The following is a 144,179-nucleotide window of genomic DNA, read 5'->3' as shown; positions in this document are numbered from 1 at the left end:
GGAGGATTCTTGGATTGGTTCACTGCTGTTTCTCTTGTTTTATTCTGGTGTAACTTCAGTGACAGCAGTAGACAGTAGTTGTCTAGCTCTGAAGCAACCAAGTGTGGGGGTGCTCTGCTTGCAGGACTCGAGTTCTCCTGTGTAGTTTGTGTGGTTGATTCATCTCAGCATCCAGTGAGGCACATCTTTTGAGTCTAGAATACTGCAGCTGTTCTGTATGTTGTAAGAGAGGTAAAACTTTTTGAAGCAGGTGCTTTAATCAAAAGATAGTTAGAATGATTGGGTGACCAACACTTTTGAAATGTTCCTGCCAGTAAGTCTGGGCAACTCAAAAACCCAAAGCAAATTAGGCACTCCACCATGCCACGCGGTGAGACCTGAAGATGTATTTCCCATCAGGATGACCTTTTAAAACAGCAAATGACACTGCCCAGTCTTGTTCAGCATGTATGTGCAAAGGTAGACCTAGGGCTGATGACATTTTATCTGGGCTTGGATCAGGGGAAGAAGTTTCTAGTCTTCTACCAGCCATTGATCAAGCAAAGCAATGGTGTATGAGGCACAAAGGTGGCTTCAGGTGCTTGGCCAACACCGGTCAGGCAATTGCTCTTCTTGTCCTTGTTAGAGGGGTTGTGGATCAATGTTTACCAAAATGTTGCCAGAAATATCCTGTGCTGTTGAGGAGCAAATCTGCCAGTGTAAAAGGCCTCTTCCAGCCACCTCACAGTGGTAGGAAGGGAAATCGTCCTCCTGTGAAAGCCTTGCATGACACATTCCTACAAAATGGAGCGACAGACTTCTGTCTCCAGGACTAATGCAGATGCAGTGGAAATGGCATGGAAAGCTTTCCACTGAGGCCCTTGCATCCATCCTGATTTCCCCAGACTCTGCCTACATGCATATTAATTATCCCCTGTACAGTAGCTAACCCCATGTCATAAAAGACTTTTTGTGCCCCTTGTTTCCCACTGTAGACTAAGCCTGAGGTGTGCTTCAGATTTCATTCCAATTCAGACTGCAGTAAAAAAGATCTGTAGGAGAGAAGAAATACACTACATCAATTAATTTAGTTTTCAGCAGTTTTCTTGCAGCGTGTGAAAGACTGTGCCGATAAACTACAATTTATATATCATTCTCATGCTCCAAATAGTACTGATGCCAACATTTTGCAGGTATTAGCCTTTTTTTTTATAAACACCAGATAAGCAATGCTTTGTTCAAAACATTTTCATGAAAGAGATGGAGTTTGCATCAGTGCCTACTTCTAATAGCCACTGGACTGTCCTTAGAGCAAGGGAATTTCTTGAAAGTAGGCAGTAGGAGTTATTCAGTATGGAGCATATCCATATCACATGACTGAAGATCCTATCTGCTTTTTTAAATGCAATTGTTTTGATTATTTAATCTTCAAACTAGCAACCCAACAAGTCTGGTTTTCATACAAGTGCAAAAAAGTAAAAACACATAATTGTTTTATCATTCACATTTGGTGAGTCTCTAAAACACATTTAAGGCATCAAATATTCAAGTATGACAGTCATCTAATTCAAGTCAATTGTTCTTTAAGTTATTATAGAAATTGAATAGAAACCTAGCTTTAATTGAGGCATTGGCATACAAATTTACCATAATCTGTATGCTTCAAAATCAAATTAAAAATAAAATAGAAAATTAATATATTGGAGATGTTGTTTTAAAAAAGAAACTATAACCTCTTTTGTTAATCATCCTGTCTCCCTTGCTTACAACTTTTTTTTCTCTGTACTTCTTATATTTGGGCTTTTGGCCTCCTAGGATTCAATTCTAGAGATGCATGTGAAGGTAGAATTTAATTAGTTTGCTCTTATTTTTAAGGATATAACTTCTCATTCCATTAACTACTTAGGTATTATCTTTCCTGCTAAGAAGTGGCTTTGTTTTATTTCATTTCATTTTGTTTCATCTATGTGGGAAAGAGCTAATAGGCTGCTGTTGTCTTGTTTTCCTGGGATTTTGATCTAGATAGTTTAAATTGACAAAAGTAGCAGTGGTTACATTGCACATATTTTTGACAAAGATGCAGGTTAAACATAGATCATTCTCAGGCAGGGAGAACCTCTTCTCACCAGAAGAGATTTCCCCTTGCCATGTACTGTCTGGCATGAACTATCTAACTTTACTTCAGCAACCGGTTTCTCTTAACAGACAGAAATTTCAGCAGTGATAAACCCATGTGAAAACCTGTGTGCTTTGCTCACTCATTGCTTACCGTTTGTGAATAATATTAAGGCTGCAAAATGTGCCTTTGCTTCGCTAGGCTTTTGGCGTTTGCTGCTCACCTTTAATTAGCTGTGATAAGAAATCATCGGTTCCCGTTTCGCCAGTACCGGTCTGGCAGAAATTAACAGCTTTGTGTACCTAGATAGTTTGAGGAATTGTGCCCAGGCATGTGGGCAAGGCTGGGACACTTCTAGACCAGGACTTATCTGACAATGCAAAGCACACACTGGGCATCTAACAGGATTGTCTTAAGAAGGAGGAGGAGGAGCGCGTAACTGTAAGACAAACAAAAATAATAATGTAATCGTTATTGTCAGCATTGTGTTTGACACAGCAAATAATTTCTACGTGCAGGTAAGCAGTTTTCATAGGTCTCCCTCACATGCTTAATATTATGCATACATCTTATTTAAAATAAGGACGTGCATCACTGACATCACGGAGGGCTTCAGCTGACTTGATGAAGCAATGGCATAGATGAGAAAAGGGTGAAGCAAACCCTTGTGTAGCCCAGAGTGAGCCCTGCCTCAGGAGCTGCTACCTGAAAAGCAAGTCCATTAACACTTCTACACCTGGTAAATCTGCCATCTAAAGTGGATAAACATGCCAAAGTATACAGCTTTATCAGAACATCTGCCCCATGTAAAGAAGGAGAGGTGTGAAGGGGAGAAAATAATGTAGGTCAAGTTTAGTAAGAGATTATTTCATTCAATTGTGAACCATCAAGAGCAGGGTATGACAACTCTGAGTACACAGCCTGCGACAAGCACTGCAGGAATCTTGCAGTCTGTGTGTTAGGATGATGTAGTGACAGCTAATGCTTTACCATATAAAATTATCATTCATTAAGAAAAAGAAACTGCTGGGGGAAATTAATTCCGTGCACTGCTTGTTGAACAGAACTCTAGGAATGGAAATGAGAAAACAAAAGTATCAATCGCTGCACAGATCCCAGCAAATCAGTGGCCTTTATTTTTCACTCTCACATTAGGATCCCTCGAAGCAGGGAACATGAAAGGGGTCTGCCATCTCAGTCAGCTTATTCCCCGAGCAGTGCCAACCAGCAAATAGCCTCACCTACCAGCCAGCTGAGAACTTCCAGTTTCAGTGGACTTGAGTAGAATTGGTTTCTCACTGAATTGCCTTTTGACGACAGATAGCACAGATAACTGGTTTTCATGCTCAAGCACCTTCTTAAGCACAAGCAATTTTTCTGGCTAAGGCAAGCACCAGGAGAAATTCTAAAATGTGTGGGGTTTCCACAACGTCTGATGTTCTAAATGATGGTGGCTTTGGAGAAAGCCCGAGACAATTCCTAGGTTTGACTGGGAAAACTAGTTAAAAGCAAGTATTGCATGCTTGTCTCTGAACAACTGCCAAGGATTTGTTCATCAAGGAGCTGGTTTCTCCTCTTATTTTCCTTTAACAAGTTCTGCTCTGAAACTTATTTGCTGTTATCCCTTTGCTTCTGACAGTATACAATCTGCTTGAGACTTTTTTTACTGGTAGCATGCTGCACCACAGAGAATTAAATACGTTAACGAATTTTTTTTTTCTTTTTCTACATGCAGAAACCCATATTAAATGCTGGGGTTTGCCCCTCTTAATGTCCAAATTCTGCACTCTGTTCCCTTATTTACAATGAGCAGATTCGCGCATCTCTGCCGCAGGCTCTAAGGATTCAGACTTTTATGAAAGCTCAGGGTTGCAGTTAACTGTGACTTGCCTAAACTTGAGGTCTGGAATTAAGAAAAAAGTGACATGATTTTTGCTGCACCGTTGGCCCTGATGAGATTTTCAGCTGGACAGCAAATCAGCAAAGCCAAGCAATGTGTGCTGAGCAAGTGTGCAGACTGAACAGAGCACTGGAAAATGAATGTTTTCTAATTAGCTACTTTGCCATTGCAAGGGACATCCAAATGGTCAGGAGATTATTTCATTTATATATCTGGCAAGGGACTAATTATCAAACAGAACTCAACTAGCCTGCAAAAAAAAGCAACTGCCTATCCAGGAACAATTAAAAAACCTTTCTGAGCAAGACTGGAATCCCAAATATTCCCTAAAACTGGAAGATGAGCATGGACAAAAAGACTAACTGGAAAGATAGACTTTGAAGTGAATAGAAGTATACATTTAAAATCAAAATAAAAGTATATTTGTATCTTGTTCTCTATGCAGAACAAGGAACTTTACATTTGTCAGAGAAATCATTTCCTCGTGGTGTCCACGCTGTCTGTTGATGTGAGAACCTCTCATAGCTGGGTCTGGCTGCAAAACCTTCCGTGCATGATGTCTCCCTTGTTGTGTGATTACCTCTCCCACAGTTAATGAAACGCAGACAGTGGTACAAGACAATTTGCCTGGTATCCAGGTGAACATGGAAGATACAATCAGATCCTAATTCATCAAAGCAGAGCTCCAGCCCCAGCACTGCCGTGCCAAGTCTGCGCCTGCCCATGGCCCCGCTGATCCTGCACCCACATCCCCCCCTGGGTTGATGTCCTGTCCTTGGCCCGTCATCCCCATCCCCATCGAGGTGCCCACCAGGCTTGGTATGCCCTTTCCCTCGTGGGGGTGGTGGGACAGGTCCTGGCTGCCATATGCCCTGTCCCACCGTCCTGGGCAGCCCCCAGCCCTCGCTGTGCCCTGGCAATTGCAGCATTAAGCTGCAAATCAGTTCAAACAGCCTGAAGTGTTTTGGTCGAGGTCAAGTCTAAGCTGAAGCTAAGCATTTTGTTTATATTCCCCACCAAAAGAAAAAGAAATAAACCTGCAGCCTTAGAGGCACTTTTCTACTGCTTGATGGCAACTTAGTTTTCCTTTGAAGAAAAAAAAATGCTCACAGAAAATCTTCTGACCAAATTCCTTATAACCCAGCTGAGCTCATATAAATAAGGCCTAAACTGAGTTTCCACATGATTTTTTATACTGGTTTGGATTTTTTTAAAGTCCCTGTTCACAACAGTAACTGCATACAGACCTGCCCCAAGCAACTTCTGCCCCACCAATAATTTAAAATTATTTTTTAAGTACTGAAATTCTATCATTTACAATTATGTTCATTTCAGACTTTCTTTACTTGGACAATAAATGTAAAGTGACCTTTGAGAAGCTGGGAATTTGCCCTACCGCATCTCATTCTTTGACACTGCATTTTCTGCAGAGATCTGTTACAGAGAAGCCGTCCTACAATCTCCCAAGTTACACTTCTGCAAAAGTCAGAGCAAATTATAACAAAAACCTTGGCAACTCTTTCATTTATAAATTGCATCTTTGCCAAGTGCTTCCCTGCTGCGTAAAGCAGATTGTCACTTCTCACTTCAGTTCCTTGTGCTTTGTCCCGCAGCTTGATAAGCATTTTTGCAAGTGTTACAAGATGGAAACTTATCCCTTCAGACAGAAGAGACACCTGTTCCATATGCAGAGCAGGATGTGAAATGGAGAACTCTCCACAGAGGGGACTGCCAGACCAAAAGCAGGTGTTGGGTGAAATCTGGGGTTTCAGATACCACAAAAAACCACAAACACTCTTAGACCCTTGCTCAGCCCACAAAAACAGGGATCAGAGGGAGAAGACACTGAGTTACCCAACCTGATGTTTCTTGCTGCTGCCCCTACCATGGCATCCAAAAGTTTTCTGTGTACTAAGAACCAGACAACCAAACTGCTGCATGGTTTATATGGGTCCCTTGTCTCCTTTTCCTTTATCCCTGGCAAAGCTTTCAGTGTCTAAAAAGGGTGCTTGGTAGCAATACCATTCAAGCACAACAGCTTTAAACCAAGGCTTTGCAATTTCTCTGGTGGTTATTGTAGCACTGCCTCAGCTGCTCTCTTCCTGAAGCTGGTTCCACAGGCAAATCCAGGAACGCTTCCATCCCTTGCTCTTCTGTTCCTCTTTGAATCCCGTCTCAGAAAACACTGTTGTCTCTGCACAGTCCCACTGAAACAGAATCATTCCCCAAAGAGGTCTCACCTTGAACATGCCTGCCCTCCATGCATGATCTCGCTTCTCTCCCACTGTCAGTGCCAGGGATTTTTTTTCCCCTGCGGTGGAACAGTGTTCTTTTTAGTTTTCTGCTTTAAACGGGTAAAGGCAGAAGTGTCGCCTTCTAAAGTACCCAGAGAAAAGTCCTGGGATTTGCTTGGTGATGGGGATGAGATTGGAACAAAAGAGTCGCAGAGTTTTGAATTCTGAAAAGTATTGTTCACAAGCTTACAGAAATGTCATGGGAATTAATGGATTTGCACAACAACAGACAAACTAAGAACAGAAATATTTCAGTGCCTGTCTGCAGGGGCTCAGCCCATCCCACTTCTTGCATTCTCCCCATCTCAGCTTCAACCATTGCTCAAGCTTCAGTGCCAGGAAAAAGAGATGTTAATGCCACGCACAGACTGACACTACAAATTCAGGACTGGACCAACATTATTCCAGCTAAAAAGCAGCTCCCATTGGCACTTTCCAAGACAAAGGGATTTCTGAATCAAGGCTAATGAGTGTGTGTTTTAAAAAGAACCTTCTACTTCAGTATCTGAAAGCCCCTGGCACAGTGTGTCCCCAGGACTGGTTTTGGTACTTTGCCAAAATAAAATAAATAAAATCATCCCATATTGCTTCTAGTCCCTAACAAAGGAATCTACTGACTGTCAGGGAGAAAGAAAAGGAATGCCAGAAAATGAAGTGCAATCCAGCACTTCACTAGTAAAAATTACCATAAGCATCTTCAGCCCAGATTAGCAAGACTGAGTATATTGGCTGACGTATAAACTCTATCAGGTAACAGCTCTGTAGCTCCAGCCCAAGGTGCAGCTGCCTACCTGTGCTTGCTTACAGCCGTGCAAAACCGGCTCTTCTTTCCTGGAAAACTGTTGGTCAGCTCCAATAGTCTGTATGCTAATACCATGGAAGGCAAGGAGGTGAGTGGCACACAGAAAAGAAGTTGCTGAGATAATAACAGTAACTCAGGCACACAAAAACTACCGATGTGAGAAGGTATAAAACCTTAAGGACCACACCGGAAGATGCAAATTCAGTGAGAGGGGAGCTGCCATTTGAAAAAGCAGTACATCCCCAGCTGACTGTCAGACTGGTTGACCAGCAGAGAGGGCACCTGTGTGTGTCTCTAGCACGCTGTGGATATCCTGCCTGCAGGGTAAACAGTACCATTTCATGGCACAGACAAGACCAGTGACATTTCTGGAGTGCCCAAGCGCAATCCTGATGAGGAAACAAGTCAGGAAGGGGCTACAAGATCCTGATAGGTAGACTGAAACAATTTCTCAAGAGAAGAGAAGTCAAAAGCTTTAGGACAGCAATAAAGAAAAAGATTCTCGTTTCCTGAGCCTGAAGAGCTATTTTCTCCCCTGCAACAAGCCCAAGCTTCACAAAGACCCTCTTTTGCAGAAGCGCAGACCTGCAACAGCACAAAACTTACTGCAGTGGTGTTGTGTCCCATTCAGGGGATGCTGCTTCCCAAAATTAACCCACACAGCTGCTAATGACCCAAACCCACAGCACTTGGTACCAGCACAGTACCGAAATGCCTGGCCAGGTCTCACCAGCACAGCCCTGCCTCCGAGACACAAAGCCTTGGGCTCAAGTGAGCACACCCATCTGCATTAGTTCCAGAGTGAGCTCTCTTCTTTTTTTCTGAACTCTTTTAAAAATACATTTTTCTGGATTTCATCTAGAAAGTGTTGTCTGGGAGCTTTTTTTTTGTATTTGTATGACAACGGTGATCCCAGATTTTGGCAAAGGAAGATTACTGCCTATCGCAGCTGCACAAAGGTTTCAAGTGTGAATGTCTCCATTATTAGGGGTGGTACGAGAAGAAACAGTCCTCGCCACTAAGAAAGTACAGTCCCTTCTGCACTTTCCGCTGAAGGATAAAGGTTACTGTCCTCACCTTGATGTACTAATGCATGTTAGAGTTACCCAAGGTAACACAGGAAGACTGTAGCAGAACCAAGAACAAGATTCCACTCTCCATTCAATGTAAGGTAATTTTTTTTTCACTTCTTATAAGGGAGTGTTTAGACACTGGTTGCCAGAAATCAAAGGAATACTCCCAAATTTACAGTTTTATCCTAAATAAATAAACCCTTTGCTCCACTGGAGGCTATCATTTCAGAGCACAATCCCACCCAAATAGAGATGACTTGAGGAAGTACAAGGTAGCAAGGCTGAATCCCACTCCTGAGGAAGAAAAAAACACACATAAATACTTTGTTGATCCCTTACCAGCCCCCAGCATAAAATAAGGGGGTGGGGGTGGCGATAAGGCAGGAGGGGAATAATCTATCTCTGCAATAATCTAACTCTGCCTGAGCCATCCTCAACTGATTTTGTTTCAAGAATTTAAGGACAAGTTGAATAGCAGAGGCTGTACCTCCTATTCCAGTTTTTTTGCTATTCTTAGAACCAAAATTCTTATGCTAATTTAAACCTCCCTTGTTTTAATTTAAATTCTTTATTACTGATTCTACCCACCATGTACTTGAACAGATTATTCCCACACTCTTTGAAGCCACTTACACACTTAACACAATTGAGGACTCTATTCCTTCTGCTTCGGTTTCCTCGGTTTTCAGGAGACCCAATTCTTTCCATCTTCCCAGGAAAAAAGTCCACTTTCTAGGTCCACCACCAGCACCATTCTTCCCACCTGGACCGCGTCTCACTGGTCACATCCCTCTTGAACTGCATTGCCCTCTGGGTGTGTAGGGTTTCCCTGCTTCTTACCTGCTTTCCCTCTCTTGCATTTAGTGTAGCGGAAGGGTCCTCATCTGAGCCTTCAACGTGGAGCCCGTGCTTCCCACTGCGCCCGCTCTGCTGATGTGCCCCACAGGGCATCAGCACCACGTTTTTAATGCCTGCATTTACCATCATGTCAACACACCTCACTAGTCTGACAGGTCCGTTGTGTTCTTTAATGACCTGCACCCGGGCACCTCCAGTGCTGCTGTGACTCCTCTACACATTAACTGAGAGAGTGACAAGCAAAGTTACATGACCCCTTCGGTCCCCATGCCATCTCGGATGGGTGACATCCATAGGGAAGGAGACATGAACATTTCAGACTCCGGATTGCTACTTTAGGTAAAACTGGTTTTAATTGCAAAACGTTGGCATGCTTAGGGGATGCTGCTAACGCTCTCCAACTGTCAGCGCTTTGGCACGGACACGGCCTGGCTTTGGGTGCCAATCTGTCTTTAGACATCACAGCCTGTAAACCTGCAGATGGAGTTTTCCACAAGCAGAAGATGACATGTCAGAAGCTTGACTGGAGGATCTGCTGGCCATGATCCAATAGCAGCGTCTCTCCCTCTCCGTGGGGATGTGGGCTGAGCAAAGAGGCAGCTAAAGCTACCTTCTCTGAGGGTCTGAGCACACCCCCCCTCTGCGGGAAAGCTAAGGGCATAGGGGTGTTCATTGCATACCTTTAATGGTAACACAGGCAAGCAGCTACCAAGATTACGCTCTAGCTTCAAGACTCATTCCAGCCCGTTGCTTCACTATACTAGCTAATAAAAACAAGTTCAGTGGGTTTCTGTTTATTTTAGTGGATTTTTTTCAAATAACTTTGTACAATTTTGGCCTTAATGCCTTCTAAACCAGGCGCTTCACTCTGCTCAGATCAGGAGTGACCACGTCAGGTGCTGCAAACTGGGGGCAGTCAGGTAATGGTGTAAGGGTCTCTCCAGTGATAAAACCAACAACATGGGCGAAGATATGGAGTCTGCTCCATAACCCAGACCTCATACCCAGCACTGCTCAAGCTAGGCATTAAACCTGGTATAGAAAGAAGTATGTACAAGAGTTTGAAATAAAGACAGCCTAGAAAAGCCAAGATCTTGAGACCAAGCCTGAAAACTAGTAACGGGACAGTGACAGAGCAGCAGATTTACCTCTTCTCTCCCGGACTGCCTAGTACTGCAGCCAAACTTAGTACAGACCAAGCTGTAAAAGGGATGACTGAGGGATATATCAATGTTCTTCCAGCTTGCAAGAAAATTAGTTTAGAAAATGTTTAAAAGCACTCCTAGAAGAGTGTCTTATCTATTTGACTTTTGAAAATAATTCAGATACTTTTAGACAACTACATTGCAGCTAACAAATAAAACCACTTAACAAGTATCAATACAATAATAGCATTTTGGGACATTCATTTCTATCTATTCTTTCTAGTTACCAAATATACACTCACGTCTAAATACTCAGCAGATAATTTTATGTTTCTGGGTGTGACATTATGAACCATATCCCTCTCAAAGTGGTGGAAATACATTGTAACTCACACATGACATCTGCCTTAAGCCTAAAGAGTAATTTAAACTGGAGTATTTTATCAGGGGATTATTAATTTTGGAACCTAAAATAATGAGCATTAACCTGAGTGAATATCTAGAAAATATTACGAATGAGCAGGAGGGGAGAAAGCTTACTTGATGACTCAGAACAAATTTTAAAATATCATGTAAGGGGGTATAATGAGTACAGTAACAAAAAAAAGAAATAGTCTGTTCTTGAAAAATTGAGTCTGAGGTAAAAGTCTACCAAAGGTGACAGCAGCACTCTCCTCCCATCACCGCAACAGGCCTTGTGCCAAGTCACCACAAGCAAGAAACAAAAGCATCTATTTTCCATCGTCCCGAGTTTGTTATGATCTGAACAGGAGATTGCCACAATGCAAAAGTTTTAAGGATGCATAAGCACTGAGTTTCAGAGCTCGAGTCAATAAAAATGATTTCTTAAGCTAGAAGACTTCACTTCCAGCTGTAAAAGACATTTGACTCAGTTGTGCCTCACTGCAGCAAACACTACACAGGGATACACAAATAGGAGCACTGCCTGTAGGGTGCCAAATATTTCTTCCACTCCATTCAGCAGTGACGATGCCAAGCTGGGGGTTTCCCATGTGCAGCTCTCCAGTGCAGGCAGGATGTTGGCTAGATGAAGAGAGGCTGGAGGAGACCAGAAGATGCAGATATCTAGAAAATATGACCTCTGAAGAAACACAGAGGAAGTCTAGCTTAGAAAAGAGAAACCTAAGACCATACAGAATCATGTTCACATATATAAACGCAGCTAAAAAGAAAGAAGAAACACACTTTCCTCCACATCCAGGGTGGGGAGGGCAAGGAGTAGTATGTTTAAACTATAATAGATGACAATTCAGGCTGGCATAGCTTTAACATTTCTTACACCCAGCAAAGCAGCTGGTGGGAGGGGAAGGGGGTGTTGGGGTCCCCCTGAAGAAAGAGTTTAAGCATGGTCAAGCAACTGGTACATCAGGAATGAAAAAAACCAGAATTGATTCTATCTTGGGGGAGAAGGGTGCCCTAGCTAGCTGTTTGCTAATCACTGGGAGAGGAGGACTTTGAGCAGCCATTTCCTATGATTAGCAAATGGACTGAATTCAGTTCCAAAACCATGTCATTTGGCAGCATGAAAGGACCTAAAAGAGGACCTGGGAGCAGAAATCAAACATGCAGCTTGGCAGGTGGTAATAGGTAGCAACCGTTTCCCAGTCTGTAGAGAATGTATGAAGTACACCGTCAGGGGGTGATTGTCTCTCTCACTTATGCAAATATGTCTAATTAGAAACGTTTAACTTTTCCATCTTACAGTGGGAATAGCCCACCCAGGGCTCAGAGCATAGACACCATCTGACAAGCTTTTAACGGGAACCCAGCAAGGCCTCGGTTCTTTGGAAGCATGATTACTAAACTGAATTTCTAAACTATATTCCTTGTCCTTTATGAAAAAATAATGAAGTTTTTCCTCTGTATTTATAGTACTTCATGAATTTGGGATGAGTACTCGCAAATATTTTAAGAGCCAGCTGAAAAATAGTAAATAAATGCATAAAGACTTGGACTTAAACTTTTGACGCAATGGCTTCTCCTCCTTTGACTCTAATTAGCAAGGGGCAACTCACATGCCAAGCGTGGAAATGTGTGGTCTTTTACATGACATCAATTAACTTTTCAGGGACTCAAAGGGAGCTCCTGCTCAGCTTTTTGCCTGCCTTGATATTCACTGACTTATAAAGAATTATGGCCTAGGCTGGTCATCCCATCTGACCTTCTGCTTAATGCATCTGGCACTAGGAACCCCAAAACACAGAGGCAGTGGGGAGCACTAGTGCTTACAGATCACAAGGGCCATAAGCAAGGGCATAAACTCAAGAGATTTCAGGTTTGTTCAGCCAAGTGAGAACTGTGGTGGGAGCACTCATGAAACCAGCTCACAGCTCCTGGGATCACATTTAAAACAACCCAAACTCCATCAACAACCTGCACACAACTCTACAGCATTGATTAGGATCATTTTGTCTAAAAAAAAAGTGCAGGATGAGACTAAGTCCATTGAAGGATGACAAGGCCAGTCAGGGGGATGAGAGATTAAATAGACCAGGTGATTTAAGCTGGAAGAGAGGTAAGTGGACGAGGAAGGAAAATTTATATTGGATCTACAGAAATTTCAATATTACCGCTCCTCTGTGCCAACCTGTGAGTAATTGTTCCCCATCTTTTCTAGCCTGATAGCGGTTACCAAACGCAAGATCTTTAGGCAGCCACTCACACAAATTCATGGAAGGAAATTTCAGTCTCTTGGAGACATATGTTACCTCCTACCTGGAACCTCTGGTGGAAACCTGTTGTGCGGTGCATGTGTAGGGTGTAGGCTTCATTGTCTGCCTGTGGGACACAGAGATGGTACCACTCTGTGCTGTATTTATCAGGAACCGCCAAATACAGTCATAGAGAAAGCCAAGTCAGCTCAGGCCTCTGGCAAAGAAAACTTTGTTTTAATTCCTCCAGTGCTTACACATTTCTTTCACTCCTATCAGAAAGGTATGGGGGAAGATGTGTCTTCACCTGACCCGAAAGCACTGATCTTAGTTTCTTGCTTTCTAGAATCCACATCATGATTTTGGCCCAAACATTCAAGAAGAGAAATATATTTCTATACAGTTCCTGGAGCTTTCTTTTGGGAATAAGACAATGAAGGAAGCAAAATGTTTGCTTTGGTTCCCACCTCCCTCCTCCCACACCTCTCCTGGGAAGCAAAATTGCTGTGTATTGTGCGTAAACCTAATGGCTGGAGAGGATAAAGCCTCAGCAGAATTTGCTTTCATTCATGTGCTGCAGAGCAGTAAGCCACTCAGAGCTCATAAGGGACATGTTTTGTGCTCACTAGTGCTCCAGTGTCACCACCTCGGAGATCAGTTCAGCATGAGTCAGTCAGAAAGACAACACTGGCAGGCAGGAGTGGGGGTCATGGCAATTTTCCCCCATACAGAGCTGCAGTGACAGGGAGATGCACTGAGAAAGGAGTTCTCACCATTGTCCAGTCCTTCCTCAGTAGCATCGACTTGAATCCCTCCAGGGAAGGAGGACAGCAGCCCTGAAATACATAGTGTATGAGCCTGATTGGGACAATCCCCGTCCAAATCCTACCCAGATCTCCATGGTACGGAGAACATCACCCACAGGACATCTTTGTATAAACACTTCGAGGAACGGAATTCAGAGCTCCAGCTGCAGTGTGTAAGACACTTGTTTAGACTCCAAACAGCCCATCTCCGGCAGGAGCAGGCACAGGCAGCGCTTGCTGTGCACTGTTCTCCTGAGTGCCTCCTTCATTGGCACAGAAACATCAGCAGGTGGTTTGATTATTATAAACAAGATCTGTTTGCAAGATCAGCAGCGATGCCAACCTTCCACACAGCCTTGTTTCATTTAAGAAAAAATATTGGTTTGATTTTGTTTTATGACAGGTTTTTCCCTGTAAGTCATGCATTTACAGCATGAGCAACAGCAAAGCTTTCTTAAAGTAGGAAGAAGAGAAGCAACTGAAGCATGAGGCTGTGGACTGGAGACAGTGTTGATATGATGTTCTCTTGAACACAATTATGGAGTGGTACCTCTTTTTTTTTTTCCTTCTTTTTTTTTTTAGAAAACAAAGCTTAAGGAAATTTATTTTTTGAAAATAATACCCAACCACTTTCATGACAGAAGCAATAAGTGAATGAAGATAAAACATGCACAAACGTTTTTCTCATGCACTCTTGAGTATGTCAGAGCTCCTGGAGGAAATGGCTATTGAACCAGTGACCTTGCTCCAGAAACACCCAAAGTCATTTGCATTATGGCAGTGTGATAATTAAAACTGAGATGAGGTCAGGCTCTTCAAAGCTACCTGTTATGCAAGGCCAACCGCTCAAACCCTTTTGTAGATCAGCTGCCGTAGCTGAGGGGAGGAGGAACGAGCTGCTGCACTGAGCCTTTCTTCAAAGCAGTTAGCAGGAAGCACTGCCTACATGCCTGGGACATCACTGCCTGCCCTCACCCACTGAGCAGTAAAACCCAAGATGGAGAATTTTCCCTTTCAGTACAGCACAAAGTAAATTCAGCCAGGTTAAGTGACAAACAAGTTTGGACAAGAAGTATTCTGCATCCAGCATTGTATTCACAGCTGGCATCCCAAAGGAGAAAAACATAAGTCTGCTACATGACTAGAAGAGATTAGTACTATCCACAGGATCAACTAACAAACATTGCTGGTGTTTCACCAGCCTTGCTAGCTCCTTTCCAACCTGTGGGCATGTTAACAGCTCTGATTTCAAATTGCTGGTGGTGGCAGGAAGGACAAGCAACAGAGCTTTCCCTTGGCAAGAAAGGTTGGGTTGGTAAAGCTCTTACTCTCCTCTTTGCCATGGTTGGATGCTTTTATTGGTAGTTTTCAACCGTTCATTAATATTTTAACTAAAAGCTGTACAGCAACCTTTCCTTAGCATGCAAGCAGGCATTTGACAGCAAAGTAACAGGTGAATGTGCAAGATGGGCTGAGCACCAAGTGTTGCAGAGAGCTGGCTGGCAGTGCCCTCTACTTCCCTGGCAAGTGCAAGCAACCTGAGCAGCCTTGAGAGGAGTCTATGGCCAGGTCAAGTGCCTTTTCATGGCTTACACACCTAAGAAGACTCTTGCCTCTCCACGTCGACCCAAGAGCAGTCTGTAATTAGCAGGTCATGAATTTAGGGATCTATCATACAGCCTCAGGTCCTGAGAGTCTTGGCAGAAAACACCTGAAGGCTGGACACAAGGGCTCTACTTCGGGCTCAATATGCAGTGTAAGCACACACACCCTCACTAGCTTGTCTAGTCCTGACTCATTCCTGAAAACTGAGAAGTTTAGATAATATGTGTGTGTTTGAAGACTGTTGTAGAAGAGATTCTTCCTCAAACACTGTGCCACCCAGTCTGGTACTTCTGCCACAGCAAAGTCCCATTACCTTAGAAAAGCAGTCAAGGCAAAAAAAGCCAAGCAAAGCCAAGCCAAGCAAAGCAAATGGAGCTGGCAGTGCTGCTGACAGAGTCAGGTGAATCCCAGCACTGTCAGCGCAATGCTGTGCTACCATCCTTGCTTCAAAAGCAAGCGATAAGCTTGCACTAATTTTTTACACTCTTCATTTTCCTTCCCCCTCCTCGCCTGGCATGATTTGTTAACTAGGATCATGCCCAGAAGGAAAGGGAATTAATGAGGTTTCAGCTTTTCAGGAGTCCTTTTTTGAGACAGTCTAAATTGCAAAGCTCAGCAGATGCCCTCCATCCTACCCACCTCTCCCCTTGCCCTGATGACCCAGCTTAAGAAAGCAGAGCTGCATGCCTTTGGCCATTACGCTGTTAAGAGCCTGGGAATAACACTATAAATATCCAGTATTCAAACACTATAGTGAAGCTCCCAGAGAATTAACTACCTTGATTGAAGAATGGGCTCATTAAAGTAACAAAGTGACAGCTCTGAGCAAGCTCCTTTTGCAGTTTCTAAATGTGTCTGCTCTGATGGGATTAAAGATGGGTTCCCGACTGGGGGGAAAGAATGGCCTTAATGTCAGGTCTGCCTCTGGCTACACCATTAAGCAATAAGACATGACAGGCAGTACACTTCCAGGGGATTTTTTGCATACTTAGGTATGCAGTGAGGTATAATGGTCAGAGAAAAACAATCTTAGCCCCCAGGAGCTGTGCTCATTGCACCGGTAGGTACTATACATAGGATTTGGCTGGCTGGGAGGTGTGTATTTCCAATGCAATAATACTAGCAACCAATCAGAGAGCACCATTTTTTGCATCTCAAGTCATTTTGGGTGAAATTCATCCCTGCTGTCTAAATCAGGCTTTAGATTAAATACACACAAGTCCCTGTATCTATTAAAAAGGATTTGTGAGCAATCATTGGTTTAGAACTGCTAATAGCAGGCCAAATCCTGGAGAATTCCCTGAGTAAGTGCTGTGCCAAAATATTCACGGATGGACATAGAAAGGCAGCACTAATCCCCCAGGTTTGTGACACGTCTCTGAATGCAATGGCAGCAAACCAAGCTGTATCCCCTTGTGGATGACTCTTTAAAAGGTCCAAAAGAGGGGTACGTACATTGACAGGTGACTCTACATCACCTACTGCCACCTTGACATAGCTTTGCTCTCAGCTAACACCTCTTCTGTGCAACAGTCCCACCCATTCAGTGAAGCAAATAAAGTGGTACTAGAGCTGCTCACCTTCTGCTACCGAATACATGGGGGGAAAATACTATTTGTGACCATGCAGGAGGTACAAGGGTCCTGCCTAGTCACTCCTGGGGACAGTAAGCAACCCCTACAGCCAGGGGAGACTTACACCTGGCACAGCCATGATTGCCAAATAGAGTAAGACAGATCCTGATGTTTGGCTTAAGAGTCATAAACCCATCTTAAAAAGAGTATGGCAGTCTTGCACCTCCCAGATCCCAAATGATGGAGGAATTAACATAGCAGAGTCCATCTATTACTGCTGCCAATGTGCCAGTCCTTCTCCATATGCTGGGTCCTGTAGCTCTCCTTGCCTCTGGCCTCAGAATTGCTGAAGCCACTACATTTGCCTGAATTTACCTATATCCTGTTGCTTACTTAAATAATTTTTTCAGAGCAGAAATTCTTTATCAAGCTCTCAAGCCAGACACCCAAAAATGAAGATGCTGAAAGTACCTTCAGGATGCTTTCCAAAAGCATACGCTCTTTCTTTCGGATTGCTATGAATGCAAAATACAGGCTACATATTTCATATCTTCACAAACCAAAAAGCCAGTCTGCTCTATATGAAGTTTGGCTGTGTCATTTAGACACACTATACAGACAATTTAGGAAAGAGAAACTACACGAAAAGACAGTCAATGTGGAAATTATTCCTTGGCTCACAAAAGGCTAATCATATCAAACACCGCACGCTGAAAGTGGCAGGTGCTCACAACTGCTAATGTAATTTGGCCATAGCAAATGTTCTGCATCAAGCAAGTATCCGTACTTCAAATTGTCAGGGTTTATACCATCCCAGCAAAGCCATCAGCTATATAGGGTTTCTCTTATGAGTCAAGGAATTTGTCCAAGTTGCTTTAATGAATAAATGTGAATGAGCTTAGGGCTGGCCAGCAATTGGCAGCTTTAGACTCACTTAATACAGCGAGAGGCCACCTGCATTATCTGGGGACTTAGGGCTCCATTCCTGAGAGAAGCTTAGCCAGAACACACAGATGATGTTTCCCTAGGGTGTCTGAAATCTGTAACCAAAGCGTTTCCAATCAATAAGTTATCACATAAAAGGGGAAAGGAAAACAAATATGACACATTAACCTCTTTTTTGGATGGAGCGAGAAAAGGACCTCAGACCGTTACCATCATCCCTCACTGCTCTGCTCAAAAAGGAAAAGTTTCACTCCCATGTTTTTGTCAAGAGGTTTCTGTTTCTAGCCTCTTACCTGGAAAGGGCATTTCCAGCCACGCAGCTGATGAACTCCAATTACACCCTAGGAAGTCACCTCCCCTATCCCTCCTGTGTGTTTTTATCAATTACCAAGGCTAGTGTTCCATCTCCCAGCCTAACCCTCCCCTGCGGTGCAGCCACAGCATCACATTAAAGCATGAAAATTTAAACACATCATGTTTTGCAGTATTTACAAATCAATGAAAGTAATGCAACCAAATAGCAGTTGTCTAGGGCTGAGAAAAGCTGCTGAGCAAGGATGCTTTCCACCAGTAAATGTGTTCCCATATTTATTTACAGAAATGTGGAAGAATTCATTAGTTATAGAACAAATCATATTTTAAGACAGGTGAGATTGACACAAGTGTACTATACCCAGTATCTCCCCCCAAAACAGTATGTGCTCCCACCTTTCCGTAGGAAACACAGACACTGGAACTTTTCAGGCTAGAGAATCCCCATGAAGACACCTAGCGGCTAACTCTGCTGCAGAGGGTCCCACCCAGGCTGTGCTATGCAAACCTCTGCCAAGTGGAAGGTGGCCTGGTAAAGAGCCAGGAGCTGGCCCTGCAGAGGAATCTGCTCCTGCACTGCCAGCCTCTGAAAACTTTGACAGTCCCTTCTTGACTGCATATTTCCTACTCGCCTATTCCCAGAGAGAGTACAGCCTGGCAAGGGACCCACCTTGCTGAATTCATCTGTCCAACTTTTTCAAGCATACGCAATGCTGGATTATTTTGCAGCTTTCACTTGTGGATTTTTAAAAAGCTATTTAAATTCTGTGCCACACAAACCGCTTTTTTTTGCTGCAATGTTCCTAGAAAACAGAAGGGCCACATTGCAAGAATATTCCCTTTTCTTTTATTTACAGGTAGTTTTGTGTTATAGGTTCCTTTGGCAAGAAATACCAGTAAGATGCTGGGACAGACTGCCTGCCACCAAATGGAAAGGGGATTTCCTCGGTAGCCATCACAACCCATCCCACCATCATCCCTTCTGTACATATGTGCCCTTTAGGAGCCAGGTAATGGAGAGAACCTGACTCGTCCTACAGGCAAACTACTTTCCTGCAAGCTGCCTTACTTCTCTGGATGTCAGTTCGCCATTAGATAGGATGAAATACTCTTTGGGAAGGAGATATTGATGAAGAAAGCCACATAAGAAGCTAGGTAAGTGTGTATTTACCAATAGCGTATGATTATTCTAAGATGAGAACCATCTTGTCAGAGGATCTTCAACAATATAAAGCTGAGAAATGTTCAGAGCTTCCCAGTCACAGAAATCAAGGGGGTTCATACCATTTGAAATGGATATTTTTAACAAGAACATTTCTAAATGCAGGATATATAGACAGGGCAGATGATGGGAACTCAGGAAACCCCCTTAACTTCAACCGACTTTAGCTTCCTTCCTAGAGTTACGAAGGCTACTCTTTTTCCTTCTTGACTCCTACATCCTTTCTCCCCCTGTCTCGTATCATCCCCCCACCCGGTCTTTCCAGCCCTGAGGGCTCTTCAGAACCATCTGGAGCGCCTAACATGTCTATACAGCACATAGCACAGTGAGCCCTGTTCTTCACTCACCCATAGATGTTACTGGAAGGAAAAAAAAAGTATATAGCATCCTTGATAGCATACGAGTTATTCCTGGAAGACTCAAAGATTTTTCCATCGATCTAGGACTGTTTTCTTTTTAAAGGTTTCAGAAATGTTCTTCTGCCAGCTTTTCCCCAGCCCAGTCATAACTGATTAAATGAGACTGCAAATTTACTTTAATCACTGTTCCTTCCCCTCATCTCCTCCTCTTTATGGGGTTTCAGGAGAATCATAAATTTGCTTTATTCCTGTTTAAAGGCTTAATGCTCTTCTCTCCTTTCCTGACATCGGAAATCCAGGTAAGCAGAGTCAGCCTTCTGCAAACCATTTGAGATGGACACAACTCTCTTGGGTCATCTTGAGTCTGTAAAGCACAGCGCAGGCACATTATCTCCATAGGATAAGAAATGTTCCGTGTATGTCCTTGGCGTGTTGACCTGAATAGATGCCAAGCTCTGCCCTCTGGCTACAACTTTACAAAAATACTACCTGGTTTAACACGGAGATGCCTCGAAGGCCCTGTGATACAGAAACCTTCCCCTCCCCTCAAACAAAAATCAGTCCTGCAACATGGTGTACACAGGCAATAGGTCTGTAGGGAGTCCCATAACGGCGCAAGGAAAACAGTATCTTCCAAGAGGAAACATTGCTCTAAGAATATCCAGTAGTGAATAAGGCAGGAATTCTGAAAGTCTGATAAACTGTGGTCATTGTTGCCTATCTCCATGCTCCTGAAGACTTTCTGCCAAAATGCAATCTAGTTGTTGAATGTGATGTGAGTGGACATCCCAGCACACAGATGCTTGTGACTGTCACTACCATTACATCAGGGAGCCATCAGACCCCAAATCAGGCTGGAAATTTCAGAAGATGGGGCTATTTTGAGGCTTACAATGTGTCTGGGCTGTGCTAGAAGGCAGCTTTCTCCCTTCGCTCCTGTGTGTGCTGTGGGACCTCCACAGGAAGGTCTCGTTCCATCTTTGTATCTCCTGTGCTCAAGAAAATTCAGGCTTTCTGCAGCTGGAGCTGGGCTGGAGCTCAGCTGGCTCCAGCCAAGCCTGGTAGTCAGAAACCACATAAAGAAGAGTTTTGGACAGTGCTACTGGGCTTGAAAACACACACACAGAGCAAAATTCTGGTGCTCACAAGAGTTTGTAATATGGAGAACCGGACTACATAAATATGTATATATTTATATATATACTATATATATATAGTGTGTATATACATAATACACTATGTATACTATATATATAGTGTGTATATATATATACACTATAGGTGTATATATATAGTGTGTATATATATAAAAAACTGGACTATATAAATATGCAATGTAGAAAACTAGACTATATAAAAAGTCCAGCGAATCTGGACTTGAAAACACTTGTGGTTAATTAAACATGGAGACATACTCCTGAGCCACATACTGAGGTGGAGAGACATTTCTGTTGGGTGTCATTCCTTCTTTCACACCAATTTTTTTCCACAATATTGGTTGTGAAAGGAAAAAAATCATCTATTTTTTCTCAGTTTACAATTAATTCTTCAATTTCTTTGCAAGGCAGCAAGTGAACGACTCTTTCTATGAGGAGCTAAAATGCTTGCAGATATCTATAACTACAAAGGATGCATCATGTAAATATATAGGGGAGAAGTACTATTTCTCATCAGTGGGTTAATAGCAGGCAATCCATCTGAAGGTTAGAACACAATATTTGGAAGGAGTTATTGCTTTTACACTTTTTTACAGTCTGACATGAAAATCTGAAACTTCCCCTGCATGTGACTCAAATATGAATAAATCTCATAACAAAACACAACAGAAGAAAACAAAAAATTCCTAGCTTATATAGAAGCACCTGCGCTGTGGCTAAACTATATTCTGATTTTTAGCTCATTTGTTTATTCCTCCAGACAGCTACAGACTGTGTTCTAGAGGACCTTAACTTTGTTGAGGACCGATTGATTTTGCTGACTTTTTAATCATGCATAAGGGAGACTTTAAATAAATTAGGCAGGCCAATAATGGAAAAACAGAAGATAGAAGCAGCATCTACAAACTGCTGTGGGTATATACAAAAAGCTGTATTCCCTGCCCCTGGGGCATGTAATTTATCTGCAAATCTATGAGTTCTACTGCTTAAATAAGTTTGCCAGAAACTCTCACAACTTTATCTGCATGGACGTTCCTGTGGCAACTGAACCAAGAGTGACATGAGCGGATTGTTTTGTCAGTCATCATAACAAAGGTCCACAAACTGAACTTACCTGGGAAGAAGAGTAAGAAAATATTTCTTTCTCACCTTAAGAGTCATGCCTTATCATTCAGGTCTAAAAGTCCTTTGCTGGAATACACTAAAAACAATTCTGGCACCTGAGCTTTGTGTGCTTCCCTTTTCAAGCATGTGTAAGAGGTCTCTTCATCTTAAAGATCAGAGTGGCCTCTTTGCTCAGAGCTGGTGTCTGAGTACAGAAGTCCCATTGGAGCTCAATGTGTCTAGGATTCAAAATGCCAAGCCAGAGAGAAAGGCCTAGAAGAGCTGTATTTCACTGTCCTATGCCATGCTAAAGCTGGGGTGGCAAAGAACAGACAATCTTCTCAAGAGATGCTGACCAGGAATTTGGAAATCTCAAGTAATGCATGTCCAACAAGACTGTGTTGGAATAGATTTAAGCAATCTGACATCCTCCCCAGTCTTTACTCTTCAGGATATATTGCTTGTAATTGGTGCAGATTCCTCCTTTCAGCAATTTCTCAACCAAGCCATGCAAATAGAGATATTAACTCCCACCATGTTGTGGGAGCACAGCACAGCACACCCTTGGGCCATAAAAGCTTCACAAGAACAGCCCCTAGCAGATGGTATAAACTCAGTGAACTGTGGGTGGGAAAAGGAAACCCCAAGAGATGCAGGGACAGCAGAGACACTGCAAAGCAGATGTTATTTCTGTGTCCTCACAATCCGTTTCCATATGGCTCTAGACTTTTCTCCCCATCTATTTGGGACCTGATCATCTTTAATGAATCACACTTATCACAGACAGGGGTGAGGAAGGGAGGAATACACAGCACTTCCTAATCTTGCAGAAAGATCACCCGAGACACCAATCCCTAATATGTGGGATGTGAGATGTTAGCTCCAGATCAGGATGTAGATGCACCAGCGTGATTGTATTAGCAGTGGCAAAAAAAATGTCCTAGCAGACTTCTGTTGCCTTCAGGTCTCAGTCGTTTCCTTGCTCAGCTCCAAGCTCTGCAACGTAGTACTGGCTGTCTGAGTTCTCCTGGGGTCTGCACACTGTGCTGCACCAAGGACTGAGACACCTCAAGTAATGGTCATAAAGTACATATTGAGTACATGGCCATAAAGTAGGATCACAGCCATGGAAGAAAAAAGTTTTCAGTGCCCAGGAAACAAACAGCTGGACTACATCAAACAACCTAGCCACATTTAATAGATGTTCGCTGCCCCTTTTCTCGAAGCTGCCTTCCCATAGCTCCATGCACATGGGAACAAAAAGCCCCAGGACATGAGATATTCGGGTCACCTGCTGGACAGCAGAGTTGGGCTGGCTCCAGTGCCTTCTGGGGCTACACAGCTCTGCCCATCTGGGCAACCTGCACAGCCAAACACATACTGGGTGGTCACACAACATACCTGGACAGATGTGAGAAGGCAGGGGGCAATCTAATAGAAAACAATACAGCTCTCAGGCTCAAGAAAAAGAGTCCCTTTCTCATGTAGAAATGCCTGTGGTTTGGTTAACAGACCAGCTTGGTGAGCCATGTTTTTAAGGTGGTTTTCACTGTAATCAAATGCTTGAGTGTCCCACACCACCAATAACCCCATCCAAAGTGAAACCTGGATAAATAACCAAAAAAAGTGCTGACATTAAAAATGATACGCTGCAGTGAGTCATTCAGCAACCTTGCTGCAATGTTTAGTAGACAGAGAATGGCTGTCCTATCTGGAAAGTGACTCACAACATGAAAGAACATAATACAGTAGGGATCCATCACAGAAGTGAATAAGCAGCAGCAGTTTTGTCCAGAGGCTGAGTAACATGCACAGCTACACATTCATATGATCCATGCTCCTGCTTCTTTACACTTAGTTAAATAAGTGCTACTGAGCCTAAGCTGATTGTATCATGTAGTGTCTTATCCGAAGGGTGGAGATCAAACAGCATCAGAGGGAGAGGTTTTCAGATGCTCCACATAACTTTACTATTGCCAAATCCCTATTGCAATAGTTGTCTGACTCCAGATAACCCTTTAGAAGATCATGGGAAAGGAATTATACAAATTGTACCTGAATAGGGACTTGGATCTACTGGAAAAGCCAATAAAATTTAATTTTAAACCAAGGTAGTAGTTCATACCATCTTCTCTAGAGATAAAGCCTACCCTTTCTCCTACCCCTGGATGCGCAATCCTATCCCTATCCTGAAGTTTATCATTCCCTCAGTTGTGTTGAAATGTGGTTGCAACGTTCACTGTGCAGAAACTTTTTCAGTTCAGGGATCCAGTTAGAGCCCAGCTTCCATCCCTCCCCACCCCAGCTCTGCTGGCAGAGTGACTGTGTGACCGACAGCAGGGCTGAGTCAGTTTGCCACCATAGAAAATCACCGTACTCTGCTGAGAAAGGACTCTGCTTCTACCTGTTTCAAAGTGGATGGGAGATATGCAGTCAAAACTGAAATTACAATAAATAAAACTGTTTGTGGCCATTAGCAGGCACGGCAGGTGAAGCATAGTCAAGACAACACTTGATGGACACCCTGCAAAGCAAAGGAACCCATTGCATCCCCACAAGCCATGCTCCTGGCTGCCTTGTCATCCGCTCTGTGGACAGCCTCCTGCCAGCCCCCACATTCCCCATGGGCAAGTAGCAGCAGGCAGAGGCAGGACACAAGAGCAGAAGAAGTCTCATGTTTTCCTCACATGCACGAGTCCTTCGGGAACCAGTCTGGCCTCCCACAGCACCCAACCGACCTCCTAGAGACAAGTCCTGGGGATGGCAGAAACTTCTTTCAGGTAAGGCGCAAATCCTTACATTTTTAACAGAGAAGCTGGTTCTGATATGTAATAGCCTGATGAACTTGCCTTGCAGTAGTGCGAGGGGCATACATGGACTTGACAAGTCAGCCTGCTTCTCCCAATACCTGCTCACAGCACCTGAGCAAGGGTCAAGGACCTTTCTCTCTCTTTCACTGCAAATCGCAGCCCACAGATTTACGCAAAGGGCAAAGCAAATGGATTGCTTGGAGCCAATGTTGGGAGAGTGTGGGCCAGGAAATCTGCTGAGAGGGCAAGCACGGGTGAAATAGGGCGGCTACCCCATTACAGGGAGGATGCCAAAAGCAGACAAGCTTACAGGGGATGCACAAAAGGCTTGGGGCTTCTTCTTCTTCCCCCTGGAGCACAGTTCTGAGTCTCCCTGTCTCTCCCATCCAAAAGCGTTGGAAAGTATGAGGGGACAGCTGAGAAGGTAGGGCTCATCTCCTTCCAGCCTTTGCCCAGAGTGAGTGACAACCTGCCCCTGCCAGCCCTCACTGTAACTCCAGTGCTGAGCAGCAACATGAGCTCCAGAGCAGGATAATCAAGGTAAGCAGGGAAGGCGGCAGAGATTTCTCACTTAAAAAGAGAAAGCTGTCACACACCCTCCCACACTGCAGTTTTCTCAGTGGTCTTGAAAGCTGATGGCAGCTGGCGGCTACCTGGGAAGAGCTGGGTCTGCACATCATCAGGTAGGAATTCACTAGGCAGATGGAATGTCCATGCCACCAAGGCACCCTCCAGCTGTGTGAAGCCATGAAGTCATCCTTTTTCCCTCTTTGTGAAAAACAGAAAGACTTTAAGGAACACACAGCATAACCGGAAAGGAGAGAGGTGTCCGGGTAGATGGGCACTGCCTTGACTAGATACAAGTTCCTTTCATGGTGCTTATATTTTACAAGTGTTCAATGGCTCCATGTGACACAGGAAGACTCATCCAGAGAAGAGATAAGGAATCAGTGTAACATTACCCGATCTCTTTGCTGTCTTCTTAAAGGAAAACTCAACATTTCATACCACAGGCAAGCAACATCAAAAAAAAAGAAATGCATAAACCAGAGGACAGTTCTTTAGCCCTGAGAGTTTGACTCATCAACCTTCGTAGCTTTCTTCCCTCCTTTTAAGACATGCAAATACAGATAAAAATACTCTGGTGGTGCTTATAAAACCTTTACAATGCTGTGTCTGGGGTGATCACATTATTCATAGGTTAGCAAGCCTTACATGAATAGTGCAGCTCATTCAGTTGATTTCTTATTCAACTTTTATACTGCAGTACATAATGGCACAGCGTGTCATAAACCCTCTAGAATACTATTTTAATGTCTTCCCCAAATATTTCTAACTTAGCATTACAACAGTTGCTTACAACTCCAGAGACAAATTCTTCAGAATGCATGAATGTTAACGGACACAACTCAGAAACAGCCTCAAGATAACCTAAGCAGGAAGAAAAAGCCTTTTTCACACTTAAGGATTTGGTATTCACTCAGAGTTTCCAAGGACAATGATGTGCTTTGCCCTTCAACAGAACACAAGGTCCAGATCCATCTGCAGAGATGGTATAAACCAAACGGGCTGACGTTGCAGTGCGATGCTCTGGGGGAGACACCTCGAGGTCTCTTTCCCACTCACCCCTCCTCATTCAGTAAATCCATTCTGGTGTGAAGAGGCAAGATAAGCGCTTACTAAGCTTTTTTGCCAACACTAGAGGCAAGAGAGAGTCTGTAAATCCCACCGTTTTGTTATTAATGCAGAAGAATTTTCACATACAGCAGTATATTACCTTGGAAGTTAGCCCAAGCACTTCAATTCCACATCAATGCCTTCAACCTGTTAATTAGAGAGGAAAAACCCTAACTACTCTCTTTTGCCCAGACAGGCTCTCATTTTGATAGATTCCTGAGCTAACTTTAGAGAGTTGCACAAAAGACTGTTCTAAGTGAGGCTTCCTATCTATCTCACGGGCAGTCCCCAGTGCCTGCTCCAGAAAACACCTCAGACAAAGATTCTGGCAAAAGGCTGAATTCCAAAAGAGCTGCCACGACCCAGTTTTACTTCAACTTTCAAGAAATCCCAATGTGTGCATTATTTCTACATTTTTACTGAAGTTGGAGAAATCCATCACTTCCTTTCCATCCCAAGCTTAGAGACCAAGGCAGTTTGGGGTTACAGCCTCACCCTACAGGGTGCTAGGGTATAACCTCCCCAGCAAGCGACGAGCTGAGTTCAAAAGGCATTGGCTTTAAGACAGCTTTTCCTTCTGCTGAGTGCAGAAGAAATCACACCTGTAATGCTACAAATTCTCCTGGGCCTTTTCTTTTCAAACCCAGATTACATTCACCCTTTGGAAAAAATCAAGTTATCGTCTAACTTTTCTGAATGTAATGGAATCAAGACCTGGAGATTTTCAGCAGACCATGCCTGAAAAACACTCGTGTCACATTAGGATCTTCAGAGTTAAACCATTCCAATCATGTTTTGTCAGTTCTTACGTGATAGAAACATGTCAGCTCTTCTCCATCACAAAACACAAGAGCACTATTCAGTCAATTATTTCAGGATAATAACAGAAAGCAGATCATGCTCAGACAGGAACAGTTGCATTGTATTCAATTTTTGTTGGCAAAATCAACACTCTAGAGTTATGAAGCACCCCCTTGCATTTTTTTTAACTAGAAACAAGATTCTTTTGGGTGCTGTATGCCACTGCTCTGAGTAACAACAATCCCAAAAGAAGTCAAAGGGAGTATAATACTTGTGAAACAGAAGCCAGACCCATAATGCTTTGGTTATGTTAATTCTGCCTTCAAAAGATCATTAAGCTACAAGGAAGAACACAGGGTACTCAGGCATAATGCTGTAGCTTGAAAATTTCATCTCTTATTTAACACAGGCAACATAATGACCAAAATGCAGTGCCACATTACAAAAAAAAAAAAGTTCCAAAAAAAACCTTTCCAGAAAATGTTAGTGACCTCAGCACAAGCATTGGTATTATATTATATGTATATATATGCATATATATATATACAATTTATAGCAAAAGCTTTCATTAAATAATTTTTGCTTAGCCAGTCCCCAAATATCCCGTTTTCATCCATATCGATAAAACACCCAATTAAGTCCTTATACCTCAGATGTCATAATAAATTTTTGTCATTGCTTTTCCATTTTTAAAGAATTAAATAGAGAAAAGAAGCACCAAAGTCTGAATGTATTTTAGCAGTTAAGCACATACTAAAGGAAGATCAAATACAAAAAGGACCAGGAGTTTGTGCATTTCATAAAATAACCCAACTGTTTACAAGCCCTCAATCATTACCTTGGCTGCAGATTTCAAAGGAATTGGGAGGTTGTCACCATGTTTTGAATTGTTGCTCTGCCCATGCTCATGAGTTACAAGGAGATCTCTGAATCAGCTAAGAAAGAAAGTAAATGTGGGTTTCAGCTCTCTGCAAATCTAACTGCTGAATGTTTTCAGCTGATTGCATTACCCCCTGGCCTAAGCTGACTAATTGCTTTGACTCAATTGAACAGTAATTGGATTGTTCCCTATAGCTGTGGATCAATGCTACAACATTGTGCTACCGATAATACAGTAAAAGCCTATTAAATTCATGGCCTTGTTGTGGAGAACAGTACCTTTAAAACAGATATTTGCTTCTATTATGAATATTAATGTTAGTTTTCTTCTCTACTTAAATCATTATAAGGGCATTAAAAATATTTAGCAAGCTGCAGCAGAGTGAAAGAGCAGAAACTGGGCAATAGTTTCCTCCCAGGCAACAATTTCAGATGACACTTTTCTAAGTTTTGTCTACTGGAGAGTCTCAAAAGCATATTTTAGATCCTTTGCCTGGAAAACTTGTACTTAAGGAATTGCATCGCAAAATTTTTTCCAGTTTCTTAAGGCAAGTGTCAAAATTACAAAAGACAGAATAGGTCCCCACAGCTTTAACTCCAGCTCTCTCTTTGCTGGATACCAAGAAAACAGGGGCTTCCCTGAGCACTGCAGCACGCGGCCGCATCTGGAGGCTAAACTATGTTCCAGACAGACATTGCTGGTGGAGAGCTTTCTGTGATGAAGGAGGAGATACTGGCCTTCATCAGGGTGTGATGGGCAGGAGTAGAACCTGCTCACAACGGGGTGCAGCACCCACTGAGAAGATGAGCTGTAGCTCAAGTTAAAGAGCCGCAACTCTGGGTGACACTTCCCAGACGAGAAATCACTCATGGCCTTTCCATCCTTAACCTGCAGGCTGCTTCTCCTTGGCAAGATGCAAAAGTGCTCAAAAATGGGACTGAAGCACATGTTCAGCTTGCAGATGTGCTTGGTCCTGAGAAGGCAGCAGTAATTCTGGCAAAAGAGTTCTCAGATACAGATGACTTGAACCAGGAAGCGGTACAGATGTCTGTAAGACCATAGGTGGCCTGCTGTAGCCTTTGTCGTGAAGTTTTGTGTAAGTGAGCCTCAAAAAGGGCTCTAATTTTTTATCATTTTCAGGAGTCATCTCAAGGCAAACGTGTCTGGGTTCATTTCATGATTGAGTAGAGTTTACCTCTGTAATAAATGGGAACTTCAAACCCTCCTGCACAACCTGAGATGAAAACTCCTTTCTGAGCTTCTCTTGACTCCTGTTAGCTTGCTGTGGCAGCTCTGTGCACAGGTAATGGGAAACCAGGATTTATCCCTCCGGGCACTGCCACCCGCTGCACAGGACAGCAACACAAAGCACGGTGAACATGCTTTGTTCCCAGCTCACTCAGGGTGGTCACGTTTGCATTTCCCAATGCCAGTAAGACGTGGTCTGAGCAGGCACATCTGGAGCTGGCAGTGAACTATATAATGAAACTTTGGCATAGCTTGTTTAAACCTTACACCTGCTCCAAGAGTAGGGACTGAAGGTCTCTAAAATCCCTGCCTGAGGTGATTAATTAGATGATTATTTGTTCAAACATAGAGCTTAATCCCAAACCTGCCGAGACCTGTGGGAGTTTACTGACAAATGACCTGCAAGTTGCTACCCAGAGACTCCCCAAAGATTAATTATGTGCCAGATCTGCTGAGATTATAGGCCTGATTTACAACACCACTTGGTATTAAGCTTGTCCAACTCTTTCTATTATTCAGTTTAAGTGTTTGTGCTGAAGTGTTCATATAGTTGCTTCAGGGAGCATTTTTGGAGAACATTTAAAGCCAAAGAGGTTAGTGGCTTCCAAGGGAAGAAAAAGAAAAAAAGAAAAAAAAAAATAAGAGAAAGATATTGGCTTCGTCTTTGGTGTCAGAGCTGGGAGAGAGGAAGGGATTTTTAAGCTTGTGTTTTAAAAACTCTAGCACACGCATGCTGTGGGATGTCAGCAAGCAGAAAGGGGCTAGCATTCACCAACAGCCTGTTCTTTCCTTCACCACATGAAGATTTATATTCATGATTTTTGGTATTTCAACTTCTAAAATACCCAAGGACTCTGTTCTCGGTTCCCATGGAAGGTGAGCCTTTCCCTGCCATTTCAACCCAGCATCCCTGTGGGGAGTTGCAGGTCTGGACGGGAGCAGTGACCCTTTCATTGCTAACATGTCCTCCTGGGCCTTGGTGTGCTGGAGGAAGAGGAAACACCTCGTCCTCTTTCAAATGCAGAAGTGGCAAGAGTGGGAAAAAGCGAGGGATTAATTTGCAAAAAAAGGACAGTTTACAGACAGGGATATAAACTAGTTAGGAAATAGGAAGACAAATCAAGAGGCAGAGGAGATGAGGAATGAACTAGAGAGAGAGGTTAGAGATCCAGTGGCGATATAAGGAACTTATACTTGTCATCTTTAGAGCAAGAACCCAGAAATCCAAATATCTCCCACCATTTTACTGTTTGGTATTACACATGCATGTGTAAAACAGCTTCAATATTTGCCTTGTAGTACCTTGTTCCGATCTCTCTCTTCAGAAGTCGTCTTATTTTGTTAGCTGCTGTCCTCTTCCACCTGCAGAAGAATAGTGAGGATCTTCAACAGAAGACAGATGAACAGATGGTTCACGCTTGCATCCTTGACCCACATCAGTACTGTCCTTCTGCCTGCATGGTGTGGCAGGAAAGGAGTTAAAGTTGCCTGGGAAGGCCAGGTAACCCATCAGGTCAATGCCACCCAGTGTCACACAGACCTGGAAGGAATGAATGTAGGAAGATGACCTGGAGTAGTGAGCCTCCTCTACACAAGTTGGCTTCTGGGTGCATAAACCACTGCAAAAGCCTTCATTAGAGACTCTGAGGGAGTTTTACCTCCTGACTAGCCTTCATTAGGTCAATACACCAGGAACAGGATCAAAGCATCTGCTGGTTTGTAACAGATACGTGGGCATGACAGAATGGGTCCATGGCCCAGGGCTTTCTGCTTCAGGCTGTGCTTACAAAATACTTGCAGAGGGAGAACAGGCCAAGCTGTTACAGTGGTCCATTAGGCTGAAACTTGTAAGCCGGTGTTGCCATGAGACTATTTGGAAAGGTAAGATAGCATCTCTAGAACAGAGCCTGTTTCACTGATAACGTGGATTACAGACTGCGTTGCAGTCATCTATCACGTAGAAGTTATGAGTCTGCAGTAGGGAGCAGTCTGAAAAGCCAGACATATGCGTCAGGGATTTCCCCAATAATAGGGTTACTCATCAAAACAGCACAAAGGAGCTGAGGTGAATATCTTCTCCCAGACAGGAAGAAAGAAAAAGTGACAAAGAGGCAGTGAGCACGCCTAGGTGCAAAACTGTGGATCCATCACAGCCTCTCCTCCCAGGTTCTGGAAATCTGGATTTCATGAGGCCTCCGCTTGTACTCTAACCACAGCTCCCACCTCTGAAGAGCTAAGGGAGGTGGGGGGAGGACATCCAGGAGACAGACCAGTATTTTATTCCCAAACAGGTCATCATCTAGCTACAGTGCAAGGCAGAGATAATGGTCTTCCTACAGAAGACTACTTGGGCTGTGAACAGGATTCCTTCAGCTTGGTACAACATTCAGGCCGGTTGTACTGAGTTTACATTCTGTCACCAGCCTCAGAAGCCACAAGCCAAAGTACTGATATTAACAAATAGATGTTAGAGCTGTGGTTATTCCTGCAGCCCACGTTGGACAGAGCAGGCAAGTATCAGGGCCCTACATCCCTCTGATTCAGCCTACATTGGTCACAAACTCCTTTGGTGAGGAAAGAATGTTTTCCAGAAATCCACTGCAGCATCGCTCATGTGTTTTACATTTTCAGCCCTCCTCTTTTGCCCCTTGCCCAGGGCAGGTCGCAGGACTGGGCAGACTGTCCCCACCCTGCACCGGGGTCCCGCTCAGGCATCAAGGCAGCAAATTAGAAATCGGACGGGGTGGGAAACGGGCTTTACTGGATTGTCTTGCTGATAATCTCCCTGACTTCAAAGCTCACATCTGTCTCGTGAGGTGGGGGACAGTTTCTAACTTTAGTTGACCCAAATTACTTCCAGCCTTCCTCTGCAGCACACAGCAACACTGACTCTTTGTATCCTGCCTTTGATCCTTGCATCTCTGAAATAAACTGGCCTGTGTGCCTCTGCAAAGAGAGCTTTACAGGCAAAGGCATTTTAGATGAAGCCCGTTAGTGATTCAGCTGCCCTCAACACGGTTATTATCTGATTTGGAGTGGCAGCAGGGGGGGCCTGAGCACAAACAGGCTTTATCTGCAAGGTGCTAAGTTTTTGTGTACGCTATCACATCTAAGAGCAGTTCCTTACCTAAGAGGAAGAGTCGCGCTCTGGTTCTCCATAGGGTGGTCCTGTAGGTAGCAGAAACAAGCTTTCCCAAAGTCTTTGTTAAGACAAAAATGATGCAAAGACCTGTAGGCTGCCTCAGCCCCTGACTAACCTTTAAATTCATCAGGGATGGGAGACCGGGCCATTCTTCCTCTTTATCCTAAAACCTTTCCCATCCCTCCTTGTCTGATCCCCTCAATAAAGATACACACCCTGTAAGTGCCAAATTAACATAAAATTACATATTAAAAAGATATTTAGAATTACAGGATTTATGTCAGGGTTTTAATGACTCATATTTTTTTCTCAAATTAATTCCTAGTGTATACTGCAGTTGTATTCCTGCTGAGTGGCGTGACTATAGCTCTTGTCCATTAATACTGGGGTGATTTTTGGTCATCATCTATACTTACAACTCTGCTGACTTGGCTGCAATGGCAGGAAAATAACTGGAAAATTCTCAGTGAGATTTGGGTCTCTCACTTCTGTTATTTCAAAGAAAAATGAAACTCAAGCAAAAAAATACAGCATCCCAGGAAAAGGTAAGGCCATTTTTAAACACTACAAATTAGCAGAATATAGCAAAACTCAGGCTTTTGCCTATGCATAGATATGACCCTTCTAAAAATCCAGAAAGGGGAGGGGCTTTTTTGTTTAAAAAAGATTAAAAACCACTTAAACAGCAGGATATTATGTACCTGCTATTAAACTCCATCTGGCACTAACCCTGCAGGCAAGTAACAAGCCAAGATAACGGTTTGAGGGGGTTTTTGGGCGTGGGGGGAGAAGACTGAGACTGATTTTAGCAGGAGCTGTAGAAGTAGAATGTTTGAACTGTTTCTGCACATCATTTCATTATGCACTTGCAGTTTTTAAAACTATTTTAAAACAGAGTGGTAAATGTGCTAAATAGGTCACTCCCTGTGTCCAGCACAGAGATAAGAAGCTGTTTATAACTCTGACTGCAGAACTTTGGCTTTTGAGCTCAACTGGTAACTGCTTACATGGCAGGTCCCCAGTGCTTGCCCAGAAGGCAAGTGTTACAGTCAGAGAAAATAAATAAATCTGACTGCTCTCGTGTTTAGCCTTGCTCCAGCGCACCAATACTTCTATATATGGCAGCCCTGGAGCTCTGGCACACAGACACCACAGAGCACACGATGAGCTGGAGCAGCAGCCCAAAAAAGTGAAAGCATTAGACAAGGAGGCAAACTGGATGGTTTTGCAAGAATAAGCTGCGAGGAAGTAGATGACATTTCTGCTGAAGAGGGCTTGGGTCCTGCAGCTGCTTGCAGAAGTGACACACGGTGACACTGTTTGTTTGAATCAAAAAGCAAAAGCAACAGGAGAGGTCTGCAGGAGGAAGACACCCAAGAGATGCCAGAAGCTATTGATCCCGTGCTGCCTAGGCTGGGACAAAACTGAAGACAAGAGCTATGTAACACATAGTTTGGGTGTGCGTTTCCACCAAGGACAGTATCCGGGCCTATGCATGTGACGGAGGAACTGGCAGAGTGTGTAAATGTGTTAAATAGGTCACTCTCTGCGTCCAGCATAGAGATAAGGGGCTGTTTATAGCTCCAGCTGCAGAACCTTGGAGCCCAGAGCCACATTTCAGCAGTGTTTACTATCCTGCGTAAGTGCTTTTACATCCTATTGGGACCGTTCCTACCTCTAAGTTGTACTAAAGCCTCAAGAACACTGTAAGACCTGTAAAGAGAGGATTATAAAACAACATCTCTGCTTTCTTTTCCCTTGTGCCTCCGCAGGCACTATTTAAAAGCGGAGCTCTAAGCCCAGGTCTGGCCATGACGTATCTATGTCTCCTAAGGCTTTGCAAACCTCTAAGACTTCAGCATAGTTGGTACCATCTTATAGTAGACCAGTAGTGCATTAGCCCACCTGCGGACTACACTGCACCTTGTTTGCCATTCAGGAAGTAATTCTTCATGAAGACGCATTGCAGGAGGGGTTTAAACACCTCTCTGACAGCACAGAATTCGGCTAAACCACGGCCGACCTCCTTTGTGGGCCAGTTGCACCCGGAGGAAGGAAGGAGCCTGGGAACCTGTGTTGCACCAAAGCTCTGAAAGTGATGTGGTGCCTGGTCCAGAAACATCTTGTTTTATGGATAAATGCTGCTAGAGATGTGGGAGTCATCAGGGAGCATGGGCAGAAACACTTCAGAGGCAGAAACTGAAAAGTTCCAGCTGATGGTTGAAAGAAGCTTGTGAGGCATATTCTGGAGAAGCAGGAGACAAAAGGATACGGTGACTAAGGAACAAGGAATTAGATCAATAAATCCTCTCATCACAAGCAGCCCTGCCCTGCATAAAAATATTACCCAAAACCCAGAAGTAAGGCCTGTGGGTGGTGAATGCTGTTCTGGGTCTTCACATTTCTGCTCTTCCCCTGCCCTTTTGTTCTTGCTTTTGGGCACAGCAAGAGAAGTGTGGAAACAAATCAAGAATCAGTCGTACGCAGGAGGAGCAAAATCTCAGACAGCAGCGAAGGGGAAGCAGAACATATGTTTACTGTCATCTTCCTCCCCACACTGAAAAAGCCATCTTACTTCCAGGGGGGAGAAATATCCTTCTGCAAGTCTCTCAGAAGAGAGGAGAGCACCTCATCAGCCGGGTGCTGGCTCAGCTCTCAGCAGTGGCTCATTTTCCTTCATCTGCCACCCTCCCCAGCACGCTGCTGGAGCCTGTGATTAATTCAGCTCTTTACTGGAGTTTAATGCTGTTCCACAGTCACTTTGCAGAACCCGTCTCTCTCCCGTGGCAGAAAGCATCGCGTGTTGCATGCACATCAGTGGGTTGTTGTTTCAGATGGATGGCCCGTACTCCTGCCACTCACAGAAATGTCCCTTCCACGGTCCCCACTCTGCCGCTGGGCAGGGGATGGCTCAGTCCCCGTCACGCAGGAGGGCCAACAGCCCACCAGAGAGATGGGGCTGGCCCGGGCTGGTGCAGGGCCGAGGGGCAGCAGTGCCCTGAGCCGCCTCAACCAGGTGAACCGGGCATGGCTGGAGAATACAAACCAGCCTGCACACTGCTGCCTGCGGGGAGAGAGGGAACAAAAGGATGAATAAAGCGGAAAAGCAACAAATTTTGCTTCTGACTCTCTCATTTAAGCACAAAGATGGCTATATAGCCTCTCTATGCCACAATGAAGCCTTATCAATAACCCTCAATTTAGCGCACAGAGGTGACTTCTACCCAAACACAGTTTGTGCATCTAGGCTGTTTGCATACCCAGCTTACTGGGAGACCATAGGGTTGTTCGTGTCTGGAACTGGAGCCAACTGGAATTCATTACAGGCTGTAGGACAAGAAGGATTAAAACTGGACCATGCACAAACTACGAGCAAGTGACAAATTGCAGTTCTAGGGCTCCTGTGTATAACACAGCACTAGACACACATCCCAAAGCAGGGAGCACTTTTATGCACTTAATTCCTTCACCAAAAATATAATAAACAGACCCTGTAGGTTTCTACCACTTGATTCTCTGTTTTGTTTCATTTTTTCCCCAAAAAGTTCACTTGGCTCCGAGCCTAAGTTATCTGTGGAATTTATTACCTCAGTGGTTCCTCTGGTCTGACAGCAGCACTAAGGAAACAGAAGTGTAGAGCCATAACATGTTTGAAAAATAGGCAAGTATTAAATCAATTCAAAAATAAATCAAACGTGTAATATTGCATATTAAGAGGAGGTTCACTCTGCTCACTGTCACACACCAGTCACTTTGAAGAAGAATTTTCTCCCATGAATGAAAGGAGCCAATCTTTCCCAGATGTAGTCCATCTATGTTTTCTCCTGTCTGCTCCAAAGAGGATGAAGGTTTAGCTTTTCAGATGAGTAGTTTTTACTTTGTGTCCTGGATATTGTTGGCTCCTGGACAGTTCCATTCAGCAGCTCCGCAGCACTGCCAGTCATGTCTGTGTGAGATCAAAGCAGAAAGTGCCTGGAGCATTTGGCATCATTAGGACGAAACAAACTTTCACACCTGGAAATTTACCCAGTGACGGTTTCAGCTGGGATATGAGTAACCAGGTTATCTGGTCATCCTTTCACTGCTACAGGAAGATTTCATGGCCCAACTTTCTGACAAAGTTGGGTTTTTTCTACAGACTGAGATTGGACAGGTAGTTAAAAGATTCTCAGAGACAGCAATAATATAAAATTAAAAGAAAATGAAAACATTGAGCTGGCAAATCAATGAGAATGCATGAGAAAGAAAGAAAGATAATGTTTAAGAAGTTGTAAGAGACTTTCTGTTTTGCAAAAAAAACCATTCATGACCACGTGCTAAGTGTGACATGTCACAGCCAACACATTTGCTTGTTATAAATGTTTGATTTCAGTTGCGCACCAGGAAGATGCAAGGTACTCTCATTAGAAGGACTGTCGCTAGGAATCAAAGTTTGCTAATTAACATAACTCCCCCAAAGAGACAAGGAGTTCGTAGTGTACAGTGATATTTATCCATTTCTTTCTGAAGTGGTCTCTTTCATCTCACAATTTCTATGATTTCTATGGTCTCCAAAAAGAAAACTCTGTTGTACGGATCCTTTCCGAGAGGTGAAGCATGCCTGACTTCCTACTACTAAATCTGCAACCATGCACAATTCTTTTCCCCTCAAAAAGCAACCCCAGTGGCCAGACCCACAGCTCTACCCTTGGCTTCGTTTGTAGTCTTCATATTTCTGGGTTTTGTTATTCAGTCCTTGACCGCTCCTTAATTTGGACCTTGAAAAACAAGTTGGAAGCCACAGATGGTTTGATGGCTTTTCTCTCCCACACAAGGAAAGTTTCAGAGTTTATCTTCTTTATTATTTTTTTTCTAGTGGAAGGCAGGGAAGCTACAAGAAAAAAAGCAATGTTGTCTGTTATGTTCTTGATATAGTTATTATAAATCTTGGAGCTTTATTCTTACTATGTTTGATAAAAGATAAACAGGAATATAAACCAGTAACTAATGGGCATGAAAAAGAAACTACTGGTAATGAGAGGGTACGTGATATGCTTCCTTGCATTCTTAGATGCTGTCAAGAGCATAACTAGACATACACCATACGCGTATGTGCGTTCTATGCCACCATAATTCTTTCTGCACTGGGTAATAGTTTGGTTTTGCTTCCTCCTTGCATTTCTCCTTCATCCCCAGGAATGAATCAGCCAGTAGCAAAGCTGTCTGCACAAACTCACCCATGGGACAAGTCACCATTAAACTGGTTTCTGGTCTTTACTTGTTCTTGCATTCCGCACCAGCAGCCCCAGCCCTCATCCCACCACACACACTTCAAGCCTGCACTGCATCAGTGGAAGTTTGCTTCAAAAAAAGGAGCCAACATACCTCAATGGCTGCTTGAAGTCATCAGAGTTTTACACACAGAGGTTTTCAGTGTGGGGATTTTCTAATGCAGGCGTGTTCTGGACAGCATTAGTGTAATGCAGGGCATTCCAGGGGGAGTGGATTCAACTCCTGCAGCAGGGATCAGGAAAGATTTTAAGTGTATGTGTGAAGGCAGATTGTCTCCTCATCAGTCATAGCACTATAAATATTAATCTAACGTTGATTTAACAGCCATTTCTCCTGTTCTTGTTCTGCAGTAGCAGCTTCTGTCATTGACAACAGAAGCGTTCAGTTTCTGAAGTTCTTATTACAGGGACAGAGCAGGATTTCCCAGGATTTCCCGATTAACACTGCTCCCTAACACCTTGGCTGTCTCGGAGAGCCCTGCTCTGGCTGCAGCAGCGGAGGCACTCGGGACTTGCACGATGCGCTGAGCTCCAGTGCTCTCAAGACACAAGGGGGTGGATTACAGACAACAGCTTGAGCAACACTCAGAGGGACAATGCAGGCCATTTCTGTTGCCTGTTTTCTTTCCCGAGTTGTTGACATTTTTAAATTATTTTTCCTTTTTCTTTTAATATATGCAGTATTTTTTTATAGCCTTGGGGTAGGGGGGAAACAAGATTATCTTACCAGTGGAGAACTTCATGGTGGAGTTCAAGATACTGTTTTCCCAGCATGGGAAAAACAATGAGAAATTGTTATTATCCCCAGTCGGGAAGCAATATAACCTTTGTTTAATACCTTCTGCCCTACAGCTATCACACTGGCACTTGCAGCAGACAGACCAAGCGTTAGGCTTTCCCGAGTTCAAAGCTGAATTTGCCGACTCCCTGGCCCCTGCCAGCAGGCGCGTCTGTCTTCATCTGCTTTCTCCAGTGTGACCTGAAATTAATGAGGACAGTTAATATTCTGGTCTTGACAAAGGGATCCGCACCCCAGCCAACACATCTGTCTCCCGGTATTGTAGGGTGATACATCCAGAATCAATTTTACATCTTAGTGTCCAAAGCACTGAAACAAATATAAAAAGGCAAGAGTCGAGAAACTGGATGAAAAAGACTTCACTCTGTATTGGCCAAGAAATCCTTAATGCTTCATGTCATGCTTTAGAAAATCGCTTTAGCCTAAGAATCACTTAGTGATTACAGTCCCATTTCAGCTCCAGATACCCAAGCGAAGCTCTGATGGAAGGTTTAGAAAAGGCCTTTTAGCCACAGACAGGGAGATCAATCTGCTTAGTCTCAAAAGGGAGAGTGGGAGGCAACTTGATTACACTGTCTTCACATGGGGAAGATAACGGGCACTTAAAAGGGATTCCTAATCTAGGAGACAGGCTTAACAAAACGCTCACGGATAGAAGCTGAGTCCAGACCAGTTCCAATTAGAAACGAGACACTTAAAAAAATGAATATTTTTTTTAAAAAAAACCACTTATTTAAGTGGTTCTGGTCACTGGGACAGTCTACTTGGAAAGGATAGAGTCTCCACACCAAGACTGGATGATTTCTGGGAGGTGTCCTGCAGTCATAGAATTGTTTAGGTTGGAAAAGTCTAGAGCCCAAGAGGGAAACCCAGCTGGAATCTACCAAAAGCTCACCTACCAGCTCCTTCTGAGCTTAGCTAAGCCCCCAAAACAGATCCATAAAAAAGATGAAATAGCCCTTCCCAGCGATGACAGTGCAGGGCAATTTCCTGGGCTTTAGCAGAACTTGTGCCTTGAACCACCCTATTAAAACTGTCCTTGAAATGAAGAGGCCACCCAAAACAGCCAGTCCAGTGCCTGTTTCACTGTGTTAATACCTTATCCCAGCTGGGTCCTGCCTGCTGTCACCCTTTTACACGTACACTTGAACTGCAACAGAAGCTGCCCAGCATAGAAAAGCAATGCGTTTACAGACATCTATAGTATGGCCTTCCATAATACCGTCCTGCACCCACCATTCCATAGGCAGGAAAAGCAAAAGGAAGTTGACTGGAAGCATGCACAATGGATAGACTTATATTTTGCTCCATCTATGCACGTTCCTTCCCGCTGTGTTAAACAGAGAGCACTGCTGGCCTTCCCCATACCAGCGTCCATCATTACTCAGTATGACAGGGAGATGCTACCACCAGCGCAGAAAAGCTCTAGAAGATCCAGAAGTGGCTCAGCAGGAACTGACAGGGCCATGTAGCTGTTTCTGCTGGCACGTTTGTACGCAGCTTCCACGTACTGAAAAGAAAATAGTACCACGAGTTCCCAGAAAAATGAAGTGTCTCACTCCAAAAATACAAATGCCAAGAGGTCACGAGATATATAATACAGCTGGTTCCTTTTCAGCAAGGGTTTCAAAGGAAACAGTTTGCTCACTGACCAGCATCAGTGATTCTGAAGCATAATGCTCTTTGATTTATTTATCAAAGCTGCATTTTCAAAGGAGTTTAAAGTAAGCATGGTCATTTGGGAGGGGAAGGAGAGAGACACAGAGAGGTGCAGCACAAAAAGCTCTCATCTAGAATGGCTTTTTCAAAAATTAGTAATTCCATGAAAGCTTTCTTTAAGAAGTCCCAAAAGCTTCTGTTGAAACAGTTGCACACTCCCTACCCAACCCCTAGCAAGGAGCACCACACACACAGGTGCAGAGGGCTTTGTAGGCACATGCAACCCCCCGCGAGCAATGCAGAAGACTTTATCCGTGGCACACTTGCTTGTGGTTTTAACCTGGCAGCCCTTCCTCGCTTGCTTCTCTGTCTTTTCAGGAGAAAGCACATATTAAGGTTGGGGAGGGGGGGGGAGGGATGTGCAACACTTTAAATACCATACTGTAGCCTGGAAAAGGCAAAAGCACCATTTTCCATCCCAGGTAGTTTCTAACTGCTACATGAGCTGGCAAACACATTTCCACAGAAGTTTGTGGAGGAGATCAACACGCTACACCAGCCACCAGAAGCAGCGAGTAGGGCGGACCTGCCTGCTCTGCCCATGCTGGCTGGCGCTTGGTCCTTACGCTGGAGACCCATTCCTCTTCCCAGCTGCAGTGAACCTGTCCAGCATAGCTGCAGTGGCTAAAATTAGCACGGGATAGTCTACTGTGTTCTGAACAATTTGCTGCCCTCTGTAGAGCAAGCAGAGCTTTATTCAATCCATGGCAGGAACATTACTGCTTTTAACTGAATCCTTCCACTGACCCTTAGAAGTGTGGGCCCAAGACGGCACAAGAAAAGCATAGTGATGACAGGTCCAACTGGGCAAGCAACAAAGCCACCCTGCCAAGTGCGTGTCATCGCTGGGGAAGCCATCCCAAGGAGCTCCCACTGCCGAGGAAGCTCTCTCCACGAGCCAGCCATGAACCTTCACAGGGACCACCCTGCAGTTACGAAGGGGACAAACGGGGCTTGGGGCAATACCTGGCTTGCTGCTCATGTTTCTAGCAGCTTTGTCGTGCCTGTAATCTACAGGGGTTCAGAATAAATCTGCAAAGTCTGTGTGAAGCTGAAAAAACCCCAGCACAGCAGCCTGAGCGGAGACATGCACACACACATCCCTCCCCCCCCCCCCACCACCCCCCCCCCCCCCCGAGAGGCACAAGTCTTTAACATACTTTATCGCATCAGCAGATAAGACATTTCCTTCGTCAAGGTGGAGCTGCTCAGCAGCTGTGTTTCTCTCCGGTGAGTTAACCAGAAAAGGGGAGATCAAGCCCATCAGCTGGCTCTGCAGAAACCTGCTGAGCCCACGGGGGCCAGGGAGGGCTGAGGTTTGGAGCCCAGAGGGGCTGAGCCACAGGGTACCACCGTCCAGCTCAGGCACAGCGTCTTCAGGAGACCATGGGCCTCTTCGCCTCTGATGGCACCTGGCCCCAGTACTTCATTTATGAAAGAGTGAACACAGCTCAAAACAAACTCCTATTTTCACAGCCCCACTATCCTGAAGCAATTTCCCCTCTTCCCTCCCAGCCCACCGCCTTTATTGAAACTAACCACAAAGCCTCCAACAGGGAAAAAAGCACTTCCACTGCAAACTGATGAAGTTTACAGCCAGGTTTGTCCCCAAAGGAAACAGTTTCTGCTTTTCAGCCTTCCTCAATTACGCTGGTACAACACATTCCTCAAGGTGACAGGTGCTCTGGGTTTAACGTAACCCAACTAAAGTCTGCAGGTAGATGTAGCCCTCCAGTGGTAAAAATAAAGACACACAGCTATGCATTTTTTCCTGTGTGTGCATAGTTGACAAAATTATTGAAATGGGCAATGATTGCTGCTGCTTCTCTCTCTTGATGGCATTTGGCGGTGCCAATGCACAGAAGACATAAAACCCATCCCCAGCTCCAAGTGGGTCCATGGGCTCCGTCTCACGAGGACCGTGGCTCAGGGGCTGAGGACAGGCACGAGTAAGCAAAAAGCTGAGCCACGTGAAGCTTTCAGAGGAGCAAGGCTTCTCTGCAGCCACATCTGCCCTGGCACAGTGTCCTTCTCTTCAAACCACATGTGGGATGTGCCGTAGCCTGGCAATCAGGGCACACTCCCATCCTAATTCTGGCCCAATCCTGCCTGCCATACAGGCAATGCCCAAACCACCAGGCACAGGTCAGACACTGCCTTTGGGCTACTTCATGCTCAGTCCAGACCCCTAGACAACTTTTCTAGTTTTTTCACTGCCATTTCACCACAATCGCAGTCAGCCTCCCATCACCTCTGCATTGAAACGAGCCAATATCAACGTTCAGACAACAGACCCAGGAGATCTTGGTCATCCAGGGGCATTTCCCTCACTGTGTGTACTAACTCTTACCTGCTGCTACTTCAGGTCCTTCAAGAAGGGAAAGGGGGGTGTGGGGGCAGGACACAAGCCCAGGAAAGACAACTTCATACCTTGTGGCTCTGGCCCCGCTGTTTCACTTGACATGAGCACCTGGGCAGAGCCTGGGTCACACTCCCATCCACCCTCTTGCCACCAGGACAAGAAGCGGTTCTCTTGTGAGCAAGTCAGAGCAGCTCCTTGCATTTTGTTCTACTCACATCAGACCTCTGCAGAGCTCAGCAACAAGCACATACCATACTGCTCCTTAAGAGAGCAGAGAAGAAAGTTTACACCAAACTAGCAAGATTTCATAGAATCACAGAATCATTTAGGTTGGAAAAGATCTCTGAGATGATCAAGTCCAACCACTAACCCAGGACTGCTAAGTCCATCACTAAACCATGTCCCTAAGTACCACATATACGTGTTTTGGACACTGTCTGGGTCCAAATGTTAAGGAAAAACTCAAAAATAGGTACAGAGGGAGTCTTGGCTTGGGGCTGCCTGGTCGTGGGAAACGGGGTCCTTCAGCCCCAACGCAGCCAGCACCCATCACTGCACCCACACCTGAGCTCACGTCCACAGCTCTCCCAGACTAGTTTTACACATAGCTTTATTACGGCAATTTTCCAGCGATTCTTCAATATAGCAGTGCCATCTTCAGGTAAAAAGCCTGCCCTGCCTCTGCTGGGCATAGGGAACTGCCAGGGAGCGAGGACCAGGCGTGCTGCAGGGCAGAATAGTCCCCAGGGGTATCAGCATTCGGCTTACTGCTGCCCCGTGTTAGCTCCAGCTTGCCCCCACTTCCCAGGTGATCCCCAGCCCTGAGAATTGCAACTGCCAGATCCATCCGAGCTTTTTCAGCCTTGTGACAAGGCTCCCTCCCAGCTCTCACAGCATTGATTTGTCATCCAAAGTGCAACCAGAGCAGGCACCAGCCCATCAGCACCTCCTAGATACTGGTCCATTGGCACCAGTCACTACTTCATTCAGTCCCATGTCCCAAGACACAAATTACCCGGTAAAACAATTACATGTGAAGAGTACCTGCTTGATAGCAAGTGTAAGGCTCCGGGGAGCTGAAACCTTCCACATCTTCCAGCCCAGATTTTCTCCTGATTCAGGTACTCCCACAAAAAAGCCTTCCCATTCTGCAGCCCACATGTCTAAGCAGCAACCAGAGATGGGCTCCAGCTCTCATCCATCACAGGCAGGTCTTCACTTCAGCTATCTGCATATGGACCTTTGCCCCCAAAGGGTACAGAGATGCCACTGGCCTTAAACACAACATTTTGCAGAAAAATCACTCTTTACACTGATGCTGTAAGGAAGGGGCCCATCTCATTGGGTTCACCAGCATGATTCTGTGATGTAAAGGCTGCAGATGGGCAGGGCCATCACCCTCTAGACCTGACCTGGCCATGCGGGGCTTGGATTGATACGTGCTGCCACAATACAGGACATTTAAGTCTTTATGCCACTGTCACAGTGGGCACATTTGTACAGTCCCACCCTTACTTACCAAATTCCGAGGTTTCCCTGGGTGACACCACCTCAAGGTGCAAACCCTGTCTGCACTGCAGAGCTTTGGGAGAGACGCTGTCTGCCTGGGGCACAGCACAACCAGCCTTTGGGACTGCTCCCTGGGTGTGGAACCAGACACCAGCTGTGTATGGGGATATGCTGGAAAATTCCTGTGGCTCCTCCCAGCATCCCAGCAAGGGCTGTGGGCTCACTGGATGCCTGGACTGTGCTGCAAGCCCTGGGCATTCCTCTTGGAAGGCACCATAGGGGATGGCGTAGAGGGATGGCCCCAGCACAGCTGAAGTGCCTGCGTGGTCCTGAGCCTCAGAGGATAATGTGGGAGAGCAATATTTGCGCTCCACTACGAACAGGAGATTCTGGTACCTTACAGGGAGAAAGACCTTTACCTTCCCAACCATCCTTCCTCTTCTCCGACAGCAGATGTTACACACAACCCTTCTTGCTGCAAATTGACAACAATTTCCACTAAGCAGTTTGTTTCAGGAAAAGCCACCTTCCACTGGTAAAAGCTACAATTTGGCACCATTCAGCCCAGCTGGGGATAATTTACCAGCAGTGGCACATCAGCTTGCAGGCAGCAAGGCAGCGTAGACTGTCCTGCTGTGCTATGAAAGCTGGGAGGTTGCAACACTCTGCAGTTCAGCCAGGAGCTCAAAGCATCACCTAGTTTGGCAAACAGCTCTGCTTAGCTTAGGGCCTGAATTAATTAAGCCCTGAAATGCACGGAGTGTGGGATGCAATGGTGAATTACAGCTTTCAGCTGGATTCCCTGGGTCCTTCCTGCACCAGCTGCTCCACGAGTCTGGGCTGGCAGTGCCGAGGTAGGGCAGCCCAGCAGCTGCTTTGATTCAAGCTGACTGCAAATGGCCATAAACAGCAAAAAAGGAAATTCAGCTGAGAGCAAAGCAAGCCCAGGGTGGTCTGGCCACAGTGCTTTTACCCCCTCCTTCCTCAGCAGAGGGATTGGCACAGGGGACCTCACCTCCAGTCTGCAGCAGAATTTGCATTGTGGCAGGATGATTCCCATGGCTTTGAAAATATCCATAGTGGGAAAGTATTTACATGGGTTGGACAACATAGTGCGGCTGTGCTGGGACGTGGGAAGCTGCTACGCTGCCTTTTATTTCCACACTAAAGCAGTTGTCTCTACAATTGGACCAAGGCCAAGGCTCAGCATCTCCTACCAGTGTGACGTATCCTCAGAGGTAGCAGCTCCCACACAGGATCCAGGAGGAATTTTGGCCATCTGAATACATCTTTCTGTGCCAGGGATATGGCACCCCAGAGACCCTTGGTCATTCACACATAATGTAGGGAGAAAACAGGCCAGACCTGCAAACATGCAGCCTACCTCTTTTAAGAAGCTCATTCTTCAGGTCACGCACGTACCCATACCAAGGTCAAGGTATTGCTTTTTGGTTAAAACAGGGGTGGTCCAGAGACAAGTAAAGGGCTGTGTCTGATAAAGAACATCTCAAGATTTGGGTGGTGGCTGTTTAATCCTGGCAACACCACATTCAGATGAGGTATGGAAGGGACTGGGGATAGGCAGTTTCAGAGCTGGCCGCAGGTTGACAACGTGCAGCTCTTCTCTCCCAATGCAACACCATTCAAGGAGGTGACTGATTTACTGCTGTGCCTACAGCAGCTGGGTGCAATGCTCGGTCTTTAAAAACCCTGGGCCCGCAGCACCCCCATGGTACCCCAGCCCTGGCTGGAGGAGGGTGCTGAGGCACCTGGCCCTGGAAGATGTTCCCCTGTGGCTGCTTCAAAAGGCTCCTGCCTGCAGGCGGGAGTTCATCCTTTTGCAGATAATTCCCCTTTCAATAGCCCATAAACATTTTCAGGGTTTCATTTCAGCTTCTTCAGGGAAAAGAATCCTAAGGAAAAGCCCTGAGGATGAGGGAGAGGGTGATCTCTCCGTTATAATTAGGATTTTTAGTAAAAATTCCTATTTTCCTGAATTGCTCCAATAGCTACCTTTTTTTACCTGTGACACTTCTGCAGTATCTGGAAGGAGTCCTGCAGACCATAATTAGAAAAATGGTTCCTCGCAGATTTTTAAATAAATTAAATGAACAAGGAAAAGGAGAAGGGTCTTGCAAGCCCGTAGACAAGTTGGGATGCAAACGATGGGATCAGGGCAGGACACGTGAATGCCAGGGTTTGCACGGCATCAGGGGAGTTGCCCCAGCTGTACACATCAGCTATGTGAGATGGGTCCAGGTTCAACCCCAGGATCCAGGTCCCTCAAATAATTTGTGTTTTATACATTTTTCAGGGGATTGATGGTATTAGAAACCTTTCTTCAGTAACATTATGTGTTAGCTTGCAAACCAAACTGCATGTATTCAATGATGGTCCACCTGGTTCAATAGAAATAGATCTTTATTAATAACATGCACATCATACATATATTTAAAATACATATACATTTTTTTACTATTCACTTTAGAAAACAATTTCATAAAAACCTTTAATCAGGTCCCAAGTAATTTTAAACATTAAAAAGCCGTTTTTTTATTATAGAACCAGTAGGTATTACTCCAATTAAGTGGTGTATAATCACCATGTATTTAACATAATGCAGGCTCATGCATTTCAACAGAAATAGGTGTTCCCTTTTCTGCTTTATTAATCATGTCAAATATATGATGATATACTTGACAACACCTGCCACAGTTGTCATATGCAATTGTGATTCCCTGCTGAGAGCGCGCTGTACAGATGGCATTTAAAAGCTGGAGACAACTTTTTTACAACTTTCTGAGTTCCCGTGAGGGGTGCCTGGCATTGCAGGTAACCCAGAACCCAGCTACGACAGAAACCAGAAAAACCGAATTTCATGAACGGCGAAGAGGAAAGCAATCTAAAAAAGAAGAGAAAGGGGAATTGCCGTATCCCCTCTGTGTTCATGGGAAACTGAGGTCAGGATGGTGTTTCCCAAGGTCCTGCCGAGTACTGAACCAGATCTGTATAGAGTGCACAGAGTTACCAGCTATAGACAGTTTGCGGATTTACAGAACATATACAAAGGCTCGTATGAGGATGGGACTTTAAGGCACGATAGTCCATATACTCAACACATTCATTGAAAACAAAAGTTCCATTTACAGTGCAATATAAATGTATTCAAGAACTCAAGCGGCAGCTCAATAATCACTTTCACCGATAATTAGGCAACGGAGGAGTACGTACATCTGTGGTGCGCAGCAGCCCCAGCCCTGCACGCACTCGTACACATGCTGAGCATCAAGTACACAAGGAGCCTCTCTGGCTTCAGTGAGAGGGTCTGTGCAAAGAAACTCAGCAGAGAACCGAAGCGTTTGCAGGATCAGGGCCCTACAGCGTCGGGGTGCCTGCACCAGGTCACACGGGCAGCGATGCTGCCCTGTGGAGCCGGGCTGCCTCCCAGCGTGTGCACCCCCCTGCCACAGCTCCACCAGCTCCAGGAGACCCCACACCCCTGCCCCCTGCCATGCCTCCCACGGAGCCACCGCCGCCCCTCCTGCAGCTGGGATCAGGCCCAGCATTTACAGCCAGCGAGGGAAAAGCGGCACAGAGAAAATGTAACTCACTGAAACACTAATTACAGTCAAGTGTGCTGCTATTCCCAGACGAAAATGAATTGTCCTAAGCCAGCCATTTTCAAAATGATCAGCTATCGTTACCAAGTCTGTCCTTTGTCACCTAGCTCGTCTATATTCTCCTCTGATGAATCTACTATCTCCAAGGCAACTGAGTCAAAGGGAAGGAAGGACTTGCTTTACATCCAGTGCAAACATAGCCCATACGTGGGAGTTCCTAATGCAGTCGTAATAGAATATATATATATATCTCACTGAAAAAGTTGACCACCTACAGACAGATTCACACATCAGAAGCCAGAAGAGCTGAATTGTAGCTACAAACCCAAAGAAGAAAAATCAGTGTATGTAGCTGCGTTAAAAGGCTGGTACCCAGTAACTTGGTAACCAAATGTTAAAATCAGTATATAATTCAAAAAGTGTCAAATTAAATATTTCAGGAGTAACTTGCAATGTTATTGCACCTTTGTACTTCTCAATCACCCCATAAATTGTGGTTTCTAAGCACTAAAGTAGAATATTTCAGACCCACATTTCAACAGCACAAATCGCTGTGCAAAGCGGAAGGCAGTAAAAACTTGAGTAGACTTTAAATATTTAGAATGCGGACCTTTGATTCAATTTCATATCAAAAAGTCAGCCATAAAAAAGCAATGTGTTTTCTAGAAAGAAATTGTCCATTTTAACAGCCCTAGAGTAAGTAAAAGTAAAAAAATCAGCCAATGTTGCTCAAGAAAACAACACATGAGAAAAACATGAGTAAAATATCTTCCTCTTTCAGGAGTTTTGTTATCTGATTCAGATTTTTGTCTGTTATACCCACTCAGTTATCGCAACACCTTATCAGAGAAGCTTGCAATGGGTAAGAAAGTATCTGCCTTTTCTAGCAGGCAGAGAAGTTATTCTTCAAAGTTGAATCTGACAGGGACAACGGGGTTTTTTCAGGTGATGTTAAAGGCTTTAATCCTACTGAGATTTTTTACTCTATTGAAACATTATTAATTTTATGTAAAAAGTTTTGTTTATCCAGGCAAGAACCACCCTATGAATATATAAAGTAGATCAGTGAAAGGAAAAAAAAAGCATTTTAGCATTTTGTGTAGCTGCTAAACGATATGATTCAGGCAAAAATGGACACAAATTAAAAATATGCGTAAATCAGATCAGAGTGGAAAATTAGATCATTTGAAAAATCAGAAGACAGGAATACTTTTCCTTTACCACTTAGCAGCCTTCTAATGTCCCTACCCCAGCCCCTAAGTCTGCACGGGGCACACAAAGTGCCGGCAGAGGCCGGAGAGCTCTTTGGGGGACAACGGCACGGCTCACAGGAGCCGTCACAGCAGCAGCCCACACGGGCGATGGGTTTCGCTGCTGGCTTTTGCTGGTGATATTAGGGCTGTTCCACACACTGATAACTAGCCTGGCCTTTCTCAGCTGGCCCCTGTTGAGATGGGCAGCGCCACTTTTAGCTGGAGATCTCGCAAACTATCCCCAGTGTGGGCTTAATTGTTCACGGCGTTTGGGGCTGGGGCAAGCTGGGGCAGCAGGAGCACAACCACACATAGCCAGGCAGCTCTGACACCACATTACGCTGACCAAGGGTTTAAAGACACCCTTTTGTAAGAGACAAGTAAATATGCCTTGTCTCAAAATAAAAACAAAAACCTGAACACATGCATCTTGACTAACAGCACCTCCCAAACAGCACTGCCCTGTTTTTCCAGCCTTCCCACAATATCTGTGCTGTTTATGTTCTCCAGTTTGCAGGTTATCTTTGTTTTGAATTAGACTGTTGCTTTTTTTTTTTTTCCCCCATTTAAAAAAATATCTGGATTTCTTTGTTTCCTTCTGTCTCCTAATCCTGTACTGGCTTCTAACTACTGACTCCAGAGTCAACTTTGCTCTTCACACCTCCTGCCTTTGCCTTTCTGTCTTTTCTCCTGCACTAACAACGTGCCTGAGAGCTGCAATGATATGTACGACACACACAACTAGGATGCTCTAAGCAGGGTTACAGGAGGGATCCTACGTGAAGCACGTCCTGGCAAGCAATGGTATTTGTTCGTATAATGCTTCAGAAATAGCATCAGCCACATGTGCATGAGCAAAGCCTTTCAAAATAAAAAATTAGGCCTTTGGATATATATCTGCCTACAGCTGAGTGTGCGCTATTATTTATTTTGCTTTAAAGCTTTAAAGTGGTGATAGCCAGCAAGGCAAAGCCAATTTCTTCACTGTTAAGCCAACAGACCTGTAGGACTTCAACAGGCTTTGGATCATCTTGTATATTTGTTCAGCAGTTCTGGGATGCAAGTCACCTGCAGGTGAACTGCAGGTGTATCGGTAACAGCTAGTTTACAGGCTCGTTAGTCACATTTCCCCAGGTTATAGTGCAATCTTTGCTTTTGACCCCATTGCTGGAGCATCATCTTTTCCCTTATATTACTCTTTGGTATTTTCATGACATAGCTTTGGCAGCTATAAAACTTTCCACCTGTAGTCATCGATTTGCTGAACATCTCTCATGTCATAGCTTGTGAAATATATATTTACATATTCTAAGGTTAATTCCCAGATTGAAATTAGGTATTTCACTTAACCTGAAACACTATTACTAATGCTGAGCAGTTTCATCAGGAGAACCTCTGAGGTTTTACTAGCATCTGTCAGATACATTCATTCTCTATCTATGAGAGCTATCATTGTTTTTCTGTCTTTTATATTCCACATAAAAAGAAATTACTGTCTATTCCCTAGCACCAACGTGAACCTCTGGCCAAACAGCAAATTAGCATGCAAAGAAGTATCAGGGAAACAGCTAGGGAAAGAATCAAATGAAGTTAAGGAAACACTGATGACAGGCTGAAGAAACAATCTTTCTTGTGACTCATTCTGGATTGTATTAAAATAGCAAAGTAGATACCAGCTAAGAGATAATATAAGTAAAAGGTGAATGCAATTATTTAAAAAAAAAAAAAACAAACCCTTGCAAATCTCAGTATAGAGTGTCTTGTAAGTAGCAAGCAAGTTAAGTCTCTGAAAATCCTAAGCAAAAGGCTGTTTCCTTTGGCACTGGCTCCTCCATGGTCAAAGCATTTCTCAAAGAAACTTTCTACCTATACCTTTACAGTAAATAACTTGCATTTTACTACTCACTTTCAGACTACTCCACCGCTTTGGGGGCTCCCCTTCCACCGGGGATGGCCTAATTGAACTGCAAAGTGATTTTGAATGTCTATCTACACACAGATAATTTAAATGCAGCTTTGTTTCTATCAAACGCATTGCACACAGTCTCTGCAGATAAGGACCTCCGTATTGCACCAGCTCTGTGTGTACGTCAAGGTACTTCATAACCGGGGGGTTAACAGCGGGGACTGCAGAACATCAGTCAAAGTACCTTCCACTTAGCTCTGAACACATCCGCCTTTGATCACAGGTACATCTGCAATTAGTGCCTCATCTTAACATCTCAATAAGCAGTTCAAGCATTCAGAAACAAACATCAGTGGGTCTAACAGCTACTTTAATTCATTTTATAAATAAGCAATTGAGAATTTTGCTCCAAGTGGCTGCTCGTGTAGCCCATTCCGTAAACGGCGTTCTCTGCAGAGTAAGGCACGATGCGATACGAATGCAGCTCTTCATAATAGAGCGACTGGGAACAGCACTCCTGCACCATAAACTTCAGCCGTTTTCGTGCGTCAGAGTAAGCAGTCCTATAACACGGAGCCTCCTTAAAGTATTCATAGCTCTCCCTCTCTGTCTCTAGGTGAATCTTCCTCAACAGATTGTTAATTAATACAGACCTACGGAGATAGGCTTCAGGGTCATCCAGGAATCGGAGTTTCTGGAGAGAAAGTTTTAGAATACAAGTCCGGTCCTCGGGTAGTATCAGGTGCTGGGGAGTAAAGAGCAAGTAAATGGGTCTTTAGCACGGTGGAATGAAACCAGGGGAGGATGGGGTCTGGAATGAGAGAGCTACTCACTTTTGGACAATACTCATGGTAATCTTGATGTAAATGTTCTTCTTCTGCATATTTTCTCTTAAAGTAGGCTACTTTCGACGTCGTTAATGTCTTTGGTAGGCCCCGATCAGATCAGCTCTGCACAAAAGAAGAAGAAAAAATGGCTCAGTGGCTTGTGGTGCCGCAGTGGCTGTAACGTCACGGTCCAGGGTGCGGGGGGAAGGAGGGGTGCAGCGGTGGGACAGCTGGGGTGACACCCAGCCTCGACCTGCAGCCCTCATCCCACTGGCAAATTTACAAAGAGGCTGGCAGATACAAAGGCATTCTTGAGCTGCCACCGTGAGGCTTGCCAGCCCACCAAGCCCCGCTGCGGAGTGCCAGCCACAACACGGGGCACACTGGCGCTGCCAGCAGGACCCCCAGTGCCAGCCCCGCGGGGTACCCCGGCAGCACAGCCAGCAGAGCGGGGCGAGCAGCCCCAGCCGGGGAGGTACCCATGCACCGCGGGAGGGACAGGGATGGGGCCACCAGGCCTCAGAACAGGGGTCCCTGCCCCACACTTGGTGGGGGTGGGACAAGGGATGGGGTTTAATTTCCACACAGGGCTCTGTGGCCTCCCTGGCAAGCCAATGCGGAGCGTATTCACTAGGTGGTAGTATCGTCCCAGAGAAGCAGGAGAACCCCGGCTCGGTGGGAGGGGGATGCAGCTGGCTCGTTCTCTGGGTTGCTTCATTTTTTTAGGGCACAGAGGATGGAGGATCAGCCTTTGGACTGAGAGGAGGGACCTCATCCTGTGACAGGAGCCCGGCGGAGGGCTGCCCCCCCGAGCAGAGCTCCCCCACAGCCCCAGCCGGACCTGGCTGGCTGCTCCAGGCTGGCTCATCTCCATGGAAAGGTGACGTGGTGCTAATTCAGCATCTTAATGAGATCCACAACTTCAGTGGTGTTCAGTCTGGTGAACACTGGGTCCCTGTGAAAGCCAGCACTGGGATTTGCTTTTCTATACACCAGACAACACCAGGAGGCGTCTGCATTTGCGAGTAGCATCATCACCTCCCAAACCCTCTCTTTTGTAAGAAATGTCTGGGTTTTGCTTTTAAATGCACTATATCAAAAAAAAAAAAAACAAAACCAAAAAAAAACCCCCAAAAAAAACCCAAACACCAACTTACTATCTTACTATGCTGGCATTTAAAGGCAGCTCAGGGGAAGAAAGTGTACAGAGCCATTTTTCAGAATAACCCAAAGTGAGGTCCTATGGGATAGGTTCTCTTCCCCAAATCAAGACCTCCTTACGGGGGTATTGAAAACTTGGGTTTTCTGAGGAAAAAAGGGGCTTGGTTCTGGACTGCTGCTTTGCCACAGTAGAAAAGCCCCAAGGTATTGCACAGCGCAAACACAGGTGTCACGTCACTGGAAGGATCCTGCTGTGCGGCACGGGGGGCTCTTTGAGCCGTAGGTGCAGGTGGGAGTGAAAAGATACCCACACAGCTATTTCAGGGACTGGTGGCATCTCTCCTTCACTGTCATGAAGGAGTAATGAGCTCTCCCTTCCTTCCTCTACATCAAAAACCCACAAGAAGGGGCTGAAGAAGAAATCCCTTCACTTGTGTTTTCTCCCTGAATTTCAAATCTGTGGGTATAGAGATTTCCCATAAAGGATGTTACAAATCTGGGCAGAAAACTCTTGACTGGTGGATTAACACCTCACTTGGAACCAAGACCCCCAGCCTTGCTCTGGGATCCAGTGCGACACGGTCTGCACAGAACAGCAGCATCTCCCCAGGAGAGGGACCATCCCTTTTGCTGTGGAACAACGCTACATTTTAGTCAACCTGGACCACTGCACACACCAGAGATGCTCCCTGCACTTACCTCAGCTCTCAAGGGCAAGAGTACAGCGGCAGCTTCGCTGCTTTGCTAGCACAGAGCTGCTGCAACCACTGGTTTAAATTCATAGGCAGCAACCTTTGCCACTTGCAGGTTTTACTCTAGTGGTTTAATTACACCGGAGCCCGGACAACCTGGACATTTAATTGCTCTGATATTAGGTTATTCTAGGTGAAAAGCCCACTGCTGTGTTATCTGAGCACAATCACAAGTGTATTTATACTCCCAGCACCGTGGGACGGGAAAACGTTACAGTTTTCCTCGCACTACTCTGAGGAAGGCAAAGGTACAGAAAGATGAAGAGACATTCCTGCGGCCACCCAGGCTGTCAGGGCTGGGAAAGGAGACAAACCCAGCGTACAGGTTGATGAGCTAACCATGGGCCCATCCTTCCCCTTCAAACGAAGCCTCTAAATGCTAAAACTTGCTCCCTAGTGGTTTCCAGGCTGGAAGCACAGACCTAGCACTGCCCATGTGCAGCACAAGCAGAAAATCAGCCCGAGTGCGGGGGCAAGACAGACAACCACAGCGTGCAGAGCGTGCCAGCTCAGTCCTTCAGCTCTGCCAGCTCCATGCAAACCTCTCTCTTTGCTGCTCCTGGCCGCAGGAATTCCTCACCCTACTCCAGCAATGGAAGGTGACTGTGGGACATTCATTGTCCTCTGAGCACGGGTGGTCCTGGAGACACCAGCAAAGAGCAGGGAGCCAGGACAAGGCAAAGAGCCACTGCAGCACCAGCCCCCCGACCCTGAGGAGGAGGAAGGGCTGTGGTTTAGCACATGCCGTGGGCTGGGGGCTGATGCTGGCTGGCAGAATCAAGCAGAAAGAATTGTGTTTTGCAGAGGGACACACATGACCATCCTGGCAGTGGATTCATCGAGCATCCAACTGGCACCCCCTTTCTGGGGTTATGTTCAACACCAGCCTGGGATATACCCCTTGGGTGTAAAGTTGTTGGCTGTATTTAAATGCCTAAAGTCCTTACACCAGACAAAGCAGCAAACTTGTAACAACCCCCCGCCAACCTGATTTAATTGCAAGAAAGGGAAACAACGAGCAGATGAACACCAAAAGCACCTCTGGGGTGTAAGGTTGGTTTTAAACATGTTCCCACTTGTAAGTGAAAGGCTACACTCTAAGAGCAAAGTAGCCACAAGCTGTGCGACACCATGCCAGCTGTTAGCAAATTCCAGCAATTCCGAATCTGCAGGGCTCGGGGCACCCAGCAGCTCCCACGGGTTGTCATGGGTGGTTCAACTTCTACCTTCTCTCTCTGGGAGGGAAGGGGTGCTGCCTGCACACCTGCAGCAACAGGGTGAGAAAGCAAATTAAAGGCAAACCCCATCACAGTGCTGCTCCATAAAAGCTCAAGGTCTGCTCTCATGCTCGGTGTAGCTGCCATCCCACCACCACCCCTCTCATTGACACCGTCATCTTTTTGTGGCTGCTGCTGCTGCTGTCCACACACCGGTCTGCAGGTGCAGAGGAAAGAAAGCATGACCTGTGCCCTCGCACTGCACCCCTGACAGCAGCTAAAGCCTACAAAGGGTACCTCTCCCTGCAGGAAGCCTGCAAGGACCAAGCCTTTCCCCAACGCTTCTCTTGAAAGTCAGAGCAGACTGGCTCTGTGCGTGCCTACGAGCTGCTTGGCTGAGGCTGCAGGCATCCAAGGCTGTAGTAATGCCGCAGTGAATCAGACCCTTAGTGTTTTGTTTAAATATAAACATATTGAATCAGTGCTTTTTGTGTAGAAGGCTATTCTCGCGAGCCAAGTGTTTTGACAGTTACAGCAAGGTGGTATGAGTCACTGCCTCTGCCTCAGTCAAGCTCAGAGACAGATACATCTTAATCACATTACATTTTTTTTTCAGCGCTACACCACAAGTCAAGGCACAGGGCCAAATTTCCCCATAGGGACTAACCAGCGTAGTGCTGAGTCCTGAGCGTGAGGTTTGTCCTTCCAGCCTGGATGAACCTCAGAAAAGCGCATTCAGCATCCCACCAGCGTTCAGCTGCAAGCCCTCTGTGAGTCACCAAAGGCTCGGTAAAATTTGCAACAGCGAGTAGCACTGCCAGAGCTCAGGAGCCACAGGGCAGGCGCTGCCTGCTCACGCTGGCCAGTGTTTACACCCCACCGGTACATGCCTGCTCTGAATGCACGGCACATCGGAGCACCGCGGCTGTAGCTGCCATTAACGCTAATGGAAGTTTGAAACATAAATCTCACACGCAGCCATGAGGGAATAGATGCCTCTGTCTCAAGCCTGGATCTCTCAAACACAGCTTTGCAAGGGCTTTAATTGTACTTTCAAAGGAGCAAAATGTGCCTGTTCCTATTTATTTCTCCAGGAATAATTACAGTGCTCTATGGCGTCGTACCTACAGAGTTATTAGGCATGTTTGGACAGAGGGTTATCTTATCTAAATTGGATTGGAAATAGATTTATAACATGGCAACTTCACAGTTGAAATGCAAATTACAAGAAATTATCTTCATCTGGCTCCTGTACTCACACATCACCCCAGCGACAGGAGCCCCTCTTTGGCATGAATTAGTGCTGGGTGATTTCCACAGGGCTGCAAGCTAGCCCAGGCAGGAGGCAAGATGGGGTTTAACAAGTGATTGAACAGCCAGGAAAAACAGACACAGACCTTGTGCTTTTCAATCTCAGGCAACAGAGAGGGATCTGCAAGCCCTGCATCTGAACAGCAGCTCTGCCCCAGAGCTTGCACTTGAGACCTTGGGAGTGTTCCCACACCTGCCTGTGCCTCCACCTCTCCTACCTTTCCTTGGGAAGAAAATTCATCCCTGCCTGCTCGGTGCTGCAGTGAAAGGGGTTGTACGAGCCAGTACTATTGGCTTGTTGATGCAGACGTCTGCAGGGGGTAAGCAAAGAGACTCGCTGGCCGAGCAGACCTGCCGACGATGCTGCGCGCCGAAGGTGGTGACTCAAATGTGCCCGTGCCCTGCAGTTCCCTATCACAGAGTAAGGGAGGATAATCAATATGCAAGCGAAAGCTGGCTGAGACAGAAACCATCTCTGAGCATCTCTTGCATGCACAAATAGAAAACCTGAGGCTTCTGAGCACACAGAAATTGACATTTATTATCAGCAGGAGACATGACTTTGGCATGGCAGGACGTATCATCATGTTCTTGTGACTGCTGTCAAACTGCAGTGATAAATTCCACCACCCCCTCTAACCTTAGCAGCACTTGCAATTAGGGGGTGCTCAGCTGAAACCTTCCTCTGATTACATATGCTATACAGCTGCATTTCCCTTCTTCCGCAGCAGAAAAAGCAGCTGGTCCCACTGTGAGATTCCCAGTTGATAATGTAAAGCTACCAGACCACAGGCACATGAACATGTGGATCGAAAACACATGCCAGCCCCAGGATTTCACACAGGCTGCCAATTGATTGCAGTCCTTCCAGAATATCAAGTCTTGTTCCTTGCTCAGGCAGAGAAAGCCCCCTTTAATTGACCTGCAAAAAGGTGGGGACCCACAGACGTGCTGTTGTCTGCTGGCTGGAGCTGCTGGCTTTTCACTTTAAAACTGCTTTTCTTTTAGTTTTCTAACTGCTTTGTAGACCTCCCTAACTGCAGATTCTCCCCGAGCACACGTGTGTGCAAGGCACGAGCATCTGAATAGCTCTCATGAGTGCATGAAGACACGAGACTTAATGACTGACTGACTATTCCTGTCTGGCTCCTTGTAGTCCCACTGCTCTTATCAGTAGAATAAAATCACGTTCGCAGCTTCACCCCCTTTCAACACTAATCCAAGTGATTTCCCTCACTCTGAAGGCAAACCCGACCAGCTGAAGCCTGCAAACTTCTTAGTTACCTGAGGATGCGGAGTCAATCTGCAAAGGGTCTGTCTGGGATAATCTCAGCGGTTCGGGTAAGATTTCCTCCTTGCACGGGCTCAGCGAGCATTTCTGGCAGCACAGCACTGTTGAACAGTTACCTGCCGTGGCGGACCAAGGAGAAACACACATAGTTCAGGTGGCAAAGTCAGGACATACACGGCAAGTAGCTGGACCGCAAGAGAAGAAAGTGCTATTTCAGCAGCCCCACGGGGCTTAATAACAGGAAAAATAAAGAGTTCTGATGTCACATCCAATTCTCTAACTTTGACCTTGCTTCCTGGACTCCCTTTCAAGCATCAGGAAAGTAAAAGAAAACATTAAGAAAAACCATTTCAGTCTCTCAGTGGCATAGCTCTAATCCTGTTGGAGAAAATGCTGCAAAAATGTAGCTTGCTCCTCTAAATATCTGGAAGTTTCCTAAGCTAGAACATAACTGCCCTGAACAGCACCTCTTAAAAAGACACATTATTTTCTCCATTAATTCTTGTCAGCCTCAGAGGAAAGCTATTAAAACCACACCATTATTTTGAGTAGTAGCATTAATTTCCTATCATCCACACACACACCCCCACACACACTGCCTGCAGAGTAATACAGGTCTGGGGAAAGGCAGATTACCATTTATATTAAACAGCATTATTGCAGCATGCATATTTCGGTGTTTGCCTTCCATAGGGTACAGTTTCTAGGCTGCAAGTAGATGCAGCAGCAGCCAGCTGATGCCTTGCTTTCTGGAGGGAGTATCTGGCACACCGTAGTAAGAATATTTCCCACTCGGGGGAGAAAAACAATCACAGATATGCATGCGTATACCCAGTCTACACTTCTACACGTGTGTGCAGAGACACTCACACTATTTTTTTTTTTTTTGTACAAGAATGAAAATAAACAGGTCTAAATCCTGCAAGAGAGAAAGAAAGAGAGCATGTATGTGTGCGTATTCCCGTCTCGCAGCTATAAGACAACTATATTTAGATAGTTGTCTCATCCCAGAGGATGATACTTCATTGACAGGCAACGAAAGAGTAGCTTCGGTTACTTTTCAGAGTTCAGCTTTGACCGTAAAAAGATGTCTCTGATTAAAACGACCTTTTGTAGAGCATGCTGGAGCCCGGCAGAGCAGCAGGCACCCCTGCCCACAGCCCCCAGCGCCGCAGGACGAGCGGTGAGCCTCCCGCTCAGCTCTTTGCCCTCTCCCGCGATGCAGCAAAGCCAACAGCTCACAAACACAAGCAAAACTTACTCTACGCCAACAGCCACCTGCCAAAGCCGTTGGGGCAGATCCCACCAGCCAAGCCCCACGCCAGCTCGCTGCCACCGACGACCCCCCGGCTCGCTGTCCGCTGCCACCAGCAGCTCAGGGCACTCACCCCGCCAGCCCCCGCTCCGGAGGGAGGGCTGCTCCCCGTCCTGTCCTCGCTGCCGGAGCCGCCGGCTGCTCCTGGAGGAGGTGGTGGCGGTGGAGGCGGTGGTGGCGGCGGTGGTGGCAGCTCCTGCGGGTCCCTGCAGCCACTGAGGAGCGCATCACCTCCCGGCCGCAGCCCGCGGAGGTGGGTGCCCAGATGTTCCCGGCGCGGATTGGTCCAGCGGGAGCAGATGTTGCCCGGTTGCTAGGAGCGTTGCTAGGAGCGTTGCTGGGAGACGGTGACGCTCTCTCCATCACTGGCGCGACTCGAGGACGCGGGAAGGGAGGGAGGGAGGGAGGAAGGGAGGGAGGGCGGGGGAGGTCCCGCCGCCGGGATGCTCCGCGGCGGGCCGGGGTGCGCGGAAGATGGAGCAGGTGCCGCGGTCAGGGCTGGGAGGCGGTGAGGGGCTGCCTGGGGCGCCGTAGCAGGGGATGGGGATGGGAAACACCAGGACTGGGGCGGGGGGGAGCCCTGCTCCGAGCCTCGGGGCGGCGGCGCCGTGGCAGGTGGGGGTGGGATCACACCTCCCATCGGGGCAAGCCGCAGGAGTGCCGGCTGCCCGCTGCAGCACGGGGAGAGGGCGAGAGCTCTGCCCGCTTCAGGGCTGGACTGGGAGAAACATAACCCAGTGCCTGGAAAGGCTGGAGGGAGTGGTGAGTCCAGTTTGGGACTGCTGGCAGTGACAGCTGAGAGCCAAGCTCTTCTGCCCTCCCTCCAGGTCACAGTCTTCTTCCTTCCCAACTTGTGTTGCTCCCTCCTCCCTCCATGCCCACCACCACATCTGGGCACACTGTTTTCTCCCTGAGCCTTTGGGATACTCCCTCACATGCCCTGGGCCCCACCGTGGCACATACTTCCATGACCCCAAAGATGCACCACAGCATTCCCAAATCCCATGGGCAGGAATTGGGATTGCTACAGGAATAGAAGCCACACAGCAAAACAACCCAAACCTCCTCTTTTCCCAAACAAAACAGCAGGTCACTGTGGGGTGCGGCAGCTCCTGCATCCCAGACAGACAGAGAGGATTTTGCTGCTGAGCACCCCCCTTATGGCAGTAGGTGGGGTATCATACCCAGCCTACCCTCATAGCCATGGGTCCAGCCAGCAAGGCTCAGGAAAAGTGTAAAAGGAGTAAAAATCTTACCTGTGTGAGGCAGCGTGCACAAAGAGGGGAAATCCTTGTCCCAAAGATCCTAACTCTCTAGGCAGATACCGGCAGATAGAAGAGTATTTATATATATATATATATACATATATATATATCTCCAGCTATGTGTAGGGGTCTTCACTGGAAGGTGTGCCACTCACAGGCTTGGGAAAAGGGGTTGTACAAGATGAGCTTTTCTGGAAAGCCAGACTGGTGCCAATGGCTGTGCTGAAATTACTGGCACAATGCTGGCTTAGATCAGCCCCAACACCCAGCCCGGGCTTTGCTCAGCACCTTTCTCCAGGAGAAAACCTCCTTAGACAGTAAATTTTCTTCTGTGCCTCCCAGCTATGTCTATGTCCACAGAACTACCCTGGATGACACCGCTGCTCCTGAGAGTCTTATGCTCATCCCATAGCCACCCCCATGTGAGCATCATTCGCTCCAGCCTATGCTCCATCCTACTACTGGAGGTAACTCAAAGGCTCAGCCAGTGCCAAAACCAAGGCAAGGTGCTATGGGAACACACTCATCTTGGCAGCATCTGAAGCTCCTGGGCAATCCCCTCTTCTGTGATTTGAAAAGTGGGTGTCCCATACATAGACATATCTGTACATGTCACTGCTGGTAGGACACATGGAGCTCCCCTTCCTCTGGTTGCTCCAGGGTCTCTGTGAAGGTTCTGCAGAGGAGCATGCACCAGACTTAGTCCTCCTTCTTACGTGGTGGAAATGGAGGCACACTTCATTTGGCATTCACCTGATCAATATCTCATCCAAATTTTTAACAAATTGAGTTCTGGCAGGCCTGAGTCCCAGCTAACACACGTCAAAACAGCAGCTTCAAACCAGTTACTCCATTGACTTTGAGTATCTGGTTGTATTTGGTGCTCAGTATGCACTGACATGCACATGCACACACAGCTCCTCTGGTCTTTGCAGTTTGAGAAAAGATCAGTCATGGCCCTATAGGTATTTCAAGTTATCTCTGAAGCTCTGCTTCTTTTATTGAGAAGTCAAATGAACTCAAACTAATTTCAAATTTGAATTTTCTAGGACAATAGAAAGGCACTGGAATTTAATTGATTTTGATTACCTGCCTTATTATTATGCTGCCAGTAGTGATAGTTCAGGTTGGTGTAATTTTAAATTTACTGTGAGATGAATCTGACGTTTCTTTACCACTGAATAGAGGACTTGAGTGATTCTTCAGCTTTTCATGAAGATGTCATAATTAATTCAGTAATATCACTTCTGTAAGCAGAGATAGAAAAGGAAGACACAGAGGCACCTACTCTGCGTCTAAGAGCTGAATGAACGGCAGGTTTACTTACTCCAGTCTTCCTGAAATTGATTGTATTTTTTTTTTTTTAACATTCAATACAACTTCTGCTGCAAAGACAAATCTTATCCTCTCCTGTGACCACACAAGCAGGACTTACTAGCTGGTAATAATTTGCAGCCAAAAGGTCATCTAATCTTGCCCCAGATGGCTCCAAAAAACATTTCCATTCCATGGATCAGCCTGGAGCAAATTCTTCTGCAATACAAGTTTAGCTGCTTTTCTTTGTGCCCTTTCTGAGGGGGATGAGAGCACAGGGAAATAGGTCCCCTGCCAGTATAAACCAGCATTGCTATGCTGGCTGCAAGGGATCTCCATCAAGATGAGCAGCAGATGCTCGATCCCCTCCCACCCCAGCCCATCCCCTTCCTCTTGCCATGGGAGCACAAGAGATCACCTCCCCTCCTCGTCTGAAGAGCAGCTTTCCCCCTCTGCCAGTGATGCCTGGTCGGGAATCGCTGCCCAGCTGAGGTGCACCGTGTTTTAATGCAATGGAAATTAAACAGAACCGTGACCTGGGACCAAAGTCTCTATTGACAGTGATATTATTGGAAAAGATAAGACTATAAATGTGTACTGCACAAGAGAAAACCTGGACAGGCAGACAATAGATGAGTAGCTTTTTTTTATTCTTTTTTTTTTAGGCTTTTGAAAGCAAGATTGCTTAGCATAGTCAGTACTAGAATAAATATATGATTTTGAATGGTTTAGAGCAATTGGGAATATAACCCCCCAGAACATTAGCATTTACTTTAACTGCCTCACAGAATTAGAAAAAAACAGTTTCTTCATTTCAAAGCAGTTACACCTCCTCAAGCCAGCTGTTAAAGAAAAATTAATTAAATTAATGTGCCCTTTTGAATTTAAGCACCAAACATTCAAAAGATGTGTATAGAAAAGCACCAGTCCTCTCGGGCAGCATACACCTACACACGTGCTATATTTCGAAATACAGCAGGAAGAAGGTACTTTCCAAAAATGAAATGTACCTGAAAAGTTTGGCATTTGTACCTGGAACACCGAGCAGTTTCAGTTGTGAGGCGTTACATCCTGGACCATTTTTTATCCCTGGCCTGGCCCATTCAGCTGCCTTCAACAGATAAAGACCCTCATGGGCTGTCGCAGCCATTGGCTTGTCACAGCACATGGAGCTGAGCAGCTCGAGTTTCTGGACGCTGTTCATGCCTCCCAGCGGCTGGCCAGCCTCAGGGGGACCGGCTGACTTGGGAGGTGAATCCTGCCTGCATCTAAAATGTAGCCTTTGCACTTCATCCTAAAAGATCAGGTCTTTCTCTTTCCATTTTTCATGCACTAGAAATTTATGTTTCTGCTTTATCTTCCAATTCACTGTACAAAAAAAAATATTGTTGGTATTTTAAAATGAATTTTTACATTTTTACATTTTATATTTTAGAAACCTTAAAAAAACTTCAGAAGCAAGTTGGGGAAGAGCAGAACGAATAAAGCCCATTTTCCTATACTTTATATATATATACCTATATACACATTTGTGCTCTTTATCTCCTACATCCTCCCCGCCACCATTAACCAAATTCCACCACATCCCCTTGGACACCTCCAGCTCAACCAGAGACAGCAGAAGAAGCAGCACACACTCCAGCTGGTCCGGAGCTGCACGCCATCGTGATGGACCAGCTATCTGACCCTTGGCCATCACATCGACTTCTTTCTGCTTCTCTGTAAATGATCCTCTGGCAGGTGATAAAATTTGTCAAAGTATAATTGTCTATGAGACAGTTACCCTTCTTTCAAGTGTGATTGAAATTGGCCAACCTGTTCAAAAATGTTTATGGTAGAAGAGAGCCTGGCGAGGAGACAGATGGCAGACAGCTCAGCTTCTTTGGCCTCAACTGAGCTGACTGAGAAGTGGGAATGAATGCTTTCACCCTCTCGTGAAAAACGATATCACTCTTTCGTTGAAATTCAAAACTTAGTTTCCCGACATTAAAAATGTGACTTTTCCAACCGGTCAAAATAAGGATGAAATCAGGGATGTCTTGGCAAAACAACACTTGGTGCTTAGCCAAGGAATTAAGCCAACCCAAGCAAGGAATTAAAATGCAGCTGGAGGAAGAACAGGATAATCAGAACAATAAAACAAAACACAGCCAGGATCCTGACGAGACCTACACATGCTCATGCCGAACAGTGGGCATCCCAGCAAGAGCAGCAAATGGATTGCTAAGCCCGCTGCTGTATTTGCACAGCGGTGTTGTACACCAAGCACATAGAAAGCCTGAGTGTTCTACCACCAGTTTTATGGGTGGCCTCATTCAGGACAGGCTGCCCATACCTTGGCACCAAGACATACAGCCCATTCCCCGCTCTCCCCATGTTTAAGGCCAGCAGTTTTACTGTAGCGTGTACGAAGCTCGCACGGGGACACGGGCAGATCTGCCCGGAGGAACAAAAGCCACTCAGGTTAGCCCTGTGCTGGCAATCGGCCTGAGAACACCCACCCACTGCGACAATACCGCCTGCTCTCGTCACCACACAGCGGCTGAGGACATTCCCACAAGGACATCGTGAAGCTGCAGGAGCAGCGAAGCAGGTGTGGTGTCCCCAGCAGCGCCCACGTCCTTTTGAGTAGTTGCCAGCACCCCTCAGCGCTGGTTTTATGGGAGAAATAGGGAGGAGTTGGTGGGGGAATTGAAGCCAGTTGATGGGCAAGGTGAACTTTAAGTATTTTCCAGAAGATTGCACAGGATGAAACACGAAACAGCGCCAGGCAAGCGCTGCCCTGGTACCTCCTTATGCCTTGCCACCACCTTGGCAGCAGTGTCCACCTGAGCTCCCAGACCCCAGCGCAACTTGCAGATGGTGGCTGGCTCTGCAGATGCCCCCTGTGCCTACAGGAGCTGCCAGGGGTCTTCTGCAGCCCCGAGCAACCCCCCGCCCTACTCTGCAGCCAGACCTGCCGCTGAGTCTCAAAACATATAGAACATTGCAGCACCTTCCCACACACACCCCTCTCAGCTGAGCCTGGCCATCCCACCAGCGTTAGTCCTCAGCAGAACACCTATTTCATCACCAGTCTGCACCAAGGAGGTTGAGTTTTGCCAAACTCCCTGGTGTCTCTCTGAGCCTCCCAGCTTATCCCATTTCCCCACCGTCTTTCCGAGGAAGGACTCTGGGCTGGGTTTTCCATGTACCCAGACGCGGCAAGTACCGGTTGCTGTTGCTGAGGCTTCCAGGGACTGAAGCTACCAACTGTCTCCAGAAAAAGAAACTCTATTTCTGGGCTGGTCCTGGAAAGCCAGCCCTGTGGATGCCAGCAGGGATTCAGAAATCATCATTTCTCACGTCTCCCTCAAAGACGGTACTGCTATTCTGAGAGGAACAAACTACCCCCGGTTCAAAATTACCAATTTGGAATTTTTTTAGCTTGTCTTTCTCCATCTTAATGTAGGCATGGATTACAGCTGCGACCTGGCAGGAGTACACCACACACACAAATACATCACGACCAAAGGCACATGTGAGCAAAAGTAGCCACCAGATAAAGACATAGCCCTCACCACTGCGGTGACGTGACGTGCCTGGCCACCCAATTTCAGCTCTTCAGCCCCACACAAGCTCCTACCCCTGTTTCCAAAGCAAGACACAGCCACCCTGCGGCCACCCCAACCGCTACAGAGGCATCCTTCAGCATCCCATACACGTGGCCAGGATATCAACAAAGGAGACACGCTGGTGGCATTGACTGCCATGTGCCCTGGGGCAGGTGCCAACACATCCATTGGCGTACAGGACAAACAGTGGCTGGGGGACCACCACAGGGCAGGCACAAGGGGATGCTCCCCATGCTCCTGCCAGGGGCTGGATGAGAGACGGGGGAACAGCAGATGTCTAACACATCACCAGCACTTCTCCTCGCCCACGCAGAGCTGGCTGAAGGGTGGTATACAGAGGGAGGCAGAGACATGGCAGGGCATGGGAACCTCTTCAGTCTCCCAAAGCCCCCACAGAAGCCTCCACCTGCTGCCTCAGGGCCCCTTTGTTTGCGCAGAGGGACAGAGGGACCAAGACAGGGGTGGGGGTGAGGGTGGCAATATTTCCCATTCCTCCCAGTTATGCATTATGCACCGGACACCTGCATCTTTGTTCTGAACAAAACACGTCCACCTCTCCTAGTTGCATATTCACTCGGTTCTGCCACAATACAAACAAAAAGGAAGATACACCGGTTTTGCATGTCTTCATGAGCCATCTGCTTCTATTTTATTGATAAAAACCTGTAACAACAACGTTCAGCATAACAAAACAAGACTGTTTCTAAGGTTTGGATGGTTGTATGTGTGTGTGGGCAATTTCAGCCCAGAATTCTGTAGAAGCTGGGTTTAATGCTTTTTTTCCAGTCAGATATCATCTAGACATTAGTATTCCTAACGCAGCATATAATTAGTGAGAGGCAATATATTGTATGATCATGCACGTTAGCACTTAAGTAGAATAAAAATGTTTCATTGTCAAGTACATGAAAAGCTAAGAATAAACCCGTACCACTCTTCCTGTTGAATATCCAAACATCTTTTCATCGTATTTTTCATCTTTTTCATCACAGTTTTGCACTTCAGACATCTCTTTCAGTCACACACAGAGCAAGTGAAATGATGCTCATACCATTCCAGTGGCCTCACCAGTCAATACCAGCCATTTATTAACTAGATTGAAGGTATAATTTTCAGTGCAAATCTTTGAACTTTACAAAAGTGAAAAGGAGATATGAATTTGTTTCCTATAACCTCCACAGTATGAACAATTCTTCTTGTATAGATGTATTTATCATAAAAATAATTCAGCAATAAATTCAAGCTCTAGAAGCCCTGCTTTTGCACCGACAGAAGTTAGGGACCTGGCATTCTTATTAATTTTTCTGCATTGTTATTAAAGTGATCAACTGTTAGATAAATGTTGTGCTTGTACACCTCAGGCTGGGAGAGTGGAGATCTCTAACACTTTTGATGCCCCCTCAGCCACAGGGCTGAGTTACTCGGAACACCAACCGGCTCACTACCTGCCCACAGTCCTGGCTGAGAATACGGCAGCAATGAAGGGGGAAACCTTAGAGGCAAATTATTCTGCTAAATGCCAGGAGGGAGATGCAGTACGTGGTCTTACAATGCTGTCCCACTGCAATGTGCCCTGGCAGCAATGCCTGTCCACCTGCAAAGCTGGGGGAGGGGAAAGCCTACCAGGTCACGGCATGCGCAAAGGGGAGAGGAGATGGACACACACCTCAGCCACTGCATCGCCAGTGTCCAGCTGTGGCTGCAACAGTGAGACAACAAAAACCTGTACCTGCCAGAAATGGTATATTGTTCCAATATTGAAAGAAGCCAATACGTACGAAAAATAACATTATATATGGTATATTTAAATCAACAGCCAAATATACATTGAGATGTGCTTCATGCAAATGCCTTGGGGCACTCTACCATAAAAAACATTTTTATATATACACATATAAATGCCACACAGTATTTAAATGCTAAGTCTACCAAATGATTACTTCATTTACTCTTCTTGACAAACAAAATGCTACTAGGAAAAAGTCACTGAAGTTACAGTGGAGGATACAGCCCAGCGAGGCAAAACCCACAGCAATACCAGCAGAGGACTACGGGAGAGATGTGGTACCAATTTAATTGGAAAAATTGTGCTTGAGGTGCCACGTAGTGACAGCAAGAAAGTGGAGGATAGGTTTTATCCTGAGCACCATGAACATAAGATATTGCTACCAGGCACAGACCTGCCTTGCAGCAGACCTCTACAGATATTAATGAGAAGATGGAAGATGTGATGGTGGAGACAGCGTGAAGGAAAAGCACCTGGAAAGTGTTAACAAGACACAACAGGGATGAGGAAAGCTGGCAAAATTCTATGATTTTTCTCAGCTGCTAATGAAGACAGACATTTGCAATGTTCTCTTAAGTCAGAGAGATGAAGAGAGAGTGAAGTATTTGGTACAATAAAATGCCTTCCCTGGAGGTCAAGGCTAATTAACGGTTGTGGGACTCAGGAAAGAATTTAGCTTTTGTCTGTATCCTGAATCCTTCCCATTCTTCACCCATGACCAAGATCAGCTTTTTGTCTCGTTACTCAACGAGATCGGCCCATGCTGGGTATGACGTTACAGGGGCCAGACACCTCCAGAGTGGTATCTATTCCATGGTCACCCGCTACAGCTGGGAGGAAACGCAGGCGCCAGGGATAATGCCCTCACTTCCTTGTGCCTGCAGCTGGTCAAGGAGCTGTGATTTCTGTTAAACCACTTCTGTTAAGTAAAATTCAATAATTTTCTCTCTGATTTTCTAGAAAGATGAGCCACTAATAGGTCTGAGTGGAGCTTCACAGCTCCCACCTGCCTTTTGGGTCTCCAACTTTTTCCAACCTCAGCTGCCTAATGCTCACTAGATGCAACATGGTGATGGTACAGTTTTCTGTTGTGCAAGATCCTACAAACTACCACACCCTACCTGCACTGCTGCCATGCAGCAGATTTCCTTCTGCTTCATCAGTGGTACCTCATGGGATTCAGGTTCTTATGTCCCTGTGATGGGCAGTACCCAAATCTCATGCAGGTTCCCAAATCAGGATCAAAAAAGTCTCAGTGTTGGACTTCCATCTGCCTTTGACAAGCGCTGCTTTTTTCCTGCTCTCGTATGAAGACCTGTCGAGTGACAGAGCTTTGCTCAGGCTGTTCAGCTCTGCAGTAAGATCGCAAAATTCATCCTCCCATGACAAATTCAGGAGCAGAGGGGGGGAAAAAAGTCTCACCTTCAGTCTTCTATTTTGGGGGAGCAGCACAGGGAGAGCCCAGCCTGCAGCTCCCCTCTTACACCTTCGTTTGTACAGATGGCTTGTGTGGAGAAGAGACGGATTGTAACGCTAGAAGAGATGAATGGTATCTACCAAGTTCTTTATCCAGGCTACAGTATTGACCTATATCTGCTTCATAAAGGTGAAAAAACATGGATAGCTGTGTGGGTTGAGCGGGAACATCTTCCTGCTGCCAGCTGGCAAACAGCTTGGGGATTACAGCATGAGGATTAATAGCCTTTGTCATTTGTAAGTGCAGATGCTAACCTTACTCATATGACAGACTGATCTTCTTTGGATTCTGTGCCTGTTTGCTGTTCCAGAAAGATGACCTTGGGCTGCTGTGAGAGACAAAATATTTACACATTCATTTCTTAAGGCCTACAGCGTAGGCTGCAGGAAGACACAAGCTCACTCTGCACTGGGGATAAAAAAAAAGGGGGGGGGATGGTGTGGTGTGTGGAAGCTGTATGCCTTCAGCAGATCTGGAGCTAAGGAATCATGCAGAGAAACTGGGTTTCAGCTCAGGCTTGATGCCACTGCAGCCTGACTGCGCTGCTTTCTGGAGCACAGAGTGAGCAAACTCCCAGCTCTATGGCAGCACAAGCGCAGCAAGAGCCTTCCCTCCCCACCACCTTCCTGCCCACTGCTTGGGCTTCTCATTTCTTGCATGACAACTCGTTAAATCTGCACCAGATTCCAAATAAACACCCAAACCAGCTATGCTGATTTATCCTGTATGTCTTTCCAAGCTTTAGGATCTGTCAGTTTCTGTCTGCTTTTATCACAAAAGCAGATCAGCTGGGAGCCAGCATCACTGCCTGAGGTATGAGAATGTATCTGCTGGGGTAGTGCACGCTGAAGGGAAAAACCTGCCTCATTCAAAGCATGAGCTCTTCTGCAAACCCTGGCTGCCTTTTTTCCCCCCCTCAAACAATAGTTGCAAACATCACACTTAGTACATTTTAAATGGAAAGTCGATGCTCCTGCATACTAATTCCTTCAGACTCTGTTGTCCTTTTACAGAATGATACCTACAAAAAAAAAAAAAAAAAAAAAAAAAAAAGAAGAAAGCACACACGGAAGAGGTTGTTTCCTCTGCCATTAACTCGGTCCACATTGAGGGGAATGGGTGTCACTACTTTGTAACTATAAAAGTATCACAGCCCAACCAACAAGTTTCAAACTCCGTAAGTAAGAGAGCAGGGAGGCAAGGTCTTGATCATGAGCATCATAACTTTAAGATAACCCCCCCAGGAGTCAGCTCCCCTTGAGCCCCGGGATAATGCAATAGGGAGGCCATACTCTTTGCTCAGCCTTTCCGTCCACCTTTCGTGCTGAAGGGCAGAAGGCAGCTGAGAGGCAGAGAGATGAAGTGCTTTGATCATACAGATTAAAGATGATGATAAATATGGGAGCGCAAAAAAAGCTCTGCAGGCACGCTAGCTCCAAGGTCATCGCCAGCTTCAGCTGAAGGAGAAAATTAACTGCCAGCAGAGGAAACGCCTGTCCTCTGCCAAGCTGCCACCTTAGGCTTTATGCTGGAGAAATGATCAATAGCAGCTGGCGGCCTTTGGTTCTGTGCGTCCAAGAACATCTAAAGACATTCATGACTGAAGATCAGTCGACTATGTAAAGCACCAAATAACTTCTCAGGATCTGCAGCTGCTAAAAATATATCTAAGTATTGTCCATGCGCCCCAGGAGCTGCACAACCCATGTCACTCCGCAAGGGAAACGCAGACAAGCCAGAGTGCCAGGAGCAAGCGGGCCACAGCAGGATCCAGGTAATTAAAGACGCTGGTAAAATGGAAACCCAAACACATCAAATGACATAGCAGACCATCCAGATAAAGCCTTTACAAACGGACACTTCAGTAACCTATAGCTGTAGCTCAGTGGGCTAGAAGAGGTACTCATTGCTGTGGGCAACGGTCGAAAGTCACCATTATTACAGGGAATATAAACAGGGTGAGATCATTCTGTTCTGTTGTCGATACACACTAAAACCCAAAAAAATAAATTAACAGCAGAAAGCCTAGCAGGACAGGGGCGTGCTGGCTGGAGACAGACCAAGGAAGGAACAGACTGCAATGAGCTGAACGATGCTTTTCGAGATATGTATCCAGAGCAGTTGCCCACAGTATTCTGGGCTTATGCCAGTGCAGTTAGTTGCTTCCCACACAATGGTTTTGTGGGTTTTCAGGCTTCAACCCCCCCCCTCAAGAGAAGAAAATGCAAATAAGCTATAAGGGTATTCCAGATAGTGGTGTCAAAAGGGGATGAATTATTTTAGAAAATGAGCTCACTGGGAAACTCCATAATCTGGACTTGCAAGCACTCCAGCATTTCCAGGAGCAGGTCAGCCGTTCCTTTCCTGCTTGCTGAACTCCCCATGGGCCTCCCACAGCTCTTTTCCCCACTTGGAGCCCCACAGAAGCAGAGATCAGGCATCAGCATTGGCACCCACGTGGATGGAGGCCAAGGGAACACAGGGACCTGAGACTACTGACCATCGCCAACTGCAAGCCATGTGCAAGTCAGGATTCTCAAGGAATAGAAATCTTGCTGGAAATTCAGCCTTGTCAGCCACAATCAAAGGAAACAAGGGGTTAAAGCAGTGACTGAAAGGGCAGCGGTATTTACAAGAGAAAGACCATAAGCACAAGCGCAGCCTGTATCAATATTAGCAATGACTAATTCAATCTGTCAATGGGAAAAACTACGGGAGCTCTGGAACATGGGGAAGCTGCCACAAAGCCTTCATTTCATAGGCAGTCAATACTTAAAAGTAAAATAAACCACAAAAGCAACAAAAATCCCAAAATACAGCTAGCAAGCATGAGCACCCCCAGCACGGTGTTTGTCCCAAGATTCCTAAATCTCTCCATTGCTTCAGTAGGAACTTAATGAACCCCACAAACACATTGATCAAGGCATAGATGCACCAGCAGGTTTAGCAGCAGCTCCAAAACCCCAGTGCTCCCCTTGGCTCATCCATTTTCCCTTCCCTCCAATTTTTTTCTGGTAAAATATAAGGCCAAAACACTGTTGCAAGGATGCAGCAACCTGCTTCCATCGGAGAGCAAAATTCTAACGTGCTCAGATATTAACTTACTCTGAGCTATCTTCTCTTGCTTTCCTCTGACTCCCAACACTCTACACTGAAATTATATATTAAAATTCAATTCCCTTAATGCAGTATCTTCAGAAAAGATCTTGATGTGAAAATGGCAAGAAGTCCAAAACTAGATTGCTTTATTGTTTTCTCAAATTATCTTTTCCAAGATTTTTTTTTTAATCACACTGTTACAAAACTGGTTTATCTCCAGTTCACTGCTGAAACATATTATTAATCTACATTTTTCCCTTAGCTAATGGTGAAGCACACGAAACACTTGGCAGGTTCAAGAAGTTACAAAGAGAATCACAGTAAGTTTATTACACGTACACATCCCAGATAATAAAATTACTTATAAACACTTGTATATACATCTTACGCAGTTCAGGAAAAAAGATGCAGAGACTGGAAACCAACTGAAATCAGCAAATGCACCTTTTGAGTTGGGCTGCTTCCCCTGCTTTTTTTCCCCCAGAAGAAAAGTACGTGATAAAAACCCACTTCTATTCTGCTGTTTATCACTCATGCTCATTTTCTCTTGCATTGGTAATACAGCAGCATGAACAGTGCCGTCAAAAACATACTTGTTTGCTGAGCTGTATTTGGGTTAGATCCTGCTTTATGGTACGAAGCCCCAGCAGTGCAAAGCAGATTTTAATCTAGGCAGTGGAGGACAACCCTCCTGCATAGGATACCCACCAGTCTCACCAGAAAAATGACGCTCAGACAGGTAAGTGATAAGAATATATAAAAACATCGGCTGTGGAATAACTCGTATCGCCTGTATCAGAAGTCCTTCTACATGCAGATTATTCTGTCTGCCTCAGGAGGACAGACAAAGCCTGTGTGTATGACACCAACTGATAACCTGTATCACACCACTGCCCACAGGGTCTGGTTAGCCTGGCTGTGATGCAAACCAGCACCAAGGCTCAAATTTGGTCAAACAGCCAGTGCCACAATCTGCACTAGTTAGATTTGCAGAGCACCATTGAAGGGAAGGAGACAGCTAGCTGTGGTGCAGTAGGAGGCAGAATTTGGTGCCAGGGCTCAGTAAATGACAAAAACAAAACATGAAGTGATTCAGTACAGACAAACCTTTTCAGCAAAATATTTCCTGTTCCTTGCTACCATCAGCAGGAGCAGAGAAATGCCAGTCCTCTCCTAGAGAGTGCAGAGAATGGGAGATTGGGCAGCTGACAGTATTTGAAGATCTCAGCACCTTACTGCCTACATACCATCATTACATTGGAGGACAAACATCCTCTGCTGTCACACGGAGCACCTCAACAGCTAACAACTGCTAAACTTTCAATAGCCAAGTAGCAGACTAAGACATGGCCCCTTATCCATCATCTCCATGACTTTAACTCACAGAGACAGGAAAAAAGATTAAAGTGGAAGATGACAACACAGTCTGAAAAGTACCTACATAAAAGTGTCATCACCTCATCCAGCAAGCCTGCTCCTTGCACTGTTTTCAGTTAGAGTCAGGAAGCATAATACTTTTCTCTGGTGTTAGTTCAGCAGAGCCAGCAGACCCTCCAGGGGGTCCTCTGGATCCTGTTCCTTGCCTGCAGGAGAGCTCACCTCAACGATGAGGTGACATGGCCTGACATCCTCTACTGCTCAGCGTGCCAAGAACAGTCCCCTTGCAGATCCCGAGGAGATATTACAAGATAGCACACTTGAAGAAGAGCCCTCAGCAAACTGAATTGTGCTTAACTGCATCACAGAGAAAGCATGGTCTAAAGCCTTCCCGTGTGATGCTCACAGAAATGCTTTTCTGAATAAACCTCACTTTTAAAAAACAACGTACCACGTAAGTAACACATGGGCAAAACAGTGATGCAGAAAAGAGTGATTCAGGCACAAAGGTGGATGTGCAGCTTTTTCTGGTCTTTTTTGGTATTTGTGATGACAGAAGCCATGAACTTCAAGTAAGCATCTAAACATGCATTGTATAATTGCAATATAAAACTGACGCTAGTTCTCTCTCGTGCAAACCTATGGCAATGCAGGCTAACAAGTGCACAAGATGCCTAATTAAAAATACTGGTAGTGTTTAGTCCTAATATCAGTTGCTAGTACAGGAGAACAGTAGTAACGTCTAGGCACTTAAAAGTTGACAGAGAATTCAAGAGTGCTTTCCCATGCTGCCTGAAAAATATATCATCCAGTCTACAGTGGTATAAAATGATTATTTCTAGGACTTAGAAACATGGTAACAAAAAAAGGGAGAGAATGTGATCTGCCTGCAGGTCAGCCTTTCTGTGAGCTATCTGCGTGTCAAGAGTATTTGCAAACTTCATTAATATAAATAAGGGCAGAAACAGAAGAGAGAGTTTAGCCCAGAAGAAAACAACATCGAAGTCAGTCTGTGACGATTAAGCCTATGATAAAAATATTAAGACAATGACCAAGGAAAGAATTTTGTAGGTATTCCCATTGCTTCTTCCCAGGGTTAATTATTTGGATGTAGAAAATGCAGGACAACCTGGAAAGACAAGAACTAAACTTGCTTCCTAGGCGTTGCCACCCCTTTAATACTCATGACTGCTGACATGGAAAACTCAGGTTAAAGTGTATGTGACCTGTCGGAGCACAGTGATTGCCATGGGATAGCTCTTCTCTGCTGACTGAGAGCAAGGGAAGACAGCCCATAGTCCCAGGACCCGCAGGCTGCCCTGGTAACCACTAGGACTCCAGTAGCGTGTGCCACCTGCAGACCTGTGTCCCCTTCGATTCCTTCATTTCCTGCCAATGACTTTGCTCTTCCTCCCCGCTGCTGTTCTGACCCATAGAAATCCAACCGATCATCTCTTTGCGCTTCATGCTGCGCCTGTTGTACACGGAGATCATTAGGGTGACATCAGAGAGCTGGAAGAGGGCGACCTGGAAGATGAAAGTTTCCTTGTAGACAGGGTTGGGCTGCCCTCGACGGATGGAAGTCTTGCAGCGAGACATCTCCTGACCCACAGAGTTGCGCAGGCAGAGCTTTCCGTAGGTGTCTAGGACAAGAAAGAGGAAACAATATGTTTGGAACAGGTGACAGACTATATGAAAGCCCCAAGCAGTCAAAGAACACCCAAAAAACCCTGCAAGTAGAGCAGCCTGTCTGCAGTGAATAACAAATGAGAGCTGGACCGCTCTCCTTAGCAAAATCCATGGAATGAGAAGCAGCAGGTGAAAGCACCTTATATTCAGCTGGGGAGAAAAACGAATAACTGATGTGTGTTTCAGCCCTGCTCTCTTGGAAAGAGCAGAAAATCTGGTCCCCAAGCCTAGCAGACTTGTCTAAGATTAACCAAAACTATTAACATCTCTACATCAAATGGTGCATCTCCACCTTCTCTTCTCCCTTACAATCAAGTGCCGTTGGGGCTGTCTTGCCGGGGCTTCCCTTGGCTGCACTTGCCTTCCCACTTCTATGACCTATTACTTGAAATAGCAAGCAAAAAGGGTCCTGAAAAAAGAGGGAAAGGAAACTTGCATACACAGTGAAATTATTTGATCTCACATCATAGTTTCAAGGCTTCTTCCAAATTCTCACTTACATTTTTGGTGGACTCAAGGTCAATTTTATTCACTATTTCAGTCAACACAAGGAGTAAAAACGCTTAATAGATACAGGGAAGGGATGGTCCAAGTCAGTGTTCCCATAAATTCACCCTTAAAACTTTTGTTGCCTCTTGTATTGATTAGTTCACCTCTGTTACGCGGTCACTAATACCACGGTCTCAAGCAGAGCTCTGTGGTCCCAAAGCTCCACAGACCCAGCTCCGTGTAAGTTTTCACTTCACTCTGCACGTGATGGTAACAGAGCACTTGGCTAGAAAAGTCCCCTTCTAGCCCCTTCGTAGTCTGTGCCTGGGTTTCTGCAAGTGAGTATTATTTTAGAGCGTGCTGAAGATAGAAAATAAATAACAAGCCTCCGTCTCTTGTCTACAGCATTTCTATCCTCTTCTGTTCCCATTTGATGTGCTATTTTACGCACTTATCTACTGAGCAACACAAGGTGTGAAATTACACTTCAGGTGTGAAAACACTTCTGTGTCTCCAAAGCAAGGCTTTCCGCTCCTCTCAAACTGTTCCTCTGAAAAAGCTGTCAGGAGACTGACAATTGAGGAGCAAATTGTAAGCCCACACAGCTGTACAGCTATCGAGCTTCTGCCGGGAAAGTTCAGTCTAATCATTAACTGGGGGTGCCAGCTTGCCTCCCCGCGTAACACTGGAGATGAAGTAGATCTTGCCAACAAAGACCTCCTTGCTAGACAGAAAAGCAGACTTGAGGCATGGAATAGCTTCCTGATTGTATCTGGGAAGCAAAGAACTGCTATATCAAGAGGTGGCCTAATTCCCATGGTAGCATTCAATATTGGTGGTGCTGAGGGACCGAAACCTGTAACAACTTCAGACCCCTCGCAAACACAAAGCGCAAGAGAGGACTCTCTCTTCCAGCTCAACTCAATGTGAAACCATGCAAGATAACCACCAGACACAATCTCTTGCAGTACTTGCAGAGGCGTCACTTTGCTTCCACTGACAAAGCATAACCTGCACTGACGCATTCCTCACGTGGAAGTCCTGGATGCTGGTCTGAGCCTGCAGGGAACTCCCTGGAAATAAAGATAAGTGGGGGGTGGGTAGGGGGTTTATGGATTTTCTTAATGTATTCACCCTTTTTTTGTGAGAAGGGGATTTCAAAATAGTGAAAAACCTCCACCAGGGTGATTCTTAAATACAAACAAGCAGCCAATTAGTATGATTCCCTGTTTGAACTTTAAAATTTTTCTTACTTTCAAATTGAAATCTTATATTTTCTACAGAATTTCAGTGCATTTCCCAAACCAATCCCATTGACAGGCAGAAAGCTGAAGTGGCTTGCTTCTGCTGACACACAAGAGAGGTGAGTGCTGAGACCTACGAATTCAGGGAGATGGGACCCTCTATTTGCTCCTGGCCCAACACCTCCATTTCTCTCCACATATGTCCTCGCTGCCATATCGCTTTCCCCACTACCCTCTGAGAACTGCTTTGCTGAGGGTGAGGGCATTTGATTGGGATCAGAGTCGGGGCTGGGAAGAGTCGGCAAGGGCAGAGCTGGGGCACGGAGCAGCACTGGAAAGGTCCTGCCCCTGGAACCCTTGGCAGCTCTCGGGAGGGTTTCCCTGGCTGTGCTGGAGCAGGGGCTGGGCAGAGCGGAGAAACGGTATGCAGCCAAGGACTGCTACCAACACCCTCACTGCTATCCCACCTGAGCATGGCAATGTGCAACATAACTAACAGCAGATGAAGTACTTTTTTAGCTTATCTTCCCATGCTACTTGAGGGAAAGGTCACCCACTCAGGCTGTAGTACGTCTTTTTCAGAGAAGACAGGGAGAGGACTGAGGTCTAGATTTTCCTCTCATTAAACTTCCCTATCACCCTCCTTCTGAGTGCCACCAGCTCAGAAGAGATTCATCACACCTAACTGCAGGCACATTCATCTGAGCAGTCCCCAAAGGAGTCAACCAATTTATAATCAATACCACCGAAGGAGCATAAGGCATAATTCAGCAGCGACCTAGTAGACGGTGCTACCATTACAGATGATAAAGGTTTTAACACTAAACTAAGTGCCACAGCTGAAACACCTCACAGGATGCTGTTTCAGGATGTCCCAGTTAATTTTCCAGGCAATGAATGGATGAGTTTCTTGCAGTCATAAACTCTAGGATGTCACATCCCCGAGGCCTCAGTTTTTGCAAGTGAGGAGTAAGGCAGCTGGCTTTAAAGAAAACCGAGCGTCGCACGACCAATGACTCAAATCCAACAGAGACCAAAGTCAGAAAATTAGGCTTTTTCTTTAATATACAACAGGTCTGCAACATAATTCTGCTGCAAGGCCCTGTCTATACAGTACCTATGTCAGTGGGGATTTTGCACGTATCATCTGCATCAGGCAAGAACATGCAAGGCTGGAAGAAGACTATGCTCAGGGCAGAACTAATACCAGGAGCCCTATTCACCCCCTTGTAAACACAGGCACAAAACCAGTGCAAGTGGCAACTAAATCAGGCTGCTAATCCTTCTCAAATTTATTCCACTGGGTGTATTTTACCAGCCAAAAGAATCGAGCTTGCCTGAACAGAAATAAAAGAGTAGGTGTGGATTCAAAATTTGCTTTGCAGAGCTGGTACGTATGAGGCTGAGCTGTTATTCTGCTTCACTAACTACATTTTAAGATCGTGGTTTGCCCTTATTGCATTGTGCTCCTTGCAGCATCTTTTTAGGTGTTTCATCAGGTAACACTCCCTAGTTCTCCTTGTGGTCCACTCTGGTCCTCTGAGATGGAAAGCTCTCCCCTCCAGCTGGCTTTGCCAAAGAAAATCCATCCCCAGAAACACAGTGAAATTAGTAGAACTACAGCAAGGATGAACTTGAAAATTTACTGAAGAATATATGTGTGAGAGCATCTATTTATTCTGAAGGCAACATTTTCCATCTAATTACACGCTCAGATCCAGTAATGGCCTCATTACTGTGGTATCTCAGCACTTCATGCTCTTCAGTGTATTTACTTTCATGCCACCTCTGTCAAGCACAAAGGGAGAAGAGAGATTAAGGCTTACACTCCTTAAAATGCCTAAGTGCTCACCTTCTATTTAGGCACCTATCTCACTGACATAAAGAAGAGCGAGCCCTCTTAAGATCTGGGAGGGTCTGAGACTGCAGCTTGCCCACGATTACACAAAAGTCTGTGAAGAAGCAAGAACTGTCTAATTTTGCCGAGACCAATTTTAGCATGCATCCACCAGGCTCTCCTTTCCATATGGGCTTTGGAACAGAAGTTCTTGCTACAGATCATTTTTACTCTAAACTCATCTTTCATCTCTGGTACGAGTGGATTGAACAATGTTCTCGTATACATAAAATATCAACACCTCTGCATTTAATACCAGAGTGAAAAGCACTAAATCAAGGAATGCTGCAAGAAGCCAGACACATTTTGGGCTGGCGCTGCATAATCTTACTCCAGAGGTTTGGCTAAACCTCTCCTCGCACGGACTGATCTGCCCCCATCAGCACTGCCCCAACCATAAAACACCTCTCGAGAGCTCATCTGCAAAGGCAATCAGTTTATCTGCAATTCTTCTAATGACCCATTTCTGTCATCATCCTTCTAAGGGAACTAACTGATAATGACAACTCAGGGGAATAATCAGCTATAATTTATACATTCCCATTTTTGGAGCAGGGACCATAGCGTGCATTCTACTTTCATTTACCCTAAGCTCCACCATTACTAATAAAGCTGACCCATGGACAAAACCACTGCAAATACAAAAGCGTCTAACCCCCTGCTTAAATTTATGTTTAGAAAGGAAACAACCAAAGACTCCTGACCCCTCAGGTCTGCGGACTGCAGGGTACAGCAGCGCACCGTACGGACCTTCCCACCCTCGCTCCAGGCAAGCTAGCTCATTTCCAAAAGCAGTATAACCATGTCAGCATGCTGCAATCCAGACTAATAACAGCTGCAGTACAATAAAGCCTTGGGCGTAGAGCTTAATTTCACCCAGCTGGCATGCCCACGCTCCTAGCCTACATAATAAATGCAGCATCGCTTGGCAATGCAGCCCCAGAGCTCAGCTCTGCGCTGCTCCGTACAGCATGGCTCAACGCCAGGTCTCGGTGGGAGACCCAGGCGGCCAGGGCTCCGTTAGTCACGGCTTCACCTCCCCACCGGACCAGCAGCGAGGCAGGAATACTGTGAACCTGGCTCACTGCAGCCGGATCGGGAAAAGAGCAGGGAGTAGAATTAGACCCAGGCTTTTGTTCCCAGCCCCACACTGTGGAAGTCTGGTGTAGACCAGAGGCAGCTTGTGGACTACTCTAGAAATCCTACAAGGGCTGAGAGCTGCCTGCTACGTTGCCGAGATGCCAGCTTTTCCTCCCCTTGTTCCATCTAAGGGCTTGTTCCATTCAAAGGCTTGTTCCACCAAACCTTGGCTACTCAGGTCCCCTCTCCCACGGCTGGCAGCCACCACGCAAGGGAGAGGCTGGGATATGGCAAACCTTGACAACACATGCGTCGAGAACAGACCAGCAGCGCCTTTAATTTAAAACGCAGCAGAAAGGAGCGCACTGCTCCCAGGAAGCGGAGTTTGGCCTGAGAGAAGGGAACTGCCGCATCAGTGACCCGTTTCATGCAAGGAGGTGGGCTGGGGAGGGGTAGGAAACAAGGGCTCCCGAGCAGCAGCGCCCGGGTCTCTCAGGAAGGAAAGCTGCTTCCTGAGACCCCCTGAGCTCAGGTCCTTGGTGATCCCTCCTCTGCTGCCACAAGACCCCATGCACACTCTGTTTGACAGTGCTAGCCCTCACCTGGGATGCATGGTGGGCTGCAGAGCCAGCTTACCGCCCCCCCTGCGTTCTCTAGCCCACAGAGGTGCAGCTTTACTCAGGGCTTACCCAGCCAAAGCAGCACGCAGACACCTCTCCAGATGCACGAGGTGACTCTCCTCTAATCAGGGTGTTTCAACATTGGGCATCATTGCTGCTGCCTCAGAGAGGGGGTGGGATCTTTAACCAAGAGCATAGCAGAAAGCATGAACGCACACTTTCTCAGTAACAGCAGCAGCATGATGTAAGGCTGCTTAAGCCTGGCTTTTCTCACCTCCAGCAGTGGTGCCCACGGGCATGGCTTTATGATACAGCCTGTCATCAGATCTCCTGCAAACCGCTCTGTAGAATTGCTGCAGATTTGCACTAAACATTCAGCTGCAACTGAAGCTTGAATTAGGAGAGTTCTACTCTGGAAGTAAGCTTTGCCTTTTGTTTGTTTTGGGAGAGGATTTTTTTTTCTTGTTCACAGCTATGGGAATGGAAGAGCCATCACCATACATTCCACTTCAGATGTACTCCTTTGATTCAGAAATACCTTCATTTTTACACCCAGCAAGTATAACATGGATTATAGCTTTTATAGACCTTTTAGAAATACAGAGCTATTGAAAACATTACTGAATAACGGCATGCTATCACTGGATGTCTAATTATCATGGAACATCCCCCACCAAAATCTCACAATTTCTCTTTGAAAGTCCACTATTCTGTGACCTGCTTTTCCGAGCTTAATTAATCCCGGGTCTCAACATGGTGGAAATAGCTGCACCAAGCCAGTCCATCCACCCGATAGTACCCAATACCACGTGCCTTAGTAAGTCAATAAAAATATGGTGAATATGGCATATGCTGATTCTCCCCCAAATACTTTCCCAGTCTTCAGCTATTTGTGACTTAAGAACTTCCTCTGTCAGAGTTAACCTCTTCATAGTTAACGGTCCTCAGTGGATCTTTCTTTGTGAACTTGTCCTGTGCTGTACCAAACTCAAGTGGACTTCTAGCATCCATGACATTCTGTAGTGAGGAATTTGAGAGCATAAGCGAAGAGCTGTCTCCTCTTCAAGACCCACTACCTCCTACCTTCGTTTTGTGGCTTTGTATCAGGAGAGAAAACAAATAACTGCTGCCAATTCACTTTCTCAATGATACTTATGATTTCAGAGGCGTCCGTGAAATCTCCCATCTCCCTTTGTGGTAGCATCGTAGGAGGTGCAGTCTATTCAGCTGCAGCTCACTGGAAGCTGTTCCCATGCCCCTGATGGTCTCTGACAGTCCTCATCACATCCTTCCAGTTCTGCCGTATTCTATATGAATAGCAGGAGCCAGAACTGTACATGGTATTCATTACACCAGTGACATAGTTACAGTCAAACACCAATTTTTCATTTTGTCCTCCGTATATTTCTAACCTTTAACTTGTTTTTTCCCACTACTACTGTGATCCTTGAGTGGACGTTTTCCTGGAGCTATTTACTATAAGCCTAATATTTCACTCATGAGTGGCTCTGAGCCCATCCAGATACTAAGCTTGAATTCCATCCCTGCCCCCATGTAGTACCTTACATTCATCCACCCTTCATCTTCCACCTCACTGCCCAGCTGCTCATTACTAAGACATCCTTCTGGGCTCCTTGCATCTGGCGTCATTTTTACCACCCTGAACAAAACTTTCTCAAACAAAACTGACCTTTACTGTAAGTTTATTCAAGCTATATTCAAGGATGGGCAATGAAAATCTGTGGGAGTGGTGGTCCTGTACAAGCCTACTGTGACCAACTGGCAAGTAGCAAGCAGCAAGTAGCTGCCCAGCACCTCTACTGCTCTGTTAACCAAGCTCTCTGGACGTCTGAATCCACCCCAGCTCACCCTAGTACAGATCACCCTTCTACTACGGATGAGATGAAAGCATGAATTACAAAGCTTTAGGAACTCAAGCAAATTCCCTGTTCAGAGCAAGATGCGCAGGTTAGAAGTTAAGTTCCTTATTCAGCTCCCTGGTTGATTGGGAGAAATTCACCTGTGCCTTAGTCTTCCAGGAATGAAACAGGGATAACAACTTTCCTTCCCTCACAAGCTGATAAAATAAAAGCCACTAATGGCTTTCAAGCACTCTGATACCAGAGCAACAAATACCGTGCAAGGATCCTAATTCCTCTATGGGAGCATCTTCTGCACTTACTGGCATTGTTATCTGTGGCTCATATGTTTGTTTTCAGACAAGTCTTCACTCCAAGAATTTCTCCTGTTCCCAACAGAAATCCTGATAGCTTGTTCTCTCCCCCCTGTCTTTTCCAGCATTAATGCTATTGTATTTGTTTAATGGGGTTAATATGCTGCTTGTATAATAACAATCACGTACGGATGTAATTATTATGTGTGATTAATTCTGCAGCTGCTGAAAAGCTTGGAGGACTTTTCTTAGGCGAGGGAATATCTTTACAATAGTCCTTCTCAAATTGCATTACACAGACGTACAAACCCCCCCCCCCAAAAAGGCAGAAGGGGAAAAAAACAAGGGCTGGATTATTGAAAAGAGAACTGCACCCAGCAGAGTAGCTGGTGAAGGTTAAGCATCATGTGGGCAGAGACCATGTCTCTGTTGCATGTTTATACGCCAACTGGCACAAATGATTCCTGCCATCACTACAATCCCAAGGTACTACTACCATGCACATGGTATGTAACTGGTTATAAATTCTTAAAGAGGTGTCTGCCAGTGGTGTAGGCTTCTCTTGTTACTTTTTCTATAATAAACATCCTTTAAACAAACACACTGTGTTTTGTTCTAAGAAAATACAATACCACAGACCAAAATACGAACACCCACAAAACACTAACACAGGTTAATGATTTTTACAAGAAGCAAAAAGACTGAGGTGCACTGCACACAAGCCATTAGCACTCTAATACTGAGGGTGTCTACATCTGACAAAACTGTAGATGCTTTTCTGCCTGAGGCTTTTTGGCACACACTGATAAATTACAGCCCAATGCTGCAGCCATACTTTTGAGTGCTCTTAAGTGCTCCGAGTGATAATGGATCTATTTGCGTGATCAGGGATTGCAGACACAGGCCTGTAACTCGGCACGCTCCCCAGGACAATACCTGAACACTTATCCTTGACCAAACTGTTCTTAAATCCCACAAATGTGACCTCAAGAGAAGACACTGCCTGTGAGATTTAAGTCTCTGTAAGCTGTCCAGATGTTTTCTAACCCAGTTATTACCCATGTAAGAACCCACAACTTTAATATTTACCTCACTCAGTTTAAAGGTTTAAGCGAAGCAGATGATGTGCCCAGGAAAAACCGAGACATGCGCATTCTTCCTTTCCCTCTCCAGAAAACCATCTGGTTTAGCGTCTGCAGCCTTTAATGCCTAAAATCACCAATGTCCCAGTCCAGTTCCTTATTCTGCACACAGTGAAATCTCTGTGCAAGGATGCCAAGGAGGGAGCACGCACGCTGTAGGAGATGCTGAGCTCACCTGGGCAGGACTGCAGGTAGCAGAGAAGAGGGTCAAGGTGGGCAAAAAGCACAGCTGGAGACCTTGCTGTTGTGTAAGACTCTCCTGTCATTCCCCATAACCGCAGCTGTCAGCAGCAGGTGATGCTAAAGCCACTGGGCTGCAACAGGACCACATATGGGTACTGTATAGGTTCTGTGCATGCAGGGCCAGGAATGCAGATGGATTCTGCCCATTGACTTCTCTCCGTCTCACCACAAATGGCTGTCCTGAATAGCAGATTGGGCTTGGTATTTAAGTGCCCTGAAGTGCTATTATATCTGAAATCCCCATGATACTTTAAAGAAATAAATCACTCCCTCTGAGCTTCAAACAACAGAACTGCAGATAGGACATATTTGAGAAAACACAAGGGCTATTTGCTCACACTCCAGAAAGGGAGCTAGCAGTTTTAGTTTTCACCTAGTGAAAGACTTATCGAGCATCTCATTCAGCCACCAGCATGTTTCAGACAGTAAAGATCGGACCTCACAGCACTCTTCTGCAGTGTCTGCAGGAGCTATCAGTGAAATGCTACTCCAGCACCTGAGACAAGTGCTGGTTTTCTTCCTTCTTTTCAACTTCTTTCAGTTTCTGCTTCACTGGGTTTTCCTTTTCTCACCACACTACTGGGAACTGTAGGTGCAGAACAACAATGCAGAATGCAGAAGCAACAATGTGACTGGGAATAAAAGGAGCAGATTGTGATAGGTTCAGAATTTGCCTGTAATCGTTTATGAATTCCCATGTTTCAACTAAAAACTGATCTAACATTGAGAGATACTGGTCTGACAGTGCTAAAATTGATCCAGATACAAAAACGATGTGAAGAAACAGCTCAAGATCACCTGAATAGCAAAGATGGAAGAACTGCTGTGCAACAATTTCAGGACTATTAGCTTGGGTAGCTGACAGAAGACTTTGGCCACTTCATCAGACTGACTAAACTAGGTCTATCTGAAGCCCTGCAAACACAGAAATGGAAAAAATCAGGCAGAATTTAAAATGAAAGGTCCCTCAAGGAATGCTTCTTTGTCCCATATCCTGCTCCTGTTCTTATCAAACACACACAAAATACTTCTCAGGTTTAAAGATGCTTCCAACCAAGCTACTGCACTCCTGTGCACTCACCAGCTAAAAAGCTGAATGGGACATTCAATCATTGCAGCTAAAATATCTCACGCTGAAAGTTCACCCGTGCACACATGGCTAACCTGCCAAACCCCATCCCACCAGAGGCCCAGGACAGACACAGCTCCCCAGCACTCACAGACAGAGTTAGAGGGTTGCTCAGCTTACTGCAACCCACAGAGCTATACAACATGCACCCAGAAGGACATTTGTTAGAAGGATACCAAAAACATCAGTAATTTGGTCATGATATTGCAGGTAGTAAGCAGGAAGGCAATTATTTGAGTTCTGTGCAGTGAAAACATTTCATTTATAGGAAAAAAGCGGGCATTACACATGCCTGACCCAGCCAGGTGCAAGACAACTTGTGCAGGGCCTGATTTAAGAACAGAAGTGTTGCATAATCCACATCTTCAGGCAGGTAAGAGAAAAAACTCCAATACAAGCAGATACATGAAAACAGGCCAGAAAAAACTGCAGCAATTAACTTGGACCTATATTGGCACTACTTCAATTTCATTTCTGAGAATAAAACTTCAGGATGTACCTATATCGCAGTATAAACACAGGTGAGCTTGCTTGCTAGTGCCTGTGGTAAGACTCTTGTCTTAGTCTACCTTTGCTTTAAATTACTAAAAAGGTCCCAGCTTGAAACCTTTTAATAAAACATATACATGCAAACAGGAACATATAACTCACATGGAGACCTATGTTGCCACAGCTAATACAAGACTAGCTAGGGCTACACAGACTGGGGCCATGTGTTTTACTGTTGCATAGACCTGCCCTTAATTCTCGAGGGACTGACTGATGACATGGATTATTTCTGTAATTTGTTCAAGTATAGTTTAGGGGAAACTTAAGTTTTCACCTCCATATGCTGAAATATTACATAAATATTTTGCTAGCTCTGGGCCAAAGAGCACAGCATTTTGCAAAAGCAATCTTAGCATTTTGCAAGCCAGAGATACTATGTCAAACCCAGTGAAGGCAAGGAACTGTCAAAGGTTATTACCTCTGACAGGCAGAGAACCACATCACAAAAAGCAAACACAAACAACCAAAAAAATGTTATTTCACATTGCCATTAGCTGCTGGTTTCAGACAGGAGGCGAAAGGACAACATGAGCTGAATACTGCACTGCCACTCAACCCCTGACCGAGGCACGCTGGCAGCAAAGCAGATACACCACACACTGTGGCTGCACGACCCCATCTATACCATGGACATTAGCACCACTATCCTTCTCAAGGGCTAACTACAGCTCAGACACCAACAAAACCCACTGTAAGGCAATTTCAATTTTTTTCCTTTAGGTACTGGGAAAAGGGAGCTCTACTGCTGTGACCCAGAAGAATAACTTTCAAATCTTCTTTCTGCAGCAGATTTTCTTGTGCAGCAGTGGAGAATTCACAGCAGCAGGATCCCCTAAAAGGGCCCAAAGCACCAGGTCACCTAGTGCTCAACAGCACAGCAAGGGGACTAAACAAAGTATAGCCCTGGGAAACACTTAATGGTGCTACGCAGGACCTCTCTAGATCACGTGGTAACATATAATCACTTGAAAAGCACTTCTTTCATTTTATGGATCTGCTAAGAATTACTCTGTGCTTTGGGTACAATAGCACTTTTGCCATAATCAAATGTTGTAAAGGTATATGCAATAAAAGAGACATGCAGGTGTTACTGTCCCATCGGCTGTGTCTTCATACGATTGCCTCCAATTACACTGTAAAATTTACCAGCACACATATTTGAAATGATGCTTTTAATTTTCAATCAGATACTCTGCAAGGAAACCCAGCTCAAAAATGACATAATTGAATATCTTGAGGAAGAAAATAAAAAGCAAATTTTGACTCAATAGTGTTATTTAACAGCAGTGAAGTACTTACCAGGTGGCCTATTAATTGCGAGGTTTCGGAAATGACTGCCTTTGATCATCTCCACTGACAGCCGCCCCGTAGTGGCATTGTATGACAATCCCACAAGCAGCTCTGGCAACCCTCCATGCGACAGGGACTGTGTTGAAGAAGCGCTATCACTGTGAGAGATTGCTGACAGACTAAGCTGAGAGTCTGCACTCTGCAGGGAAAGAGCACTGAAAGTCTCATCAGGACATTCACCACCACCCTCCCTTAATTCAGATCTCGTAGCCTTGTTTAGTAAGATCTCTCTTAACAAATGACAATGACTAAGAATGAATTACAATGGGGCACCAGAAGAATCAGAGCATCACTTTTACAAGAACACATCTCTGAACTTTCTCTATAAAGATGAGGAACTCTGCGTAATGTGTTACCACCAGTGTAAATCAAAGACTCTGAGATAAGTACAGATACTACTACATCAAATGCACAGTACATCTCCTTGACAATGATTTGGATGGAAGGTATTTTGCAGTTGGGGGGGGTGTGTGTGTGTGTGTGTCATGTACTCTGCATTTTCTTACTTTCTTTCCTTGCTACCATGATGCTCTCTCTACCCCCTCCTCACCCAGAGTATGATGTTTTATTCATTTTGTGTGCACAAGCTCTCACTGAGCTTTTTGTAGACAATGAATCTTGACAGAGCTCATCTACACAAATTGATTGGCATAGCCAGAGCTGTATACAACTGTGATGCGCATGGAAGATTATGAAAGCAGCACAGCCAGTTCCTCCTCACATGACCCACCTCTCCACTTCCATCTGTCATGAAAAGGAACATTACCAAGCATTTCTGGTAACATGGAAACTGCACTACACAGAGATCCACAAGCTCGTAGCTAGTGCCAAACGAGGTAGCTCTTGCACTGGCAGTAGTAAGGTCCACCAACATAATGGTGCACAAGAACTACTGTCCCTGTTGAAATGAAGGCATAATTAGCCTTGGTGGTCCCGGGACCAACTTACTGTTTCTGCATGGCACAGCATTTCATGACTTGTGTAGACGTAGTACATCTACATGACTTTATGTAAGTTTGCTAGCTGAGCCACTGTTAATAAGGCATGGCTTTGTGTCAGGAAGACATGCCCCAGGCTTCCCCTAACTGGTAACTTTTTAAGTGACCACCGGTTGCATCCTAACAGCTCTGCATGAAAGATATGAGGTACAGCTGGTCCCCATTCACCAGATGAACAATTTTATGAACTCCATAGTTATTTCACCAAACTTACACTCAAGTTACTCCTTGGCTCCAAGACCAATGTCACCTTCACTTCCCCTTCCCGGCCGATGTTGCTCAGGTAAAACAACTGCTCTCCCATCATCTTCTCTCCAAACATCTTGTGTACTGCGTAGAGGCGGAAACGAACGGCATGGCTGCTTAACTCCTCTGGCTCCAGCTTACTGAAGGTAATTTTATCCTTGAACACAGGGATGGGTCCTCTCTGAACACTTGTCTTACCCCTCTGTTTCTTGCTAGGCATCAGGACTGTGTGCACTTGCCAGGTGTTCACACCACTGCGGTCTTTGTCCGGGATATCCCTGGCCTCCAGGACAGTAACTAGTAGCTTTTGACTTGAGGCTTTATAGTTGAAGATGACATCTAGGTCACCACATTTACAGATGGGCTCATGAGCACCGTGATGAGCTGGTGCACTGTTCACTTCATTATGTTCCTGTAAAGAGAAGGAAGGAGGAAAACCTGCATTGGAGTACAAAATTGCCTCTATGATCTCACCTCTATTTAAAAAAAAAAAAATTGTTCTCCTCACTTGTGCTTGCAAGTGTAGACAGTTGCTCTGCAAAATAAGGATCCCAGTGTTTCTTGAAAGGCCAACGATAGTTAATTGCCTCATTTTGTGTAAAATTCCCCATATAATCTACTAAACAACAGCACTTGCTGAAACATTTCCAACAAAAAGTATCATCAATATTTAAATGTTTTGCAGGAGACTGGTAATTTGGCAAAAATTTCATGTAGGAAAAACTAAACAAAGGCTTTTTTAAAATTTCATTCATGTCAGTTTTGAGGTATTAATAAAACATTTTGGTTTCATTTGGTTAAAAAGAACAATTTAACCTATTACTTTGAATATACACCAAATTTTTTTCAAAATGGACTTTTTTACTTTACTGAAATCAAACAATTCAGTCAAAACCTGCTAACTTTTTGGATATTTTGGTCTGCTGGAAGTTAAAAAACATTAAGCACTACGTTCAGTTTGATGGGAGGGGAAATCATGTCAGAATTTCTTGCAGAATGAAAATTGCATTTCCAAATACGACTCTATAATTCAATACTTTTCCTACAGCTAAAGCAATGATAATCAAGAAAAACAGTCTGATTAAATGCATATCGATTCTTTATTCTCTTTTTAAATCTCCCAAGAGCGGCATCGGCTCCTTCTGTTCAGTTTGGATACTAATACATTCAGAATAAAAATTCAAAATAAACAACCAAAACAGGGGCAGACCCATTCACACACAATCTTTTATGCACTTTTAAAACAAAAATCATCTTGATAAAACAAGATAAAACAACATGGAAGCTCACCTTACCTTTTGATGAGTGGGCGTGTGCATTTCTGTTCAAAAGTGCTTTTTTATCTTTAAGCTAGAATATGCTTCGTGTGATAAAGGGGTTGCTATAGTGATCAATGATTTGTATTTAAACATGAGTATACACTGTACTAGGGAAAGATTTTCAGTTAATAGCCAGAAGGTGAATTAAGGCCTGTCACTAGCAGTCTGAGTCACCCTCCTCCTCAAACATTTATCTTCTTTCCCATTTCAAGTAACACTTCTTTTCAACAGGAATCTTATTGTTTAGAGTATGGATGATGGGCCATGGGACTTCTAATGCAACTCCCTACACAAGTGTCTAGGGTGGTACGTGTCTCAAACAAGACTTCAGACAAATCTCAGAATATATATCTACTTTCTGTCAATCTAGTTTTCAAGCGCTCATATTCAGCTGCCATGATGAGCAGAGCTCCAGCTTTTCATATTTTCATAAGTGTTTGAAATTCGTGCACGTGAATACAGAAGTCCATGCGTGCACATGAGTGATGGAGACCCACTGTCATACATCTTGCAGAAGGAATGTCAAAGGGAGAAAAATCACTGCTTGGACAGCACGCAAAATGACTTGGTTGGCCATAAAAATGCCTTTCTGTATGAACAGCAGGCTGCAAAGACAAAAAAGCAAGGCAGGCCAGGTTGCCTGGAGAGAACATGATGTTATGCAAATGCAAAGTGCTGCGGTGTAGCTGTCAAGTTATTCTTGTCTGGCTGATGAAATAATATTTAAGAAGGAATGGGATTGGGCTTGATTCATGTTTCCCTCCACATGTTCATCCCTCCCCACTTTCATCTGTGAATTTGCTGTTGAGAAGAAATCAAGGCACATTTAAGAACTACTGCTACAGTGTGGAGACAACTGTGCTTGCGGCTTAACTTTGCTTTCATTTACATGCCTGAGCTGGAGAAAAACTCCTGTGCATCATCACAAACCCACAAGTATGAAGATCCAAGAGGCACTTTCCTGCCCCAACGGGGCTGAATATCTCATCTTCTGGCAGCGTGTAGGGGCAACTGAAGGTCAGCTATCTGGTTTTTGACCAAAGAGCTAGAGAGGATCTGGATTTCAGGAGATCTCAAATTGTGCCATTATAGCTGTGGCCACATCCACTGCAGAGAAAACTGCATGAACCAGAGGCAGAGAGGGAAAGAGAAATGCCAAACTCCATGGCAATGACCTTTCTGTGGGCAACCAAACTTTCGAGACATCATGGGCTGGCCCTTTCAGAGAGCACTGTGCTATCTGGGACTCACCCTTGAACAGGTTTTCAGCACACAAAGCTTACGGACGCTCAGTTTTCTTTCTGTTGAAGTCGTTGACAGAACTCCCCTCAGCTTGGGCTATGAGTCTATTGTGAATATACTGGTTATACAGCCACTTAAACCAGAATCCAAGGAAAGTGCAGGTTTTGGGTATTTCTTCTGAATTTCTTTCTTTCCCTCTTTCCAGCACAGTTGTTGAGAGGTCAAGCCAACCACAGCAATTGATTCTGTATGTCTAACCCGGTCATTCAGGACAGCCAATATCCTCTTTACTAGGTAAAATAAGTCCATTTCTGCCAGAGAAACCTGAAAGAGCAGCTAATTATGGACAAGGCTTGAAACGGTACTTGTGGTTCCACTGCAGGGGCATAAAATTACCATTTTTGTCTCTAAAGAGAGGTCCTCTGAGTAAAGCATAATAGCGCTTGGACATTTCTGGCATGTCAGAACATTTAGTTCCTGCAATAAAAAGTCTTTCATTAATCCACATAATACCTTTGGATGAGAAGCTGCTTGTAGCAGATAAACGGGGACTTGGGCATATCTACCCCCTGATGCTATAACCATTCTTTGCATTTTTAAAAATGTACGTATCAGGAGCAGAACAAGAGATGTATTCCAAAGAAATACACGAGGACACTGGAGACATTGTGGCACATGTGAAGCACAGCAATGTACCGCAGATGTGGAAAGGAGAAATGAGCCTCGTGGGCAGACAAGCAGCCTGTGTCAGAGGCACACAGCAAAGAGAGGGCAGGACTGCCGCTGCGTGGAGTTCCCATGTCTTGTGTAATATTTTGTGGGGCTGGATTGTGCAGCAAACCAAAATGCTGTTCAAAACACCCCTTAGGGCTGGAGCAGATGCTTTCCATCTCTTTAACTGGCTGCAGGCAGCGTGCTCTGAGGAAAAGAACTTTTCCCTCAAAGCCTTGTTGCTCAGTGTGATGGAGGTATTAATTTCCACAGCTGAAGAACAGTCTCTTAATTCAGGCAGAAGATGTGCTGTTCTTTCAATACATCTGATGCAGGCTGATATTTTTTCAGAAATTTAATCTTGTGGTAAAATAGTAACGAAAACCAACACATTACGGACAGAGATTACGAGAGAAAAGGGGGATGCTAAGTCATCAGGTGTTTACAATACCTTAAAATCTGTAAAGTTTTCTTGAGGTTTCAAAATAAAGGTGCAGAGCCAAGGGAAAGCAGAGGAGCTCCAACCTCAGGCAGTCTCCTTCCCTCAAAGGGTGCCTGGTACCAGTGCGGACTAGACTGATGGTCACTTGGCCAAGTCACGGGCCACCCCCACCAGCTGCCTCCAGCTTTCCAGATGCTTCCCATTGTCTAAGCCATAGAAACCACATGGAAAAAGAGGCACAGTTTGGACTCAGTGACCACACACCATGTCCCCAGACGCCCTGCACATACAGCCAGCAACAAAGCTCTGGGCCACCACAGAGGGCACTTAAATGCTTTCAGGCAGCTAATGGCTCCAATTTCAGTTCAGAGATTGCAGTCAGAAATCACCCAATAAAACAGCTTCTCTGAATGTTAGTAGCAAGAGGTAAAATACCAGAAAAAGGGGAAACACATAGAGAGGGGTGTATGTTCGCGCACACACACACAGGAGTACCATTATCTTGTGCTGTGCTGATCAATTTTTCACTTCATTTCTCCTCTAACATTTTTTGGCCCCCAACGTCCTTCGAAAGCTTACACCATGTGTAATGGATGACAATTTGCCATACCTCAGGGCTCCAAGGCGATGAGCTGTCAGTAGCATCGTTGACTTCAAATCCCTGGTTGGTGAATGCTGCCTCCATTTCCAAACGTCCTTCCACGCCTTGCTGGCTAACACCATCACCAACGCTGGACTCCAGCCTAGTGCCCCCGCTCTCAGTTGTTCTTGAATCAACAGATACGTGGTCATCTTCACGATAGGATAGGTTGTCTTGGTAGCTCAGTTGGCTTAGTCCATCCAGATCTAACAATTTTCAGCAAGAAAATAATTTCAGAGGGATTAGAATAACTTCCTGATCCTCTGTCTCCACAAATGTGCCTTTCTCTTCTCTTCTTTCTTTTCCCCCCACCCCCCATCTCCAGTATATATGCAAGAGACAGTTTCTACCTCTGAGTACCGAAGCACTGAACTTACAAGTCCCGTATAAATCAGCATTTGATAGAGCGGACACGGCTGTTTCTTACCCCACTCTGACCTGAGAAACTGGCTGCCTTTACTTGAAGAAGTTAAGTACCAAACACAATTACCAACGGAGTGTTTGGGATATTCAAGTGCCTTGGGGCTGTTTTGCAACCCCAAAGCAATTGCTTCCATGAAAGCACAGGTCAGACAAATTACAGAAAAGCACAGCGTAGGTCTGATGAACAGGTATCAGCAATTTCCTTCTGTGCAGGGGGAGGAGGAAGAGGAGGACAGGAGTTAGCGTTATCCTCAAGAGGATGGTGCTGGTGAGGAAAGGAGTTTCACAGAGATAACAGAGTTACCACCACAGCCCTATCACCCATCCCTGAGAGCCTGGGTGTGCATAACCAGACCCACAAGCCAACTAGGAATCTCCAAATCCCATGTCTGGGCTAAATTATCCCAAGGGCAACCGAGGGGAGATGTGTTCCCTAATTTCCTGCCTGCTTTTATTAGTTTTAATTCATCTGATCCTACACACTTACTTCATGGGCTAAAGTAAGGTTCATTAATGAGAATAAAATTATCTTCTCTGGCTCAGACCACAGATTCTTTCTCTGCACCACTGAGGTCCCTACTTCGAACACATGGCACTTTACTTGAAGGCATCAGTGAGAGCTCCCTGGATGGAACAACACAGACAATTACATGTGCAGGGACACAGATGAAAATAACATCATGACTCAGCCTTGAATGTGCTCTGCAAGAACTTTCAGAAGAAAATGAGGGGCCTTTCTCCTCCTAATGCACCTGGATGCCAGGCCTTGCTTTAGAAACACAGAGTGCTAGATTCTGCTTCCATCTCTTTCAAAAAAGCAAGAAGCAGTTACAGTGAAAGAAAACAAGTTGTGCTTCCAGACAGCTGATGACAGTAATGAAAACAGAATTACCTCCTTTGCAAACACAGCTATTTGGCACTTAAAGGTTTCACAGAATGGCTGAGGTTGGAAGGGACCTCTGAAGGTCATCCTGCCCACACACACTGCCCAAGCAAGGCCCCCTGCTTGTTTGGTCCCAAGTAGGTGATTACTATAGAACCATCATTTTTTTCAATTTTGTTCTCCAACTCAAACCTTTAAAAAATGTTAATTACTCTGTTTAATGGAAAACAATTTGTTTGCTTTGGTTTAAATGAACCAATGTTTTCATTCCCCACCTGATATATGACAGAAGGAACCAATTGACATGAAGAAGGCAGAGGTACCCAACAACGTTTTTTGATTCAGTTTCCAGTGGCAATTGCTCGTCCCACATCTCTTGAGTCCCTGAATCTCAAGGCAGATACTGGAGGAACAAAGTCCCACACACTGCAGGAGAAGATCAGGTTTGAGACCCTCCAAGGGACCCGAACACACACAAGTCCGTAGGGCCTGATGAGATGCATCCCAAGGTCCTGAGGGAACTGGCTGATGTAGTTGCTAAGCCATTCTCCATCACACCTGAAAAGTCACGGCAGCCAGGCAAAGCTCCCAGTGACTGGAAAAAGAGGAACTTCACACCCACTCTTTAAAAGGGCAAAAATGAGGACCCTGGGTACTACCAATCAGTCAGACTCACCTCTGTGCCCAGTAAGATCATGGAACAGATCTTTCTGGAGGATACACCAAGGCGTATGGATGACAGGAAGGTGATTAGACACAGTCAATATGGCTTCACAAAGGGCAAACCCTGTCTGACTAATCTGGTGGCTGCCTGCGAGGCAGGAACCGCATTGGTGGATAAGGGAAGAGCAACAGATGTCATCTCACTTGACTTCTGTAAGCCTCTGACATGGCCCCACACAACATTCTTGTCTCTAAATTGGAGTGATATGAATTTGATGGATGGACTATATCTGATGGATGACTTGGCTGCAAGGCCTCATACAAAGGGTTGCACTCAATGGCTGAATGTCCGAATGGAGATCAGTAACAAGCAGTGTCCCTCAGGGGTCCGTACTGAGACTGGTACTGTTCAATATCCTTATTAACGACATAGACACTGGGAGTGAGTGCACCCTCAGCAAGCCTGCAGATGACATCAAGCTGAGTGGTGGAGTTGACACACTTGAGGGAAGGGATGCCATCCAGAGGGACTCTAACAGGCTTGAGACGCGGGCTAACGTGTACCTCATGAAGTTCAACAAGGGCAAGTGCAAGGCCCTGCACTAGGTGAGGGCAATCCCTAATCTATCAGTACAAACTGGGGGATGAACTGTTTGAGAGCAGCCCTGCAGAAAAGGACTTGGGGATGCTGGTGGATGAAAAATTGGACAGGAGCCAGTAATTATGTGCTCACAGCCCAGAAGGCCAACCGTATCCTGGGCCGTGTAAAAAGAAGCATGGCCAGCAGGTCAAGGGAGGTGATTCTGCCCCTCTACTCTGCTCTGACGAGACCCCACCTGGAGTACTGCAGCCAGCTCTGGGGGACCCCAGCACAAGAAAGACATGGACATGTTAGAGCATGTTCAAAGGAGGGCCACAAAAACTGTCAGAGGGCTGAAACCCCTTTTCTATGAAGAGAGACTGAGAGAATTTGGGTTGTTCAGCCTGGTGAAGATGTGTGGGCGAGATCTTATTGCCGCTTTTCAATGCTTAAAAGGGGGCATATAAGATGGAGAGAGACTTTTTACCAGGGCCTACAGTGATAGGACAAGGGGCAATCTTTAAAGAGGGCAGATTTAGATTGGATATAAAGAAGAAATTCTTTACTGTGAGGGTCATGAGACACTGGAACAGGTTGTCCAGAGAAACTGAAGATGCCCCATCATTGGAACTGTTCAAAGTCAGGCTGGGTGGGGCTTTGAGCAACCTAATCACAGTGGAGGGTTTGGACTAGATTTTTAAAAGTCCTTTCCAACCCAAGCCATTCTATGGTTCTCTATATATCCCTCTGTCTAGAACAAAAAGCTCAAATCTTTCCAAGTAGAAGAAATTCTGTGTTTGATCTTAGCAGCAAACATGCTGTTTCTGATTCACAGCCACTCAACCAACAAAAGAAACCAAAATCCAACAAGGGTAACAGGGATTATACTCAGGAAACAGTTCCTGGAGGGGTGCAGAAGTCCCTGTCTCTCTCCTTGGCTGCTCTTTCAATTTAACAGCTCAGAGATTAGGAGAATAACTTTACCCCCTTTCTTCAACTATGAATGGTCTCACATTCACACACACACACACACCCCCGTAAAATACTTCAAGCACCAGCACTTCAACAGAGAAGTCTAAGAGCACCTCACAGCTCTGTAATTATGGTCCTATTCTGAGGTATGGGAGATGGCCCTTCAGGAGGAAAGAGGAATCCAAACTCAGATCTCTCAAATTCCAGGTGAGAGCTCTTCTGACTCACTTCTGGAAATGCAAATCCCACCTCTCCTCCTCCTCATCCTCCCATCTGGCAGACCTAGGTCCTGAAACGAAGAGCCCTCATTGTCTCACCTTCGCCCTGAGCTGAAAACTCTTGAGTAAGGGTAGAAAGTAATTTGATTTTTTACCATTACTCCCAGTCTTCTCTACAAAGTCAAAAAACAGAAAGAAACATAAGAACATAAGAAATAAAATAACAGAAATTCCACAAATTTAGTGAGAACAGGATGGATACAGTCGCTCCTTAAGGCATTTAATTAGCAAGCCAATGTCTAATACACATTTTAAACAGTGGGTCATCCATCAAAGCACACACCACACAGCAGGCTTTCAGAATAAAATGCTACTGTAGTAAGAAATTATCCTCACACAATTGTCTTGTGGTTTTGACTCCTGCTGGGATAATATCTAGATCAATAATAGAGGAATTTTCAAAAACTACATTAAAGCCATAAAAGGCTATTCATAACAGGAGAACTCCAGAAATGTATTAATAGAGCAAGCCATCTCCCTAAGACTCAGGCACAAAATGAATGTGTTAGGAGAGCAAGTGTAGTATTCAGGGAAAGGAAGGGAAAGGGAAAGGTGATTCACTAAAACCATTCAGTGAAACAGTCTGGCTTTTTCTTTAAAGTAGTTTGGTAAGAGATAATCATTTATAAATACCAGTATTAGAAGATCATTACAGGTAATAGCCCAGCTATACAGACTAGAACAACTACACCTCTCCAACTACATCTATTGTAACATTATAGTCACCAAAAAAATGGTGAAAACAGAAGTTGTTCATGTAAAGGGAAAGGTCAGAACAGTAAAACGCCTGTAATTTACCTGAGAGATCTTTAAGGAAGAAAATGTCAACTGTCTTATGAATACCTGACATGAATAAACAGCACAGCATCAGGGATACACACTGAGACAGCATTATCCAACTATCTGAACTTTAATTAGCCAGGAATCCCTGCAGAGAAGTAGCAGTTCTAAAATTAAGGGCAGATAGTATTGTACACTAAAAGAGCGTGAGGGTTTTGGTTTTGGTTTTTGTTTTTTTTTTTCAGTTCTGTCCCCCAACCTTTCACTGTTGTGTCACATGTATCCACAAGCCAGGAAGGAGGCAAGGGAAATACTGAGGAACAGAAATCACCAATAGATCTGGATAATCTATATTCAAAGTTGGAGAACTGACCATGAAGAAACCGTGAGTTTTGTCAGACAGAAGGATGAGCATCACCTCCAAACAGAACTCTAACAGGCACTCGGCTATGGAATCATCTCTCCAAGGATACAGGGAAAGCTCAACACATAGCACATCCAACACTGAAAATCAGGCTGGAAAGGACTGTGAAGACTCCCCTTACACTGGCAGGTAAACGACCTTGGTTAAGTATCTATCTTCTTTTTCAATGATACACAATCAGTTCTACGAAGTATTACAATGTGCCAAAGAGATGACCTGAGAAGCCTCATCACTTCCTAAAACACACTGTCAGAGTTCAAAGATGGGGCCTAGTAGATCTTGCTAAATTAACATCACATCATTCACTGACCAGCAAGAAACACTGAGATGAAAAGTTTAATGTGTACCTGTTACCTGTGGTGACCATGGCAATGGATGCTCTGTGGACTGCAACGGGTCACCAGGCTTTTACAAGAAAAAGCATGTCTTTTGGTGATTTTTCCAAAATGAAAGAAATTTGATCCCTTCTTCTAGACTGTACACTAACACATGCTGAAAGTTAAGAACCTCTTTAAACATGGTCCAGAGAAGGAAAGGATTTTGGTATGGATCTAGGTACCTTCTGGACTTGAAATCCTCCTAGCTACTAGCAGTGATTTTCAAACTCCTCTTCCTGAAATACAGTAACAGCAGCAGAAATACAAGTTAGTGGGACTGAGGCATATTTCTCCTCATACAGCAGTAATCCTCTTGCCTGGCCCTTGCTATAGTCCCAGTTTCAAATCACCCTGCAGTAGCCTGGCACCACGTGCTCCCTCGTACTGAACCAAACCAGATGCAGGGACACTAAGCACTGCTCCTGCCACCAGTTATTTTGAGATTAGCCATCAAAAACTGCTACAAAACTTCCTAGAAGATCCTCAAAGGAGCAGAATCATTATCTAATTGCAATAAATCTAAACAAAAATGGTTTGTAAATTTTAGGGGTTAAAAAGAAAGAGGATCTTAAATTTCAAGTGACATTATGCAATCAGGCCAAGATTGTTTAATTTACCACATGCTGGGTAATAGCCTGAGAAGACTCCATGTTTCCAGAACTAAAATAGGCTCTTTATTAACAGGGTGATTTGCAGAGAGGCTGTGGGCAGAGCTGGCATTCAAGCCATGCAGCTCCCCAGAGCATCCTCCAAACACTTCCTTCCTGCGGTGTGGCTCCTCTTTCCAAGCCCTATTCAGGTTACTATGAAGATTTTTAACAGGTGAAAAGTTAAAGCTAAATGAGTCCAAAGTGCAGATTGTCATAGCAGTGACAACAGAAACAGAGGGTCAAGGAAAATCTCACGTAAGAAAATGATGTGAGAAGACTTTGCCGTATGTCAAGGCTGAGTGGGAGAGAAGCTATTCAGGGCTCTCTGAGATGCTCAGTTTCTCTGTGTGGCTAAGTTTGCTACAGATTTCTGATTCTGTAAGAAAACTACCAGCCGTATGAGTAAAAGGTCCGCTAAGAGAACACAAGGAGAAGAGAAGTCTCGGGCAGAGACTAAAGAAGGTCTGAGAGTGCCATGATCCCGATCGGGGCTCAGCACTTCCAAAGATCCTTCATCCCTCCCACCCAGCTGAAACAGGGTTTGATACACCCTCGGGGCACAGTGATGGCTTTACACCCCCAAACCTTTCCGTGTTTTGTGATCACTGCAGCACCTAGGGGCCAAAATGGACTCTCATGCATATGGAGTTCTCTGACCAGCAGGGTGTGGGGTTATGTAGGATTTACCCCAACTGCTCAGCTCTTCTCCCAAATAAACACCTTTATCAGGAGCCATGTGTGTGTGCAACTATTGCCGTACACCCAGTAAAAGCAGCTCTACATGCCTCAGAACCCCCCTCTGGGTTTGAAGGAGGCCTGACATACCCAAAAATTAGTTTATAGGCATTTACTCATAACGAAAGGTCTAATCTTGAGCTTAGTGAGGAACAGGGCTGAGAACCAAACGTCTTAGAGAAAGCAGGTTTTGACATGTGGTTTCATCTAGTTTCTGAACAGCTATTTAAGCAATACCTCTGAAAAGTAAGAGCAACTCTGCACCGTGTTGTGCCAGAAGAGTTCAATGGAGAGCCATATCTTGAAATGATCACTCTAATCAGAGGGCACGTTAAAATCAAGCAATTGTATTTCAAAATTAAAACATTCTATGGAACTAAAAATAAGGGGCACTTTCATGGCTCTAATGAACTTTTTCAGATTTTAGAATGTGTTCGGGCCAATTTTCTAAGTAGCTACATTTTCAAATGCATTGCATCTCTGTTTGTATAAAAGAGTCATTACATTAGTCCACAGAAGATCATAGAATTCTTCCCTTCTGTGCCATAAATGTTTAGTTTCTGTCATTGCCTGACATTTGGCGTATGTGCTGGCAAACGATATAGCATAATTCATTTGCTGTTCACCTTGTGTTTGCAAAGCTGTTACAAAAGAAGACATTCAACTTCTGCTAAAAGGCTTGCTAAAGAAATTACTTACATGGCACAGATCAAAAATAATTAGAAAAAAGTCCTGCAGTCTTTACTCTGGCAAAACTGGCAATTAAACCCACGAAAATCCCTGTGGATTATGAGCCAGAATTCAAGAGCCATATATAGTTAATGAGCTGCAGGTAACCAATACAGAAACCAAGTTTAGTAAGACAGAAAGCAAGATTCAGGACTTGCTCTCCACAACAAAAGAACCTTTCCCTGTTGAAGCTACAGATCTTAGACTCCAACTTCTTTCATCTTACTCCACGCAAACAGTATCGTGGCATCCGGGTACCTCTGTACTGTCCCCCTCATGGCTGGAGAGCAAAGGGCTGTATCTGGGTCTATGTTCCACACATGCTGGTGTTGCTTTTTCAGATACTTCCGATTGAAAACTTTGTGACCACAACAGAGATCTCAAACTGCTTAATCACCTCACTGTCGCTGCCTGAAGAGACTGTCTGTCCTTCATCCGCCCAGAAACTGTTTACTAGGAGAAAAACACAACTTGGGCTTTAGACAGCCTGCTGCCCTTGGCCAAGAAGCCACATGACACAGCATGCTTCTAGCAATCTGATGGACCTTCTGGCAAGTAAAAGGGGACCAAGAGTCTAGGGAGGACTGGGGAACAAACTCAAGAATTATCTGCTTCTTCAAACCTCTGGGAAGCTTGTGAATGTCATATTCTATCAGCAACACTTACATACCACTAGACTTCGCCCAGCTCTGCACATTACCCTTTTTTTAAAGAAAATGAAGATATTTAACAGAGCAGAACACAAAGGAAGACACAAAACACATAGAGAACCACTTGTAAAATCATTAGCATGTGCAAAACCAAAGTAGTAAGCAAAGGGACTGAAAAGTTTTTCATGCTTCCATTCCCCTGCAGCTCCTGCTAAGGTGGAGAGGGAACTTCTTTTGTGCAGAAAAAGCAACTCAGATGTAACCTGCTCTGGGTAATACCATGAACACATAAATGTGGCACGTGGCTAACAGGCACTGCTGACTCCATCTGCCAGTAGCAGAGAAACTCGGGAGACCAATGCAAATTGTAACCTTTAAAAGTGAAGATAGGCATTTGAGCACGTTCCTGTGAGTGCCCTTCCCCTCCTGCTACCAACACATGCTTCGAATATGAGATGACTGCACCCTCATTAGTGTGAAAATATCCGCCAGATGGGGAAAGGAGGGTTCAATACATACTATATATACTTGGCCTTGCTTTGTCAGGATGAAAACGCAGAGGCATTTTGCTGATCTCCCTGCCATCAGCACCAACGAAGCACAACAGCAGGATGTTTTGACCCACCTGCGTGCACAGAGAAGGGAGCAGTGGGCAGGACAGGCAGGCAGTGTGTACGTGCACGTTTGTGTACACACGTGTGAACAAGCCGGCTGTCAAGTGTGGTCGGTCTGCTGCTTGTTCTTGAGCATGAAGTATACGATATGGTTGCCAAGACTCACTTTGATAATCACCACGGCAAACCCGAGCAGCTGAACAAATGGGTATCGCAGGCAAACGGGTGGAGGGCAGCTTGCTCAGTGACACTGCCTGGTTTGGGAGGGAAAGCACCTTTTTCCACCTCAAATCTCATGCCAACCACACAGCTGCAAGTAGGGAAACTGGATCCTGCTTTTATACACTGTGTTAGGTCTATTAAAAATCTGCAGTATAAACGTAACGACAACTGCTGTCACTGCTCCATAAATTTACCTGCTGCTGCACAGAAGACAGCACTCAAATCCTCAGGCAGAGAGGGCAGAGCAAGGAAGCTAGCAGGGCCAAAGCAAACTGCTCCCACCAGCAGCCCAGCAGAAGCTGGCTTCTTCCACACTGACATGCCGCTAGAGTTGACCCTCTGGTCTGATTTGCCACAGTTTGACAAAAAGCCTGCTGTTCCTTCTAGAAAACTGCTCTCAATTGGGAGGAAAAAGTTAGGTGTTCCTATTCTGATAAAAATGAAAATAGTTGTAGATATTAGCTTGTAAATTGTCACTGGCCATGTCTCACAAAAAATATTTTTATGTAAGCCATTAAACCCAAGTTTCTTTGAAATTTTTTAAAATAAAAACTATTTCAAGCTGTAACAATCCTATGGCCTAAATGTGCCTTGTTCTATTCAAATAATCAAAGTACGTAAAACTAAACATTCCTTTTCAGTCAACTGCTGCATGAGCCTGCAGCTCCTGCAACCTGTACAAATTTAATTTAAATGTTCGGCAAATGTGGATAAGTTCTATTTATATGTGTAAATCTTCTGGATTTTTAGGATAAATAAAAATTACTCTGGTTTAAACAGTAGTCCACTTTTCACTCGAACAGCTTGCCAAAAATCCTGAGTAAAATATCATCTTCAGTAATAAAGCCACATCTTCTAAACCACTGTAACATTAACCCATGGGCACAAAGCTCTATACTTAAATAAATGTGCATTAATGCAGTGTACAATTCTGGGTGTCACGAGACATTTTGTAAAGGATATGTGGATGCAGCACTCCTGGACCACTTACACCAGGGAGCGTAAGGGCACTCCCTGGGTGACCTGCATGCAACTCCCTGCAAAACAGAGCAGAGCCCTTTTTCTAAGGCAGAAGGGAAACGGTGAAGGGGTGGAGGGGAGGACTTTGGCCCAGTTTGATATATTATTGGCCACGTGACTTTGACTTCAAACTCTACCAATCCCCAAAGCATGACTGCATCACTTATTATGACACTGGATGCTATTTCTTACTAGCATTTGGAAGCATACAGACTAATTAAACAGTGGCACTGGGGAATCTGTAGCAAACGCTTGATATGTCTGCTGCTGCTTCTCTGCCTGAGCAGCAGACAGCTCCGTGTCAACTTAATATCTCTGTATTAATAAAACTAACTTTACTCAGGGGAGAGAAAAATGTTCACCATTCAAATATACAAGTGTCCTGATTAGGAAAGGACAAGGGGGAAACATTTTCTGTATCACCATGGAAACTTAAATAAAGGACCCATAATTACAATCTAAATTCTGGAATGATAATGAATACATCTTGAGATCTGCAGATGTTGCATAGCATATACATATTTCTAGCAGCTTCAACTCAATTACTTCTATGCAGCATCTGTTTTACAAATCAGCTTCCCACCACTCATAAAGAGGCATGATGCAGGATTTTTTTTTTTTTTAATTTTTTTTTAATTTTTTTCCCCAGAGGAGACAGTGGGGGAGGAAGGAGGGTAACCTCTTTTTCTGGCAAGGTATTTCAAACTACCACTATTTATTCAGAAATTTCAAACACCCAATCAGTTACAAAGTTAGCTTACAGGCATCCAAATACACTAAGCTAAAATGCATGAAATAAATAATTCAAGAATTCTCTGCAGTGTTACTGAGTATAAGAATAACTTATCACTTGCTCAAAGCCTATCCAAGAAAAAAAAAAGCAACAACGGAATAAAATAGGTAGTGTAGGTGTAAAATATAGATGTACTGTATGCATCCTGTCTGCCTGCATGTTAAAAAACCCAACAACAAACAACAATCACTCTGGCCAAACAATGAAAAGTTTGAGAATGTAAAATGTCTGCTTTCCTATATATTTAATGCTGCCCTTGTCTGTCCACTTTCTTCTTAAAGATTTTGATTCTGCTTTACAGAAGTCAGTGAGAGTTTCAGTGGGAGCATCCCCAAGCCCTGAAGGAAGCAGAAGTACTACATAAAAAAAAATTTATTTGATCATACAACCAAAGACAATATCAGTGCATCTATGCATAATGCATACACTCGCAGGACCCCAGGAGCGCTCTGTGCCACGTTCCTTGCTATTACAGAAGCAGTCACACAGGCCTGGCATTAAAATTTTCATGATCACGATGACATAGAGAAAGAGTGATCTGCAACAGCTCCTAACTCAGCAAAACCCTGAATTGCACACAGAAAGGAAAGGTTGCTGCAAACAAGGGATTTGTTAAACCTTCTTGGAAAAGAGAAGGAACATTTTGTAAAGGGAACATGCAGCAACACACGAGGAGTCGCTACTACCAATTCCTGTGCAACTACAGCTCTGATTTGCACTGTCTTCGTCTTGCTCTTGCTGTCAACCATTTGACCTGGGAGTTCAAAAAGAAGTACAGAGTAACACAACTACCTGATTTATGGGCTTGACTAAGGAGGAGAGCATCTCATAGCTTCATTTATGTGCAAAACGATCTGGAGATACAACCTGATCACAAAAGAGTCTTCTGTTATAAAACAGAAACATAATCCACAACATCCACCTAGACCTCAAATGAATTTAAAACTGATGGAGAATGTGCTGTGATACAGTAAATCCATGCTTCTACACATGCCATTATGGATGAAGAGGTTGTGCATGGTGACAGTGCACCACTGACTAACACTGACTGCTCATTTGTTAACGAACAGAAGGCAGCCTTCAGCTGGGCTTTCTCCTCACACCCAGACCTATGTCGTTTTGTCCCCTTCTGGTAGGCATACTGACCCAGGAGCCATTGGGTGCCCAGTTAAAGGTAAGGTCCCCACGTCTTTTCTGAGTGTCAAGTGACAGTGTCCTGCTTTCACAACACATCGATCTCTACCTCTACATCTGTCCTCACCCCATGACCAAACCCACACAGAAGCTCTCGGAGGTGAACACATTTGGCTGTTTGTAATGCAGGCAGAAAGAATCACAACTCGGCAGCTTTCATACCAGGCGACATTTCCAACAAAAAGAAAAAAAAAAAGCAAACAAAAAAAACCACAACCAGAGTAATCAGAAACAAAACATTATTTGGCTCTGACCATCAAGCACCTCTATAGCTGCACAATACAGCAGTCAGAGCAATAAACTCCAATCCTGCACACTGCTGTGCAAAGAAATAGAGAACTGCCCACAGAAAACAGCATGAAAATCAACATATTTTCCTGTTGCTTTTTTCCTACTCCCAAATTTGGATTTTAAAAATAGGAACATGAGATTCAGCTTCAGACTGACTCTCACGTTGCTGCCTAAGGTTCTTCCACAGCTAAAGGAAATGGCAGCCAAGAAGCAGAAGCACAATCATCCCTGATTTTCCCAATCACCTACTTTACATTTTACGTGTGGAGTAAGCATGAGTCAGGCTTCATTTATGCTACTGGGTTTTATTAGCACAGGCCCAGGATTTGCAGAGAAGAAGAAGGAAAAAAAAAAAAAAAAAAGAGAGAGATTACACACTGTAGGAGACACTGCTAAGCCAGGAAAGCCCCTGGTGTGGATGCAGTTACATCCATGAGTCAGCCTACACCCCTCTGCCAGCCCCAGTTAGGTTGTTTGAAGAAAACACGCAGCTGCAGAGGCAGAAAAGCAGCTTCTGTCAGCAGATGCTGCACCTACGCTGGGGACACTGCAGGGCGCAGGTGTAGCTGTGTACGCTCTGGGCTGTCGGGCTGTAAATGCTCATGGACTCGGAAACTAAAACTGCTGGATCCCAACAGTCGACAAGTTAGAAAACACTGTCCTGTCCTTCTAACAAAAAAAATAACTTTCACTTTATAAGCGTTATTTTTGTGACAGTTTTCCTGGTAGCTTTTGTACCACAATGGGTTGGTTTTCTCCAGGTTCCCCATCAGTCACCTCTCCTACTTGTTTGCTTGGCTTGGATATGCACTTCTCCTTCCAATGCAAGGAGGTCACGTTGTAAACTCTCTCCACTACATTTAAGGAAATTCATCTGAATTGGCACGAAAATGGCACCCAGCAGAAATCAAACTGGCCAAGGAAATGCTCAGGAAAGCCAGAACACTGACTCTTGTTTCTCTTGAAACTGGTTTCACCACACCACGCTCACAACCTGCAAGACCCAGCATACGCACACCAATTACGTACCATTCACAGCACCCAAGGCTGTAACCATTCACTTCACACCCACAAGTCTTTGTTTGCTGATTAACAGGGTGGAAATCAACTCCCTCAGAAAGATGTGTGTTTGAGGTGGCTACGCATAACAACTGCATTGCAACAAGGCAGATATTTATTTTCCCACTGATTTTTCTAATTGAAACTTTCTGTTTGCTACCAGAGGGCTGATTCACCACAGCCCCCCCCCTTACCTCCGCTGTAACACCACCGTTTCCATGGCACTCCTGGGAAAAATCACAGACTCCAGCAACAGCAGTGGGTGAGGATGTGGTACAACAAGACTCATATGTGTTCAGGACCAAAGCTGCCACCCAAAAGGGACAATCCTGTCCCAGTTCTCTTCCCCTTGATTCAGTTTTAGCCATCATGTGACCTACTTACCTGATTCAAAAGGAACAGGGAAGCAGCCGGTAACTCTCAGCTGAAGCAACAGGCTGGCCCAGGTAACCCACAGTGGCATGCTCATGAGGCCAGGTATGGAAAGTTGCACAACTACGTGGTCGGGGAAGGATGATACATCCCAGCTGCAGTTTTACATCGGCTACTGACAACTGCAAAACTGCACCCTCAGGCCCAAAGGTTTTATAGCTACATTATTTATGACAGTAAGTCTAGACCCCAAAATTGACCCTGTGACACAGAGCTTCAGCAAACCTCAGTGCTCTCATTAATCCGAATTCAGGGCTTTCTCTTCAGCACCACAACTCTCACACTATTTGCTGGAAAATACACCCACACAGATTACGCTGCTATGTATAGACCATATGGGCTTGGATCTCTCAGCCTGAGGAGGGAAATGCTTCCAAGTGTCCAGCTTGTGCGGGTAAGCCCTCACAGCCAGTGCAATGAGTCCCTCCTGGAATGCTTCGCCTCACACGGATACGGAGCTCTCTAATCACCTGCCTGAACATCAGGGAACTTTTTGGTAGGGTGATGAAGCCATGAGAGCATCAGCTATTTTCACAGTCACTAGAGAAATTTTCTACAGATTTTGCTATGGATTGGTTTAAGATTCAAACTAAGTCATTCGTGTTGGTCTACAAATAGATACTGATGAAGCCTCCCTAACTCAATCTGAGGAAACCGCATGAGAATTATGCAAACAGCATGTGCAGAGGTACAGCCCAGCCACACCTTCCTCATTACCTGGAAGACCCACACAGCCCAACAATATCATTCACTGTCTATAAAAGTGCACATTTTTTCCTCCATGACTGTAATTTCCCTCTTTTCTTTCATTCCAGTCTTTTCCCTTGGTTACTATAACTGTTTCAGCCACTCCAAATGATGGCTGCTGCCAAAAGGTCATTACAACAGCCAAAAAAGAACTAAGCACAAGTAAGTCATATCCACACACCTATCTAGCAAGAGGTGAGGACCAACACCAGTTCACCTTTTGGCAGAGCAATCCCACCTCCTATAAGCTTACATTACTGGTTTTTGTGCTGTTAAGCCATGAAAGAGGCTAGGAGGAAACAGGTGGATTATCCACACTTCCCTAAGTCCTTATGGTCATTCCCTTCTGCATTTGCCTGCCATCATGGGTTTGCATAAGTAGCCTTCTACAAAGCCAGCCAAGCTAGCAGCAATAGGGAGGGAAAAAAAAAAAAATAGAAGAAAAAAGAAAAAAAGTACTACCGTTTGTATCAGCACACAGAAATACTATGTTCCAGCTCTGCACAGAGTGCTGCTAGTACGCCTGCACGTAACCTCCACCACAACACAATGAGATCATTCACACCTGCCTTGCCTGTAGTAGGAGATGGAAGGTGAGGAGGCAGAGTTTCTAGGAGAAAGGCAGCACTTCCCAGATGCTGCCAAGATGCTGTTTATTGGTAAATGAAGCCTCTTGAGTCCTAAACAACCTTCCCAGAGGAAGATAGAGTCGCAACTGCCATATGGGGAGTGGGAAGAGGATGCCACTAAGCTAAAGTGGATCAGAAAATACATGCACAACACGCACACTCACACACACTGTTTGTTCTGTAACTGCACTGAACAGCATTTCTTCGTCTCAAATACATCCTTCTTCATACAGCTTATACAACCTTCTAGATGGCTAGAGCAGATGACAAGTGCTCCTGAACAGAACATCCTTCCTCATGCCCCACAGGGAGCTTAACACAAGGAAGCTCTGCCCACCAGACATGGAACTGGGTGACATCCCAAATTACTGATCTGCTGTGGGCTTAGAAAGACACTGTGTCTAAAATCACCAACTGAGAATGAACAGCAATGTTGACAGGCCCAAGACAGAGTCCACAATGGTAGCACCTTTGAAAATTCAGAACCACTCCTTGGCTTCCTTCCCCCAGCTGTAAAGCTGACATACCACAATCTATCCTCCTTTTGGGACTGTTGTGTACTCTGATCAGCACTTACTTTTGGCATCATAGATGAAGATCCCTTGTAATCTGAAACTTTAGAGAGACAGAACTGCAAAGGAGTACTTTAAATATAAAAAGGAACATGGTACCACTTTCACAAGGACAGAAGTCTGTGCACAAACATTTTCTGAGTGGTTCTCTAATTCCCAGAGACAAAGCATTCAATGCAAACTCACATCTGCCCTTCATTTCAGAAAGCTGTGGGCTCATACTGCATTCTTCAGAGACCAGATGCATATCCTCAGTCACGTTAGAGCTTTCTCCCACTCGAGCAGCCAGGTACATTTTCTGTGAAGTGCTTTTGTCCACTGTCTGTCTTTGCTTTTCTTTACTCAGTCCTAGCGGTGCTATTGATTCAGTGTAGCCTCATTAAACGCCCCGCTTTCAGTACAGGCACTAATTTTTATAGGGCTACGTTATGGCTAGAACACTAGCTGGCTCCATAGCCAGACAAGTGATAAAATCCACGAATACTTAGGATCCTTACATGGAGACTGGCCATCTATCTATTTTAGTCTCTGGTTCAAGCAGAAGTTTTATTTATCACACAAGCAGCATCTTCTTGTTATGGATATAGTCTGCTATATAGGTTTATAGGACCTAATGAAAACCCACTTCTTGCTAGGAATTCCTGGCCGTATGAAGGGTCTTAAACAGAGGTCAGGAGTGCTCCTATAGAGCAGAAAGAATAATTTCCTCTGCTACAGCAATTACTGGCAAAAATCAATGACCACTGTTGAGCTGGAGGCCAAGGTAAGTAAATGCAATAGCACTTTCCAGTTTTAAAAACTCCCAGAGCCTCAGAGGCGTTCCTCCCCTTACACATGTATTGAGGATAACTATCTAGCCATCTAGACAAGATTCCTATTAGGACCTCAAACTTCCTAGCATTCCAAGGTCAAAAAAAATGTATTTTAGTCCAACTGAAATGCAATCTTTAGCTAGCATTGAGATTGTCTAATTGATGGGAAAAAAATCTCCAAGGACTACATGTAGCTTAAGTGTAGTGCTCACCTATATATTACACTGGTGTTATGAACAGTGTCAGACAGCTCGGGAGACTCTTCAATCACAGAGCTCACTGTGCAAAAATAGTTCAGCTCTGCTGGTGTGTCTGGCCCCATGCCTTTTCAGAGCGGTGTCTGCTGAAACTGCTAACTTAATGGCCACTTTGACTTTTTGTTTGTAAAGCACATGGGCCCTGAGGAAGAAGTGGGCTAAAGCCATTGCATTCATGGCACAATTATTGCTGCTTTTCACCTTTTTCATTATTACTTTTTTTTCCCTCTATAGATTCAGCCTGGGAAGCAGACAGACTGGCCAGCTCTGCCCCGCTGCTTGCAGCACACTACTGCTATAAGTGGCTTATTGCTCCACTGCTTTTTCTCAGTTCTTAAGCCAAATGTGCAATGACGGATTTGGCAGCCACGCTCTTGCCAGCCACCCCCAGCCAGCTGAGCAGCAGCATCTTAGCTGCAAGGGGATGCAAAGGCTCCTCTCTCCCCATTCTGTGATGGGACACTGTTTCTTTGTCAGAACCATTGAGGTTAGACTCAGTGAAGGAGGGTCTCAAGGAAGATGCGAGAGCAAGTTCGTATGTATTTGCAAAATTTACAACTACATGACTTGCAAATGGTGGCTGGGATCTGCATGCACGGAAGGGTCTGCCTTCTCATCACTAACCTCTTAAACCAAAACCTAGCATTGCAGTATTTCCTGCTAAAATACCTCCTTCTTTTTAAAGTGTAAATCAAAAGCATCCAAAGTGAAAAACTTTTCCCTGCATTTGCTTGAAAACTTGGCACAACATTACTAGCATCATTTAAGTACAGACCAGGACTCAGCAGCAGCCAAACATGCACCCTGCCGATTAGCATGCCTCACAGTGTCTAACAGACATTTGACTTAAAAATTCAAGAATTTCATTACTCAAACACTTTATTAGATCCCTAAGCCTAAGAATGGTTTTCACTAATGTGTGTGCTGCTTTGGGGCCTGAGAAAAGCTACTCTGGGAGCTAGGAAACATTTACTAGGAGGCAAAAATGTGATCAAAAGCATATTTGATAAAAAGGAGAAGTGAGAAGGGGTAATGATGGGTTTTAACTGCAATGTTATTTTATTCCATCTCAGAAGCATGCTGTAAGTTTAAGGAAGGGGAACAAATATGGGATTTTGTTTTGCATCTTTTTTAAAACAAAATCATTTTCATCTAGGATTGGGTTTTTCCCCCCCCTAAACCCAATGAACTATATATTGGAATGACCTTGTAATGAGTTTCTGAGGCTCTTTAATCACCAGTGGCTGCTAAATGAAGCGTATCTATTTTCTCTGTTACATTACTATTGGCAACCAGGTCTTCAGTAAGTGCCCAGAAATATTTCCATGGCAACAAAAAAGCATTCAGCATTGCTACTGTTTTGTGCCAATTTAGCTTTAAAATATTCCATTGTGAAGAGAAATATGGTACATTAAATGAAATAAAGTCAAGATGCAATGTTCTGAAAAGAATATAAGGATAAACAGGAAACATGTATTTTGCAGAAATGGGGAAAAAATGCCAAATGGAAGGAAAAATGTTCAAAGCTAATATTGATGCTACTGAATGCCTTTGCTGAATGTCAGCAAGTCCATATGCTCGCTTACATTGTCACTTAGGGTTAGGTAACAAAGCTAACAGAAATAAGGATACCTCAAACATCTTCTCTTGATCATTTTAATCCATGACTGAAATTTTAAGTTGCCAGAGTATTACAGTCTCTCTGCATGTCTAGGTTACCATCAGAAGAGTTCACACTCTTGATGTTAGAGAATGAATCTAAAGGAAAAAGAGGAAATAAAGAGTTGAAAAAATAAAATACAAAGAGTATGTGTGTGTTTTGGAAGCGAAGGGTCACTTAGAGCAAAACGAGTTCTTCCACATCAAAGACCTTGTGGAAGACATTTTCAAATCACAGTTCAGCACTTTCTCTCCCATTATACAACTTAGTTCTGAGAAAAAAGGCATCAGCTCCCAGCCCTCCAACCCTCAAATGGCCAGCTTTATGACTATGAAGTCTTGAGACCATTGGGTGGCCCTTTGTGCCATGCATTGCGGAGATAAAAAGATGAAAGACTATTTGAGAGCATTTGGAGTGACATTCCCTCTGGTGCAAAAAGCTATGCAATGCCCCCCTAAAGTGCTTCGTGTGGGAACAGAGCGCTCTAGGCAGCAGCTATGTAGGTGCTGGGGAGCTCTGTAAGGCCAGCCTTCCCATCCACAATGGCTGCAGACAGTTTGCTGAGGAGGAAAGCCACTAAATACTAAGAGACAGTCCAACAGCAACTTGATCAGCACCGGCTCTCAGCTGGGAGAGAGGTTCAGAGCGACCCTCCCCCTTAGCTGCCGTGATGGGTTACTCTGGCATCTGTCTGTCACTCTACAAAAACTCACAGAAAATTCATCTAGGAAAATCCATCTGCTCCATCGCACGTTCCTAAAGGACCCTCTCTCTCAGACGTCTCTGCAGACAATGCAGAGAAACTGCTCTGACAGCGACAGCAGCCCATTCCTGGCCTCCATTTCCCTGAGACCTCACCACCATTTCTCCCATCCACTGTAAGCAAGGATGCAGACCAGAGACAGGACAAAGATGTGGAGGCCACCACTGAAACAATGCATTTGGCACATGGCTGCTCCCCAGCCTATTCTGAGAAACCCCAGGATTTGCCGTGAATTGCTCTAGCAGCCCATCTGCAGGAGACAAGGTTGTGCCCTGAATAGCACTTGTCCAGGAGGATCCGTGGCTGCAGAACTCCCTGGAAGGACACTACGTGCCCTGTTCTGTCTATGCTCACACCAGACACAATCCAAGCACACAGAGTAATTCCAGCCCTAAAGCATTGACTTGCCTATGAACAAACCCTGTGGGCAGGATATCACACAGGCAACATATAGGGGTACCAGAAGGTAGGGGATCTACACAGGTTAGAGGCTCTGGGGTGCTGAACCTGAGAACTGGCAACTGTCCATTGGAATATGAAACAAGCGGGCCCAGTTTGGGAGACAGAACAGCTAGACCAAAAGCTCTTTTTAATTATTTACTCCCTGGCCATAACAGTGTGAGGAATAGTAATAAAGAAAAGAGCTAATTTTACATTCATTAAAGAACACCGTTAAGGTTTATACCCTGTCGGTCTGATATTCCTATTAAATAGAAAACAAACGGGCTGATCTTCCACAGTCTGCACAGAAAAGGCTAAATATGTAAGACTTCCTTAGAAGCCAAGAGTGATGCAAAGCTCTTGGTCATTATAAAACAAACATTTTCAAAAGCATTTACTGCCTGCTTAAAAAAAAAAAAAAAAAAGATAATTTAGACATTGGAAGACAAATACTGAGGACCCTCAGTGAGTCTCAAGTTCATCATCAGCTCCATATTGTAAACCCACTCCCCACTCCCCCCTTTCCTCTCTTATCCTTCTTCCTAGGATGTTGGTAAAGGGTGGCTTTAACCCAGCAAGACCCAAGGATGGTGCCAGCAGGACCGCAGCTTTCCTGCTTCTGGTTGGGATGTACATCTCTGTCAGTCCTCTGTGACCCAGGTAACGTCCAGCCACGTCTGCGGCAGCATTGAGTGAGTACGAGTCACATGGCTGAAATTCAGTCCCAAATACAATCACCTGAAAAGCTGTTCATGTCACTTAATGATCAGAGAAGTCATAGTTAGGCCAATTTAAAAATGAAAATATCAAATCCAGTTCTTCACAAAATCTCCTGCCTGTTATCTTCTTCAGTCTTATTTGAAAAGCCTGTGGGGGTGGTGGGAGGGGTGGAAAGTGATTTGGGAGCCTTTCATCCATAAAATCATGAGATATGGCTGGCTTTTTAGTACAGCATTTCACAACACATGGCACAGTAACATCTTGAGATTCCTGGCACAAAGAAACAAGGTTTGAGATTATATATATCTTTAATAGCAACGATGCAAAGGCAGATGGTTCTCAAAGCGAAGGCTTAAGGCTAAACACTCCCTTTGAAGGGTCCTGCTACCAGAAACAAAACATGGAGGGAGCAAAATACTTTTTGCTACAGCAACAGGGCCTGACTGCCTTCTAATACACAGCATCTCACCCTGGAGATTTCCACTTGTTTCAATGAGATTAGTCTCACAAACGAGAGAAGAATTGGAAACAAACGAGGAAAGGTTAGATTTTTTTCTTTGGGATTTGGGAAGTTCTATTTTAGCTGTGGGAAACAGAGACAACACAGAACATAATGAGCAGATTAGCAACTAAATCAAATCAAGACCAGAAAAGAGAGGTCTGGGTAATACTGTCAGGGTGCATGCTAGCTGCTTACCTGCAAAACCTGCCTTGCCATTATTACTTGTTAAGGAGCCACCCAAGCTGAGGTTGTGCTTGTGATGTCCCATCCTCACAGAGAGCTCACCTTCTTCTTCAGTGATGGTAGGAAGGCGATCAGGCAGCTGGAGATCTTCACGCATCCAGTAGGATCCATTGGCTGTCAAAGACACGACGCTTTCAACGCACTGCTCTGGTACACTGCTAGTATTTTTAACCCGTTTTTGCCTCTGTGGGCCATCGTCAGAGCCACATGGGAGGTCTTGTGAAGCAAGATCAGGACCACCAACATGGCCATCTTCTCTAGGATATAAGTATTCCTCATCCCAGAGGTCCAGGTGTTGTTCATCGTCCGATTCCTCAGAATAATCCTCATAAACCCCTCCATTATTCTCCAAGTCCCGGTTCCTCTCTTCTTCTGTCTTACGACTTGCTCCACTCAAATTCAGCAGTGAAGCCGATATAGAGTCTCCTGCTTGTTGGATAGCTTCATATATTTGAGACATCCAAGACGACAGTGGCTGAAGGAAATTCTGAGCAGCCTCAGAAGCCATGTTTGACACTATGCCAGTATCTGGTGATCAGTTGTTCAGTTTTGCCAGCATGTCACTTACAGTTCAGGGAGCTGCAGAATAAGCACCGTAAGAGATTACTGTAAATTTATTTCCGACAACACCTGTTGACACATCATCTACGTAAGAAGTCTAGAACTGAAAGGAGAAATGGAAAAAGCACTTCTACTCACTGAGAATACCACTAGAAATCCAGAAGTTACGGAAAAATAACAGATTTTCCTGCAGAGATCTGGAAAGCCTTAATTCAATTGCTAAACCTTACATAAAAATTTAAACCTGGAACACTGGAACAGAAGTACCTTTTCTGAAGTGCACACATTCTGGTTACAGCTGTCCACAGACCCGGTAAAAAAAAGTACAAAACAATCTGCAGTCAAAAATCTCAGATAATCTCCTGGCCCCGACTTCAACCACATCCTTAGCCTTAGCATGTCCAGATGGAAAAACTGAAGGGTGGAGAATCTGGGGAGAATTATGTTTTGATTTATTAAAGTGACAGGCCTAAAGTGTGCAGAATCAGCCCATGGCAGACAACTGTCTCAAATGCTTTGCTCCAGAAAGGCTCTGAAGAAACCCTCTCTGCCCACAGAGTAACACAACCCAGAGTCATTTTTCCCTTCAGAGAAATGAGGGAAAAAAAACACACCACCACCAAAAAAAACCACAACCAACCACACACCAAAAAAACACAAAACCACCCCAACACAGGAGGTGGAATATTATAGGAATGAAATCACTGGGAACAGAAGCAAGTTAACAAAAGCATAACTTGCAGAAAGTTAAGGTGCCTTTTTACCCAATATACATCTTCCCACATTATCACAAGACAGATATTCTTTTAGGAACTCTGAGAAGGAGAAACCTACAAATAAGATGATGGGTTTAGGAAGAAAGGATTAAACAGTTGCAGATTTTAGGCTAAAAGACAACTAAAAAGAAGCTTCAAAAATTATTTCCGGTGTCTTGCTGAATTTAGAGGTGTAGGGACAATCAGATTACGAAAGGGTCAATACAGTATAAGCAGCAAGAAAATAAGCTCAGCAGCAATGTGGATTACCCTGTGAAACAGTCTTCAGAGAAATGTAGTGGGAATCCCAGTGTTTTGATTTTTAAATGGAGCATTGACCAAGGAGAGCCCATCTTGCTTGGTGAGCAGCTTTTTTTTTTTTCCACAGATGAGATTAGTGACTTAAGAGGCCTTTACCTTTTGAAACACCTGTGCCAAATAACTGTTCAGTGATGTTGAATTACACTGCAGACACTTTGAACAAGTTTACCATCAGCTTCAGTAGGTACTAAGAATTACAGTCCTAACAAGGGCAGCAAGTGAATGTAGGTTACTAAAGCCATTTTAAAAGCTGATGGCTGCTACAAACTTTCCAGGCTCAGGGCACATGCTGTTCCAGTATCCACCCGTCACCCGTTGGCCTCTGGCTCAGCCACTGGGACCCTGGTAAGGTTCCCTGCCACAGATTAAATCTTTGGCAAAGAACAGATAATGTCATGGTATAACCTCCCAGGTGAGCTGTTCCCTTCATTGACTCTCCTCTTTCCAACCCTGCCCTTGGTGAAGCCTCTCTGCTTTGTGCAACTTATTTTCTCATAGACCTAAATTGATGACAAACTCCACAGAACACAATTTCAGCATAACGCAGATTTGTTACTGGTAAGTCCCAGCACCAGAGAAGCCACTGGGAGGACAGCTTACTTGTAACAGTGAGATTCTCTCAGGCATGGAAGGAGATAAATTTGGGTGGCAAGTACTAGATGGTGGATATGTTTTTAACCTGTCATTTACTTACAGGCAAGGGCAATTGAATCTGATTTCTGATGAAAGGAGAACTTCCTAACGCTCTGCCTCCACCTCAGCATGACAACAGTAGCCCCTGGATGGATGCAGGCATCCAGGAGTGATAGCTAACCAATGCAGATAAAACATATGGGTGCTAAAATGAAGCACTGATCTGTTCCAAAAGTCAACAGAACATAGACTTGCAATATTTGCGCAGGGATTAATTAGCTCCTCTTGTTATTAGATTTCAGAGCTAACACCCAAATGACCCAACACAGGATCCCACTTCTCCCAGATGCTGTGGCTGATGGCACCGTGGCTCGGGCAAACATCGCAGCACTGCATAAGAGACTCCGCATTAGGGAGGTTAGTATCACAACCATAAAGACAGAAGGAACTTTTCAAAGCAAGATTTGACTTTTGTGAGGGAATTAAAGTAGTGATCTACAGTCACCTGCAGAGCTTGAATATGGTCACCCAGTCACCTGAAGAGGCAGGTAAGACTTGAAGACACATCTTTCATATCTCAAGTAGTTGCCCTGATCACCTTCCTATAAGTAGGCTGAGGGCAAACATGATGTGTACACACACATATACACACCCACGATTCTACCCAAGACCAGGAAATTTGTCTGGATTAAAGGCAGAGAACCCCAACAAATGGTTTTATTTCCTTTTACAGACAACGGATAGACACTGAAGTATATTTCACCCAAAAAATCTGAACTGCATTGCATTAAAACCTGCAACACGCTTGTACAACCTCCAAACCAGTGCCTACATCATCCCTACAGGCAAAAGCAATGCAATTTCCAGGGTGCCTGACTGTTTAGCCTTTGTTTGGCTCTTCCTCTCGTTCTCTCCCTCTTACTGAAAACCCCACAGTCAATGATATGCTGAACAACTGGAGTTCAACTGAATTATAAATCACTTATTTTTGGTCTTGCAGCAGATGGATAAAACATGTAACAAGCTGCAGACAAGTTTAGGTGGGCAACGTTTTTACAAACTCAACAGAGGATCAAAGGGGGCTGAGCTCTGTCACAGGCTTACTGTTTCCCAGGAGCTCTCTCCCTTAATTAGCAGGCACTGCTCTAACGGGGTGTTTATGATGTGTTTCACAACATGGCCTTTTCAACATAATGGATTTTTACTTTTGAATTCTCTAACAATTTTGACTTGCATTAAAAAACAACTGAGCATTTAAAATGTGTGGGACAAAAATCCATTTCTTTTTAAAAGCATTCATCAAAAAAGAAAGCAAGAAAAAAAAAAACAGTTTAGCAAATTCACTTCAGGTTCCGTCTTCTAAAACTAGCCACAAGAATTTTCACACTGAATCGCCTGCTTAACTCAAAGTTGGGTTTTGGTTTTTTTCCTCTTGGAAAAAATCAGATAGCTAAAATGATCAATGTTAAGCATTTCACAGAAGCCATCATAACCTTTACTACAATCTATATTCCCTTGTCTTGATAGGATCATTATTCCTGAGTAGAGTTCCCATTGAGAGCTGCAATTACTGTATGGCTAAAAAAAGACTATTAGCAGAATTTAAAACACTACCGCAATATAAAGGTTTGTAATATTAGCAAAATGTCTTTCAATCTTCTTGATATGCAGGCTCCAAAAAAAATTGCCATCAGATGTGTGTTTCTTACAACAATTCCCCTTATTCGAGCTGTTGCAGTGCATAGGCACAATCCTCCTTTTCTTCAGTCACTTTTTGTTGGCCCTTGCAAGTTTTCTACCAAACTCCTCCCTTGTTTTCAACCCGTTGTCTACAAGCCTCCCAACATGTGTTTCAGCATATAGTAACTGAACAATTTTCAAGTGAACGTTTTTTTCCTGGAACGCTAGATCAGGAGGAAATCCACAGCCTCACCTCTCTGCCTGGGAAGGTACCATCCCATATAGAGACACAAGAAGAAATCAGCTCCCAGCTTCCAAAGATCAGAAGACATCTTTGTCACGTCACCGTTCTAGAAAGATGCACTTTTTGCCACTGCCAAGAAAATTGTACCAAGAAGCTCTTTCAGCATTTTGGGCAAGTTGCTGAATCCATCTGTCCATGACTGGAACTGAGCACCGTGCCGGGTCACGGATTTAGACAGCCACACTACAGGTACCCAGGGGAACAATTCCTGCCTTCCCCATTTCCCAGAAATTTTAATTAAGACACTGATAATCACTGACTTTTATTTCCTGATCTCATACAGACAGCACGCTCACCTCACGCCCACCTGGCATGCCATGGATCATATCCATGGACAGTTGTGTGGACATCTAGGAAAAGCAGTGTTACAGACCCACCGTGAAGCCCTTCTTCAAGCTTAGGAGAAAAGACCTAAACCAAGGTGTGACTTAAGCCAACGCCCAGAACATCACGGACCTGTGGAAAACACAAGGCCGTTTTGCTGTTCATAAAAGGAGGAGGTAAGGAAGGCTTGGAGGCGTAAGATGGTGTAATAATCCTTTTTCAGCTACTGAAAACCATAATGAGCCAGACACTCCTTTCAGACTGGAGCCCAATTAGCACACACATACCATAGCCGAGGGGAGATTAGAAACGTACCCTGCTGAAGGCAGGCAGCAGCAGCCCTGGGCCAAGAAATCCTCTACCCTAGTTCTGGGAACAATCTGGACTTTTTGCTCGTGTAGTGGCCCAAATCAAATTTAACAAGATGCTCAAAGCCCTTCCATCCTCACAGTGAAGGATAACTAAACACTGCTACAACGAAACTGTATTTCCAGTTAAAACTGTCACCAAAATGTGCCAAAACCAGCCTGGCCATTTGAAGCTGTACAGTTGATTGGAGCCTCTTGCAGAAGTGTTACGAGGAAAGTACACAGGCAGTGCCCAAGGTTCACATCAACTGTGAGCGTCACTGCTGATCAAGTTTCCCCAAGGTAAAATAAAACAGAAATACAGAACATTTTGGTACCTCTTTGGCCCACATGCTATAAAAATGCTATTTATGTAGCTGAATTTAATGCAAAGAAAAGAGAAGCCAGGCGCTTTCCAAGTGATTATGTGCTCTGTAATAATACTTTTCAGCTGGTGATTCAGAAACTCCAGGGCATTCAAGGAAGATCTAATAGTTTATGTCAATAAGTTACACACCTCTCATTGGAAACATTCATGGGTTACAAATCAACATGGCAATAAATCCGCTGCTGCAACACATCAGTCCTGCAAGCCGCAAAAGGGTGAAGGGAAAGCAAAGACGAGATCAGGCAGACAGCAATGCACCCTGCTGCACGGAGTTTTGCCTCTGCACAGGGAGCCTGCAGACTTATTCCTCACTCCCAAATCATCTCATGTCTTTCCAGGCAGCTCGCTACTAGCGATGCTGTGCCAAATTAGTTGTAAAAATTGATACCCAAAGGACAGAAGTGGTTTTGATCAGGATATTTCACCCCATGGTGTCTCCTTTCTTCCCACCCCTCCGTTGCATGTTCTCCTTTTGTCAAAAACAACAGCAACAATTACTGATCTTCACAGTCTCAGTGGGATGGGGAGAAGAGTAAAGGAATATAAGAAAAAAGGAATTATGCAAATGTGACATTAACTGTTCAAAACTGTGGGGCCTTTTTCTAAAAACCCAGGTCTCTCCACTAAATAGAGTATATGGTGATAAATCCAGGCAAAAACGTGCTGCTGGAAGACCAGCATCCAAATATTATGCTCAGAAGCTCCATCAGCATCAGGGCTGAGGAGATGATGGCAATTTCCTGTGCTGACCACTTCACACCTTTGGTTTTGCTTAGACCCTTCAGACCTCCTGAACTCAGAAGTGTGTTCATTTCACCCAAGTCCACTGCACTTACAAAACAGGGAACCTGTAACTGCACAGATAGCTCTATTGCCACCAAAATATTACCACAAAACTTGAAGGAATTTTCAGGAGGGAGAAAATGGAAACACCGTCCTTGACCATATTTGGCCCAGACATCCAGCAGAGCCAGATTCTGCCTCAGCACTAGTAAAGTCCACAGTCACTCCACTGGAGCCAGTCACATCCTCCAAATCAAAAAAAGCGCCTTTGAAGAGCCACTTGTCACCGTATGCACAAAAACTAAGTTCTGTGCCAAGCAGTAGTACAAAAAGCAACAATGAATAACTTTAATTGTTTATACTCAAACCGAGGGTTACAAAAAGGGCATAAAAGAAAGTCACAGATCACTGGAGTATTAGAAAAGTGGTGTTAGTAGTGCAAATTGTGCTCTTTCAAGGCACAGGAATGAGAAACATCTGTAATTACTGGATTAGAGGAATGAAAGAAGAAACCTGCAGTCAGAAATTACAGTGCATTCTGTTATTGAGCTGCCGTCATTCTTTGGTTTGCATGAAGACAGAGGAGCCAAAAGGAAATTGCAAGTTCAAAAAGCTGGAGAAACACCAATTTACACCACCACTTGAACCCACCTACCTGTGCTGGCAAGCTGTTGCCCAGAGCAGACCCAATACACAGAGTCTCAATCCTGCCTGTAATCACGCTACCCAGTCTGCAGCGACTGTAACACGCCAGGGTCAATCAGAGCAATTACTTGCATGGAAAGGAGAAGTGGGAGAGCGTGTCTAGCTGTTTAACACAATGAAGATATTTTAGAAACATTTTGAGGAGTCACCCAGTTACTGTTACTCTTTCTTCCCCCACCCACACTCCATCCTTACAGAGCCTATGGAAACTGCTCCCTATGGACCACCATAGAGCAATGCAGACAGTGCTGCTTGGGAACCACAGCCCTGAGTGGCAAATGCAGTGGATGATTCCTGGTTATCCATCCTTGTGTGTGCACATGGCTAAGTCCGTAGCTCCCATCTCCATCCACTCCTGCTAAGTCAACCACCAGTCCAGCCAGACACGCTGGGAGGCTGAGGGGGGTCACTGGGCAAACCAGACCTAGTTTCAAATTTTTTAAAAGAATTCAGAGCCACGGATCTGAGCAGAGAGTTGTCCCTACCAACTTAGGAACTGCTCCCATGGCTACTTCTACCCTTCATTTAATCCAGCCTTGTTACAAACCAGGCTCTCATGTCTAGGGCAGGCATCAGTGGCAACAGGCACACTCTCCCCTGTCCAGCCACTCTTCCCATGAGCCCCTATAGAAGCAACTGAGAGAAAAAGCAATACAGAAGAGCAGCTTCATTTGAACACGGAGATGCTTGCCTTTCAAGAGCTCCTCTCCCTCCTGCTGCTGGCTGGACAAGGAACCTAACATCTGGCTGAGCTACGTACCTCAACTAGGTGACACAAATGATGCCAGACTCATTTTCAATCTGCACCTTGCCAAGGACAAGGGAGCTACTGGATACTCAGCATCAGGGTTACAAAGACCAACCACAAAGTAAGGTCGACATCTAGATAGTGCTGCTAACATTCCTGCCTTTGTTGGGTGTTATAGGTGTTGATACTTTCCTTAAAGCCTCAGCTACAGGAGAGGAGTGGTTTATATAAGAACTGCGTCTCCATTTATTTAAGTGTGCTGCTAGCCCCAGAGGCTAGAGCAGTGGCTGTGCAGAACAGCTTGAGAACATGAACTGAAAGTGCTCTCAAGGCTAAGACAGAAGGGAAAAGTGTGGGGGGGAAAAGTTTGTTCAAACCTCATGATGTTTAAGTTGATTTCACATATCAGGAGTACATCCTTAACATCACGACAAGTGTTCAAGGCAAGACATATCTGGAATACTTTTGTATAAAGCACAGTCAGGAAACTACAATTTCTTTCCTGGTCTCAGGACACATCATTATTAAAAGATTACAGTATAGAACAAAGAGGGCCCTTTTCTTCATCAAGTCACAGCACTGAAGTACACTGTTAGATACAGCTCTTCACACAAGGGTTTACCCAGCACTGTCACATGTTTCTGTGAAGTTCATTTCACTGAATCCCAGCATGGTCGGGGTTGGAAGGGACCTCTGGAGGTCACCCAGCCCAACCCCCTGCTAAAGCAGGGTCACCTACAGCAGGCTGCACAGAGCCATCTCCAGTTGGGTTTTGAATGTCTCCAGAGGAGACCCCACAGCCTCTCTGGGCAGCCTGTGCCAGTGCTCAGTCACCCTCAAGGTAAAGAAGTTCTTCCTCATACTCAGGTGGAACTTCTTGCTGTTTGTTCTTGTTGCAGTTTGTGCCCATTGCCCCTTGTCCTGCCTCTGGGCACCACTGAAAGGAGCCCAGCCCCGTCCTCTTGGCACCAGCCCTTCAGGTTTTTGTAGGTATTTGTATTTCACCCATGAATTTCTGAAGCAAAGGGCTCAGCAATACTATAAACACCATCAGAATACATAAGAACACATCACCACCTCTTGGTCCTGAAATTCACACTACAGGAAGGGACATCAAACCATCACAGCATCAAAAGATCTCACACAAGACCCCACAGACATCTGTCAGGCCTCTGTTCAAGGGAAGATCCTCCTTCCCTGTGTGCGGGGATGCTCCAAGGGGAAATTTCATCCCCACACATACTCCCCTACCACCTGAAAGACCACCAATGCTGTGAGGAACCATTCCAGCTGGCTCCATTAAGGCCAAAGGTGTAGTGTTTAATTTTTCCCTCACTAAGGTATTCTGCACATGACCTACATCAAAAGCATACATCACTCTGGTCAACTCACAACTGCTTCATGCCGCCACCACTTCCTTCCGCACATGCCTGGGCATAGCCAAGCAAGCTTGATACGCCTGAAGTTAACTCTGTGCTACCCTCCTATTAGTTACATGTTTACTGGCTTCTCTGTCAAGCTTCGCAGCCTACTCTGGGCTCTCCTTTGCAGTGCCAAGTCCATCCTAAATACAGGCTGGCTGCGTCCAAATGAGCTCCAGCCCCTGCAGTGAATGGGCTCCGGCAGCTGAGCAAGAGGCAATCAGGGCAGCACATCCTTGCTCAAGAGATGGGCTCATCACTAAGGTCAATGAATCAGTCAAGAATAGGATCCACAAAAGCCTCAAGTATCAGAAACGTTATTCATTGTATCCTAGTAATTAAGAGGCTTTGTCCTGGTGTCTCCTGAAAGGTTTTCAATTAATTCTTCATTTTCACAAAGATCTTTCCCTTATCTTGTTGCTTTCATAAGGACACAAACTGTGCAATTAAAATCAAATTAGGAACAAATCAGCCAGATGTATCCTACAGCCATGATGGTGGAAACATCTATTTCATTCTGTCACTTGCCTTGTTCCAAGGTCAGGCTTTATACAGAAAAGCAAAAACAACAACAAAAAAGACTTTGACACTTTACAGCACATTTTCTGAATGTCAGCCTGTGCACCTGCAAAGTGCAAAGTTGACAGATTTGCTTATGTTATGTTTCTATACTAACTCTCCTTTTTATCAGTAGAGAACTCAAAACTCAACTAGATGAGAGAAGCATCTCATACACAGAACCCATACACACCTCCTCAGCTACAGCCTTCATTTACCTATGTTGTTGCAAACTGGGGTTTATCCTATTGCAGATGTTATAGTCATACCAGAGGGATCAAAATGCAAAATGCCTTCTCTCCTATTTAGACAGTTAAAAAAGCTGATAGTCATAGCAGACAGGTATGTTCTAACCACTTCTAATTCCAGATGTGGAGATGCAAAATGATTCCCACAGTTTGAAAGCTTAGAACTGGGAAGAACAATCATTAGTGGCCTACATGTTAAAGAACAGCAGAGTCTTTAGAGTCAGGATCTCCTTGTCACAAACACAGCTCACCAGAAGTTGAGAAGAGGAAGAGTGAATGTTAACCAGTAAGTTACACGTCAGAAACACTCCCGTCCCGCTCCTTTCTACGCAGTAAAGTCAGATTCCAAATCTGAAGCAAACTCTTGCTTGTCAACACTCCTCTTGGGAGAACTCCCTCACCAGGCAACTGCCATGCTAGGAACAGCCTTTCCTGGCTTCCCAGCCCAGGCTCAGGGTCCTGGTTTTTACATTTGCCATATGACACACTGTGTTATACCAGGGTTTAATCTATTCTCTCACACTGCTGTCCTTTAAAAGCATTAGCATTTCCTACACACATATTCCATATTGGCCTTACAAGTATCAAAATGCTGTGGTGAAATTTAAACTAAATATAGAGATGATATTTTTAAATAGCTCTTCGCTCCAGCTCACCAAGCTGATTTTGTTTGAATGGAAAAAGCAGGTTCCAACTTTAACTTTCCATTGTAATTAATGATTACAACATATTCCTCTGCCGTATCAGATTTAGCACCTCATTAATGTGTGTGGTATTTTGCTTGTATGGCACAGCTGTAGTTAAAGTTGAATTAGTGTTTCCATTATAAACCCATGTTTTCAAAGGTTTATTACTCAGACACATAAGATTTAGTCTGAAATGAAAATTGCCATCGAGTGTGTCAGCTGGGAAGCAATTTTTTGTCCTTCAAAATTTGGAAGGAAAAAATTACAAAAAAGCAAGCCACCCTTATTATTAATAATTCACATTTTAAAAACCATTGCAAATACATGTTTACATGATGGCCTGTGACAGCTCCATAGAATGTCAACGCCCACACACTCCTGGGAGATGTGTCAACTTAAAAACCAAAATAAAAGCCACATTTTTACACCACTTGATGGGAGGCAAAGAGAAGGGAAGAAAGACTTAAAAATAATGTCAACCAAGGAAACTTATTAAAAAAAACAACATAGCCTTTGTTTGAAAACATTAAAGTTAGGACTTTCAATGGATAGGAATAATTTCAAGTATTTGTACTTTAAACTTTTTGGTGCCTGTCCCTGGCTCGTTAATGCATTTAGTTAGAAGCAGTCAGTCCCAATGACTTCCTATCACATGTGGCATCTAAGCCTTCAACTGTCCATAAATCCTGGACTCTTAAGGTATGACTAGATCATGCCTTTTGCAACAGACATGCTGAATTCTGCGTACAAGGCAAAATGTACAACAAAAAGACCGCCAGGGGCTCCATGCTTTGCAATTGTGCCCTTCTATAATTAGCTTTAAAACTGAACCACTGAGAAGCAGACCTTTTAATTGGGAGGCTTCTGAGACCTCTTCTTGGCTGATTATTTCAATGATTATACACTTACGAAAAGCAAATTTTCAAACAAATGTATGATGAAATTAGCAACTTCTCAGTTACCACCATTACCAGAATGGATGTTTTTTTGATGGCCGAGAAACATTAAAATCTTATTTTTATACCACAGTAAAATTCCCAGTTATTTAGACTCCAGGACCCATGGGTTTACCCAAGACATGTTTCCAGACAATGCATGAAAGAGCGTGTAATAGCTGCTACAAGAAAACCAGGACAGGCATATCCTTTGTGAGTAGAAAGGCAGTGTCATTATTCAGAATTGCTCACAATTTGCTCTTCACTGGATTAACAAAACACTCCCACAACAGACAGAGTGGGGAGCATGTTTTTTCTCCAGTGTTGCCTTCCCTTTTTCAACAGATTACTACAGGCAACAAAGATAATGGGAGCATGGTAGCAACTGCGTATCCGTTTGGTCAGGTTTTGGAGGTTACTATAGTCTATCCAGAACCCTGCTGTTTCCACACAAATAACCCCAGACTCAGCAAATGGGTCTATCTCTGTCCTCCCAGCAGTCAAAGCCTTCAAGAAGAATCTCTACATTAAGGGTGGTATAATATTGTGATACTTACCAAGGTCCTCATGAACTCTGGACTTTTCTTTGTAGTGTTTTCTTCTTCCTTGTCGTTCCAGGTATGGAAGTCCACCTCTCTTTTCAAAGCAGACCTTCTTGTTGATGAAGCGGAAGAGGACTGCAGGAAGAACAGTGAAGACTCCAGCTGCAGACAAAATACCCAGCAGCCTCAGGAATAACTAGGAACAGAAAGTCAGAAAGAAAATATCAGCCCAAGTAGGAAAAACTGCCTAGAGGAAGACGTGGTTTAACCACATCTGTATCCATGGCTCTGTTTCCCCATCCTCTCCCCAGAAGAAACAGCAATGAAATTCAGCAGAACCTGGACTTGTGTTAAATGGGTACAACATCCATGTTGGGCCAGTCTACTGAGGACATTGACAACAAGGTGTATTACACACCAAGCTCATTTCCAATTAAGGTCTTTGTTTCTGCCACATGTTGAACTCCAACACAGGAAAGAATCTGATTTTAATAAACTCTCGTATCAATGCAGCATTCTACCAGCTTGAAGAGAGACACTCTCAATCCATACTGCAACAAGGATCCAGCCAAGAAAGGGCAGTTGGTTATAAACCATTTCCGCACAGCTTGCAGTAAATTCTCAGGGGAGGCTGCGGAGAGGATTAGGTGAGGGCACAGATGGCCCCAACACCTCCTTTGCAATGTGTGTATTCTCTCTACAGCATCAGATTACACCATAATGGTACCAACTCCATTACGCTTACTAAGAACCAGGTTAATGTACAGCCTATGATCCTCATTCAACTGTTACTTTACCCTGAAGTAAGAAGCATATTACTGTACTACAGAATTACCCTTCTTTGCTGCAAAAGACCAGCCTCCAGCTCAGGTAATTCAGTCCAGCTTCCTTGCTGTCAGGTTTGGCCACATGTAATGAGCACAGTGGTTTTGTACCAGCTGATGACTAGTACTATACGTCAGCATCCAGATGTCAAACTGCAGAGAAACTGCGTTATTTCAATTTATCTCATTCTGCCTGTACCACTGGGTCTGCAACAAACCACAGGCGCCAGCAAAAAGCTTTTAAAGCCATTTCACCTCTCTCACACATATCAAAATGCCAAAACAAGGGACAAACACTACATACATCATCTGATGTGGACAGCAAGGGCACACACGTCAAAAACTGTAAGTGCTATCTGCAAAAAAAAAAAAAAAAATTAAAAAATTGTCTTGTTATTCTGGTAATTACTTCACCAGGAAGGGGTGAAGTTCAGTTGTTCAATTCAAGTCAAAGACCCCATAAAAATGAAACATCAGCAGAATCAGTGGCACACCAGGGATGACTGTGATTGCAAAGCTGCAGCTCACAGATGAGATGAGTAGGAGGCAAGGATGTAAACAGAGCCAGCCCTGCCTGTGAAACATCCTACTGGGAGTTTATAAGACTTGACTCAGCGAAAGACTTAGACTAGAAGAGCTACAATATCTCCAGTTACAATTTTAATAGTGCACAGTTAGGACTACGATCTAGGGGATTAAAATAAATTAATACAAGCCAATGTGCCTCAAATGGAAACAAAAATCACCAATGCACAGCAGGAGACCTGTGCAAAACAGACAGAAACGAACCCAGAGGAATATGGGTTACACAAACTACGGAGGTGGCTCTGACCCTGCTCACTCCAGCCTAAGGAAGGAACAGAAATAGGCACTGCATTACAGCAGCTTAAACGACAAGACCAAGTCTACATTTCCATTGCTCTTTTCTGCATGGGCACAATCATTTCTCTGGCAATTCTGTGTCCCCCTTGTGCCACCCCAGCACCGAGTAGGGGCCATGAAGATGAAGGTCTCCCTGCCAGCGCTGAAATTTGGTGCCAAAGCTTCCCTGGATAATTTGGCAGGCACACACCAGACCCATCTTCCCCTCACACCTCCACCCACTGAACAAGGCTGGGACATTAATGTGGCTGAATGATACATCTATTCTGGCTATTTTCAGCTGCTGAAGTCACCATGAAGTGGCAGCTGGAGCCAAGTATAAACCAAAGGAGCTGAATTTAAATCAAAGTAGCCATAACCCCAGAATATACATGGCTGGGTTCCATCACTGACAACTGCTTTTCTTGAGCATGGCATAGGCAGGAAGGATTTATAACTTACATATAAAACACTTGGGATCACCACATCACAGCACACAAGTGTGTGCACACATGCATGCACATGTGTGTCCACAAGCTCATGCACATGTGTGTGTGTGCAAAGTTGGAGCAAGTAGGTAGCAAACTGACAATCCTATTTTGAATGCTCTATGTGAGTGATTTCATAGCAGAGAGTGTGATGTAGATGGGTGGCAAAGACACCACTGTTACTATTTATGAAGTTACGAAGCCCTTCTATAAAATCTCAGCTCTGAGCCCAAGGAAATTCCAGGGTTTCCCCTTCTCAGACAGGGCATAAGCAAGCCACCGGTATTTTTAAATGTAAATTGTCCAACACATGCTCTGCTATGCTACACAAACCCCAGCTGCAGAAATGCTCAAAGTGCTCCTTTCTCCAACAGACCTGCACGGTACCTTGCAAAATCCCAGAGCAAAAAGTAGACCCTTAACTAGACCAGGCATCACAAAAAGTTTGGAGACAAATTATCAGCTGCTATCCACTTGCTCTAAACGATCTCAGACTGGCACAACAGCATTGTTGCTTGTCTAGTCTTGTTTCCTGGTCAGATGCAGAGGAACAAGAAAGTAGTAGTGCAGTGGTGTAATACTGGGGACAACTCTTCAGGCTTCCCCTACTCCTTGGGGCAGAGATGTAAAAGGCTCCTCCTGTCAGAGCTCACAAGAAGTCCAGCAGCAACATCTAGGAGGAAGCTTTCAACTAACTGAACACTAATAACTGTGTCCACACAGAGGCATCGGTAAGAAGGGACTGCAGAGACCCCTCCCCATACATCCTGAACAGCAAAGACTATCAGCCAGCCACCAACAAGGACTGAGATCCTTGCACCACACCTCCCTTCACTGCAGGCACCAAGCAAAGAGGAAAGGGCCCCCAGAAGGACGACCACAGCACTGGCAGGAACAGATACCTCCTGCACAGATGGTTCCTGCAGCAAACCACAGAGTCCCTCTCCTAAAGATGGTCTGCCCAACTGCAACAAGGTGGATGAGACTTCTGCAGCACAAGCTTGTGCATCCTGTCCCACAGCTTTAAGCAGACATCTCCTCTTCTCCCCTCCACATTATCCATGCCAGACAGAGGTCTGTGCCAGTCTCTCTGAGGGAAGGCTGTGATTTTGCACCTGATCACTGTCTCACATACCTGGGCAGAAATGTTACAGTCTGTGCACCTGGCTCCACCTAGAAGCTCAATATCCCTCTGCGATGGGAGACATGCTAGCTCTCTGTTCCTCCATCATCACAAGGAAAACATGCTGCACCTGGTCCTGACCAAGTGGCCCAGCTCTCCTCTCAACTCTCAGCTGAAGGGCTTCTTCAGACTTGAAACTCTAGGCTAAGACTACCTCTCAGAAATTATTGTAAAACTGATTTGGAGTAGAGCTCTGTTCTGGCTTGTTGTGCAGTGTCTGGGCCTGGGAGGGTATTGAGGAAGGGCAGCAAAAATGCATACATGTCACTTGTGTTACAGCATTGCTGAACTGTGTCAGAGCTTCTCACACAGGTAAAACATCCAGCCCTACAGCAGTAGATGACAAATTGTACCTGAGGGCAAGGAGACATAGGGAGGCATTCAACTGTTGCTTCAAGCCCTGGGTACCCAAGTCGAGGGAAGAAGCTAGCCACCACGTGCTCTAGGACACAAACAGTCCATTCAGTCAGGTCTCTCTCCCACTCACACATTTTTAAGATAAGAAATTAATGCCATAGATGCCTTTGTGTATCAACCCAGTGGGTCCACAAATTCTGTTGCCCCAGGTGAGACCACAAGCCAAGAAACTGTGCTGGCACTCCTGGCAAGTTGAGGGCATGCATAACTGCACACCCTCCTTTGCATACACTGCTTAAGAACAAACAAAGAGGTGCAGTGTGAAGAGCCCCATTCTAGGAAAGAGGAGATCAAAGATGGAAGTGAGATCAACAGAGGACTTCTGACAGAAGACACAAGAGCACAAGACATTACAATGCTGTTCCTGCTCCAATCTCTCACTCAAAGCTACCTCCACATTACAAGATGATTTCAGAGGAGAATCTGCCTGGAAGAACAGGAGAGAAGTATTGGCCACTCCACTACACACATTGAATCCAGCTGGGTATTTGGCTTGTAGCACATTTTACAGTAATTCTGAGTTTGCAGACTTGGCCCCTCCAGACAGACCAGGACCAGGAGAATGAATGCAAGAAGTGCCACAATAGAGTCACTTGGAGAGTCTGCAACTATGAAAACCTTAATCCATTCAGTTTTGCAAGGGTTAAACTTTGCAAAAAATCCTATTCCAGACAATAGCTCTTTAATTCCATTTGATACCAAGCTTCCTGCAAAAGGAATGTTTACTGGTACTTTTTAATTACAAAAAAACCCATAAATTGTCTGTTTTACTGTCTGTGCTAATTACATTTCATTATATATTTGGAGTAGGCTATGATTTTCCTGCTGGTTCCCATGACATTTTTCATTATCAACCACTAATTGTCTAGCGTGCACACTGCATTGTGAACCAAGTAGGCTGATGCGTGGGCAGAAGATCTAGCGAAAGCTGCAAGGCAGTAGAAGTGCACGTTATTATTATTACTATTATGATGCATTAGAAAGTTTCCACCTACTTGCATACCTACATATCCTCACCCCTATCAGCAGTTTCACAGTGCAACAAGGCACAGGAGTCCATCTATAAGAAGCCCCATGCCTAGCAAGGCTCACAAACTACCAAAGGAAAGTTGTGTGGGGTAAAACAGTAACAGTAGCCCCACTGCAAGGACAAGTTCCCTGCTGCATGCAATGGAAACACCAAGAAGGTTTCTCAGTCACCACTTGGTGCCCAAAGCACATGGGTATCAGGATCTTGTCACTTGGCCCACTCACAAGCCAAGGCCAAGATTATGAAGGAAAATGGCACCATATGTGGATTCCTAAAGGAACACTATAACCAATGGGACCTTTCTGAGAAAGCAAGACAGAAAAAAGGTAAAGAGTTTTCATGAGCCACAGCTAAGACAGTTTCCATTACAGCAAAACCTCTAACAAATCTGTATCTATGCAAGCTTAGGAAGTGCCACAAAGGGTAAAGCCACTCACTGCATGCAGCATCTCATGAATTCAGACCAAGGGAAGCCGTAGGCACCAATTCTTCCTAGAGCAAACTGCTAGAAACAGGAGCGCGTGACCACTGCTCCCCAGATCATCGTTATCAGCCTCGGACAGGTGGCAATTCTATTCATGTGCACCACACACACAATACACAAACACTTCAGAAATAAATGTGTGCTTTCACAGGACTGCAGCTCTCTCCTGATGTCTATTTCAAAGGAGACAAAGCCCGACCCTTCCTAACAGCACTGTGAGCGAACAGTTGTATAACTCCTCCTCTTCTCCTCAAGGTGATCCACAAATACATTATCAGAAAGGCAATCAGACCACATTCAGCACTGTAGCAGAAGGGTGAAATTCCCACCCAAGGCAGGACTTGCCCTGCATCAAGGCTCAGTTCACACACTTCATTTTTATGTGTTGATTTACAGATAGCAAGAATGAGGAAGTTCTCCAGTCCTTTTATACGAGGAATATGAAGGACTAAAAAGCACTTTTGATCTGACTATACTTCTATTAACTTTGACTGCGAAATTTGACTATCAAAGAGTGGAAGAATGGTCCCATTCATAGCTGCTGCTGAGGTATTTGCAGGTCACCTTTAAAGATTTAAGCTGCCCTTATGGCCTATGACATAGGCATGCAATTTCAAAGGTCTCAGAGACAGTAAAGCAACTTCATCTCCTTTCTTATACAACCCACATAACCACAGTACCCAAATACCTTGCAGGCTTCAATGCGTTTATCCCCGCAGCAACTCTGCGAAGCAGGGAAATGCTAACAAAACTGCTCCACAGAAGGGGAGCCAAGCCACAAACACAACCCCAAACGGCGGAAGTTAGATCCAAAAGACCAATCAAGAAAAGTCCCATCCACCTATGCAGGCAGTTCAGTGTCTAGAAATACCTCACGTTTCGCCCCAAGGCTGAGGCTCCCAAACAGAACTTCCATAGCACCTTCCTAGAGTTAACACCACAGCAACAGCCGTGGGCCTCCAGGCATCTCCTCTGTCACCCTGAGTCACCTGAAAGCCACAGGACTGGCATTTCTTCCACCAAAGCCTGATTCTTCTTATGGACACAATGCAGGAGAGGTGCCTGACACCTCCTGGCAATGCTGAGTTCAAGGAACGCCGAGTTCATCCGGCACAACAGGAGACATGGAAGAGGTGGCATTAAGCAAGGGCACTCACCAAAGAAATGGAAAGCCTGAGATAAAGTCTCCCTTAAACCCCCAACTTCTTTTCCCAGCACCATGTGTCCCAGGTACATGACTAGAGGAGGGCACCCTCTATCCTTCCAGCTGGGCTCACTGTGCAGCCTGTTCGGGGGCCAGCAGTAGGGCCAGCACTGGCACACCTCTTTTTTATAACCTGCTCACCGAGGTTCAGAAAGGGCAGCCCCAGACTTGGGTTCTCAAGACTGAGTCTGGACTTCACTGAGAACCTGCTATAGATAAATGACCAAGGCACAAACACTGGGAGGGCAAACCTGAGAGCATCCAGCAGCTCTCCTGTGAGAGCCGTAAAGCCAGCAACAAGGTGGCCCAAGTTCCAGAAGGCTCTCCCTGAGGCCAGATCTTCCACCTTACAAAGGCTGCTGTATATCTTGCTACATACAACCCGGTGGCAGCACTGTCTTCCCAGCAGCAGCAATCCTACCCTTGCCTTGAGCAGCACTCCTGACTATGTTTGCAACCAAACAGGTATACGGTTCTGTGAAATATTCTGCCTTCAACAAAAGGCATTTTCCAGTTACAAAAGATGAAGTATTTGTTTTGCTGAATGTGTTTCAAACAGCTGTGAAGCACTAGTTCAAGTCCACAGCAAGTACACAGTGTTTTCAAATGATGGTGCCTGACGTTCTGCATCCAGAAGAGTCCTGGCCCTCACACCATCCCTCTGTCTGTAAGCACACACACAAATACGGATGGAACATGGGAACAGAAGTGTGTCCTAACAGACAGGAGGCCATGCACACTAACAGAGGTGACTCAAGTAACAACCTAGGCCTCTGAAGGGTGATTCAGAGACTAATTGTCAATCTTAGTAATAATCTTAGAAAAGGCTCCAATTCATCACGGTATTTAAAATTCACCGAAGTTAACAGGACCAGGGTGACTGAGAATGTGAGCAGTGCAGCATTTGAACTGCCAGCCACGAACTAAAAGCTGGTCCCCTCCATGTCAGGGCTGAAGAGGTTTGACAGGGACAGCACAAGGAACCTTGTGGGACCCATCCACACCTTGGTTCTCCTCTACCACCACCAGTCTCTGCCAGGATTGTTCTCAGAGTTTGGTCAGCAGTTGAGATAAAGTGAAAAAACTGCAAACCTTCACAGCTGTTTGCCTCAGTCTTTCTCCATCCCAGTGAAGAAAAAACTGGGTATAAAATTACTTTCCTAGTCCACAATCTGTGATTCCATTACACTCAAGCCTTTGCTCTGTGATTTATTCTCTGCCTCAATATTCACCCTGATCTCCAAGTTATGCTCAGATTCTGTTTTGCATGCTGGAACTATTTGGCATTGTAAAAACAGCCATCACACAAAGCAGTGGGGGACTAACTTAGCGGGCAAAGCTTTCACCTAAATTGTAGGAAAGCAAGAAAAAGGCTGTAGTGATAAGTAACTACACTACCTGGCTTAGATAAAATGGGAGAAAGAAGCTAGCCCCTAAAAGCCAGTCTCCTGCTGCTTAGGGCTCTCACATTAGACGCAAGACCTGTACGCAAATGCAAGTCTGAATCAAGCAGGACAGACTTGAATTTGCTCCTTCCACATGTCCTTTGACTGTCTGACCTCCAGAAAACCTACTGCAGTGGCAAGGGACAGCTGGTTTCTCTCACCATCACCATGCTCTGCTCAGAGAGGAATTCCATCCTGAATAAGGACACAACTTGGAACTACAAAAGTCTTTTTCAAGATGAGGCATTCCTTAGAAAAAGTTACAATTTAAACAGAATTTCGTTGTCCGACAAAAGCACATTTTCTCAGAAGATTCTCAGCCCACTCTTACTGTAGTAGGTTTGTCTTTGATCATGTCCCAGGCTTGTTTTCAGTCATAGTACAACACAGAGTTCATAATCGGATACATTTTGTCATAGCTGACACCACCACTGCCTTACTGGTAGAAAGAGAAGACTAGGGCTGTCAGTCTGCCACTTTTCTTGAACACTGAAGTCACGCTTTTTTTTTTCTGCTTTTTCTTGAAGACAACTTCTTTGTTGCTATGGTATCACTAATGCAGTATTTTGAGACAGAGAAAGAAGATAACTGTGCATCATCACAGTGACACATCTATCAACTGCCATCCTCTCAAAAAGCGTAAATAAGTAAGGATGCCAATATAGACCTTAAAGGCTCCTCCATCCTTGTTAATTTTTCCCCTCTCATATACACATGTCTACAAAGGTCATGCCTTGTTTTTTTGACAGGGAAGGCCACAATTTGTCTCTCAGCAAGCAGTGTCTAGGTTTATTTTTTAATTCCTTCTCTTCTCCCCATGCTACATAACACCAGCTGAGACACACACTCCAACTCACAAGAGAACAGAAGCACCTGCATGTTCAGAAAATACCAGCCTGGCTCCCCATGTTAAACCATGCGGTGCCTGCTTCATAATTCTTGCTTGTTAGTTCAGGAAGAAACCATTGTACAAGGTGTTGTGGTTTAACCCCAGCTGGCAACTAAGTACCAGGCAGCTCCCACGCCAGCCCTAGCAGGATGGGAAGAAGAATCAGGAAAAAGGTAAAACTCACAGGTTGAGATGAGAACAATTTAATAATTGAAATAAAATAGAATAATAATAATAACAAGAACAACAACTGTAATGAAAAGGAGAGAGGAGGAGAGAGGAATAAAACCCAAAGGGGAAAAAAACCAAAACAAAGAAGTGATGCACAATACAGTTGCTCACCCCCTGCTGACCGATGCCCAGCCAGTCCCCGCACAGCCATCTGCAGGCCCCAGCCAACTCCCCCCAGTTTATATTCCGAGCGTGATGGTTCTGTGGTATGGAATATCCCTTTGGCCAGTTCGGGCCAGCTGTCCTGGCTCTGCTCCCTCCCAGCTTCTCGTGCACCTCCTCACTAGCAGAGGATGGGAAACTTGAAAAGTCCTTGATTTAGAGTAAGCATTACTTAGCAACAACTAAAACATCAGTGTGTTATGAACATTATTCTCATACTAAATTCAAACCACAGCATTTTACCAGCTACTAGGAAGAAAATTAACTCCATCCCAGCCGAAACCAGGACACAAGGTATCTACTGCTGAGCACAACCCACATTTATCTCAACAGTAAGGGAAACAAAAAAGGCACTTTCAAGGTATCTCCCATATAGCAACTTCAACTCACTAGGTGTGGTGGGGTTAGCCTTGTAGCATGTCTTCCCTATCACTGCCAGAATTACTTTAAAGAAACCTTTATTAACTTAGCAAAGCAAGGCCTTGCACTCAGCACAATAGCATTTCCCTCCTTGACCGTGCGTATGAGAACACTGCATCAGGTCCCTTCCAGAATTTCAGAGACAGATCTGCACAGTGCTGGTGCAACCCTGTTACCTCAGGAAGACCAGGAAACAGTCACGGTGACACATGCCCATGTCCCCACACGCTTCCTGACTTTAAGTCCAGATCAACAAACAGGTAACAACAGCACTATGACTTCCAACACACCACCACTGCTGCAGTGATGTTCACAGTGGTGACATGATAAGCATTTCATCTCCCAGGGGGTGCAAAAGGAGGAACAATGTAATGAAATGAAAACTTACATAAGCTGAATTTATCGAGGCTTCTGCAACAGAGGAAAGAGCAGAGAGCAAGTAAAGTGGTGACAGAAGGTCAAACTGGAAGGTTCTCTGGTACGGGTCAAGCATTCAACAGTGAGCACAGAGTCCTCTAGCAAACAAACCCAACCATTTTACATTTGGGAGAGAGGGAAAAGGGGAGGAGAGGGAGGAGAAAGTAGGATCTCTGTTGCTGCTTCTCTTAGGTGCCGGGGGATAACAAATAATAAGTTGTCTCCACTCAGAACTGAAGTGCTCTCACCTCTTCAAAGAGGAATCTAATTGGGATCTTTATGCTGTCATGTACTTATTTTTCTCATCCACAAAACCTTGTTCTTGGTTCCACCCATTTGACCCAAGGCAGAATGACTCACCACAGCAAAAGGCCAGACAGCAAGTTTTTTTTCTTTCCCAAAGACCTAAATAAACCCTACTCCATCAACTGACCAAGGACGATGCAGCAGTAAACCTCTCGCTGAAGGCTGTGCGTTGCCTTGGCAACCTGTCTGATCTCCATTGCTCCAGGGACTGGAAATGTGCTGCCAACAGGAGATTTCAGCTAATCAAACCAAACCTCTTAATACTTAGACAATTTCCCATCTGCAGAGAGCAGGCCACATGCCTGCAGAAAGCCCGGCACCCTCCGAACACAGCCCTGGCTCCTCCTTGACCTGTTATTTGTTGGCTCCTTAGGCCACGGACACCTCCTGACAGCTACCGGAGGAGATGAGGCAGCGGCAGGAGGCCACAGCGTGCTCGCTCTGCACGGCAGCTCTGTGCCTGCGCTCAGCACCAGCCTGGCAGAGGAGACCGGCTGCCCACCAAGGGCTGCCCGCAGGGGCAGGACCCTCACAGCACCCACGCCGCAGCCCCTGGCCTTCAAAAGAAAAATACATTTTCCAATATTCATAATATACACCCCCTACAGGCCCCGTGCTGTATGTTTTGAGCCTTTGCAATCCACGCTGTCCCTTTTTCAGCTCCCATTAAACACATCCAGGTAACAGCAGCAGCAAACTGCTGACCAAAAAGAAGAAGTGGGACAACCCTGTATCTCTCAGCCTTCCTAGACGGGGGCCTGCTGTCAAGCTGCACTGCAGAACACCTGCTTTATTCCAAAGCTTCTAATTGGCAATGCTAAAAGGGCAGCTTTGGTGGCTAATTTTGCCTTGAAAGCACAATCAGTAATATTTTTTTTTCCAAAGTAGAAATAAGACCAACCTTCCTACAGCTCCACTAAAGGTTTCCAGCCCCTGAATTTAAGCCCAGCCACAGAGACAGACGATCACTCTGCCATTTAGCACAACCAGGGGGCCACAAAGAGAGGCATGAACAGCAGGTGGGAGAGGAATTTTCCACAGTCACGCTTCTGCTGAGACAAGAAATTCTGTTTGGTGGTGATGAAATTCATGTCCGTCAAAAGCCACCAACTACCACCTAACAACCCTCAGCACTACATCACCTAAGACAGCCCTGACTAGGGCCTTTCCATGCAACTGCCAAAGGGAATAGGGGCATTTGAAGAGCTGACTCAACCCTGGCATTCAGGCTCTCCTTTCCCTCCTGGGTCATTCTTTACTGCATCTCAGAGGACACTAACCCACCACTCTCTGAACCCAAAAGCCACAGGCCCTACACTGAATTTGATTCCACACATGCAGTTTGCTGCCAGATTAACTCACGGTATTGCCACAAGTGGTGCAGGGGACCCTGAGATGTTTTTTGTCCTGGCTTGGAGAACATCTGCGCAGGAGAGGGTGCCCCACCACACAGCTCCCCAGGACCCGGGCTAGCTATGGAGCTCAGGCTCCAGCTCTTGAGGAACGGGTGGAGGAATTGTTGGCATTTAAAAGGGAGCCCTGAAGCGGAAGAAGGCTGCAACGGCTGGAGGAATTGTTGGCATTTAAAAGGGAGCCCTGAAGCGGAAGAAGGCTGCTTACAAAGCAGGGTGTGGTTTCAAGGAAAGAGCACATTGTGTGGAAGATTTCTAGGCCTCTGGTATCGACCAAGTGACCTACGCCCTGGGAAAATATGTTCTAACAATAACAAAAGCCACTAAAACAAATGCTTGGGGGAAAAAAATGCCAGTGGTTTCTAGAGTCATGTATTTAATGGAGTTAAGAGCTTAGCAAGTACTGCCACCTTCTAGCATGTCAATACTAACATGGATAGAGTAATGTTCATGGTAACTAACCAGTTAACTTGTTACTAGGGCTGCATGGAAAAGGGCATGAACTGAAGTCGTCACTCAGCTAACCAAGTGTTCTGTGATAAGGGAAAGGCAATGAAATCCCACAGGCATAAGGAAGAGGGAACCACAGCTGGTTGTAACAGCCAGAACAGCTGGCTCCCTATATGTTGTTCCCCACCTTATTCTTTCCTATATCATACCTTCTTCCTACTCCAGGCACTCAGCCTTGCTTAGTCTCAGTTCAGACAAACTGAACCAAAGATGGATTCTGGATTTATGCCCAAAACATCTGTCTCTACAGGGCATGGAGAATCAAAAACAGAGCTCTCACTGATCTAATGGGGAGCAGGAATGATCTCAGAGAAAACAAATGTCAATGATGCAAGACACTCTCCATAATTTCTTTGTAAAAGCAACGTGCAGGCAGGATCCCAGCACTACAAAACCTGAGAAGGGCCCCCTCCTGATGAAAACAACCACAATGCTGTCCCTGAGGATTCATTTGTGTTAACAAGTTTCAAAGCATCTGCGTGGAGTTTCTTTCAAGCAAAAGCTGTGACGTCAGACCATTCTCAGGGATAAATGGAGAGCCATGCCACTTCAGAGTCAGAAGAGTGAGAAGGGGGGAGGCAGATAGAGGCTACTGTTAGCCAAAACAGACACAATGGAGACAGACTAAAATAGATTCCATGTATTTCAAGGGCTTCTGCAGTTCTGATGCTCCAGTCCATCCCAGAGGAGCAAATATCCACACACACATTCTGCAAAACATTTGACATAAAGGACAAAGCATAAGAAGTGCAGCATGTTCCTTGGATGTTTTCAAATACCCTAAGCCAAGCTATGGAGTCTACTTACTACTTTATTTGGATTCCTTCAACTGTTTTCTTCCACAGCCATCACGCTACATTTAGGCCCCTTTTTTAACATACCTCAGTCACAAATACCTGCAATTATCCATGGCTTCCCTTGCACAGTGATCAGCTGTGCCTTTTGCTTAACAGGAATGCGAATACTCTGCACTTGTGTTAGTCATCTAGAATTATGGCCTTAGTACTGCTTTACAGTAAAATCTGAAGTGACAGCAGGAAACGGCACGCTGTCAAAGCAGAAGGCAGAAGAAAAGGCTAAATCCTGTTTCATTACATGCAATTTCCAAGACCTTTGTACATCAAGAAAACCAAAGACACGTGTAAGTAACAAGTGTTGGTAACACAGTTGTTTTTCAAACTGTAATTGCCGCCAAAGTAACAAACTAGGAAAGTTGTCCGCTCACCAAGAAATAGCCACAAATCATTCAAAACATGAGACTTACCTAATCACACTTACATAAAGCAGCAAAACAAGTCAAACCAGCAATGAAATTTCCCAAGAACACTTTTCTCACAAATAAAACATTTCAAAGCTTTCTTCTTGGGACAGGTTGCTAAATCCTCAGGATCTGTGGTGTTCATATCAGCTGGGCAAAGCTGAAGAGAGGCACAATCCTGAGTTTCAGAAACAGCAGCAGTGCTCAAGCTCTTTTCTCTGCACGTGCTTGTGGATTTAATGTCCCAAGGAAGAAGGAAGCCTGCTGGTTGGTAAACATGTGACAGCCACCAAAGGAATGCTAGCCAGAGAAACAAGATAAAGCAGCTTGTACCACCTCCAAAGGGGTTTGTTTAAAAACTACTGCCTCAGCTGTAGCTTTCCTACTACTCTCATCTTATGAGTGCTAGGTCTTTACTCAAAGAATTATCCTGCTGACAAATTTACCTAAAAAAATTTGCCATTCATTTATCATGAAATTTTAAGTGATATTTCTCCCCTGTGTAGAGATGCAATTTATTACTCAGCTTAAACTGACACTCTGATCATAAATACTTGGGATCTATTTTAGAAACGTACCTTTTCAATCCTGGATTCCCGCAGATTTGCGGTGAAAAAGTTAAGGAAGGATCACAGTAAGCATTTAGTCTAAAACAAAGTGTTTCCTCTCCAGGGAGCAGCCCATGCCTGGCACTTGCCAGGCCTCAGCCAGCCATTGCTTCCCTGAAGGGCTCTGCCCGGGGCCCTGCTCCATCACCGTGGGCTCCCAGGCTGGAAACGCAAAGCTGCACCAGCAGCTCTGTGCTTGCTGATGGGGCCACTATGCACAGAGGTGCTCTCAGAGCACCAGCACCCACCCTAACGCATACCAGGTCATATACCTGCTACACACCCCAAAACAGTTAGAGGCTTCATCCTGGGGACTGTCTCTTGTAAAGTCACACTTCATAGCAAAAAAAAAAAAAAAAAAGGGGGGGGGGGGGGTTAAGGTATAGAATGGACTTCAACTCCTGGGTGGTTTTTTTTTATTTTCCTTTTTTTAACCTTAATGTATATTTTAAGGAAGGTTCTGTGATACTTACTGTGAGATCACATCCTGTTTTCCCTATCCACACAACTGCTGCTTTGAACGTGCATTTTGGATGTAGATTTCACTCCCAGTAGAAGGATTGTTTTTTCCCTGGCATTCAGGGCAAATCCATCCCACTGCTTCTGCCTTCAAAAGGTGTCTCTACAGTGAAACTGGAGCTCTTCCCAGCAACGTATTAATTGGTGTAAGATTTTGTTTCCAGCTTCTAGAATATTTGGTGCTCCTCAAAAGCAGCATGGAAAGGCTGTAAAATAAGATCACACATCTGAACCCAGCTACTCACAATGCTCAAAACAGGGAGTGGGGGAAGGTGGACAGAAAAACAGGAGGGACTACACTCGCCACTCAGCAGGGGCTTGCATACTCATAACTAAAGGGCTTCTGGCCCCATTGCCTGCAGCAATTTGTAAGTTGGCTCTAATCAGCCATCAGCAGTACCTTGCCTCTCTAAGGTAAACTACTCCCTGAGGCAATTTTCTGCAGGTGTTCCTAATGCAACTCTCCCCCCCCCCCCCCCCCCCAAAAAAAAAAAAAAGGCATTCTGATGATCTTGTTTATAAAAGCTGCTGCCTGGCAGATCCCAGAAGAGTAGTCCAGACTGGCATCTTCAAAATAAAAGCTACTCAGAAAGAGCTCAAGAGCAGGAAAGAAGTCCTTATTAAAGCAGACATCAAGCCCCTTGACTTGTGAGTCTTGCTGCACCAGATTCCCGGGTAGATCAGGCAACTGCAGAGGGTGTCTGGGTCCCTGGGCTGCGAGATGGCTGCAGGCAAAAGGCGCAGGGTGGGCACAGGGACATGCTGGGAATATGTGCCCTTCAGCAGGGCTCTTTCCAGACTTGCAGCCTCTCCCCTGTCTCCATGATGCCAACATCAGGCATGGCTGAGCAATCGCGCTGATCAGCCATACGAGGTCCCAGAGCAGGATGCTGCGGCCATGGCACAGTGCTAAAAATATGCAAGGGTGCAGCAGAGCAACAAGGGACAGACAAAGTCTAGTTAGGTCAGAGTAGTCACTGAAGCCAACTGATTGAGCAAGTTTAATCCATTGCTCAGGAGACTTCCCTCGTCTGCTAAGCCTGCTAATTTAGAAGCAAGCACCGATCCCTTGAAGATTTAAGGAGATGGGCTACCAGGAAGGGGCCAGGGCAGTTTAGCATGCAGATCTGTAGGTGCCCCATTCCCTGTAAGTACATTTAGCCCCAAAGCTGCATGATTGAAAATAAATGTCTGAGTAGCAGCTCCAGAAAGGAGGCAGTGAAATGATTTGCCAAAGATGAAGGTCTCAGGTTCAACACAGCTTACCTAGCACCATCCTCCATCCATGCCACTGCCCCAAGTTACCCCTGCACCAAAGAAATTGCTTACTCCAAACTTCTCACCATTGATTATTCTGTTATTCCCTTACTTATTACCCCTAACATTTTCTGTGGTAATATGATGTTTACTCACCTTTATTCAAATTTCTCTGGAATTCATCAGGACTATCATATTTATGAAAGAAAACAGGAGACTATTTAAGACTTCCACTCTGACTTCCTCACCCTCAGCTGCTTTCCTTGCTCTCCCATGTGAAGTTCTTACTCTAAACTTTACTCTTGATTCCATCATTTACAAAGTTTCAATGGGAAAAGTAATCCTGAAATAATGTCACAATAACATTAGGAGAATAAACTCTTGCCCTTGTCAACTTGACACTGCCTTTTTTCTGTGGGTTTTATGACTTTTTTTTTTCCCCAGAACCATTGTGCTAAAAGAGCTAGAGCACAATTGGCAGAAATTGAGATACAATTTTCAGATGTAGTCAGTTTTTATTATTATTTTCCAGCCATCAGCTAAACTGCGGAAATATTCCCTTTATGTCCCGCTAAATGTCAAGATGATATTTTTAAAACCCGGACAATGTATTTCACATAAACCTTTACACCATTATTTTAAAGATCAAACATCCTTTCACCTGGGAGCCACAGCATGGCTGGTTCCCCCAGCAACGTGATGTGCTTCCAGCTCGGCCAAGCAGCAAGATCCCTTTCAGGCATCCGCTGCTGAAGCGGCGCCCAGCTGGCCACGCTCTTCTTCAAAGCTCCGCTGAAAGCCTTTTGCCAAGGCGCCTCTGACAGAACCCCTCATAAATTGATTTCTAATTCTTCTTTTTCAAGGTGCACCAGGCTCACAGCTCTCAGGGAGGGGGAGAGGGTATTTCATCCCCGCTTTTTCATTGATCTGAATTTGCCTTTTTAAATTTAAAGTCACACAAAGTCCTCACTGCCTTCACACGCCACGCTCTTCCTCCTGAGGCAGGCAGCCGCTCACTGCGCTGAGCCAAACTGAGCAGAGTATCTTTCAACCCCCGCCCCACCACCCTGATGTGGATAATAAAGCACGTCACGCTGTAACAAACCTGGAGTAAAAACTAGGCCAGCATGTGCCCAATAGTCACCTCCCAACCAGGAAATGTCATCTCTCCCTGTAATTAATTAACGAGGCTCACGATGGGCAAAGCCACCCCACAGGGTGACACCTGCACTGACCCAGACCCATTATCAAGTGGTGAGGGAAGGGGATAGAGGAGGCTTTGCAACTCCTGGGAGGAGGAGGGGGGAGGCCAGGGGGTATCCCAAGGCTCCCGAGAGCTGCACTCCTACCGCTGGTGGCCCTGACAGCCCCTCATCCATCTCCAGGCCCCACATCCCTGCACACCTCACTGGAGAGCAAAGGATTCATGGGGACCCTGACAGCGTCAACACCCAGAGCCCAGGTGAGAGAGAGATCAACCCCAGCACAGCCCAGTTATGCCAGGAAGAAGAGGCTTTACACTGGCATGGCTGATTTCATTCCTTCAGAGGGCAGTAGCCATGGGACCATGGGATACCTGCCACAACACTCCACCAGTATTTAACATGCACCACTCATTTTAGTTCCTTTGCAAAATTATCATCACTACACACAGCATTTACTAGAGGTAAACTTGGCTGAACAAATACATCCATGTGCAGAAAGAGCAGGATAACAATAAAACTGCACAGAAGCAGCACTACATTAAGCCTTCCTCAACATTCCCTAGGTCTGGTAGTAAAACCAAATACAACTTCCACTTCTTGGGCCCAAAGTAAACTTGCTCTTCCCCCTCTGCCCCAAGTCTTATTAAAAATAAACAGAAGACAAAAGAGAGAACTGCATACAACAATGTCAGGCCTCTGAGTCAAGAGACCCAAAACTGGAAAACAGTATATAAAGAACTTCAGGTCAGTGCACTTCTCACTCCTCTTACCAAAGCATGAATATACGAGTAAAACATCTCTGGCACATCTCATTGACCTCATTCAGCGTCTGCCCAGTACTCCACTCCTCTGGGCTAACACAGTACGGCAGCAGACTACGCTGGCAGGAGGATGTCTGTGCTAGGTAAGCATGAAGTCAGAAATATTTACACAACACATTCCTGCCTAAGCATACAGCAGGTGAATATGACTAACAGGTAGAGGTGACAAGGTGCCGAACTCAAGAGGAGGAAGCTGTCTTAGCAGAAGTAGTGTTTCCATTAAACACATGCCTGGAGTCCGCGGCATTTCCTCACAAAATTTTCTATGAAGTGGCACAGACCAAATGCACAGCCTTGTTTACCTGAAACCACACTTGAATACTAACTGAAATGAGACTGTAAGCAAACAAAAATGTTAGCTTCATCTGTAGTCCAAAATATGAAGAAAATCCTTCTGCCCACTAAACCTGTAGCAGAGAAATCTGACCTGGTTTGCCAAAGTATGCGAAGAGAGAAATTGTGCCTATTTAGATTATTAAGCAAGCAGTAATTTGATCAGTTTACCTGTAGCTATTCCAGAATGTGCTGCCTGACGGCTGGGCTTGCTACAATCCTGCGTACCTGCACACTTTACAGATGGGTTTTCAGATCCAGCCATGACTTCTATCCCAAGCTTGGCCTCTGGGGCTCTCTTATTCCAGTGAAAAAGTTTCCCACTGATTTAATAGTATCTGAAGTGGGTATGAGTGGTCCAGTTCACAGAAATCTGCAGAAGTTTCAGAGGAACCCACGGTCTCTGGTGTCTGTTGCAACCCAGATTTCTTCTACCGTGACAGTCAATGTGGGAGGAAGGAAAGCCTGGAGCCGTGTCAGTCCAGTGGGATTCCCAGCAAAGACAAACTGGCAGGCAAAAAACCCTAGAAACAAAGCAAGCAGACAGGCCAACTCAAACGCCACAAGAGATGGATTTCCAAAGAAAAATCTGTGTATGCAAGGGTGGTTCAAGTCTATTTGGAGACCTTAAAATCAATGGCAAGGATTTTATTTTTCTAATTAAAGGTGGGTGGGCGTTTTGTTTTGTTTTTTAAATAATATTCCAGCATTGAAATACAACCAAATTGTCACCAGAAATACAACCAAAACTATCACAATTGCAGATGAGATGAAGGGAGACAGGAATTCCCTGGAAAAACTGCATGTTTTGATCAGAAATCAAGAAACAGGTGATTGGTGTTCTTCACCTTGTAACTAAGTCCACATACCACTTTGGAAACATCAAACTAAACAGAGAGCTTGTGGGTTACAT

The 144,179-nt window shown here is 44.9% G+C and overlaps 1 protein-coding gene and 1 long non-coding RNA gene across 3 annotated transcripts; both read right to left on the bottom strand.

Annotated features, from left to right (window-relative positions):
• Positions 1 to 46,543: 46,543 nt before the first annotated feature.
• On the bottom strand, positions 46,544 to 58,977 carry LOC101924012 (uncharacterized). The gene is made up of 4 exons (XR_008748438.1): positions 58,867 to 58,977; positions 57,472 to 57,594; positions 51,753 to 51,869; positions 46,544 to 51,664 (listed from the first exon to the last, which is right to left on the bottom strand). It is a non-coding gene; the product is annotated as an uncharacterized LOC101924012 (long non-coding RNA).
• A 6,650-nt stretch (positions 58,978 to 65,627) lies between these two features.
• Positions 65,628 to 143,768, bottom strand: SYT16 (synaptotagmin 16). Of its 2 annotated transcripts, XM_055793813.1 has the most exons (8): positions 143,438 to 143,768; positions 139,605 to 139,856; positions 124,998 to 125,178; positions 112,996 to 113,622; positions 91,899 to 92,134; positions 87,543 to 87,986; positions 86,280 to 86,469; positions 65,628 to 74,368 (listed from the first exon to the last, which is right to left on the bottom strand). In XM_055793813.1, the coding sequence occupies exons 4-8, from the start codon at positions 113,549 to 113,551 to the stop codon at positions 74,055 to 74,057; spliced, it is 1,740 nt and encodes a 579-aa protein (XP_055649788.1). In that variant the 5' UTR covers positions 113,552 to 113,622; positions 124,998 to 125,178; positions 139,605 to 139,856; positions 143,438 to 143,768; the 3' UTR covers positions 65,628 to 74,054. The 2 variants fall into 2 exon arrangements, with proteins under 2 accessions (XP_055649788.1, XP_055649789.1); XM_055793814.1 differs by lacking the exons at positions 124,998 to 125,178; positions 139,605 to 139,856; positions 143,438 to 143,768 and adding an exon at positions 113,872 to 113,915.
• Positions 143,769 to 144,179: the final 411 nt, after the last annotated feature.

This window comes from Falco peregrinus, chromosome 1 (assembly GCF_023634155.1).
Source record: "Falco peregrinus isolate bFalPer1 chromosome 1, bFalPer1.pri, whole genome shotgun sequence".
NCBI classification, from domain to species: domain Eukaryota; kingdom Metazoa; phylum Chordata; class Aves; order Falconiformes; family Falconidae; genus Falco; species Falco peregrinus.
The sequence above is the reverse complement of the archived record's forward strand: the minus strand, read 5'-3'. Positions and strand labels throughout refer to the sequence as shown.

What these genes read in the sequence shown, in the direction of transcription:
- SYT16 (XM_055793813.1), bottom strand. Translation starts at nt 113,551, where the DNA reads ATGGCTTCTGAGGCTGCTCAGAATTTCCTTCAGCCACTGTCGTCTTGG. An exon ending in CATCGCCTTGGAGCCCTGAG is followed by an intron (nt 87,987 to 91,898) that starts GTATGGCAAATT and finishes TTCTCTTTACAG; the next exon opens with GAACATAATGAAGTGAACAG. An exon ending in AGCCAAGGAGTAACTTGAGT is followed by an intron (nt 86,470 to 87,542) that starts GTAAGTTTGGTG and finishes CTTTCCCTGCAG; the next exon opens with AGTGCAGACTCTCAGCTTAG.